The sequence below is a fragment of the Cricetulus griseus genome, chromosome 6 (genome assembly GCF_003668045.3).
Source record: "Cricetulus griseus strain 17A/GY chromosome 6, alternate assembly CriGri-PICRH-1.0, whole genome shotgun sequence".
Classification (NCBI taxonomy): domain Eukaryota; kingdom Metazoa; phylum Chordata; class Mammalia; order Rodentia; family Cricetidae; genus Cricetulus; species Cricetulus griseus.
Window position 1 is genome coordinate 11883507 of NC_048599.1, and position 142124 is coordinate 12025630.

Genomic DNA, 142124 nt, shown 5'->3' on the forward strand with positions numbered 1-142124 from the left:
TGAGGCTGGCCTCCAACCCCTGACCCTCTCGAGTGGTGCTGGAATTACAGGTGTGTGCCATCACAGTGGGCTTGTTTTGCTCACTGTTCTTATGTTCCCCTAAGAATGACAGGGCTGCTGAACTATACTTTCCGATGCCTTTAAGCTGCAAGGTATGTGTGTTTGTGTGTGTGTGAGCGTGCCTCTGCGTGCATGTGGAGGTCAGAGGACTTTGGAGTTCCTTCCTGCTTCCTCTTTACATGGGTTCTGGGAATTGAATTTAGATTTCCAGACTTGCTTGGCAAATGCTTTTTTTCTTCTGAGCCATTTCACATTTTCACTTTGAAACAAGGTTAGGCCCACACTGGGCCTGAACCTGTGATGTTTCTGCCTCAGCCTCCCAAGAGTCTGGGATTGCAGCCTGCACCATGAGGCCCCATTCCAAACTTTTTATTCTGTGGATTTTGCTGAGATCACAGTTTGTTCAACAAGGGTACCTGGGTGGGAATTCAGATGACATTTTTGTTTTCTGAGACAGGATTTCTCAGTGTAGCTCTGGCTGTCTTGGAACTCACTCTGTAGACCAGGCTGGCTGGCCTGGAACACAGAGAGATTCACCTGCCTCTGCCTCCCAAGTGCTGGGATTAAAAACAGGTACTACCATGGAATGCCACTTCTTTTTTTCTGCCACAAATAATGGAGAAATTTCAAGGAGTGGCCCTGCCCATCCACCTAGCGCTGACAGCCAGTGTGCTCCACACAAACTAAATGTGCTCCAAAAGGGTTAAGCTGAATTCCCTTCAGCAGGGAGTGGAGGATTCCTTTGCAGAACTTTGCAAAACATGGCTATTGTTTCCTTGCTTTTTATCTCTACTGTCTGAGCTCAGGCCTCTGGGCTGGGATTTGCACTTTGCACAGCCAAGGTTTTGCTTTTTGGGGGTTTGTCTGATTCAACCTGCATATTTACACCGAGAGGTTCTTTTTTTTTCCTTTCTGTCTTTCATATCATGCATCTTGATCCCATTCAGTTTTCATTCCTGAGGATCTGTCCTCTGCTCTTGGGTCACCCTCACACATAAAATTTAAGAAAAAAGAAAAAAAGGGGAATCTCATCACGGAAGCTGCAGTGTAGCACAGTGAGTCACACAGTAAACCCTTCTATCCATATATCTTTACTTGCACGTGTTCATTGCAAAGAACCATTGGTCTGGTTTGAGGCCTCTGGTTTCTGCTACACTATGGATTCTGGGCCCTCCCTGGAACTCCTCTTGGTTATCCTGTTGTTGTCCAGTGTCATGGAGATCCTGCAGCTTTGGATCTGCAGAACTTGTCCCTTCTGTGCTCCAGCAGATCACAGATGGAGTGGATGTTGGGATGGACCAACTTATTACCCTGGTTCTGGGCCTGGGTAGTTGCAGGGTTGGTCAGCCCACCAGCTCTGCCTTGTCCCTACCACCTGGGTGAGCTCTCCTGCATTGCCCTGGTGAGTTCACCCTTGCAGAGCTCCAGGGCCAGCTCTCCTGTTTTCATGTCCTCTGGGTTGGCTCTCCCACACCGACACCTTCAAGGCCAGCTTTCCCACCTGCCTCAGGTACTGATGGGTGTTTGGGGGGGGGGCTTCTCTCTCTTCAGCCCATGCTGCCACATGATAGGTGAATAACGGGGATAGCTCTTCCATGCCCACAATATTGGAGCTGGCTCACCCACACCTCCACCAACACGATTGGCTCCTTTGTGCTGCCCAGTTCAGGGACCAGGCCTGCTCTCTCACCCTTTTGACCTCAGGGCCAGCTCTCCCTGCTTCAAGCATCAAGGGGGACATTTCTCCCCTGCCCGTGGCACCACATGACAGGTGAATAACGGGGACAGCTCTCCCATGCCCACAGCTGTTTCTATTTCTTTGTACTCTAGACTACTTTTCAAGTTCTCTAGTCAGCAAGTTGATAATTTCTTTTTCTTTTTTGTTTTTGTTTTTCCAGACAGGGTTTCTCTTTGGGATGGTCCTCGCTGTCCTGGAACTAGCTCTTGTAGACCAGGCTGGTTTTGAACTCACAGTGATCTGCCTGCCTCTGCCTCCCCAGTGCTGGGATCAAAGGTGTGCACCACCACTGCCTGGCCTGGCCAGGGACTCTAGTTTGCCAGAGTGCTGCTGACTGGTTTTCACTTGGCCTGTTGATTAGAAGAAGGGACAGATGGGGCCAGAGCTGAACTTGGCTGGAAGGACAATGGGGACAGTGAGAGTTCAGCCTCAGCTTCCACCTCCATCTTCAGAGAACCCTCCTCATCAGAAACAAACTCAGTGAAAAGAGCAAGCTAGTCACTGGCCATGGACACAAACTGCTTCTGGGTCAGGGGACTCCTACGTGCCTTCTCATTCTCAACGGTGAAGCATCTGTGGGCTGGGACCAGGCTCCATGGAGGAGGTCCATTCACAGCTGGGTCCCTATAGCATTCCAAACAGGCCCACAGAACAGGGCCATGCACCCTAAGGCCCTAGAGCCTAGCAGGAGGAAGTTCCGGGCTCCAGATTTAATGGAGGTGGACTCTTGTGGTCTAGGTGATAGCAACACAATGGGTCCTTTGCATATGAGAAGAAGAAATTGTAAGGCAGTTAGAGACCTAAAGGCTCCCATCAGGGACTAGAATCTGGTGAGGATGTCTCTAGGGAGGGGAAGCAGGGTGGAGGGAAGACCTTTGCTACATGGCCTGCCTTCTCCTTAGTAAGTTGTAGTATTTATTTTTGTGGATGCTGGGTAAGAGTTCTGCCTCCCAGCTACAGCCTCAGCCACCTGGTTCAGGTGCTTTCCTTGTTGCTGCTGTGTTATAATTTGCATATGTATGTATGTGCACCACACATGTATGTAGTGCACCTGTTGCCATCAGAGGTCAGATGCCCTGGAACAGCAGTTATGGATGGTTGCAAGTGGGTGCTAGGAACTGAACCCATATCCTCTACAAAAGCAGCAAGTGCTGTTAACAACTGAGCCTCTCTTGGGCCTCAAATATTTTTAGTGTGTGTGTGTGTGTGTGTGTGTGTGTGTGTGTGTGTGTGTGTGTGTGAGAGAGAGAGAGAGAGGAGAGAGAGAGAGAGAGAGAGAGAGAGAGAGAGAGAGAGAGAGATGAGGGCTGGTGCAGGCCGGAGGCATCAGCGGCCCTTGAGCTCTAGTTCCAGGTGGCAGTGAGCCACCCCATGTGGGTGCTAGGAACCAAACTCATGTCCTCTGTGAGAGCAGCACGTGTCTCACCGCTTGAGCTATTTACAGCCCCTCATAGTGTTGATTTTGAGGTGGAAAGTTCACCACAGAGGGTTTGTTATCAAGTGAAAGTGTAGGGCCAGGAAATGCTGGGCAGGTAATGCACTCACTGTGTGTTGACCTGAGTTCCGTGGCTGAAACCCATGTAAAGATGGAGGAGAGAACTGACTCCACAAAGTTGTCCAGTGATTTCCACCAGCACACACCAGCACACACATCACATGCAAATGTGATCATAATAAATAAACTTTAAAATTTAAAATAAGCAACAAGCAGTTGAGGAACTCTTTCTCCACTGAACCCTGGACACCCGCCCTCTTGTGTGTATAAACTACCCCCCTTCCATCTCCTAGAAAAGCCAAAAAGGCTCAAAGGACCCTAAGGACACAGGAGCCCTGGCTGTCCTGGAACTTACCCTGCAAACCAGGCCGGCCTCTTTAACCCTGAGATCCACCTGCCTCTGTGCTGGGATTAAAGGTGTGCACCACCACTGCCTGGCACAACCTTTTTCTTTTGTATGTCTTTTGGGGCGCCCAGAGATTGAACTCAGGTTTCTCCTGCACTTGCTCAGGCATGCTGTCTCACATGAACCACAGAGGGCAAGAGAAGGGATGCTGAAGAAGCAAAGCTTTAAGTATTCCTTGCACAAAGTGCTGAGATCAGTCCCTAGAAATCCACCTCCCCCATAAGGCAACGGTGGGAAAACAGTATGAAGTGTATTTGGGCCTAGGAGTTTGGGACCAGCCTGGGCAATATAGCCAGACCCCACCTGTCTCAAAGAGGGGGTGGGGGAAGATGAGCAGAGTTGTGTTCCCAGCACACATGTCTGGCATCATAACCATCTGTAACTGCAGCTCCAGGGTCTGGTCTGGACTTTGAGCATATGCACTCATGTGTACACACCACACACAGGCACACACACACATGCGCACTTTAAAAGTGAAGCTGCACCATGGTGCAGCCCCAGCTTACAGGAGTCTGAGACAGGTATGCCAAAGTTCAAGGCTAGCCTGGGCTACAAAGCAAAGCCCCTCTTCAAAGAAAAACTCTAAAAGGAAGGGAGGAAAATAACAGCCAGTGGCTTTCTTATATATAAAAATGTATTATTTCATCATTTCATATATATGAGATGGACATGTCATTTGTGTAATATATAAAAATGTATTATTTCATGATTTCATATATATGAGATGGACATGTCATTTGTGTAATATATAAAAATGTATTATTTCATGATTTCATATATATGAAATGGACATATCATTTGTGTAATATATAAAAATGTATTATTTCGCTGGGCGTTGGTGGCGCATGCCTTTAATCTCAGCACTCGGGAGGCAGAGGCAGGTGGATCTCTGTGAGTTTGAGACCAGCCTGGTCTACAAGAGCAAGTTCCAGGACAGCCTCCAAAGTCACAGAGAAACCCTGTCTCAAAAAAAAAAAAACAAAAAAAAGGAAAAATGTATAATTTCAATATATGAGATGGACATATCATTTGTGTAATATATAAAAATGTATTATTTCATGATTTCATATATATGAGATGGACATATCATTTGTGTAATATATAAAAATGTATTATTTCATGATTTCATATATATGAGATGGACATATCATTTGTGTAATATATAAAAATGTATTATTTCATGATTTCATATATGAGATGGACATATCATTTGTGTAATTTATAAATAATATACTTTGGTCCCCTCATTATCTTGCCTCAGCTCCTTCTTTTGGTCACTCTCATGGGAAGCCAATCATTTTCCAAGGTCATAGTTAGCTCTTCCTTTTGAACTCAGTCCAAGCCCTGCTCATGCCACCAGACCTGTCCCTAGAGCTGACCCTTGTCCTGTTCCTGCTCACAGGCCTTTGCTGGACCACAGATCTTCCCAGTGAACACACAGTTCAGAGATGCCGATGTCACCTCCAAGCCACAAACCTGGCTGAGGGGATGGAGTACTGTTATAACCCAGGCAAGCCCAGCTGAGGTGTGGGTGTCCTTTAGAAAAGCCTGTGGTTAGGGCAGTGATGCAATGATAAAGCCTCAGGCCAGGAAAAGGAGCCCTGCCTTCTCAGCTGAGGACAACCTTGACTTCTGACCCAGCCTCTACCTCCAGGGTACAGGTCCTCTCAGTGCTTGAGCTACCACACCCAGTTTCTGCAGTGGTGGGGATGCAACCAGCTCCTGAGACTTGGTCTTAAAATGAATGGAAGGGCTGTGTGGCTGGGCAGGGAAGGTACAGCCCTCACCAGGAGGAGCCTGAGCTAATTGCATCCTTCCGCCTCTTATCTTAGAGATAAATTTGCCAGGTACAACACAGATGCACAAGTTGAATTAGAATTTCATATAGATAAGGAGTAAATTGTTAGCATAAAACTACAGAGAACACCTTAGCTGAATCCAGATTTAACTGGGACCTTCCACAGTTTTAGTTGTTCAATCTTGGGATCTATTTACAAACTGGTTCTAATAGGGTGTTGTGACTTAAACCTAGAATCACAGGTGCCCAGCCTGAGCTACATAGTGAGTGCTAGGCTAGGCCACAGAGTAAGATCTGAGAGAGAGAGAGAGAGAGAGAGAGAGATGTTTACAAATGGTAGCACCATTCTGGAGCTGGAGGCAGGAAGATCAGGAGGGGATCAGAGCCAGCCTGGGCTACATGAGACCCTCAAAGCAATTCCTGAATAGCCCCCATTAATCCATACAAGCCTGGCTACCTGACTTTAATTCCTGAAACCCAGAGAGAAAGGGAGACAATGGTGGCAAGTTGTCCTATGACATCCACGTGAGCACCTGCACTCATCCTTAACCACCACCACCACCACACAATGCCCCCCGCCACATACACAAACGGGAGTACACACATGCACACATATACATACATACGCACACAAGCTCAACATGCATGCACACACACATGAATATACAGCTAATACATGCACATGAGCTCACACATACACACATACATGCATACACACTATGACACTCAGGGGCCTAGCAGAAGCCACAGCTGAACCCCACCTTGCTCTCCAGGAATAGGTGCTCGTGGAAATCTTTGCTCCTAAGAGTCTGGCCCCATCTATGTTTGCCTGTAGGATGTGTTCCTAAGAGTCTCTGAGTCACTTTCTGCTGGGACTCCTGTGGCCAGGCTTGGAGACCCCTCCCCTGGATCTCCAACCTCTCTTCTCCTCTCCCCACGTCTCTCCCACCCTGTCTTTCTGGTGCTCAGTCTCCTCTCAGCATACCTCCTAGGCCAGTGGTTCTCAACGTGTGGGTTGTGACCCTGTTAACAAACCTCTGTCTTCGAAACTATTTACATTCTGACTCCTAACAGTAGCAAAATCACAGTTATGAAGTAGCAACGAGACTAGTCTTATGGTGGGGGGGTCACCACCACATAAGGACCTGTACTAAAGGTCTAGGCTCTCATTTCAGCCTCTCTTCTATTGATCCAGCAGTTCTGCACAGATCTGACCACACAGGCAAACATGCAGTGTTTGTGGACTTGCTCCCTGCAGTGCCTGCTCACTGAAAAAAGAAGTATACTTTCCAGGCAGTGGTGGCATACACCTTTAATCCCAGAGACAGGCAGATCTCTGTGAGTTCAAGGCTAGCCTGGTCTACAGAGCAAGTTCCAGGACAGCCAAAAAACCCAAAAAACTAAAAAAAACAAAACCAGCTAACAACAACAAAAAACAAGTATCCTCCATTTGTACCCAGTAGTGCCATGCAGCCCTTAACGGTGAAGCTTCAGAGCTGGTGTAGTGATACATACCTGTGACCCCAGCAGCTGGAGGCAGAGACCAGGGATCCCAGGATACATGGAATCCTCAACACTTGAGATAAGACAGAACAGAAAAGGGCTGGAGGGGTAGCTCGGTTGGTAGAGAGCTTGTCTAACATAACTGAAGCCTGGTTTGATGCCCAGCAAGACATACACAGGTCAAGGTGATGCACACCTATAACCTCGGTACTTGGGATTGAGGCATGGGAATCAGAAGTTCGAGATTACCCTCAGCTACTTAGGGTTAGCTCAACCCGAGACACAAGAGACCTTGTCTAAAAAAGAAAGAATTTTACCAAGACGATCTTCCAAGCTGGGTGTGGTGGCAGTCAGAGGCAAGGTAGATCCTAGTTTGAAACCCACCTGGTCAACATGGTGAGTTTCAGGACCATAATAGAGAGACCTTGTCTCAAAAAAGGGGGGGGGCGGGGATCTGGCATCCTCACACATAAATGTAGACAAAACACTAATGGGGCACATAAAAATAAATTCAAAAAATGGGGAAAAAGACTAATTTGGTGGGTGTGTGCGAAAGACAAGGTCTCATGTAGCCCAGAGTGGCCTGGAATTTGCTATGTAGCTGCAGATGTCCTTGGCTTCTGATCTTCTGGCCTTCACGTGAATGCTCAGTTTCCCAATTCTTTGTGTGGGTTCTCATCCATCTAGAGGAAGTCACTTCAGGACTCTCCTTTGTCAGATGCCAGTGGAAGAACAAAGAGGGTCACACAGCTGGTGAAGGTGGAGGCTGGGAAGGGAGGCCTTGTTAGAGACACACACACCTCAGCATGTTTCCCAAGTCCTTCACACCTGGCCCCTGTACTCCTGGCCTGTATAATGGGAGTGCGTTAGTAAAGTAAGGCAAGACGTATCCAGGGACCACATGGAGGCCCTGGGCAGGTCAAATCCCTGGCAGCAACCTCCTTGGCTTGGTCTCATCTTCTGTAACACCCAGCTTCAGTGCTTCAGGATAAGGATGCTTCTGCCCAGGAGGCCTGGGCCACACCACCCCTTCAGGCTTTCCTGCAGGCTGTGCCTGGCTCTCCCTAGCATTAAACAGTGGCCACAGGGAAGTAAGTAACCAGAAGGAAAGGCCCCACATAGCTCATTTCAACTCTGGATTTTTTTTTTTGTTTGTTTTGTTTTTGTTTTTTGAGACAGGGTTTCTCTGTGGCTTTGGAGGCTGTCCTGGAACTAGCTCTTGTAGACCAGGCTGGTCTCAAACTCAGAGAGATCCACCTACCTCTGCCTCCAGAGCCACCACTGCCTGGCTAGAGATGGGGGCCTTTTAAGATGCTGGAGACAGCTGCAATGGGAGAAAGAGAAAGGTGTTCCGTTCAGAAGCTCAAGTTTGATTTGGGAATAAAGGGGGGGGGGGCTGAGGTGCAAGAGTTCAAGTTGCTGTTTAGGTTAATTCCTAAGCAACTAGATAGCAGATGCAAGAACAGAAAACCTTGATGCAGTGGGAGATGCCTTTAGCTCGAGTGTGGCCAGTTGGGCAGGGTGGCAAGAGGCATGCCAGAGAGCCAGGCTGGCCCTCTGTTAACCGCACAAGGCTCTGCACCTCCAGGCCCTGCCTCTTCTGGATACTGGGGTGATAATGTTCAGCTTCTAATTCTAGCACTGAGGAGGCTAAAGTAGGTGGACTGCTGAGAGGCCAGCCTAGACTGGGGAGAGATTCTTGTCTCAACTGAACAAAACCCAGAGTAGCTGTGATGAACATAATTGATTCCTCCCAAATCACCCTGGAGCTTAACTCCCACTTCTGCTTACCTAGCCTTCAGGGGCAACCATGGGGTCACTCCCTGATTCTTGCCTACACACTGCACACTTCCAAACACACTTGCTCTGAGACCACCTGAGGTGTAACCAGCACACTGTGACAACTTCAGTGGTTGCCTCTTGGTGTGCTGTGTCCCAGGAGCCTCACCTGGATATAAACTGGGCCATGTCCCTCTGAACACTCAGTGCCTGCTCTTAGCCAACGAACCCCCTCCTCCAACCTGCCTTCTGTTCATGGTCAATCTCCTCCACGACATCCCCACCCCCACCCAACCTTAGCACAGTGCTTCATGAGTATAGTGGGAAATTACCAATACGGAGTCAGGTAGAAATACAAGGGTATTTAATAGGGAAAAGCCTTACTTACAGAGCAACCTAGCCAGCCGGTGTGGCAGCAGTCTGTACAGGAAGTACAAAAGTGAAACTGAAAGAGAGAAACAGTCCCCTGAAAGTCTCACTCTATATCACCCTGACCACACCCTCGCAAGCGTGGTCAGGCACACCTGTAGCCAGCCACTAAGTAGGTGTGGCTACAGCTTCCCCTACAATTCCCCTTTTAGTCTAAATGAGGATTAAAACTTAACAGTGTAAAGTATCCAAAATTAACAATCATAAAGGTAAAATATAAGAAGATACAACAATCTGCTTATGTCACATCCTAACTATTTTAACTAAATCCTAAAGTCATCTGAAAAAGGTGTCCAAGCCTGAACACCTCCTTCCAATCTCAACCATAAACAATAGGAAGCTATCCCTAACTAGGTATATACACTATCCTAAGTGACAATAATGGGGGAAGGGGGCGTAGCATCCTCCAAGTTACTTCCTGCTGAAATGGGACAACCCGACGATAGCCTTGTGGGGTCCTGTAGGAAGAAAATGTTAGTATAGTGAAAGTCTTGAATGGATTGTATCCAGTCCATGTTAGATGGGATTTACTTGATTGAAGATCTCGCTTGAAATCCTCAACTTGATTGAAGTCAGTACCCGAACCTCTGGCCAGAGTGTCAGTTGAAATGGAGCAAGCTGGATCCAGTGCAGTCGAGGAGGTGTGGCCCATTTTCTTTCCGGGGCGTCCAGAGATTGCCGTCAGGGAGGTCTTCACTGGCTGTGTGGGACTCAAACATAAACAGTTAGCAGAGAAATGTTTGCTTGTGTATGTACACATGTTGGGGAATGAAACCATTAGAGCATAACAATTATGAGAGGGTGTACACCTTGAGAGAAAGATCCAAGAAAAGACAAAGACAGTCCCCAAATTCTTCTTTTATTCTGTATTACATCAATTGGCTTCTTGATACAATACAGAAACACTAAAGTTTAGTTAAATAACGTGCTTGGATTTTAGAGGAGGAAAGCCAAATCCACCTCTAAATCCAGCATTGGTTTAATTGAATAGGGACTAGGAAATAAAGAGAAATAGAGTTCTCTGAGAGACAGCTGTAAAGTTTACCGTATGGCACGTTCCTTTTGTTTGATGGTTATAGCTACCTTTTCTTCTTAAGCATCTACCCATGCAGGATCCTTTGCCTTCTGGAGATGAGTTTTCCTGTGAAGATAAAAGCAAAACACTCCCCTTTCCTTTGGGAGGTTTCTATTTAGTTTATAAGATATACCTTAGTAGAATATCTGTCATTTGTCCTCGTCGAGAGATTTTTCCTTTTCCACTCAAATCTTTTATTTTTTAAATTTTATTTATTATGTATACAACATTCTGCTTCCATGTATATCTGCACACCAGAAGAGGGCACCAGGTCTCATAACGGATGGTTGTGAGCCACCATGTGGTTGCTGGTAATTGAACTCAGGACCTCTGGAAGAGCAGTCTGTGCTCTTATCCTCTGAGCCATCTCTCCAGCCCCTCCACTCGAATCTTGATCAACTTTGATGGTATCCAAAGTTTTTCTTCTCCTGTAGAAACCAATGCAAAACCCCTACCCCAATGTAACACATGTCCTGGTTTCCATACAGAGGTTAGTATATCTTTGAAGTATACCGGCTGATTTAGTTCAGTAGTTTTCTCGGTAGTCCAGTGTCTTTCTGCAGCTGTTTGTCCTTTTTCATTGGCATTAAGAAAGTTTAGTGTTAATAAAGCATTATGCAACCTATGTTTGGGGGGGTTTAGTCTTCTAATCTTGTTTGTTGAGCATCTCCTTAAGTGTTCTATTAGATCTCTCAACCAATGCTTGTCCTGTAAGACTGTGTGGTATACCGGTAACATGCTTTATATGTTATAATATTTGAAAAATTGTTCCAATTTTGTAGAGACATATGCTGGAGCATTGTCAGTTTTTATTTGCGCAGGTATACCCATAACTGCCATCACCTCTAGCAGGTGTGTAATAACAGAATCAGCTTTTTCAGAGTTAAGAGCAGTAGCCCATTGGAACCCTGAGAATGTGTCTATGGTATGATGCACATATTTCAAATTTCCAAACTCTGCAAGGTGAAAGACATCCATCTGCCAAACCTCATTTCTCCGAATGCCCTTAGGATTACAACCTGGTGGCAATGGAGTTTGATTATAAAAGGAACAAGTAGGACAGTTTCTATCTCCTTGGCTTGTTGCCAAGTGATAGAGAAGTCCTTTTTCAAACCTTTGCTATTTACATGATGTTTCTTATGAAATTCTGAGGCTTCTAGCACACTTCCAATTAATAAAGATCAATCTCATCATTGCCTTGTGCTAGTGGGCCAGGCAGACCCGAAAGGGATCTGATATGTGTAATATATATAGGATTACTTCTATTTCTGATAGTTTCCTGTAATTGTAAAAACAATGAGGTTAATTCTGTATTATCAGGAACGAATTCTGCAGTCTCAATGTGTAACATGACTCTCTGTGCATATTGGGAATCAGTAACTAACTATATTAAGAGGTTCTGTAAAATCCATAAGCACCATGAGAATTGCATGTAATTCTGCCTTCTGTTCAGATGTATATAGACTTTGAACTACTTTACTTACCTCACCTGCTTTATAACCTGCCTTACCTGATTTGTTGGCATCAGTGTAGAAGGTAAGAACTCCAGAAATGAGAATTTGTCTTACAATATGTGGAAGAATCCAGACTGTCTTTTTTTTTTAAATATATGAGCCTGTAGGCCTATTTTTTTTAAAGATTTATTTATTATTATTATATATACAGTGTTTTGTCCGCATGTTTCCCTGCAGGCCAGAAGAGGGCACCAGATCTCATTATAGATGGTTGTGAGCCACCATGTGGTTGCTGGGAATTGAACTCAGGTCCTCAGGAAGAAAAGCCAGTGCTCTTAACCACTGAGCCATCTCTCCAGCCCCAGACTGTCTTTTTTATGAATTTAATTCTGTCAGTTTTGGGATAGTTGTTGCTAATTGTTCCCAAAAAGTCAGTAAGAGCTATTTGCAAATATTCATTATCCTTCTACAAAGAGGAAATTTCCTCATTAGTTAAAGGTATTTTAATTTCTGCTGGATCTTTTCCAGTCAGTTGACGAAGTCTTAATTTTCCCTTTAAAATCAAATCAGAAATATTTTCTACTTGGGCGCCGTTAGGCCGCAGTCTGAGCTGGTCCCAAGCGCACGGTGGTAAAACCGTAGGTCTGTGTGATCTCCAAGCTGGTCAGACAGTTCTGAGCAGCTCAGCCACAGCGGGTTGGCTGGGAGCCAGGAGCACCTATGGAGAGAGGGAGCTTTCCCGGCCAAGGCTGAGGCCGAGGCCTGGTGGAACCCACAGCCTGTCCCAAATGGGGTGTAGGTTTCCAATATCCCGCTCCTGACAACCAGAGATAGTGGGAAATTACCAATACGGAGTCAGGTAGAAATATAAGGGTATTTAATAGGGAAAAGCCTTACTTACAGAGCAACCTAGCCAGCCAGCGTGGCAGCAGTCTGTCCAGCAAGTACAAAAGTGAAACCGAAAGAGAAACACAGTGCCCTGAAAGTCTCACTCTATGTCACCCTGACCACACCCTTGCAAGCGTGGTCAGGCACACCTGTAGCCAGCCACTAAGTAGGCGTGGCTACAGCTTCCCCTACACATGAGTAGTAACATTCTCTCACCATAGGCCTCTGGTTCATTCCCCCCACCCCCATTGAGACAGTTTTACTATGTAACCCAGGCTAGTTATCTGCTTGCCTCTGCCTCCCCCAGTGTGTCATGATGCCTGGACAAATGTCACTTTTTTTTTTTCGAGACAGGGTTTCTCTGTGTAGCTTTGGAAGCTGTCCTGGCACTCGCTCTGGAGACCAGGCTGGCCTCGAACTCACAGAGATCCGCCTGCCTCTGCCTCCCGAGTGCTGGATTAAAGGAGTGCGCCACCAACACCCGGTGACAAATGTCACTTTTGAACCTAGCATTACAAGGGATTTTATTCCCAGTGTCAACAGACCTCAAGGAAACAAATGGACATAAATGAAAACTCTGGAGTTCAAGATTCAACTGGAATGCAGTGTGGCACTTAATGTTGCAATGAGCCATTTTCAGCCACCTGGGGTAGTGTTTCTTCTCAAAGTAGGTAGGACAGGGTAGAGATGGATGTGCTGACCTCTGGGTCATTTTCAGGTCCCTATGGGACTAGGATGGGAACAAAGCCCACAGAGGATTCCAGGCAGCATCCAATGCACCTTCTGCACACTCCTTTAGATGGCTCATTACATACTATGACCCCAGTTCACAAGGGGTCAGGCACTGGCACAGTGCACACACATACACAAGGACCCAAGTCTGAGCCCTTGGAACCCCTTAACTGTCACACCTAAGTCACTGCAGTGGCAGGTCTAGAGCCTGGCCTGCTGTGAACTCCCCACTCAGAGAGGGGGGATATTTCTACTCTTTTTCAGAAAAGACAGGCCCAGCTGCTGAAGCCTCAGACTGACTAGAAGCCAGGCTGACTTGGGGACAGACAAGAATGTTCCCTTGAGTAACAACCTTCCGGAGGCTGACAGGCCCAGACCCGAGAAAAAGCTATTTAATGAAAACACACCACAGATTGCTGGTTGGATAAATTATGAAATTTATTTAAGTTCACCTTTTAAAAGCCAGAACATAACCACCAAACTTTCTGGAAAGCTGTTACATTAGAAATAGTGGATGTGATGCAGGATAAGAGGTTCCTGTTGTACAGCTGTGTCCTTCTCAGTCCCTCCCGATATCTCCTGAGCAAACCTTTCCAGAGGGTTCTGTGAAGTGGAAAGGGACCCTGCCCGACTCTGCTGCATCTGAGCTAGCTTTTCCCTAGCAGGCAGAAGCCACAGTAGAAGTACGGCGTCAAAAGCACAATATCGCATGCAGTCTCAGCTGGACCAGAGCCACACGACAGGAAGGACAACTTACTCCCAAAGCCCTAGGTCTGTCAGGGCGTCTGTTCTGCAGATTGGCTGGCTGCCTGGTGGTGCCCAACTGTACTTTGTAAAATGTACTGGACTAGCAGTTTTTAGAGCTGCTGCTCGAGAAAGCCTCCAGCAGAACACCTTTCTTAACTTTGGCAGGGGCCTAACTTTAACTTCCCAACAGGGGCTTTGAAGAGACAAGTGGGTATGACCCTGGCTTTGCACCAAAAGGCAGGGTTTTAAAACATACACTTGGGCACAGAGGTCTGTATGACAGCAATAATGCTCAGGTTGGTTATCGAGCAGCAGGTTCAACAGTCAGTGCCTCCATCACCCAAGGGCTCTTTCATTCTTCAGAGCAAGAGTATCAGCAGATACACAACAGAGGGGCACATGACCCAGCCACCTGGGAACACTCAGTGTGAAAGAGAACCAAAACCCACACACCACTTTCTCCCCACTTACAGACGAGTGTACCCCAGCTTTGCTATCCGACACTTCCATTCTATTTCTATGGTGATACCTTATCCTAAAAAGGCACTGTCAGGCATTTAAGACAGAAGCCATCAGTTCTATGGATGTGCAGGAGATGTAGGGAAACAGCAGAAACCAAAACAGGATCAGTTTTTGAAACCCCAAGGTCATCATCCAGGAAGAAAAGGGGAGCGCAGCCTGGCCTGGTATACAGCAGAACCCAGAACCCAGGTACCTCAGGGCCAGGGAAAGGAGTCCCTGTTTAATTGTGCTATTCATGGCCCCGGGGAAGGGGCTGGCTGAGTAGGAGGACCTAAGAGACGAACACTGGACAGTAGGATGAACATGAAACAAGAACACGTGGGAACAGAAGCTGGACTCTTCTTTTTAAAGGAGGCAGTAGCTAAGGTGTGACGAGAGCGGACCATGGGACAAACAAGGTTATCAGCCAGGAAGACAATGTCAACAAGAGCCCAAAGGAAACAGGGCTCTGCCCTAGGCCCTGGGAGAAGTGACCCTGTCTGGTGCCATGGCTCATTTACAGATCTGCATTACATGTGAGGTACAGGAGTCAAGGGCTCACACCTAATGCGTAATGGAAGCTCTAGAATGAGGTGGACAGTGAGGACCCTGCTCACTGGTCGATGATGGATCGTTGCAACACCTGGTTTATCATGTCATCTTCATCAACATCATAGTCCTGAGGGCAGAAGACACCAGCCTAAGTGACGGTTCACACCCAGAAGATTCACCTTCAGCAGGAGCCTAGCAAGACTGTCTGGAGAAGGCTGCTAAGGGCCCCAGGTCACTGTTTAGATGCTGTGTAACTGGGAAAATTACTTCAGCTTAGTGTCTCTGTTGTATCATCATTAAATAAAAATTAATAGCTTGGGGCTGGAGAGACAGCTTGGTGGTTAAGAGCACTGATTGCTTTTCCAGAGGACACAGGTTCAATTTCCATCACCCATGATGGATCACAACCACCATTAATTCCAGTCCCAGAGGATAGGACACTTTCTGGCTTCTGCAGGCAGTGCACAAATGTGGTATACACAGATACATTCAGGCAAACATGCATAAAATAAATATAAAAAATTAAAGTTATTCCTGGGGCTACAGAGATGACTCAATTGGTAAAATGCCTGCGAGGTCAAGCACAAGAACCCTAGTTCAGATTTCCATCACCCATGTTGAGGTGCGCACTTGTAATCCCAGTACTCTACAATGGAGACAGGAATCACCTAACAGTCTAGCCCAAGTGAGACCCACCCACCATGAACAGACACTGTGCAGCTTCCCTCTGGGACCAGAGTTCTTCAAGCCCAGGCTGCCCTCACCCCCAGAAAATTGAGCATCAGTGCTACCCCTCTGGGGCGGGTCCAGACTCACCACAAAAGTGTCATAGGAAAAGCGGTGGCGGCGTTGGATATGCTCCATGAAGTTGGCGCTGCGGTAGCTGGGGTCACCCCAGGGCATCGAGGCACATATGGGACAAACCTGTTAGGAGGAAGCAAGGTGCTGTGACCTGATGCCTCGGCTAAGCCAAGCCCTCTGTGACCTATGCTCAGCCCCTTTATGCTAGGACAGCTTTACTGACAAGCCCAGGTACAAGGCCTGGTCACTTGTCTCCATAAACATGAAGCAAACCAGAAAATGCTATTTAATTCAAATGACAGGCTCATAAAATGATGGATGACTTATTCCCAACAAAGTAAAATTCAGAGAACAAAGTAAAGGCCCAAATAACAGGGATATGGCCTAAAGTGTGCACATGAAAAGCCAATCTGAGCAGGCACAGAGTACATGCCTGTAACCTCAGCACCAATGAGGCCCAGGAAGGAGGGTCAGGGAGTTCAAGGCCAGTCTGGGCTACAGGAGTGCTTTGCTCTGGCTCAGGTGAGAGTGCAGCAGCACTGGGACCCTGTTTGCAGCACAGCAGCTCCAATTCTCCCTTGAATCCCCGCTGTTTGATGAACTCAACAGACAGCAGCTGTCCTCACCTGCAGACCAGCCCAGCTTCTTCCTCATTCTAGGAGGTAAACACAGCTTCTTTAAACTCAAAAAGCCCAAGTTTGCTTCCTTGAATCCATGACACCAACTATATTTCAGGTCTCCAAGTTCACATACCCCTGCCGCCTTAACTAGGCCGTGATCACCTACTTCCAGGTGTTTCAGAGGTCACCTTTCACTTTGGAACCTGAAAGATCATCCTTAGCTGGAGCTGGCCTCCCCTTCTTGAGCTAAATGCAGACCCCTGGGTAGATGCTGGAATTGTCAAGTCTGGAGCCATTAGCTGTGAGCCTAGCTAGATAAGGAGGCAGAACCTGCTCTTTCACTTCCTTCTGACTGGCTATGAACAGAGCAACCGATCCTGAATAGGCCTGGGAGCTTGGATCACCAGTTCTGACAGCACCACACGTATCTTGACAGCTTCTGAGCTGGTGACACAGCTTAATGGTCAAGCACTTGCCTATAACAGGTAAGGCCGGAGGTTCAAAAACCAGCACAAAAAATAAAAACAAAATATTCAGAGCTGGGCATGGTGGCTCAGGCCTGCAATTCTGGCACTCGGAAGGTGAAACAGGATTAGAAATTAAAAGTCACCCCTGGCTACATCATGAGTTTGAGGCCAGCATAACCTACTAGAGACTCTTTGTTGTTATTGTCATTTATTTATTTATTTATTTGTTTGTTTGTTTTTCGAGACAAGGTTTCTCTGTGTAGCTTTGGCGCCTGTCCTGGCACTCACTCTGTAGACCAGGCTGGCCTCGAATTCACAAAGATCCACCTGCCTTTGCCTCCCAAGTGTTGGGATTAAAGGCATGAGCCACCACTGCCTGGCTGTTTAAGTGATTTTGTATGTTTGTTTAAGTGATTTTTTTAAAAGAAAATGTTAAGATATATGTTGAAGAAGTTAAAGAGGGGAAAAGGTCATAGTATCTGTAATTTCTTCCTAAATGGCTTATCAAAATCATGTCTTTCTGTCTGGGCAGTGGTGGCACACACCTTTAATCCCAGCGCTTGGGATACAGAAGCAGGTGGATTTCGGGGCCAGCCTGGTCTACAGAGTGAGTTCAAGGACAGTCAGGACTGTTACAAAATGCCCTCCCCCCAAAAAAACTAATACATATATAGAACACAGTTAAGCAAATTGGCAAAATGCTGTTAGGTAAAGGGTTAAGATGTCACTATATAGTTTGGTAATTTTTTGTATGTCTGACTTTTTACCTAGTCAAAGAAAAGGTAATTCGCCAGGTGTTGGTAGCGCATGCCTTTAGACCCAGCACTCGGGAGGCAGAGGCAGGCGGATCTCTGTGAGTTCGAGACCAGCCTGGTCTACAAGAGCTAGTTCCTGGACAGGCTCCAAAGCCACAGAGAAACCCTGTCTCGAAAACAAAACAAAAAAATCCAAAAACAGACAAACAAAAAAAAAAGGTAATTCTCACCACAGACTTGGTATCCATGCTGTGTGATAATTTGCAGTGCTCCACGAGTCCTTCCTGATCAAAGTTCTTCTCAGGACAGTAAGGACAAGGAAAGGTGTACCGGTTTGGGACGTTTCTGGGAGGTGAGATACAGGAGAGCACCCTGAGAACCATTTCACACCATCTCAACCACTGCATGCTCCAAAGAACCAAGACCCCTGTGCATCAGAATCGAGTGCTTTAGCATAGCTAACACGTGAAGACATCCCCCACCCCAGAACCTCTCAACCTTACCCAGTGCTCAGGGACCACATCTCTCCAATTCCCCAAATCCACACGCCTAGACCCTCCAGCAACACAAGCATCCCACATCTTTCTGGGGAAGACTAGATCATTACCTTGGCTGAAGGGATGCATCCTTGGTGGTGGCCTTCACACCTTCCATGATGTAATTCTGGTATTTGGGACATGAAGCCACATGGGCTCGGATCTTAGATAGGACGTACTTGGATAGAAAGAGTGGGACCAAGAGTTAGTAAGGAACTATTAAGAGGTGATCCCAAACCAGGGGCAGAAGGACTGGACCACACCCTGGGTTGACAATCCCGGAACTCCTGACTATACCAGTGGGCAGAAACCAGGCTGCGGCGGCTCTTCACCATGCCAGGACGGCTATTTTTCACTTGCCTATATCTGTTTCCCCTGTGAGGTCACTCTCACTGTCTACCCTGTTTACCAACATTTTCCAAATCCAGTGATGTTTTAAAAGTATTCCACAGTCTGTTTTGTGCATGTGTGTGATATCTTTGTGGAGGCCACACAAGGTGCTAGTCCTCACTTTTCTACGTTGTCGGAGATAAGGACTTTCACTACTACATAAGCCAAGCTGGGCATCATCCCACAAGCTTCTGCAGATTCTCCTGTGGAATTTCAGAGGATTCTGCTATTGTATCTGTCTGAACTCAGGTCTCAGGTGTCAGGATTAGGCAGCAAACACTATTAACTGCAAAGTTATCTCACTGGCCCTACACTTACATTTGAATTTGTCTCCTACTCAAGCATGGTGGCACACATCTGTGACCTCCAAGGACTCTGGGAGGGTAAGGCAGGAGGACTACCAAGAGTTCCAGGCTAGCTTAACCCACACAGAGACTGAGCAGTACTTTGGTCTGCCTCCAGCTGTATTTTTGTTGTTTTGCAACAGGGTCTTGCATTTATTACCCAAGTTGGCCTGAAGAAATCCTTCTCTCGCCCTTCCCAGGAGAGAATACAGACACATGCTAACACACTTGTTTGAGAGCTCTTAAAGAATTATACAGAATAAAGGAGAGAGAGATTTGGGGGGCATATCTACCGTACAACCATCAATTTTTATTTTGCTTTGTGACAGGGTCTTATATAGCCCAGGCTGGCCTTGAACTTGTGACCCCCTCTCTCCATCTTCCCAGTGCTGACATTATAAGCATGTGCCAATAACACACAGGTTTACTACATTGCAAATGGGGGAAATTAAAGCACACAGGGAAGAAAAGTGTGCATGAAAAAAGACAAAGATGGAGGCCAGTTTGTTGAGATTCAAAATAAAACTATAAAGAGACAGGGTTCTAATCTCAGAGCTGTAGGCATCAGCCAGAACACATCGACTCAGCTGGCAACCTAGGAGCTGGAGTTGGTCCAGAGCACTCAGACTCAACAGTCCACTGAGAAGCCTGAAAATAAATGTTGTAATGGGCTTGTATAGACACTGTAAGAGTCTCACAGTGCATCCAATACTAAACCCCTCTGGAAATACGGAGGGGAAAAGATACATCCATTCGACGGTCATCTACACTGCAATGCTCAAAGTTCAGAGTTCAAGGTTATTCCTAGACAAAATGAGTCTGAGACCAGTTGAGGGTGCAAGAGACCCTGGGTAAAAGAACAAAGAGCTATAGAGATGGTTCAATGGTTAAGGCCTCCGGCTGCTCTTTCAGAGGACCCAGGTTCAATTCCCAGCACCCACATGGCAGCTCATAACTGTCATAGCTCCAGTTTCAGGGGATCTGGTACCTTCATACAGACATAAATGGAGGCAGAACACCAATATACATAGAAGTAAATAAATCTTAAGTAAATAAAAGGGAGGAGAGAAAGAAGCTTGCTAGGCATGACTGCTCACATTTGTAATCTCAACACTTCAGAGATGGAGGCAGAAGATCAGTTTAAGGCCAACCTTTTTTTAACGAAAGAAAAAAAAAAAATCCAACCAACCACCCACCAACCTGGGCATGGTGGTATAAGTATTTAATCCCAGCACTCTGGAGGCAAAGGCAGGTGGGTCTTCACTGAGTCTCAGGTCAGCCTCATCTACATATAGAGCTTGAGGACAATCAGAACTACACAGAGAAACCTTGTCTCAAAAGAACAAAAGCAAAACTCCCAACAAACCAAACAAGCCAGCCAGTGGTAGCATTGAGACTGTGGAAATAAAGAGATAATGAGACTCAGCTGGCTGTGGTAACTCATGCCTATTAATGCTGCAGCTCTTGAGAGGCAGAGGCAGATGGAACTCTGAGTTCAAGTTCAGTCTGGTCTACATAGCAAGGTCTGAGCTAGCCAGATGATGAGACCTTGTCTAAAAAAGCAAAACAAAGATGACGAAGTACAAAGCTATCTAAGAAGTAAAACAAAAATTTCAAATATAAAGTTGAAAGAGGGCTGGAGAGATAGCTCAGAGGTTAAGAGCTCTGGCTGCTCTTCCAGAGGTCCTGAGTTCAATTCCCAGCAACCAAATGGTGACTCACAACCATCTGTAATGAGATCTGGTGCCCTCTTCTGGTGTGCAGGCATACGTGGAGGCAGGATGATGTATATATAATAAATCTTAAAAAAAAAAAAAAAAAAGAAAGAAAGAATTTAAGTAGCAGGGGTGTGTGCCCTCACTGTGTTTGTACACATTTACACCTAAAGGTATAAAGTGCTGAACAGCTTTTTAAATGCAAAACTATCCTTTGGCCTCAGCCTGGGTGCCAGGGTCACCAGTGTGCAATACCATACAGCCAACTGATCCACCTTTCAAAGAGGGATTGATGGAGGAACAAACAGTGGTGTTTTATTTATTTTTTTTACTGTCTGGAATATAAAACTGTAATGACTTAAAATCAATAAGGAAGATAAAGTACCAGTTATCTGTGCTCCCAGCAGCAGTGAGCTGTGCAAGCAAGCACACCACAGGCACGGGCACAGCCCACTGGTAGGTAGACACTACTAGTGCACTCTCCACCTCACACCCCTAACTCAGGGTCTTTCAAGGCTTAAAACAGAACCAGTGAATTTATGAGTCCAGAGACAGGTTACGAAAGCTTTCCTTTGAGCTCAGTGCAGATTTTTCTTTTCTTGTTTTGAAACAGTCATGTATACTAGGTTGGCCCTGAATTTTGGATCTTCCCGTTACCACACAGAGTGCTGGGATAGAAACCAGGGCTTTTTGCATGCTAGGCAAGCACTCTACTGAACTACACCCCTAGCCTCAGGTGTTTTGAGACACTAACTTCATTTTATATACATTTTTAAAAATCATGAAATACCCTTATATTCTAATTAAAATAGAAAGCACACGAGAGTTAACACTTTGAGGTAGGTCTTCGGTAACCTAGGATGTTTCAGGACTCCTAGCTTTGCTGCCTCTGTCCCCAAGTGCTTAGAGTAGAGGTATGTACCACTCCCCAACTGAAGATGGGTCTTTTATGGGGGTGGAAGCTTATTTCTATGGATTTCAAAGGTAAAATCTATAAATCACTAAACCAACTCATGAAAAAAACAAACAAGCAAACAAAAAACCCCAGCAAGCTTGTGGAAAAAATAAAACCCCAGCAGCACAGCCACCACAAACAGCAGGCATGCACTTGTGCTCTTATCACTACTCCAGGCTCTAACTTCAGACACTTGCACTGTTTTACCATCTCATCACTGAAAGACAAGGACTCTCCATGTTATGTCCACATACATTCTTACGGCAGCCATGGCAAGAAGTCTCTGTGCTCTCGATCTGTCGCTCGAGCTCCACAGCTCGGACGCCAGGTGCCAGAGCGCTGCGACACACCCCACAGACAGGTTTCTTCGGCTTCAGACATTCCTGCAGGCATGCAGAGCAAAAGCTAGAACAAGACATACAGAGAACCTCTGTCATGCAAAGAGACAAGACAACAAAAGTGGGTCACCTCTTTAAAAGACACCAATGAATAATGGATTTGAACAGTCTAGTGTTCCTACTCTTACTCAAATAAAATACTAATCGCTTTCAGGACAGAAGAAAACTGTAGCTGGCACTGGGGACACTATGGAGAACACACACACACTCAAACACTCCACTATGTGGAGAAAGGCATGCTTGGGCCTTCAAAGCTTAGTTCCTGTCACTAGGGAGTCTTGGTGGGGTTTCCTGACCCGGTTTTCTTCTGTGTGAAAGGAAGATGTCATACCCACCTGGAGGACTGCTGGAGAATGGGCCATGAATAGCAAACACTTAACTGGGTATCCAGCATGTGTCAAACAGGAAGTAGAATTCAGAGGTGAAAGCAAAGCATGGGAACACACACAGTGGAGCTAATTACAACCCAAGTACAGGGCTGGTCAGACCTCAGAAGCAGCCTCTGGGTCGGCCTTAAAAGATCACAACTGGGGGCTAGAGAGTGGTTAAGAGCAGTGGCTGCTCTTCCAGAGGATCTGGGTTCTATTCCCAGCACCCACATGGCAGCCCACACCTGTCTGTAACTCCAGTTCCAGGGGATCTGGTATCCTTACACCAATGCACATAAAGTTAAATATTTTTTAAAAATTGTTTTCAGTCTATGCTTGGTGAAAAAAAAAAAAAAAACAAAAAACAGGAAAAAAAGAAAAAAATTTTTTTCAGTCCCGGAACTCAGGAGGAAGAGGCAGGAGGCTCTTTCTGAGTTTGAAGTTAACCTGGTTCATATAGCAAGTTCCAGGACAGTCAGAGCTACACAGAGGAACCCTGTCTCGAAGAACAAAGCAAACAAATACCAACCCCAAATTCAAAAGTGTCAAGGGAACTTTACTCACAGTCAGGTAAGTTAAACATCAAAGAGAGAAGATATATGGGAGGGAGGGAGGCTCAGGCTGACAATTCTCTAAGGAAACCAAATTCTAGAAAGTGTTTCTTGGCAGGTGGTGGTAGGGCACACCTTTAATCCCAGCACTTGGGTGGCAAAAGTTCTCAAAAGCATGTCAAAGGTTTTTTTTTTTTTTTTTGGGGGGGGTTTGAGACAAGATTTCTCAGTGCAGCCTTAGCTCTCCTGGAACTCACTCTGTAGACCAGGCTGGCCTCAAACTAAGAGATCTGCCTGCCTCTGCCTCCTGAGTGCTGGGATTAAAGGAGTGTGCCACCACTGCCTGGCTAGATCAAAGATTTAAAGCAAGATACTAACATCAAATCCAAGTTTCAGGAAATTGGTTCTGGTGAACTGCAGACAACAGCACTCTTTTTAGTTTTGGAACAGGGTTTCTCTGTGTAGCCCTGGCTGTCCTGGAACTTGCTATATGAACCAGGTTAACTTCAAACTCAGAAAGAGCCTCCTGCTTCTGCCCTCTGTACATCAGCCTGCTGGCCTTGAACTCATAAAGTTCCACCTGCCTCTGCCTCCCAAGTGCTGGGATTAAAGGCGTGTGCTACCACCACCCTGCAACAGCATACTTTTTAAATATGAAGAATGAGGGGGCAGACAGTGCAAACCCAACAAGTGACTTTTGGCAAGCACTGTGTGCCAGATGCATACCATGATCCAGAGGCAGAGGCAGCACCTGCTGGCTCACTGAACTGAAAGACAAAGATGAAGAGCAGGTGGTGCTGCTGAGGAGAGGCACAAGAAAGAATGGCTATGGAGGCCCAGGGTACTACACCACTGACCCACTCTGACAGATTTTATCTTACATCAACGAGACCTGGTAGAAGAGCTGAGAGTATGTAGTTATCATTTCTGTTAGGCAAAATTCTAGTCCAGGCTGGGGAGTCCTAGTCATTTACTTGAGGGAAGAGTGGAGACACAACAAGTCTCTGTCCTTATGAACACACACACAGGTTTTTGTTGTCTTTTTTTTTTTTTTTTTTTTTTTTTGAGACAGGATTTCTCTGTGTAGCAGCCTTTGCTGTCCTAGAACTCTATTTATAGACCAGATTGGCTTTGAGCTCCCAGAGATCCACCTGCCTCTGCTGGGATTAAAGGTGTGGATCACAATGCTGTATTTTTAAATTGAAGGAAACACAGTAACTTCACATGGTGATGGAGAATAAGGATAACACCACAGGGTGAGCACGGGAAGCACCTGAGGTGACACTGAACTGCAGATCACACAAAGGCAAGGCAAGGAAGGCAGGGCCTTTGCAAAAGCGCACCCCAAGAGTAACTCAAGACAGCAGAGGAACCCAACCCAGCATGCAGACAGAAACAATTTATTAAATGGCCTCTCAGATGCTCACCAGCCTTGTTATGCCTGAGTTATACTCTGCCCTAGGAAGCAGTCAATAAGCTGCCTGTGCCTTGAGCTTTCAGTTTCTATTTCCTAGCAATGGGGATGTTTCTAGTTCAGCTTTCCTGCCAGTGCTCTTTAGCATCTAGCTATCTGCATTCCACTAGACCGGAGGGTGTAGCCACTCAGCTGTAGGACTTTCCAGCTCCATAGGCAAACATTAAAAATCAACTAGGTAGAGGCTGAGAAGTCAGCTGCTCTCACCAAAGCCTGCGACTTCAGACAGCACCAAACTGCTGAGTACTGGGCTGGTAATGCTTGCCATGCCAGTATTGTTCCTTGACTTCTGACCTAGGAAAGTTAAGGAAGCCTCAAATTTGGTTGCTTTTCAACCGTTCACAAACAGTTAATGGCTCCCACACCACTCTTGTAATGCTCTCCTACTGCATAGTGACCTGCATCGTAGCTTCTTTAAAAAAAAAAAAAAAAAGTCTGCGTGTGTGCAAATATGTATGCCGCTTGCAATGCTTCTACCACATGGTTCCTCAGGAGTAAACCATCATCAGGTTCGGTCACAAGTGCCTTCACTTTGAGCCATCTCACTGGCCACTATTTACTATCAACTTCCTGTAAGTCCGAGGACCAAATCACCTCTTTATGCCAAAGCCAGCACACAGAGGGCATGCAGACACTCCCAGGAAGTTGACTGCGAGGGGTCTAGGGATGCCTACAGTGCCGGGCACTGGATTACATTAAGGGGCAGAAAGGACAGGGTGTTCTGTTCTTGTGGTCCCTACGTGCTATTCTGTGTAAGGAAAAAGCAAGCAAGGCGACAGGAAAGAAAGAAGTGAGGGGGCTTATCGAAGCGTGAACAGTGGCGGGGAGGTGATGGGTCCAGGTGACCTATACCCGAACTCAAGCTGGGGGGGATCTCATTCCTGGAAGCAGCAAGCAGCTAGCGCAGCTGGGAAGGCCCCGTCTTGCCCTGCGCAGGCAGCGTTTCTGGACTGAACCAGACCTGGCAACACACCTGGGGGCAGTCTGGCAGGTGAGGCTGCCCCAAGAGAGCCTTTCAAGTGAATTCACCTGGAGAAAGGCTCGCCTGCGCAGGACCGCAGTGGGAATGCCTGTGGGCCCCAAAGGGTGCTGGCGTTGCGGGGTCACCAAGACCAATGCCTGGGTAACAATCAGTGAGCGGGGGTCACAGAGAAAATGAGGCAGGTGGTCGTGTATCCCCAGCCTCTCCAGCTTAGGGGCGTCTGATTGCGCTCTACGGTCACAGCACCTAGGAGAAGCCCAGGCCGCCCTCGCTCAACTCCTGAACCGGCCGACACGGCCTGGACAAGTGACATCGGGCTTCGGGCCACGGAGGCTTAGTTAAATTAAAGCCCGAAGGCGGCGCGCCTTGGCGAGCAGCCCGCCCCGGGTCCGCGGCTAAGGCCGGGCCTCCCGACACTTCCCTTTTGTCCGGGGCTAGCCCGGCGCCCGCTGTCCCGCTCGACCGCCCGGCGGTCGCGCGCACACTTGGACGCCGAGGCTCGAGGGGACCGACCGGCCGCCGCGCTCCCGCGTCAGCCGCCCGCCACTTACACGTGTCCGCAGGGCACCTGCACCGGCTTCTCGAACACTTCCAGGCACACGGGACACGTGAAGCGGCCGAGGGGGTCAGTCTCTGACGCGGGCCTGGCCAACTGCGCGGCTCCATCGCGGGCTTCCTGCGGCGCCGTCGCCATCTTGCCGCTGAGGACCGTCGCGCTGCGAGAGAAAGAGCCGCTGAGGGGGGGGCGGGGCCCCCGGCGTCTGCGCACGCGCGAGGGAGGGGGCGGGGAGATGGGCGGAGTCTACAACCCCAGGCGCCGGAAAGCCGCCGCCCATCCAGGTGAGTGGACGGCAGCCTGGTGGGAGAACCAGGGCGGTCACCCGGCCACCCTGGGACTCAGACCATAAGTGTTTATTGCCATTACAGTGGACCTTGGCCAACTCACCAGCTTGACCAGGCGAGCTTTGAGCTTTCCAACCTCCTGCCTCAGCCCACCACGTAGTTGCAGTTACAGACTGCACCATCAGGTATAGCCAGATGATTTTTATCAGGTTTCTCAAGATTTTTCTTGACTGAAAACGAGGAGGCAGTATTTTCTCTAAGGCGGAACATGTGTATCTCACATACTCACCTGGTGGTGGACACCCCTAACCTTAAATCTTCAGGTCTCTAGAGGTAGATAGTGCCCTTTCTCTATGGCTTGTGCAGCCTGAAAAAAAATAAGATAAAATAATAAAGTAAAATAGGACAGAGGCTCGGACTGAAAGGAGGTATACCAGGAAGACGCTGTACTGTGAACCACCAGCCAGAGTGGTGGCAGCTGTTGGGTATGGGCACTGACTGATTTCCAGGATCAGCAAAGGGTTGCTTACCCAGAAAGTGTTGTCTAGGCCTGGGGCGTGGTCCAGTGGGTGGAGTTCTTGCCCACCATGCACACTGGGCCCTGTGTTCCATCCCGAGCACTGTCTATGCCAGGTGTGGTAGTACACACTCAGAATCCCGAGTGCTTCAGGGGTGAAGGCAGGAGGGTGAGAAGTTCAAGGCCATCCTAGGATATATGACAGTACTCACAAATAAATCTCAGAACTTTCTGGAAGGCTAAGGCAGGAGGAGCTTTTAGGCAGCCTGGGTTGTTTAAATACCCTTTCTGAAAAACCAAATCAACAAACAAAACAGGTGCTTCTAGAAAGTTCAGCATGCAAGAGGCCCAGGGGTGACAGGCTGCATATGGTTCAGCATGCAGGAGGCCCTCAGTTTGAGCCCCAGCTTTGAAATAAAAAATACCTGGTTCATAAAGAATGCTTAGTCTTTACTTGACATCACATTCTAGTCTTGGAGGCATTCTTGGATGCAGTTAATTCCACTTTACTAAGAGGGAAATGGAGACCCGGAGTGGCTCCATAACTTGTTCCTGGCAGTTTTGAGCCACCCCATGTGGGTGTGGGGATCTGAACTCTGGTCTTCAGCAGCAAATGCTCCTGACTGCTGATTCATCTCTCCAGCCCCCTACTTCCCCTTTCTTCCTGCCATATACTGATATATAACAAGGACACTGAGTGTGGCTTTTTCTTGCTTGCTTCAAGGGGCAAAGATGCTTGCATTCTGCAAACGGCTCTTCGAAGCCTGGTGCTTGAAGGGCTGTACAGTACACAGGAGAAGCCATGACCTCCAGGGACTGTTTTCAGAGCAATTAAGTAGCACTCATATGAGATCAAGATCCAGCCCTGTGAACTATGTCTCCTTGGAGGTGGGTTGGGAAGGGTGGATCCCCAGTAATAATAGCTCTTAGCCAGTAGTTGCCTTTGGACTTGTGGGTGGCATGAGGGCTTTTTTGGGGGGGGCGGGTTCAAGACAGGGTTTCTCTGTGGCTTTGGAGGCTGTCTGGAACTCACTCTGTAGACCAGGCTGGCCTCAAACTCACAGAGATCCACCTGCCTCTGCCTCCTGAGTGCTGGGACTAAAGGCATGCACCACCATTGCCCGGTGGCATGAAGGCTATGAAGCATTGACAATTAGGTTTATATTTAGGGAGAAAAGGGGAAGAAAGTGTTGTGAAGGAGCCAGAGAACACATGTGCCTGCTTTGGGGCGACAGCCTCCTCCAAGTCAATGAGTTCTCAATCCAGGAGCTAGATGGCCTCTTCAGCCTCCAGCAAATTCAGGTTGCACTAGGTCAGTAAGCCTTACGGGGGTAACACCTGCTGTAGACTCATTCCCTAGCAGGCTCAGGTGAAGTTCTTTCCTTCTGGTGTCTCATCCCATAGGCAAGATAACCTTCTGAGGGTTGGGGACGTGGCTCAGTTGGTGGAGTACTTGCCTGCCAGAGATGACCCAGCATGACATAAACCAGGCAAGGTGGGGCACTCCTGTAATTCCAGTTATCAGGAGGGAAAGGTAGAAGAGTCAAGAGTTCAAAGTCATCTTTGTCTGCATAGCAAGCCTGGGATCCATGATATCCTGTCTCCAAAAATGAAGACATTCAAACCAAATGAAGATAGCCTGGAGGAAGGGACTATGAATACAGGTTAAGAAACCTTGGATTGGAGAGATGATTCCACACGTGGTCTGACATGAGGCATATGCTCACAATACGAGACAACCTACACTCATGCAGTTAGGAACAGGCTCAACACTGTGGGCAGAGAGCTCAGCATTTACGGCCCTTCCAGAGGACCTGAGTTGGGTTCTCAGCACCCACATCAGGCAGCTCACAACCAACTAGATAGAATTCCAGCCCCAAGGAACCTGACTCCCTCTTCCCAGGCACAAATGTGGCACACAGGATGTATGCAGGGAAAACACTATACACGTACAATTAAAATAAATAAATCTTCAAAGAAAGAAATTCAGGGGCTGGAGAGATGACTCAGAAGAGAACTTATTGCTCTCGGAAAGGATCTAGCTTCAATTCCTAGCACCCACATGTTAGCTTACAATTGTCCATAACTCCAGTTCCAAGGACTCCAATGCTCTCTTCTGACTTCCATGGGCACCAAGCTCGCACATGGTGCACACATATACATGCAGGCAAAACACACAGAAAACAAATGAATAAATTTAATTAAAATTATTAAAAACTAAATCCAGGCTTATCCCCCTGAGGGAAGGGCCTTGGAAGATGGGCCAGGGGTATTTCAATCAGAAGGACAGTCAGGTTGCAGGGCCCACACCTACGACGTAAGTAGGCAGAAGTAGTACAATTGCCTTGAGTTCAGGGACAGCATGATGCTGCATAGTGAGGACTCAGCCTTGGTTACAGTGTACAACTCGGAAGGAAAAAGAATACTATCAAGCAGTAGTGTAGTGGAATGTCTCTCAGCTCTTTTGCAGGGATGGGAACAAAGAAAGAGGGTTGGCAAGGTGAGTTAGGTTCTTGATGACCTCAGTCGGATCCCTAGGCCATGGTGGCAGAAGCTGAGAACTGACTCCATTAAGTTGTCCTTTGACCTCCACACGCGCGCACACACACACTATGGTATGCAGGGATAGTGACTTCCCTGCCCAGTGCCTGCAAACACAGTAACCAAATGCAAAAACAAACACCGTTAAGCTGGAAGGTGGTTGCACACACCTATAATCCCCCACCTAGGAAGCAGAGGCGGCGTTTTAAGCTAACCTAGGCTACATAGCAGTTTTCAGGTGAGCAAGGGCTGTTACTGACCAACCCCCAATAGTGACAGCTGCTGTTGAGTGCTTAGTCAAGTGCCTGTGTGGACCACCTGGTGTCAGTGGCATCCAGTGGGTGCTGTTACCATCTGGAAGCTAACAGATGAGGAACCTGAGGCACAGGGACTTCAGGCTCTCTAGTGCTCATTTGCCACTGTGATCTAGCACTCTGGAAGATGCCATTCCTACTGTGCCCAGCACGGTGTGTGCCAGGCTCTAGACCCTCAGGATGTCATTATGTGCTTGCCAGCAGCTGAGTTTTCATCTCTTGATTCTTTCTTCTCTGACTGCTTTCTTTCCTCCAGGTGACAGGAAGGCCAGACCTGTGCATAAGCTTAAAACCCAACCAACAAACTATGGAATTTACGACTTGAGTACTGGGGGTTGAACCTGAGGCCTCATGCTGAGGCAAGCACTCTACTACAACAAAAAGCATGTTAGCTGCTCTTCCAAAGGACTGAGGTTTGGTTCCCAGAACCCTTATGGAGGTTCATGACTGACTGTAACTCCAGTTCTAAAGGATCTGAACACCTGACTTCTTCTGGCCTGTGTGGGCACTGGGCATGCTCGAGTTGCACAGATATACATGCAGGCAAAATGCCCATGCACATAAAATAATTTAAAATATTCTTTTGTTTTTTGAGACAGGATTTCTCTGTGTAGCCCTTGCTGTTCTGGAACTCACTCTGTAGACCAGGCTGGCCTTGAACTCACAGGGATCTGCCTGCCTCTGTCTCCTGAGTGCTGGGATTAAAGTCGAGCACTACACACCTGGCTAAGGTTTATTCTTTGTGTCAGATTCCCTGGAGCTGGAGTTATAGGTGATTGTGGGCTTTGTGGTTGCTGAGAATTGAGCTTTGGTCCTCTGGAAGAACAGCAAGGGTTCATAACTGTTGAGTGCCTTCCCTGCCCCCAGACCACTTTTCACTACTTAGGTCTCAGGCTGGTATTGGATTCACAATCATCCTCTTGCCTCAGCCTCAGTGCTGGGGCTGGGATGACTAGGGGAAAACAGGCATCTGGACTATATTCCTGTCTCTGGTTGGCTTTGGATATTTGCATGAACCTAAACTCCGTGATACTGACCAATGCTTGTTTTGTTTGTTTTTCCGCAGTGTGTCTTTTCCTTTTGAGGTATTGCATCGTGTAGACTCCCATCATCCTCTGCAGGCACAGGCTGGTTAGGGAGATACTCCACTCAACATGCTGCTGCTTAGAACAGACTCCCTCTGTTTGCCACTGAAGCTGCCTGCATTTGTGTTTCTTTCCTGGAGGCCAAGAAAGCCCACTGCTGGGTCACAGAACCTCTTTTGGTTTTTGTTCTGTGTGCTTCTGTATTGTTGGAATCCTGCTACTTTTGTGATTACGGGAAAAAATTTCATAAAAAAATAGAAAGAGGTAGGTAGAGTGTTGGCTCCTAAAAAGTGAGGGTGCCTGATGGTTGTCAGATGATCGTTATGTAACCTGCTAATCATTATGTAATGAAGTCTGGGTACCAAGCACAGAAGTCACAAGTCTTTATTTGTGTAAAGGAGGAGAAATGTGCCTGTCTTGAAACCTTGGGTCTTTTCTGACAGGAAATGTCATATGTTTCCATCATCAGGGCTTGCCTCTTGGCTGTCACAGAACCACAGAGGTGGAAGGGACTTTCTTAAAGGCTCACGTGAAAATGCAAGCTTGATACACTTGCTGACAGTTTTTTTTTTTTTTTGCAGATTTTTTTATTTGAATTAGAAACAAGATTGTTTTACATGACAATCCCAGTTCCCTTCTCCCTTCCGTCCTCCCCTACCACCACCCCCAACTAAAACCCTACCTATCACATATCCTTTCTGCTCCTCTTGGATGGTGAGGCCTTCCATAGGGTGTCATCAGAGTCTATTGTATCCTTTGGGATAGGGCCTAGGCCCACCCCATGTGTCTTGGCTCAGGGAGTATCCCTCTATGTGGAATGGGCTCCCAAAGTCCACACCTGTTCTAGGGATAAGTACTGATCTACTACAGGAGGTCCCGTAGATTTCTGAGGTTTCCTCACTGAAACCCATGTTCCTGGGGTCTGGATCAGTCCCATGCTGGTGTCCCAGCTATCAGTCTGGGGACCAAGAGTTCCCCGATGTTCAGGTCAGCTGTTTCTGTGGGTTTCACCAGCCTGGTCTGGACCCCTTTGCTCTTCACTCATTCTTCTCTGCATCTGGATTCCAGTTCATCCAGTGATTAGTTGTGGGTGTCTGCTTCTACTTCCACCAGCTGCTGGATGAAGGCTATCGGGTGGCATATAAGTCAGTCATCAGTCTCATTATCAGGGGAGGGGTTGACAGGGCTTTTCCCCCCTTTCCTTATTTAGGGGATTGAGACAGGGTCTTGTGTAGCTCCGCTGGTCTCAACTTACTATTAGGCAAGGATGGCCTTCAATTCCTGATTCTCCTGCCTCTATCTCCTGAGTTCTGAGATTACAGACATGTACTACCACTCCTGGCTTGAAAAGATTTATTTTTATTTTTTAATTATGTGTATATGTTTGCCTTGTGAGTGCAGGTGCTCTCAGAGGTGAAAGAGCAAGGTGTGGTGATGCACACCTTTAATCCCAGCACTCGAGATGCAGAGGCAGGTGGATCTCTGTTAGTATGGGGCTAGCCTGGTCTACATAGTGAGTTCCAGGACAGTCAAGGCTCCACATCAAGATTGTCTGGGGGGGAACCCCAAAAATTCCAGCCAATGGAAAACAATGCTCCATGCCTTACATTTGCATCTGGCACTTGTCAAACTCTAGGGATTCTGGGGCAAACCAAGCCCTGCCCCCCTCTCTAAGTCTAAAAATTTCTTTTATATATATGATTTTTTTTTTTGCCTGAATGTATGACTGGGCACCACATGTGTGAATGCCCTCTCAGAAGCCAGAAGAAGGTGTCTAATTCCCTGTGATTGGCATGATGTTCTGGGGAACTGAACTCAGGCCCTCGAGCAGCCAATCCCTTAAAGGCTGAGCCATCTCTCCAGCACAGCCCCCTGAAGTTCACCTCTCAGGGAGCTCCCAGTCAATGTGGCAAACAGGAGTTTAGAGAAACCTATGAAAAGTCAAGTGGCAAGCTGTCAGGGCATAGCCAGTGTAGACTGTGCAGGTCCTAAGCAAAATGGGAGGACTGCACTTGCCCCTCTGGTTTCCATGGTTACAGAACTGCGGGAAGAAAGAAGCCAGCTTTATTCAGGAGACAGAGACAGGCTGAGCTCCACAATTTGAGAGTAGTATGGGCTACCTGTCTCAAACAACTCCCTTAGGTCTTAGTCTGTGCTCACTATCCGGTTCTGTGTAGTTCATTCTGACTACATCTCACTAGGCGGCTGCTATTATTAAATTATAAATAATATATATAAATATAAATAATAACAATATAATATTAAATTATAAATAAATTATACTGTTATTATTATTGCTTTTAAAAGATATGATAATGAGGCTCAGATAATAATATGATAATGAGGCTCAGAGGCTAAGCAGCTTGTTCAAGGTCACTCTGCTAGTAACCAGTTAAAGTTAACACTAGGACCCTCCCCGCCCTGTTTTTTCATTGTGGGGAACTGAACCCAGGGAGTACACACCGGCTAGGCAAGGGTTCTAGGAATGGGGTGCAGCCATAGCCTTCTATTACTTTCTTTTTTAAGGCAGGGGCTCGCTAAATTGTTCATGTTAGCCTTAAACTCACACTCCTCCTGACTCAGTCTTCGGAATAGTTGGGAATTAATGGGAATGATGTTCTGTGTTGCTTGCCTATATGTATGTGCATCTCGTGCGTGACTGATCCCCGAGGTCAGAGAGGCCATCAGATCCCCTGGAACTGGTGTTATGGATGGTTGTGGGCTCCACGTGAGTGCTGGGAATCGAACCGTGGTCCTCTGAAAGCAACAAGTGCTCCTAAACGCTGGGCCCTCTCCTGAGCCCCGTCACCCCCTCCGCATCCTTCACCTCGGTCGCCAGGGGTAACGCCCACGGTCCTCTCCGCAGTCTCGCGTGACCTCCGCCTATGCTGTGACTCTCCAGCCTCCGCGGTTTCGTCTCTGAAACGGGCTCTCAAGCCCCGTCCTGAGGAGGGGAAAGCCGGCCAGGCGGAAAAACCAATCTCCCCGCTCTGGAGCCCGTTTCTATGACAACCCGGCTAACCAGCATCTGCGGGCGGAGCGCCGCTCGTCACTTCCAGCGCATTTGCTTCCGGGTTCCGCTTGGGCCCCCTGGACGGCCCCTGAGGGGTGAGGCCGGGTTCCGCGGAGACGCGCTCCTCCCTCCTCCCGTCTCCCTCCGGCGGCCTCCTCCCCTCACCCCCTCCCCGCGAACGAAAGCGCCCCGCTCCTCGCGTTGGCCTGCGGGCCACCGGCTCCCGCCGCTCCTTCCCCGGCTCAGCGCGCAGCCTCGAGCCCGCCTCCCGCAGGGGCCGCCTCCATCGGCGTCACTTCCGGGCAGAGTGCTTCCGGGCCGCCGTAGCTCCGGTACTGGTCTGGGTCCCCGGAGCCGGCGGGAGCGAGGGGCCCGTGCTCCGGCGGCGCTCGCTTTCCTGGCGGGCCGCGGCGGGTGAGTGCGGGGCGGGCGGGTCCCTGCGGGCGCGCCGCTGTCCAGGCCCTCGGCTCCGTCCCCGCGGCCGCAGCTGTGATTTGCGGCCGGCCGCAGCCCTGGCTCCCGGGCGGGACTGCACACGCGCCCCCGGCGCCCTCTCGCGGGCAGGCAGCGCGCCACGGCCCGCAGCCGCAGCCCGCAGCCCGGAGGGGAGGCGGACCCGGCTCCGGACTCACCGAGTGACCTTGCCCGAGCCGCTCCGCCTCGGGAGCCGCGGTCTCCGGGTCTGTGAGGAGGGACGCGACGGACGGCCTTCCGGGGCTGCGGTGGGCGTGGAATGAGGAGACGCAGGCGTTGCACGGTGTCCGGTGACAGACGGAGGGGCGTTAGCGAGAGCTCGCCCGGCGTGTCCGTCGGGTACCCCAGGGCTCTGCCCCAGTTCCCGGTACCACCGACGAGAGACCCCATGCGGCCGCCTTGCAGCCCGGGCCGCTTTCCCCGCCGCTGCGGCCGTCAGGGGCCGGCGGCTCACCCAGCGGGGAGTAGCCGCCGCAGGCGGGTTTACTGCAGGGAAGGGACCTAGCTCCCTTCCGAGCCCCCGAGAGAAGCAGCTGTGGGGAGGGAAGCCATGTTCCAGCACAGCCCAAGTTGTTCCCAGAGCTTTGGGAGACCCCCGTGACTGTTTGTGGAGGCTGGTAGTGTTCCTGAAGTGTTCTCCAGTCAGCAGGAGAGGGTGCCGAAGGGAATGAGTGCAGAGAGGTGAGGTGGATGGAGAGAAGAGGGATGGAGCCGCATCTCTGATCCTGTGTGGAGGACGAACGGGTGTGTAAACATGCACATTGCAGAACTGGGACCCAAATAGCACCTGGCAGTATAGGGAAGGAGGGAGGGAGAGGGAGGGAGGGAGGAGGGAGGAGGAGGGAAGGAGAGAAGGAAAGAAGGAAGGAAGGAAGGAAGGAAGGAAGGAAGGAAGGAAGGAAGGAAGGGCCTTTCAATGCTGCCACGGGGCACATTTCTGCTTGAATGGGCCAGCAGAGGTAAAGCCGAACCGATGCACTACTTACCACATTATTTGGTTTCCATTCAGCTGAACTTTAAACGGGTTCGGCTTTTCCCCGCTGGGTGTTTAAAGAATAATTGTTGGTAAAGCCCCCTGCCCGTGCACTAGCTTCATCTTCACCAGATTGTGGATTCAGGAGGTGCCACCCAGAACCGATGGCACTAGGCATCCACCCTTCTGCTTCTGTGTTCTGGATATTTAAAGAGCTGTGTTTTTCCCCTTGCCAGCCTGGAATGGCTTGGCATTCCAGTCTTTGGGTTGCTTGGAGAAATCAACAGCTTCTGTCGCTGGGCTGTCTTGCTCTCCCGTAACCAGGCTGTGTTTTGCAGAGAATGTGTGTTTTTGTTGTGCTTTCCAGAGTGCTGGGAATAAATTGCTGGCTCTGTGCTCAGAAAAGACACCAGTTAGGGCCAGCCACAAAAAGCCTGTATTCTTAGGAAATGTATTCATCAGGGATGATGTAACTGCCTCACTGCTGGCTGGTCTCTGGCCAGCCTCTCTCTTGGGCTATTGAGCTTACATCATAAAGAGGCTGGTGGCTCTCCTAGCCGATTCGGTGTGGGAAGATGTCAGTTTTGCTACTATGAGACTCGGTTTCCCGCTGCAGGGCATTTTGATTCGGCAAGATGGCTTTTGCCTAGGGTTAGATTCAGGTTCAAGTCTCAGATCCACGACTTCTTGGCGGTAACTTAGGACAAGTGAGTTGGCTCTTTGTGCTCAGTTCCCTCTTTAATGTTGGCTGCCCTGTGGATCTTAACTGGTTTTTTAACAGCTGGCACAGGGACCTGCCTATCCTGACTCCTTTGTAATTGATTCCAGTTATAGCCAGAAATGAGTGAGCTGAATGGAAGAATGCCAGTCCTCGGGACCTGTTGGCCCTTTTGGCTGTGCTGGAGATGTTGAATACATCTTGGTTTCCTCAGCTGCTGTCAAGATGAAATGGGAGATGTGATTAAAGTGGGGAGCCTCTCGTGTCATTGGAACATAGCGGGTCCCTCGTCATTGTTTCATTTTCTTACCCGGCTATGTGTGGTGTGTTTGAGTCTTCACTACTAGGCATGTGTCTATAGAGGAAGCCAGAGGTTGCATGACTTTCTCTTATCTCTGCACTTTAAGGATGTTTTAAAATGTATTTTTATTTATGCGGTTGGGTGTTTTGCCTTCATGCATATCTATGGACCATGTGTGTGCCTTGGAGGCCCGAAGAGGGTGTCAGATCCCCTGGGGTTGGAGTTACAGACTGTATTAAGCCTGGTAAGCCCCCATGTGGGTTCTGGGAATTAAATCCAGGTCCTCTGTAAAAGCAGCCAGGGCTCTTAACCACTGAGCCATCTCTCCATCTCTCCCCTTAATTTTTTTAAAAAACGTGTGAGTATTTTGCTCGAATCTATGTCAGTCCACATTCTGGGCATGCCAGGTGCCCACAGAACTCAGAAGAGACTGTCAGATCCCCTGGAACTGGAGTATGGACAGTGGTGAGCCATGATACAGGAGTTAGAAATCAAACGCAGGTCCCTGCAAGAACAGGTGTTTTTAATCACCGAGTCATCCCTCCCGCCACCATCCCCACCCCCACCCTTTTTTTTTTTTTTTTTTTTTTGAGGTAGGGTATTACTGTGTATCCCTGGCTGGACTGGAACGTAGAGATCCACCTGCCTGCCTCTCTCTGCTACCAAGTGTTGGAACTAGGTCCTCTTCATTTTATTTTGTATCCAGACAGGGTGTCTTTGTGTAGCCCTGGCTGTCTTGGAACTCACTCTGTAGAACAGGCTGGCTGTCAACTCACAGATCCACCTGCCTCTGTCTCCTGGCGCTAGGATTCAGGGCGTGCACCAACATGTCAGGCTTTTTGAGGAAGGGTCTCTCACTGAGTCTGGAGCTCCCCTGTTCTTGTTAGGAGGGCTGTTCATCAGGCTCTTAGGATTCTCCTGTCTTTACTCCCCAGGGCTGATGCTACAGTGTGCACAGTGAGTCCTTCTTGCTTGCATGGGAAGTACCTGCTGAGCCCTCACTCCCTGTCCTCACCTTTTTTATTGATACAGGATCTGAACTCTGTACCCCAGGCTGGCTTTGAACTCTTAAAGACCTTCCTTCTCTAACCCCCAGTGCTATGGTTGCAGGCATTCATTTTCTTTTGCCTTCCCCTCCCCCTTACCAGCCCTGTTGAGATTTTCTTGAGAGTAGTCCAGACTGGGCTTAAGTGCATGGCAATCCTCCTGCCTCAGCCTCTAGGGCTGGGTTTTTAGGTGTGTGCTGCTGCTACTCTCAGCTTCAGGATTCTTCCTGTATGTGTTTCTCACCCTTATTTTAGGACTGTGAGCACCCACTGAAGCTGTGAGTTTCCTTTCCTTGTTTGTTGTTTGCCAGCCAAAAACAAGGGTGTGGAGTGAGGAGCCATTGCCAAGCAGCACCTCTGAGCTGAGTGGGGCAGGAGAATTGCTCCCTTTGAAAATGTCACCTACCTGGAGCTCAAGGCTGACTTCCACAGAGAGGAAAAAATATCGATGTTTAGGAAGAAGCATGGTAGCCACCCCACTGCTACTGTCCACCTCAAAAGACTGTTTCTATACAACCCCTGCTGTCCTGGAACTCACTATCAGGCTGGCCTTGGACTCACAGAGACCTGCCTGCCTCTGCTTCTTGAATGCTGGGATTAAAGGCATGTATGGCTGTGCCTGTCTTATTTTATGTGTATGGATGACTTGCCTGCATATAGGTATGTGTACCATGTGTGTGCAGTGCCCTCGGAGGTCAGAAGAGGGCATCAGATCCCCTGGGACTGGAGTAACAGGGACAGACAGTTCTGTGTTGCTGTGTGGGTGCTGGGAATGAAACCTGGGTCCCCTGCAAGAGCTGCCAGACCATTTAACTGCTGAACCATGTCTCTAGCCCCTAGCCCTTCTTATTAATATTTTACACTTAGAAGGCTGAGGCAGGAGGATCAGAAGTTCAAGGTCATCCTCAGCTGTGTAGCAAATTTGAGGTCAGCTTGAGCTACATAGGTAAACCCCATGTTTATTATTAAGAGCAGCTGCAAATGTCCTCTTTGGCTGGCAGTGGTTTGTATTGGGAGGATGTGCATGCTTGGGTGGCTGCTGAGCTGTTCTAGGTAGTGTTGGTCTACACTGTATTCACCAATAGCCTCTACAGTTCCTGTTACCACCCATAACCAGGCCAGGTAGAAGGCAGGTGCTCTGTAAAACACTGGGGGACATGGGCTTCAGGGTTGTCCGGGGCACAGACTCACCCTGAGCTTCAGGCTGCGTGGCATGCCATATTTGTCATTCATCCTCCAGCTGCTCTCGTGACCCTGCTGAGAGAGTAAAGGGTCACTGTGTGTGCATGAATTCCTTATATCATGCATTGCTCCAGTGGTATTAGGTACCTACTTGAAACTGCATCAGTGCTAATTACTGTGGTGACCTCTGACTTCGTGGGAGTTACAGGTTATGGGGGAGAAACTGAGAGGAAGCCAGTAAAAGAATAAAGCCAGCAATTTCCCATTGTGGCTATCTCAGGGTAACGCATCAATGAGGGACTGGGAAGGTGGTATTTATTCAGCTTTATGTTAGAGCTGAGGCCTGGTAGTTCTGTGGAGCTGATGGTGCCAGAACACAGATCTGCTAGAGGATCATACAGGCTGGCCCCACTCCAAGCACCTTTCCCTCATGTAGTCTCAGTGATGTTGGTGAGTCTTGCTTCACCTGGGCAGGTGCAGAGGTTGCTTAGAGTAAGGTGGTCACCACCCATACTCCGGGGTTCTGGCCAGGAAAGTGTCAGGTGTGATTCACACCCACTCTGCTGGAGCCTTCTTGAGAAAGCCTGGTGTCTTGAGAGTGGGCCCCTTGCCAGGGCAGAGAAGGTCCTGTCACCATCTCACTAAACGAGCACAAGTCCTTACTTGGCCATATGTGCAGAGCTGTGTGTGCTGAGAAAAAGGAGCCAAAGGGTTGAGAGATTGGCCCAAGTGACTTGGACCAGGGCTCTGAACTCAGGCTTTGGAGCCCCTGCCTTGCTAGCTCACTGGTACTGGTATATATACCCTTTTGAGTGGTTTGCATGCAGTGTGTGGCAGTGCTGTCTGTGAGCTGCTGGGCTGGTGTGCAAGCTCAGCACTTTTTTTCTCCCAGAAGGCTGTAGCCCCCTCTAAGGTGAAGGGGACAGCAGTCTGCCTGGTCTCTATAGCCCCTCTTCAGACCCTTAAACTCTTCAGTGGCTTCATGTGGCCATTCACAGAAACCCTGCTGTGGGTGCTGTTGGGAATGGGACGAAGGGTCTCTCATATAGATCAGTACAGTCCCAGCCCCCACCATCAGGACAGTGATTGGTGTGTCCTGTGAGTCAGCCTTCTCCACCCTCCTACCTCCCCCAGCCCTCTTTGTGCCTGGTCTTTAGCAGCCTCCTTTCTGTTGGTGCCAAGTTCCTTCCTGCTCCAGGAAAGCAGGGTGTGGTGGGCTGGGCTTGGACTCTGGAGCCTGCCTGGGCTCTGTCTGACCTTTGCTTCGCCTTGGGAGCTTTGTGACCCTGGGTAGTTTTTCTCAATAACTGCCTGTCTTCAGGGGCCACAGTAGCTCCTGTGTCCCACTTGGTCAGAATTGAGGGAGTTAGTGCCTGGGACATGCTCAGCACCTCCCCTCCACCTCCAGTGTCACACCCTGGCCTGGCAGTGCTTCAGGGTTAGCTTTGCCTCGGGGCTTTCCCAGACTCCTCCTCTGTGACAGCAAGGCCAAGCAGCCTTGGTGTACCAGCTCACTGTCCCTGCCTCGGGGCATTAGTCACTCCTTTGAGCTGCTGAGCTGCAGGGCCTGGTGTGTTTTTACCACCTTCCACCACGTATGTGTTCCGTATCTGTGCCAGGTGGAAGAGCATATGGAGGCCAGCTCTGGGCTTTGCTGTCCTCAGCATTCGGAAGCTGGGGTAGGGACCAGTCAGATGGATGATGGCTCCTTGTCCTCCCTTTTCAGAGCATGCGCTGGTCTGTGGGCACCATGCCAGTTCTTCATATGATGTGCCAACCTCCAGTCCCAGAGCCATGGGGGAGATGAGGTAGCCCTTGGGTTTGATTGGGGAAGCCCAGTTCAATGGATACAAAGTACAAGGATGATTTATTTCGGAAGTACGTGCAGTTCCATGAGAGCAAAGTGGACACCACCCCCAGCAAGCAGCAGCCTGGTGATGAGTACCTGCGAGTGGCAGCCGCCACGCTGCTCAGCCTGCACAAGGTGGACCCCTTGCAACGATTTCGGCTGATTCGCTTTTATGAAGTGGTGGAGAGCTCCCTCCGCTCACTGAGCAGCGCCAGCCTGAGTGCTCTGCACTGCGCCTTCAGCATGCTAGAGACGGTGGCCGTCAACCTCTTCCTGTTCCCCTGGAAGAAGGAGTTCCGCAGCATCAAGGTGAGGTGGGGTGGCCGCCTCTGCCTGCTGCTCCCTCCTGAGTGCACGTGCTCTGTTCTCATCCAAGGGTCTCCAAGCATCTGGGTGCTGGTGTGGACCAAAGCCCCAGTTGGGGAAGGTGGGGGCTTGAGAAAAGATTCTGCACTTTCCATAGCAGAGAACTGGGGGTGGGGGGGTGGCGAGTAGAGGCTACACCAAGCCAGGCTGGAACCGTGGCATGGGCTGTGTATTTGTTTATTTATTGTAGCGGGGATTAAAGCTGTGGTGCATGCTGTATCCCAAGCTATATCCCCAGCTCTAATGTGTTCTTGAAGCTTTGGCAAAGTCCCAAAAGGGACATTCTCCGGGCTTAGTGTCACACTCTCTATAATCCCATCCCCTGTGCTTCCTTGGGGAACAGAGCCTTCATACCTACATAGAAAACTGATGGCCTTGTTAACCTCATAGGGGCCTCATGTGTCCCTTGCTTGGTGGTGTGAATTGAGCATGTTCTTGCCTCTGTGGTCTGCAGGCAGAAACTCCCCATCACTCTGTGCTACCTGCTAGTGTCCCGCTCTGCACTTGGTTTGAACCGGCTTCTCTGTAGCATGCCTCTTTTTTTTTTTTTTTTTTTTTGCCCACTTTCTCCCTAGACCTACACAGGCCCTTTTGTTTACTATGTCAAGTCCACATTGCTGGAAGAGGACATCCGAGCCATTCTGAGGTTCATGGGCTACGAGCCTGAGTTGGGAACTGCGTACAGACTAAAGGAGCTTGTGGAGTCCCGCCAGGTGAAGATGGTCTCCTTTGAGCTCTTCCTGGCCAAGGTCGAGTGTGAGCAGATGCTGGGGATCCACTCGAAGGTGAAGGACAAGGGCTACTCGGAGCTGGATGTGGTTTCGGAGCGCAAGAGCAGCACAGAGGACGCACATGGGTGCTCAGATGCTCTGCGGCGACGGGCTGAGAGCAGGGAGCACTTGACCACTTCCATGGCTCGTGTGGCACTTCAGAAGTCAGCCAGTGAGCGGGCAGCCAAGGACTACTACAAGCCCCGAGTAACCAAACCCTCCAGGTCGGTGGATGCCTATGATAGCTACTGGGAGGGCAGGAAGCTTCCCTCAAAGGCCTCATTGAGTCTGCGAAAGGAGCCCCTGGCCATGGATGTAGGGGATGACCTGAAGGATGAGATCATCCGCCCATCCCCCTCCCTGCTGACCATGTCCAGCTCCCCCCATGGTAGCCCTGATGACCCGCCATCCATCTCCCCCATCAACGGCCTTGGCCTGCTGCGTAGTACGTACCTTTCCACTCAGGATGATGTGGACCTGTATACGGACTCGGAACCCAGGGCCACCTACCGGAGGCAGGATGCTCTGCGACCAGATGTATGGCTGGTTAAAAATGATGCCCACCCCATTTACCACAAGCGTTCACCCCCCACCAAAGAGTCTGCCCTCTCCAAGTGCCAAAACTGTGGCCTGTCCTGCAGCTCCTCCCTCTGCCAGCGCTGTGACAGTCTACTTGGCTGTCCTTCGGCCTCCAAGCCCAGCGCCTTTCCCAGTAAGGCCTCTGCTCATGACAGCCTGGTCCATGGGGCGCCTATGCGGGAGAAGTATGTGGGCCAGACTCAGGGCCTCGATCGGCTGCCACCTGTACACTCAAAGCCCAAGCCCTCTACCACAGCCACCTCCCGCTGTGGCTTCTGTAACCGGGTGGGTGCCACCAACACCTGCACCCAGTGTTCAAAAGTATCCTGCGACGCCTGCCTTGGCGCCTACCACTACGACCCCTGCTGCAGAAAAAGCGAGCTGCACAAGTTCATGCCCAACAACCAGCTCAACTACAAGTCCACGCAGTTCTCCCATCTTGTGTACAGATAGGCCCCACCCCCATCTTCCGCTACAAGGGCTACACCACTGACCTGGCTTGGTCCTGTCAAGAGGTGTCAGAAGTGGAGACCTGAGCTTAACCATGGAAGTGGCCAGGGTCACTGCTCCTTCACATAGGAGTTCACTTAGCACTTGACACTCCCCCGGCAGCTGCTGTGTGGGCTGAGGGACAGGGTGGCACCTCATTCAGTCATTTCACTCATCTGTCCGCTCCCTGCTCAGCTGGTTTGGGTTTGGGTTCTGGTTCCTTTGAAAGGTCTCTGTCTCTGGGACTCTCCATACCTACCCCTCCCACTGAAAAGCCGGCTTGGACTGGGATGGGTCCTTGGTCACCTTCAAATGCTCACCAGGAGTGGCGAGCTGGAGGCCTGCTGGCTTGTGAAATGAGCCCTCCTGCCATACCAGCCTCTCTGATGGCTCGCCTCTTTTCCTGCTCTCCTGATACAAGGATCCCTAGGCAGATATCCCCTCCCCCTGCGTCCCCCCCGACCAGTGTCAAAGGGGAGCCAAGTCCAGTATTAGCTGAATGCCATCTTGCCAGCTCCACTCAATCAGCCCAGTGTTGGCGAGCTCTGCTCAGCAATTGGAAAGTGGACTCCACAACAAGACTGATGTCCCTCCTCGTTTGCACACCCCCCTTACTGTACTGTATATACAGTTGGAGGTTTATTTTCAAGTGAGTATTCAACTTGCTTTGTGTTTCAATTTGGTGAAAGAAATAATGATATCGTATTTATAAAGGTGCCCTGGGTCCTTTAGTCTTCCAAGCGGGGGTGCTCATACCCTTTCCTGGGTAGTCTCCACTTGCTAGGGTGGAGCTGAGAGCCTCGCTCAGGGTAGGGGATTGACAAAGCCCATGTTCCTTCTCATGTGAGAGCTGCTGCCCTTCCCTATGGTAAATATTATACACCTACCTCCAGTGTGCACGAGGGGCTAGCGGGGTGCTGAGGTCTGCAGTGACCCCAGTGACAAGGTGGAGACCTCAGCCCTCACATCTGCAGCTCTGGTCTCGGTGCCTGCTGGGCATGAACCTCGCACCCCAAACCTCGAGTTTCATTTCAGAAGGAAATTCAGGTGGGGTTCCCTCCTCATCTAAGCCTTCCTCACTGTTTCCCAGGGCTCTCAGAAGTGGTTCTCAGAGGGGGCGGGGTATGTACCCTGCAAACAGATGTTTCTCCAGAGCTCGGCCAAGGGTCTTCGAGCCCTTGCATAAATTACCTGCCTCTGGGTTTTCCTTTCTGGGGAGCAGAGCCAGGAGTAGGGCAGGAATTTGAAACTGTCACTTCCTTGTGAACTGGCAACACACTTTAGCCATAGGGAGTTGTAATGCCCACTGTTTGGGATCTCCGTGCTAGTGGGATTTCCCTAAGAAAGGCATTCAGCTATGGCGCAGGCTTGACTGGCCGAACCCTGAGCCACTGTGAATTTGCTGGTGTCCTTCCTACTTACTGGAACGATTTTAAGGTTTTCAGATCTTACACGGCTCTTTTGTATCTCTAGCTGATAGATCACATGTAGATAGGTGTATATACAGCTAAATTTGAGCAATTTTATTACTGAGACTAGCTTCCCTGGGCAGCAGCCTTTGATGTTCCTTCCACACTTCAGAACTGTTGATGCCTGGCCCACCCCTGAGAGCTCTAGTTTTCCATTCCAGTTTGCTCCAGAATTGCAGGGACTCAAGATAGAGGCCAGGTTGCCTGAGTTAGTCCAGTATGCTTTCCACCAGGAAATACTGTGTGTACAGACTGGCATGGCCTCACCCCTCCCAGGTGTGTCTCACTGGGAGATTGCTGTGATCTGGATAGTTGAGTAAATGCTAATTTAAAAATGCACATATTTTGCATTTGATTTCTACAGAGTTGAAATGTTCAGAAAAGATTTTAAAAAACTAAATAAAGTGTCTTCCATTGTTAAAATGAAGTGTTCATGGCATTAACAGCCCCCTTTCTTCGGCTTCCCTCATTTGCAGCATACTCTGGCCTATAAGGCATTGTTAGCTCAAGTGACAGGACGGCCTGGTCATCTCGGGGAGATGGGAACCAGGCCCAGGGGTTAGCTGCCCATTTCCCCACAGTGGGCTGTGTCCTGGGAGAAACAGTTGGTGGCTGCAGACATGAGTAAGACCCCCACCCCTTTTATTCCTGCCTCCGGGTTTCTCTAATTAAAGGCACATTCCACCACACCCAGCCAAAAAAAAAAGAACAAATCCAAAAAGAAACTCACACTTGACTGGTGGTGAGATGTCACTGTGGTTAAGAACATGGGCTGCTCTTCCAAGGACCCAGGTTCAGTTCTCAGCACCCATATTGTGACTCACAACTATTTCTAACTCCAGTTCCAGGGGATCCGACACCATTTTCTGGTACATAGATATAGGCAAAACACCCATACACAAATTATTTTAAAAATTGATTCATGTGTATATTTTTGTTTCCATCAAGCTCAAGTCCCTCACATTTTGGGGTGTTGAAGTCAGGGCCTAGGATATGCTAGACCAGTGATGTGCCTCTGAACCAGCCTGTCCCAGCCCAGACTGATGCATCTTCAAATTGCCATTGCTTTTGCTACTGAGGCTGCCTGTAGAGCTTAGGAGCCCCAGAGTGTATGTGTGTGAGAGGAGGGGGGGGAGAAGGAGGGAGGGGAGAGAGAAATGCATGTTTACATGCATGAAAGCCCTTGGCTTGATTGCTCTCCACCTTCATTGCGGTAGGATATAGTGACCCTCAAGAAGCTGGTTTGACAGGCTTGCTAATGTCTGAGCTTTGCTTAGTCCAATCCTGCTATCACATGTTCTAGTCTCTTGATTTCCTAAAAACTGGTTGCCTCTCCCTGATTCCTACCTATTGTCATGCATTGTTGCTAGGTGCTACCCTGAGCTGAGGACAATCCCTTACAGTGGGCCAGCAGAGTGCCTGAGGCCTGCCCGGTTCATTCATGGCCTGTGTGGGCAGGTGGAAGAGGGTGGTGTGGGATTGCTGGGTCATGCAGGGCCCAATTCTAATTTGTGTGTGTAAGGTTTGTTTGTTTCTTTCTTTTTTTTTTGAGGCAGGGTTTCTGTGTAGCCCTGGCTGTCCTGGAACCCGCATTGTAGACCAGGCTAGCCTGGAACTTAGAAAGATCCATCTGCCCCTGCCTCCTCAGTGCTAGGATTAAAGCCATGCATCACCACTGCCCAGCTTAAGTTTTTTATTATGTGTATGGGTGTTTTTACCCGTGTGTGTTTGTGTATTATGTATGTGCAGTATCCATTGAGGCCAGAAGTGGGAGCGGACGCCCTTGGAACTGGAGTTACAGAAAGATGTTCGAGAACCGGATGTCCCGGGAATGAAACTCTGTCCTCTGTGAGAGCAGCCAGTGTTCTTAACCACCCATCCATCTCTTTAGTCCTATTTGGTAGGGTTTTTTTGTTTGGCTTTGGTTTTTTGAGAGTTTCTCTATGTAGCCCTGGCTGTCCTTGAACTCACTCTGTTGAGTACTTTTTCTTTTCTTTCTTTTTTTTTTTTTTTTTTTTGTTTTGTTTTGCGACAGGGTTTCTCTGTGTAGCTTTGGAGTCTATCCTGGCACTCTGGAAACCAGGCTGGCCTCGAACTCACAGAGATCCGCCTGCCTGTTGGGTGCTTTTCTTATGGAAACATCTGGAATGTGGTCAGATAGCCTTTCTGTATCAGTTGAAATGACCAGTTTTATCTTCCCTTCTGCTGATATGGAGTGTTATGTACACACTCTGGCTCTTCTGCATTGCTCAGAGGGGGGAGGGAGGGAGGGAGGGAGGGAGGGAGGAGGGAGGGGCAGAGGGGAGAGGAGAGGGCAAAGGACTGCTTCAGCAGGAGGCTTGTGTTTCTGCCCTCTGGGAGAGTCAAGGCTCTTAAGGCCTCTGTGTCCTGATGAGCCATGGTTTTAATTATACTAACATGCACACTCCACTTCTGTTGAGCAACTGGATCATCACTTTCAAGCCTATGAAAGGACCACCCTGAGCTGGGTGGTGGCGCACGCCTTTGATCCCAGCACTCGGGAGGCAGAGGCAGGCAGATCTCTGTGAGTTCAAGACCAGCCTGGTCTACAAGAGCTAGTTCCAGGACAGCCTCCAAAGCCACAGAGAAACCCTGTCTCGGAAAACCAAAAAAAAAAAAAAAGAAAGAAAGAAAGAAAGAAAGAAAGAAAGAAAGAAAGGAAGGACCTCCCTGGGGTGATGGTATGAATATAGATATGGGAAAAACCACACAGAACTGAAGGAACACACACCACACAAACACTTTACTGATTTTTACAAGAATTTTACTCTAGTCACTGTTAGTTGGTGTTCACCATGGAGCCCAGGCTGGTCTCATCCTTGAAGCAATCCTCCTGCCTCAGCCTCCCAAATACTTGGATTTTAAGTGCATACCACCATACCTTAGCTTCATATGAAACAAATTGTTCTGGGGAGATGGCTCATTTGGTTAAGTGTTTGCCTCACAAGTATGAGAACCTGATTGGTTCCCCCAGAATCCAGCTTAAATGCCAGCTGTGGGACTAGAGAGATGTCTCAATGGTGGAGAGTGCTTGCTGTTCTTTCAGAGGACAGGAGTTTGGTTCTTAGCATCCACTTCACGTAGCTCACAACTATAATTCCAGCTCATGGCGGCACAGGCCTTTAATCCCAGTACTCGGGAGGCAGAGGCAGGTGGATCTCTGAGTTTGAGGCCAGCCTGGTCTACAGAGTTGTCTCAAAACACAAACCAAAACCATGCCTCCTGCTCTGCCATTCTCATTATCTCCCTGCTGGGCCTCAGAATGAATGGCTGCAGTAGGTGCTGGTTTTACCCTGCATGTAAGGGGGAGGAACCATAACAGCTCCCCAAGGTGTTGCTCTCCCTTGCCATGCTGGGTTAGAGGCCTTCCTCAACAAGTAAAGGGACTGACTGATAGGGTGCTGACCTGGGAATGGGCCTAGCTCTCTTCAAAGCAGCTCAGCCACCTATCAAAGCTGAATGCCCAGAAAAGCACTGGTAATGTTTGCAGTATGTTCCTTCCTTCCTTCCTTCCTTCCTTCCTTCCTTCCTTCCTTCCTTCCTTCCTTCCTTCCTTCCTCCCTCCCTCCTCCCTCCCTCCCTCCCTCCCCTCCTCCCTCCTCCCTCCCTCCCCTCCCTCCCTCCGACACTCTTAGCCTATAGTCAAGGCTGGGTCAAAATGGAGGCCATCCTCCTGTCTCAGCCTCTTTTTTGTTTTTTGTTTTTCGAGACAGGGTTTCTCTAGCTTTGAAGGCTGTCTCAGCCTCTTTAGTATTGGGATTATGATTATACACCACTATGCATGGCAGCAAGTGTTTTTATTTTGGGGACAGGGTCTCACTGTGTAGCCTTTGTTGGCCTGGAACTTGCTATGTAGGTCAAGCTGGCTTCCAACTCAAGAGATTCCCATCTCTGCCTCCCAAGTGCTGGGATTAAAGGTATGTGCCCCAACACCCAATACAGCGTGTACTAAATTTTTAGTGTTTACTAAAATGTCTTTTCTTAGAATGAGTTCCTTGATGGGATGGGTTGGGGCTCTGGGACCCACCCTTTTCTCTACAGCTTCTAGTCTCTGAAGAAGTTATTTCTTCCTGTTTCTCCCCTCTACCTTGAGGGTTTTTTCTGGAGCTGCCCAGGTTGTGTCCTTGAGTGGGACTAAGCCCTTCCCTCCAGGCTGGCACTACTCAGAAAAACTCAGCTGTCTTCAAGGCTAGGGCATCCTGAGTATTGTGTCTGTTGTTCATGAGCGTGTTCCTCATCTTCAGCTAGTTAAGTTACTTCGAGTTGTCACACTCAAACGGCTCTCCTTGACAGGGCCCAGGCTACACAGAGGAACCCTCACGTCCTGCATCCTTGGCACATCTCCAACCTGTGGCTGGCATCAGGTTGATACTGGTGCCACTTTACTCTCTTGGCTGCTGGTGTGGGTGGGGGCATCTCAGGGCTAGAAACCAGGACCTTACATAAGGTCTCCCTTCGTGAGCTGAGGACCAGATAGGCTCTGGCTCCTCAGTTATGTGGAATTTTTAACCCCCAAAACAGGGTTTCTCTGTGGCTTTGGAGCCTGTCCCAGAACTCATTCTGTAGACCAGACTGGCCTCAAACTCAGAGATCTGTCTGCCTCTGCCTCCTGAGTGCTGGGAATAAAGACGTGTTCTACTACCGCCTGGCCAGTTGTGTGGATTTAATGGAGAAGTTTTCCATTTTTCTGCAGGTAGACAGCTGTTGAAACAATGTACAGCCAACCAGCAGCAGGTCCTGAGAGGCCTGGGGCTCCGGGTTCCTGGCACCTGGGAGGCAGTCATGGTTGATGCGAGCATTCTGCCTCAAGTGTGGCTCACTGAGGGCCAGAGGCTGCACCCCTCCTAATAACCATCACACTTCTTGGAACATGTCTACTGCTTCCTGGAGAGCTGTGAGCACCCAGGGCCACATCCAGGAGTGTGCAACTCAGCTTTGCAAAGTCACTTAACGCAATAGAGGCCAGCTCTGATTCCACAGCATTTTATTTCTAGCTATCCAGTGATGTGACCTCCCATTCAGTGTCTAGTGGGAGAGAGGGAGGCAGGCAGGCAGGCAGGCAGGCAAGGGTAGCTCCAGAAGAGGGACACACTTCCCTCGTGCTCTGGTCCCCGGGACCTTACACAGATGGCTCCTAGCCAGCCTCCTAAAATCACAACAGAGAACTAGAGCCTCCAAAACCTTCCACTGTCAAAGAAAGGAACCCGGGCTTGCGAAGAGAGTCTTCAGCCTCTCCCCTGGTGGAAGCAGGAGGACTCCACCAGTCTCCAGCCTGTGTTACCATGGTTCTAGAGCAGGGCCACAGCCACCAAGGGTGGCCTGTCCTACAACCACTGCACATGACTGTGCCTGGGTGAGGGGCCGTAGCACCTCCTCTCTCTGAAACTGGGTGGACAGGTGGGAAGGCAGGGTCACCTGGAGGCCCTCCCGCCATGTGGTTTCAGCTAACACAGCTTGACTCCAGGGCCCTGAGAGAACCCAGTGATTTGCCACTGCTGCTTGTACCTGGTTTCCTGGGCACCAGCCAGCAGAGAGATCAAGCTGCTATTTTTGAGAGAATTGGGGAGGGCTCCTGTCCCGATGTGGCATCTTGGAAGCCTCATGGGTGGTAGCCAGCTACTGAATTTTTCCTCACTTGGGAGCCAGGAACAGCTGACCTCTATAGTGGGAAATTACCAATACGGAGTCAATTATGTACCTCTGTAGCTAAGGGGGGAAGGTCTGGGCAGCGGCCACCCAGCCCAGAACCTACCATGGGCATGTGGACCTGGTAGTTCTTAGGGTGGGCTTTAAGAAGGCTTTCTGCTCAGTCTCTTGGCATTCAATTGCACAGAAAGGGATCTGCACACCAAGCCTTCAGCCCGTCAGGTTTTACCTCAATATGCTAGATGTGGCTGTTTGGAGGAACCCTGTGACCATCGCACGCACAGCAGAAAGCAAGTCACCGGTTCCAAGCACTGGCTCACACACTGCAGGGACGGGCCACCAGCAACTACAGGGTTGGGTCTGTCACTGGCTAAAGTGCCAGATTCCCAAGGGCACCCATGCCCCTCACTCTCAAATATGACCTGGCCTGTCCCTTGGCCTAACCCTGAAATTTAGAGCACGGCTGGGTCACCGTCTACCATTTCACATTCATCACTGCATACAAGCGGGTCTGAGACGCTTGTGGTGGTGGCAGAAATTTGTTTCTCATCTGAGAAATGCCCTCCATTGCTTTGCTCTCTGGCCATGGGCCCTGGAGGGCTGGGCACTCTCCCAGGTGCTAAGGCCACATTCCCCAGGAAAGGGCAGAGCTGGTGCTTACTGGCGCTCAAGGCTGGGGCAGCAGCCCTCCCTCCCTCTCACCAAGCTCCTGGGAGCTCACTTTAGGCTCCAGCTAAAGCAGGGGACCAAGAGTGCTGTGTCAGGGACATGAGGCCTGGGGACAAGGGGCTGAGTGAATGGTACCCTGATGCTTCACTCCTTAATTTATGAATTTCAGGTTTAAAACGGAATCTTGGTGAGCATTGAGCTTGGAAAGCAACCTCCATCTCAGAAATGGAGCATGAGTTCTGGGAAAGAGAACAATCCAGCCTGACCCCAGCCTTGCCCCCAATTGCACAAGGTCACGGGTGACTCCAGCTCCAGGGTTAAGGTGAGAGACAGGGAAGAGGACGAGACCGTATCTTGGCTGTGCAAGTGACCTAATGAATAGAAGCAAACTGCACGCTTCCCACTCTGCCACCTGCTGCAGCACAGTGAGGCGGGTCCTCAGAGGCCCGGCTGTCTTCCAACATCAGAGCCACAGCACTCGAGGTGGGAAACCCCTGTAACCAGCCCACTCAGGCCCAGTGTCCCCACTGTGAGCCAAGGCCATATACAACATTTAAGCCACCTGAGGTGCAGGAAAGGCTAGGGCTACATGGGTTGTTGCCAAAGGGTCCTGGGTGGGTAGACTGCAGCGTTATAAAAGGGCAGGTGAGGACATCAGGCCATAACCATTGCCTGTGGTGTGATCCAGCGCCTTAGCCTGAGACATGCATGGGAATATTTGTGTGACCCAAAGTCACCGGCATCCCAAGTGGCAAGTGGCTGGAGTGGGGAGCTTCTGTGCCCTGGCCATTGCCCCAGTGTCTTGGAGAGCTGGGGCCTGGGCACGGATGGCAGAGGACCCAAGTTCCAGGAACTGGTAAAAGAGGCTGGGCTCTGAAGAGCAGCTGGGTGGAAGGAGCTTCACACTATAGGATCTAGAAAGAGGCCTTTGGGCAGAGGACAAGAGTGAGGGAGAGGCAGTGGTGGAGAGCAGAGAGGATAGGGAGGTGGCTCCCACACTTGGGAAAGGTGCCTCCTAGGACTCTGTGCTTCCAGGGTCTGAGACCCCCCTTTGTCTCTTCAGAGAGTACTGCAAACTCAGGCTACCACCTTTCCTGGAAGCCTCAGGCTGACCCCCTGCCAGACACCAGTGTAAACATTTGCAGTGTGCCCACAAAGGGCTGCAGCTGCCTGCCCAAAGGCAGGCTGACAGTTGCCAGTTCCATGTCAAAAAAAAAAAGGTCCTTCAGCCTTTCTCTCTGAGAACACAGGTCAGGGACTGTGAGTCTTTCAAAGACTCTTAGCCTTGGCACCAGGTAGAGGCTGCTGCCACCGCCACCAAGGCACCTTGACAATGCAGGGACAAACGGCAGATTCGCCTGCTGGCAGCTGCTCCAGATATGAGGAAGGCATGGTCCAGTCATGGTGTGAGCTGAGCAGGCCCAAAAACAACACTGGGGCAGGTCACATTTCAGACGGCCTGAAGAAGCACGCTCTGAAGGCCTGAAGCTTCCTAGCTAACACTAGCCCTCCACCTACCATCTCGTGTTCTGAGGTGGCTGCATGAGGCATCTTCTTCAGGGCCCAGGGCACTGTGGGCTCAGAACAGCTCCTGCTCATCGTCCTCAGAGCCTGATGGGCCTTGGCGGACCTCTTCATACCACTTGTTGGTGAGGCTTTTCATCTGGATGCGTCCGTGGTGGAGGTCCTGGAGCAAGACACGTAAAAGAGTCAGTGACAGGGTCATCAGTGACAGGGTTAGAAGTAACAGGAGGGCCTGCTAAGAACTGAGGGGGGGTGGAGGGAGCTCCTTTCCCTGGATCTAGTCTCCCCAGCTGTCTAGTGAGATAACATGTTTTGCTGCTTAGCTGTTGGAGGACATAGTCTTGAGGGTGTGAGGGGCTGTTGTGGAGAAAGGAGAGGGAGAACAGCCAAAAGAGCCCTGCCCCTGGAGGGGGCAGCTACAGTGCTGATCTGAGACTTCTTAGCTCAGCATCAGAAGCTGATCCACATCCCTGAGGGCAGTAGGGAAATCCAAACTCTGTCAGCCATTTTCCAAGGTGTGTAGGGAAGGGAAGGCAGCAGGGGCAGAGCTGGGCTGCTCACCAGCCTCCAGAAGTGGCTTCCCTCCCCACTCCTGGCCACCGCAGGCCTGAAGGCAGGTAAGGGATTCGACATGCCCACCTCCTGTGTCAGCCGCCGTGTGAAGAAGGGGTTCAGGTACTTGGCATCTAGCCACATGAAGCCTTTGAGGTCCTGCTGTCTGATGTAGTGGGCCTCGTATTCCTCCTCGGTGAGCTCAGATAGATGTTCTGACTCGATGGCATTGCCCTGTTGACAGAGCTGGCAGTGTCAGCAGGCACTTCCCTGGGAGGCCCCACTCCGCCTTCCTGTCAGAATGCCAACCCCAACACACTCTACCTTACTTGAGGTGATAACAGTTCTAGACCTTTTTGGGCCCCCAAAGCCTACCCTCTGCAGGGAGGGCCAATGGCAAGATTGGAGCATAGGAGTCTCCCAAGTTGCAAAACCCTGCTGGCCTGGGACTGCAGTGTAGAGGAAAATGGAGGTCGTGCGTGGTCGGTGTCTGGGGTTTGAAAAGCCTGAAGATGCTACACTTCAGCCCCAGCTGTAATTTCTCCAACAACAGGGCAGTGGCGGAGCTACCAAATCTGCATACTTAACCAGTTCCTATACTAGCGACCGTCCTCTGAAGATGTCTCTGTGAGTGCAGGGTCTTGACCGAAACCTTTTTTGTGCCTCAGTGTTCTCCTCACCTGTAGGATGGCGACTATGACAGTCCCCGCTTCCTATGGACGCCAAGGTGCATTATGATTGTCCAAGAGTGGCTACAGCCTTGGCAGAAATGTCAATCTACACAGGGCTTCCATCTGTAACTCCCAGCCCTTGGGAAGTAGAGGCAACAAGATTGCAAGGCAGCTGGAGCTATAACAGTCAAGTCCAGCTTAGTCCACAGAGTGAGCCCGTCTCAACAAGCAAAAATGGTTCTGAATGCTTGCTGCTTTTCCAGAGGACTTGAGTTCGGTTCCCAATGCCCATGTTAGGTTCATAATTGTTGCTTGTTCCAGTTCTGGAGAATCTAATGCTATCTTCTTGCATTCATGGGTACACATGTGCACACACACACAGCACACATGCATGCAATACACACACACACACACACACACACACACACACACCATGCATATACCATGGCATGCACATACAGAGACACACATATACTTACAAAAGGTTAAAAATAAGGAAACAAAAACAAAGAGATCACAACACAACATCAAGCAAACTGGTCAGCTAGAAGCTGGGAAGAGAGGGCTCTGAGCATGGGAAGAACCTGCACAGCCTGAGGTTAGCTACCTGAAGGAAAGGCCCCGGACCAATGGCCCTGGCTCTCCCACTCTCAGATGGCACTTTGATGACTGACCCAAGTTGCTGACATCTCAAACAGGGAGACTAGAAGGCAATGCATCTCAGAATGAAGGAGGGGTGGGATAGAAAGGTGGATCAGAAGTCAGGGTTGTTGTAGAGAGGGGAGGAAGGACAAGGAGCCAGTGCAAGGTAGTCCCACCTGAGAGGTGCTTGGCAGCAGGAGATGGCGTACAGAAAGTAGAGGTGGGCAAGGGGGCACAGAAGCCTCAGTTTCCAATGTGGCTGGGCTCTGAACACCACTAATCCCTAAACCATGACCCCTCTGTCCTTGAGGATGCCACCCTGCTAACAGCCCTCATTGCTACCACAAGCTACCATCCTCTTGGCCCCTATCAAGAGGTGTAAATGCATACTGAAGAATACCTGATTTTGAAATCTCTTAGTTCCTGACCTGGCCTTCTGGCTCAGCTCCTGGCAGCAGGGGCACTCTCCCAGGACTCTGGCATAAGACCAGGCTCTACTTCAAATATCCTGAGCTACAGATGGCACCAGCAGGTCACAAGGCTGGTACACATCCTACCCCACAGAGCTATGCTTCAGAGCCAAGTCCCCACACCTGCTCTCAGGCCTACACTGCTGACCCTGAGATAAGCAAATGCATAGGCAAGCACCAGCCCCCTGAAGCCTGACCTGCTCTCCCTGGCAGACAGGCAGCAGGGCCCACAGCTGCACTAACCATCTTCTCAGTCTTGCTGAGGTTGACGTCCTTCTTGCTCCTGCGGCGGGCCCGGGCATCCTCAATGTCCACAAGGCGGATGAGGGGCATGGTACTGCCGCCCAGCAGCAAGATGGTAAAGAGCACAATGACAATGGTGGTGGTGCCGATGAGCTGCCGCTTCTCCATGGACTCCAGGCCCAGGTGCAAGCTCAGTGCATAGGGGATGGCCCCTCGGAGGCCTGGAATGGTAAATGGAGATTCAGGGCCAAGCAAGGAGGAAGGAGAGCGGTGTCACACGCCTTTAATCCCAACACTTGGGAGTTAAGAGTCAGGTGGAGAGGCCAGCGTATTCTACAGAGTGAGTTCCAGGACAGCCAGGACTGCTTCACAGAGAAATCTTGTCTTGAAAAACCAATAAATAAAAATAAAAAAGGAGGGAGAGGGGACACAAGAAGAAGAAGAGAAGAAAGTGGCTTGAGCTCAGCACCACTAACAGTAGGACCTGTCCTGACAGAATTGGCCTAGGATGTGACAGCAGGTAGCAGGGTAGGCAGGTGAAGTCCCTGCATGTTCTGTATGGCTGGTTCCATGCAAGGCGACCACAGCCAGGCTGCTGTGTAGCAGATATATTTGGAGACCCGTCAGATCTGTCATATGACAGCTATGGTAGCTAAGTCCTTCCTGGTGCTTCAGGCCCCCAACTAGGTGCTCTGTGCAGACAAGGCTGCCTGTCACAGAAACCTGCCCAGCACATGCTGCCACTCTCCACAGCACACAGGAAGGGGACCAACCTAGGGCATAAGTGTACTGCTCAAGGCCATGCAGCAGACACAGACAGCATTGAGGTATGATTTGTCTAGTGACTCTCCTGCTTGCTAGTGATGATGACAGGACTAAGGGTGTGGACAGATGGGAGACAGCTGTTCTGCCCATACACACAGAGCAGGGGATCCTGAGCCCTGCCTTTAGAAGCTCCCAGAGCAGCTAGGAGAGACAGTAAACACAATACTAAATTCAGAGAGTAACTGGGAACAGAGACCACAGTGGGGTGGCTCAGACATGGGCGGTGAGGGGACTCTGAGATGGCAGGGAGGCCAGAGTGGGAAGATTCAGAGACATGAGCAGGGTCACAGGATGAGGGGACCTGACATGTGTGACAGGCTCAGTGTGCACATGTGCCTAGGAGTGCCAGTGAAGGGAGCCATATCTATTAACCCACCATGCTGTTTCCCAATGGAAGGCAAGGCAAGCCAAGCAGTAGGTAGGCAATGGGCTCTGGCTCAAGAACTTGCTGTGGTTCATAACCCCCAGAAACAGAGGAAGGACTGGTTTGGAGAGCAGGATGGGCCTGCCAGGGGTGTGCATAGAGCTGGACAGATCCTTGCTTTGCTTCCAGGGGACCCTGGATGGTAGGCATGACCTTTGCCCCCCTGGAACCTGAGTGTCCAGATCCCAGGGACAGAAAAGGGCCAATCACTTTATGGTTGATGCTGTGATGAGGGTACCATCTGATAGTACCTGTTGGAGCCTGACTCCCCAGGGTCCCATGCACACAAGCCCAGGCTTAGGCCCACCCACCCTGGCTGCCACTCACCACTGAACCACATGATAAACATCATCTTGGGGGTGATTTTGTGATCTCGGAAGAAGTTCAGCAGGTAGGACAGAGGGAAGATGTTGACGGCTCTGCCGAACAGTACCAGCACCTGTTGATATCAACATACTCAGTACAGTGGAATCCACTGCGTCTTCAGGCTAACAGTCAAACAGACCTGTTGTCAGAGGCAGCCCTGCCCTCCACCAGAGAGACACCCCAACAGCACAGTACAGGGGGAGACTCACACATGTGCTGCTGCCCTGGCTCTGCCTGGGTGAAGCTTTTTGGCCTGGCCTTTTGTCTCAGATGCTAGAAGAGACTAGCAAGCATCTTCCTGGGCTTCAGTCACAGCTTCAGAACAAAGGCAGCCACACTCAGCTCCCAGTAGGGCCTAGAGACAACCAGGACTCCATAATGGGGTGGGCTTATGCTAATCTTCCCCCCTGAGGGACTGTGAGGGAGAGGGAGCCACAGACTCATCCTCTGCTCTTCGGTCTGGGAGGACAAAGGTGGCTCAAAGTCTGGGCCTGCTGTCGGGTGAAGCCTCCAAAAAGGCTTCCCACTTTAACCAACTACAGCTCCAAGGGGTGGGTGGAGGAGGGGTTAGGGAAGGGGCTGGGGAAAGAGCATCTGCACAAGGCCCTGGGTTAGAGCCCAGCAACTCAAAAACCAGGACAAATGTCAAACTTCCAAGGCTTCCCCGAGACCCGTGCTCACAGGACAGAACTGTGACATCGGCAGGCAGCCACTTTAAATGGAGGTCACATGGGGACGGGGAAAGGACTCCAAAGGACCTAAGAGAATTGGGATCTCTTGCAGGTGATCACATTTCTCCTTTTCTTTTTTGAGGCAGGATTCTGCTGTGCATGCCTAGGCTGTTCTTGAACTTGCCATGTAGTTAAAACTGCCCTTAAAACTTTTTACTGGGGGTCTGGAAAGATGGCCCAGTGGTTACCGTACTGGCTGCTCTTCCAAAGGACCTGGGTTCAATTCCCAGCATCCACATGGCAGCTCACAACTGTCTATAACCCCAGTTCCAAGGGATTTGACACTCTCACACAGGCATACATGCAGGTAAAACACCAATGCACATAAAATAAAAATAAACAAATCATTAAAAAAAACTTTATTGTCTTTTTTTGAGGCAGGGTCTCACTGGCTTGGAACTTGCTACATAGACTAGGGTGGCCTTAAAACTCACAGAGATCCAACTGCCTCTTCCTCTCAAGTGTTGGGATTAAAGGAGTGTGCCATCACACCCAACTGGCTTAAACTCTTGATCCTCCTGCCTCCATCCCCTAAGTGCTAGGGTTATAGGCACCTACTGCCATGCTTTGGCTAAAACTGTTTAAAGGTGACCGAACCATTTAAGAACATCAAAAATGTAAAATGTCCAGATCTTTATGCCTGGGATCTTTTAAACAAAAGAAATTTTCAACAGAAGCATGTCTCTGTAGCTGTTGACCCTGAACTGGTAATAGTTACATAAATGGTTCCAGACCATGTAGTTGCTATTCTAAAAATAAGCATTCAATAAAAAAACAAGAAAAATACTTACTATGCACCAGATGACAAAGGAAATTTCAAACTTGTGAGGGAAACTAAAAATGGACAGGCCAAGAAATGCGAACACACATGTTTCTGAAAGAAACCAAAGAATGAATTATTCATCCCAGTTCCTTTCTTACAAATGCAGTAGAAACTTAAGCAAGCATCCTCGAAGCCACACCAACAGCCATCTTATTTTCTGGAAAAGTCTTGCAATGGATACTATGCAGTCCCAGAACTAAATGCTAACTAGAGCTGGTCCGGGACACAGAACAGAAGCTGTTCTCTGCTCTACCCTGTGAGGGCCAGGTCAGAGCCTTTGGCCAAGGCTTTTCTGATAAGAGCTGTGGTTCAAACAGCCACTGGAGCACTAGAGGCCTGTCTTCTAGCATCCTCCTTGGCAATGGGCTATCTGGCCTCCTCTTACCCAGTCCCTCCCTACCTTGCACAGATAGCCCTGCCAGCCAGGCTCCAAATGCTAAAATTGCAGCTAATGCCTAGACCCAGGATAACAGTGGTGTGTGTGTGTGTGTGTGTGTGTGTGTGTGTGTGTGTGTGTGTGTAGTTTAGAGGGATGGCTAAAGGTAGCACTTCTAGTGTGTGTGTGTGTGTGTGTGTGTGTGTGTGTGTGTGTGTGTGTGTAGTTTAGAGGGATGGCTAAAGGTAGCACTTCTACTCCAGATGCTAAAATTGCAGCTAATGCCTAGACCCAGGATAACGGGGGTGGGGTGGGGTGGGGGGTGGTGTGTGTGTGTGTGTGTGTGTGTGTGTGTAGTTTAGAGGGATGGCTAAAGGTAGCACTTTTACTCCAGATATGAACAACAGTGGGTACATGGTAAATGGAAAGGGAGGAAACTGGCACTGCTGAACAGAAACACCTCACATTCATTGCAGGGGAACATGGCTCTAGAGTCCCCCAGGGCTAGGATAGCCTCACTTAGACACTCACAGTGTCCCTAGATAAAAGCTGTTAAAACTTGAGCCTGATATCCCACAGGGATGGGGTCATCTAACCATCTTCAGCATCATTTCCAAGGAACATCTGTGGAGATTTCCACATTAACATCTGGAATGTTCAGCAGTAGTTCTATCTTTGGCCAAAAACTGCAGGCACCAAGCGTCCACTTCTTAAGTACTGCACATCTTTTATGGAATCCTAAAACCACAGAAGCCAGCTCAGGAGGTAGGAATATGGTGCTTGCTTGGGCTTGGAAGGATTCTGAGCCATGATGCCAAGGAAAAACTCTAGCCTACACCCCATTAGGGCAGGAATCCCAGTGTGTGTGGGCACTCAAAGGTGGGACTCACCACACAGGAAGGCCACAGTCCGGAGGGTCTGCTGCATGAGGATCTGGGTGACTGGAGAGAGGTTATGGTGTGTATAGTGTGACATCACAATACCAGAAAACAGGATAGCCATGATGCCTGAAGAGAGAGGGCAGATGTGACAGAAAGCACAGGGACACGTATGCAATCAGACCATACTTCCTAAATTCCAGAACCCCAAATATTAACAGTTGCAGACAATGGAAGGGGCTGGAGAGAGGACTCAAAGGTAAAGAGCAGTGGCGGCTCTTCCAGAGGGCCCACAATTTTTGTTCCTGTTGCCCACAAGGCTGCTCACAGCTGTGTGTAACCCCAGTTCCAGAGGACCCTACACCCTCTTCTGGCTTCCATGAGCACCAGGCGTGCAAGCAGTACAAAGACATATACTCGGGCATAACACCTAGGCACACGAAAAGGAGAGAAAAGAATACAGAGACTGGGTGGCAGCCTCAGTTGGTAGACTGTTTGCCTAGGAAGCAAGGAGACCTGGGTTCCATCCCCAGGAGCACATAAACTAAATGTGGTGGCACATACCAGCAATCCCACCAACCGGGAAGCAGATAGCAGATCAGAAGTTCAAAGGCATCAATGGCTAAATAGCAAGTTTGAGGACAGCCCGAGCTACATGGAACTCTGCCTCAAAATGAGAAAGAGCGAGGAAGAAGGCGTGGGGAGATTTGAGGGCAGGGGAGAGAAGAGGAAGTGCAGATATACAACACTGAGGCCTTTCATAAGCTACAGAGAAATGGCCAGGGCCCCTCCTATCTCTGCCAGCTGGTGGCAGTAGCCAAGTGGCTCCCCATCTCCAGGCTGGGCTGTAGCTCCCCCATTGGTGCAGTCCCTGCTCCCGCGGGTCAGGGGTGAGTGAAAGATGAACGGTGTGAACTGAACATCACAGTTGTGGATATTCCTTTACACTGTGTGAAGATATGTCACTGTAACTGATTTAGTAAAAAGCTAAACAGCCAATAGCTAGGCAGGATTTTGGGGTTAGAGAAGATGCTGGGAAGAAGACAGAGTTGCCAGTCAGACATGGAGGAAGCAGGAAAGCAAGATGGACAATGCGTAGGTGATGTGAGGTAAATGAGCCTCAGGCAGCATACAGACTAACAGAAATGGGTTAATTTAAGTTATAAGAGCAGTTAGAAACAAGCCTAACCTATCAGGTGAGCTTTTTTTTTTTTTTTTTTTTTGGTTTTTCGAGACAGAGTTTTCTCTGTGTAGCTTTGGAGCCTATCCTGGCACTCACTCTGGAGACCAGGCTGGCCTTGAACTCACAGAGATCCACCTGCCTCTGCTCTCGAGTGCTGGGATTAAAGGCGTGCGCCACCAACGCCTGGCTGAACTTTTATAGGTGGGACAGAGAAGACTCATAACACACAGGACCAGGCTCTAAGTTGTCACTGTATACTGGCCCTTAGCTTAAGGGCTGAGGTGAGAAGCTGTCGCTGTCATCCACAGGTAAAGAGTCTAGGAACCTGGATGTAAAGTGTGGGGTGGTCTCATGGACCTTTAAGACACTCTCTTGTTTGGTTGTGGGCTAGAGAGATGGCTCAGTGGTTAAGAACACTGGCTGTTCTTTCAGAAGACCAGGGTTCAATTCTCAGCACCCACATGGCAGCTCCCGACTGTCTGTAACTCCAGTTTCAGGGGATCTGGGGCCCTCACATAGGTGTATATGCAGGCAACACACCAATGCACATAAATAAGAATAAATAAATCATAAAAAAGATACTTTCTTGTGATTTCTCTATAGTCACCAAATACTACTGTTCCTTCCAGGGCACAGTTGTTTGTGCTCCCTCATCAGCGCCTGGCAGTCACTCTCCACACCACTTGGAGGCTCCACACAAGTTCTTTTTACCAGAGCCCCATCTCAACAGAAGGAAGCTGAGGTTTTTTAAAAAGCCACTGAACAAGATACTAACATACAGAAACTGCAAGTCAAATTTTATAAGCCAAATTTTAAATCACTTTCACAATTTTGGAGAAACAGTTAAACTGGCTAATTGCACTTGTACAAGGAAAGATCACATAGCTGTGCCACACAGTAGGCTCTGCAGTGTGCATGACAGAAGGATTGGAATGCTGTATCTCCAACTTTGCAGTAAGTAGCCCTTTCCTTCATGCTCCCATTTTGTCATTTTGCTTGCAAAGGGGTAAGGAGACACTTCAGAGCAGATGTACGGGGAGGGCGGGGCCAGCTCACTTGCTTCTTGAGTACAAAGTGGGCTTCCCCGAGCTGCCCAGCTTCCCCTAGTTCCTTCACGTCCCCACAGGTGTTCTTCAGGACAGCTGGTCTCCCTCATCCTGCAGTTCCACCACAGCCATCAAAGGTGATGCTAGAAGGCTGGCTCAATGGTTAAGAGTACTTGCTGCTTTTGAAAGGACTTGGGTTTGAGTCCCAGCGTCCACATGGTAGCTAATAATCACCCACAACTCCCAGGCACTTACGTGGTAGACAATCATACACAAAAAATATAAAATCTATCCAGGCATGGTGGCAAGCACCCTTAATCCCAGCACCTGGGAGACAGAGGCAGGCATTTCAGGAGAGTCAGAGCTACATAATAGAAAGACCCTGTTATCTAAAAACAAAACAAACAAGCAAAAAAAAAAATTCTAAAAATAAATAAAAATTTACAAAAAGTGATAGCAGACAGGGGTACAGCTCTGAAAAGTCGTGTTCAACACTTGTGAGGCCCTGGGGCTGATGCCCAGCATTGCAGCAGCAAACAGCACCACAAAGCACCTTCAGACCAGGGGGAGTGGTCTCAAGTTCTCTGGTCCTCCTAAGCCCAGTGCTCACAGGGCTGCCTTAGACAAGGGCCATCAACATGCTTTTCACCAAGATACAATGCCATCATCAGCTGAACCACCACTCCAGCCATCCTACAAAGAGACAGGCTGTTGTGACTGGTAGGAGGGACTGTAAATACCTGCTCCAGAGAGCAAAGGCTCAAGGTGACAGCCCATGTGGAAACTCACGGGTCTGTCCCAGGGCAGTGCTGCTCAGCTCCAGCAGGGGGCAGTCTAGGCAAAGGGGTGCAGGTGGCCATGGTGCATTGGACCAGGGGGTAAGAATACCAAGAATACTTGGTATGGGACAGTGCAGGGCAGTGACCACCAGGATGAACGTACAGCTTTTTATTAGACTGCTGTAGCCATGCTAAGAAGGTCCACCTTCACTTCCGAGATGACAGACTCTCTTCTTTCTCTCTTTAAGTTTTTCAACACAGGGTTTCTCTGTTTAGTCCTTGCTGTCCTGGAACTCACTTTGTAGATCAGGTTGGTCTCAAACTCAGAGATACATCTGCCTTTGCCTCTCAAGTACTGGGATTAAAGGAGTGAGCAACTTATAAACTTTTTGTTGTTGTTTTTTGAGACAGGGTTTCTCTGTGTAGCTTTGGAGCCTATCCTGGCACTCGCTCTGGAGACCAGGCTGGCCTAGAACTCACAGAGAACCGCCCGCCTCTGCCTCCAGAGTGCAGGGATTAATGGCGTGAGTCACCAACGCCTGGTAATTTCTAAACTTCTAATGAGAGTGACTGACATAAATGTTGACCATTAGTCTGTGAGGACAAACACATGGATGCTGGGTTTGACCAACAGCTTTCACTGTGCACTTGACTCCTTGTGCTGGAAATGGCTGGGAAGCTCGTTACCCTGGGCTAAGGGAGAATATGGGCACCTGGCCAGTTCTGGGGCTACTGGAGAGTCCAGATGGGCACTCCAAGGAACAGCTCAGGCATCCCACAAGGCCTCTCCATACACAGGCCACCAACTGACACTTAGATGACTTCGCCTACTGGAATCATCACCTGTACAGGCCCAAAGAATCAGAGGTCAGGGATAGTGCCACTGAGGCTCACTTTTGGAAAAATACATGAATTAGCTACATAAAAAAATACTTAAAATTTTAAGATATGTTGGAAAAACACAAGGAACTGCTTTTCTGTTTTTTTGTTTGTTTGGGTTTTTTTTTGAGATGTTTCTCTGTGTAGCCCTGGCTGTCATGGAGCTTGCTCTGTAGACCAGGCTGCCTGCCTCTGCTGTGACTAAAGGCGTGTACTGCCACCACCTGGCAGAACTGGTCACTTTCAAACACTCAGCAGTTCTTTACAAAATAAAACTGGTATGTATCACATGACTTAGCAATGTCAGTCCTAAGTATACTGAAAACATTGGGGAATGTTCACAGTGGAAAAGCCTGATGACCCCTCGAATGAGAGTGGAGTGTGGGAGTGCTGCCTGCCACCACTATCATAGACAGAATCAGGTACCAATGACCACATTTCACACAATTTCATCTAGTGACATCTGGGAAAGAACTATTAACAATGAAGATCATGGTGACTGCAGAAGACATAGGGATCTCACCAGGGCCTTGTGACCACACACATCTGTCAAAACTCAACAGAGCCCCACACATGGATGGCTGTTCATTGTAGGGTGTCAATCCTACTGCAATTTAAAGGAGAAGCCTTCCCATAGCAGAGCTCAGCCTGGCCTGTATGGTGCTTCTCTTCCTCAACAGGTCTCTGTATACAGCCCTTACCTAAGTAAGGGTGGAGTCCTGGTGTCAAGAAGAGCCCTCCCCATTCAGCTGTACCTGCACCTGGGAACAAGGCATGGAACTTGCTCTAGACCTGTAAGGCTGGTGATCTTACAACTTGACAAATAGTGGGCACAGGATCCACACCACTTGGGTGATGGGGGATGTCCTTCTGGATGCTGTGAATATGTTTCTTATTGGTTGAAGAATAAAGCTGTTTCAGCCAATGGACAGGTAGGATTCAACCGGGTGGGAAATCCAAACAGGGATAGAGAAAAGATAGTAGGTGGAGTTAAGAAGACAGCATGTAGCTGTCGAGGAAGAAAGAGACCTGGACATCACCAGTAAGCCAAGACCACATGGAGGTACACAGATTAATAGAAATGGGTTAATAATTAAGACAGAGCTAGCTAATAAGAAGCTTGAGCCATCAGTCAAACAGTTTATAATATAAGCTTCTGTGTGTTTATTTGGGACTAAATAGCTGTGGGACCAGGCGGTATAGAAACTTCCTCCTAAACTTGGGACAGGTAGCTGACAGATAGCATGGAAGGCTGTAGGAACCAGTGCTCAGTGCACAGCCCCTCCTCCTACAGCTGGGAAGTATGTACCTTCTTCCCTGGGGTGCAGAGAGACAGTGTTTGAATCTCACAACCTCCTAACCTTGAGTGAGGAGTCAACTGAGTGCCCACTCCAGGGGATGGTGAGGTTAAAACCTGAGTACCAGCCAGTGGGGCGCACACATCTGTCAACTCAGCTACTAAGGAGGCTGAGGCAGGAAGATTTTGAGTTCAAAGCTAGCTTGGGCTAAATTCCCACTTCAAAAATCAAAACAAGTAATACATTTTACTGTGCCTGGGAAACCCACTATATTGTGGGGCAGCCATTTTGTTGCAGTGTGTGGTTTCACGAGAAGCTCGTTCTTGCTGGAGGGAGTTGGTTAGGCCAGTTCTGAGCCTCAGTTCAGGAGTCAAGACTTTCGTTTTGCTATGATGCTGTGTACACTGTATATGCATGCTCCATATGAGCGTCTGCATGCATGTTTGCATGTATGTGCATGTGGAGGTTGGAGTTGGACCTCAAGTGTCTTCCTCTACTGATTTCATCTTTAAGACGGTGCTTCTCATTGAACCTGGAGCTCATCAGTTCTGCTAGGCTGGCTGGCGGGCAAACTCTAAGAACCCTCATGTCCCGCACACGAGTGCTGGGGTTATAGATGCATGCATGGGTCCAAATTCACACCCTCACAGTGAGCACCTTACCAACTGAGCTATCTCTCCAGTCCCTGCCTTTTTTTTTTTTTTTTTTTTTTTTTAGATTTATTTATTATATTGCCTGAAAGTGTGTCTGCAGGCCAGAAGAGGGCACCAGATCTCATTATATTTGGGTGTGAGCCACCATGTGGTTTCTGGGAATTGAACTCAGGACCTCTGGAAGAACAATCAGTGCTCTTAACCTCTGAGCCATCTCTCCAGCCCCAACCCTGCCTTTTAAAAAAGATTACATTTACCTAGCTACTTTGTCTGTCCTTTGTCTATGTGTATGTGAGTATGCGCACTTGTGGAGGGCAGAGGACAAATACTCGAGTTAATTCCTAACCTTCCACTATGGAAATTCTGGGGACTAAATTAAGGTCATCAGTTTTGATGGATTGCCTTCACTTGTTGAACCATCTCATGAGCTTGATTTTGTTTCCGAGGCAGAATCTCATGGAGCCCAGGCTAACCTTGAACATGCTATGTGGTAGACGATGACCTTGAACTCCTGACCCTTCTGCTTGCATCCCCCCATCCCCACCCCTCCAAGCATACTGCTATTCTTCAGCTTCAGGTTTCCTTGTGGTAAAACGGGGGCCATCACAGTGCCTTTGTCTCTGCCAAGAGAAAGCAACTCAACTGACAAAACCTCTATTATCAGGCAAAACACTGAGCCACGTCACCATGTGCTGCTGGTGGTTACTTACTGTCTCTAACAGCGCACTGGTTACTGTCCCTTACCTGAGAGTGAGATTCCCTCTGCCAGTCCATATGGCAGGTAAGCAAAAATGATCATCATGCCAAACTCCAGGGAAGGCGTTTTCCTCAGGTCAATGTGCTTCAGCACGTGGCACAGGTGTTAAGGAAGGAGGGTAAGGGCACTGGATGGATGTGTGGCAAGACAAGACACGTTAAACAGACTGCAGCAGTACAGAAGATGCTGATCCTGGCACAATTCCAGGGGGAATTTCTCATTGCCGAAGTTTTTCTTTGTAGAAATGAGAATCTGACATGACGTCAGAAACACTGACTTAGCTGGGCTGCAGACACAGTTCACTCAACTGCATGTTCTCCAGGGACTCCTTGCCCTGCTGACAGGCCTGCCTTTCCTGTCCCTGCAGAATACCACACTCATGCCCTGGGAACAGAGGTGCATGTTCCCAGGCCCCGACTGAAGCTGAGTTCCCATGGACTTGCCTCATTACAGATGTGCTCCTTGAACGAGGCCACCATGTTCACCACCTCTTTCCTTGTTTTCTTCCCGGCCCCCCACCTCCTCCTTTTGCCTCTTTCAGATGGTATCTTGCTATGTAGCCCTGCTGGCCTCAAACTTGTGGCAACTCTTCTGCCTCAGTTTCCCGAATGCGGGATTACAGGCATGCATCACTACCTCTGGCATGCTTTTTTTTTTTTTTTTTTTTTGATTTTTTACATTTTATGTATGAGTGTTTTGCCTGTATATCTGTGTACCATGTATGTACAGTGCCAAAAGAGGTCGAAAGAGGGCGTCTGATCCCCTGGAACTGGAGTTTCAGGTAGTTGAGAGCTGTCGTGTGGGTGCTGGGAACTGAACGTGGATACTCTGTAGGAGCAGTAAGTGCTCTTTACTGCTAAGCTCTAAGTCTGGAGGATAGTGTCATCCTCACTCTGCTTCCTGAGAGCTGTCAACCAACTCAATCAGCCTCTGGACGGAGGAGCAGACCAGAGCATCTCCAGAATGGCGGAAAACATGCTCAGAACCAGCAAGGGAGCTCCAGTTAGCTAAGAGACAAATGGCTCCAGGAGGGCCATGTGGCCATTCTGGGGACATGGGCCAGCCAGCTGCAGAACTACTCTGGAGCCTTCCTATTTCTATATGATAAATTGTCACCAGCAGTAAAGGTCTCATTGCTGTAGAACCTCGTTCTCTGACTGACAGGCCTCAGCTGGTAAGCAGTTTACAGTGCAAACCACGTGGGTGGCACTTCCTGAAAGCCCTTGCCACCCTTCCAGATAAACTCTCACCCAGGAATGGACTGCCAGCACTCCATACGTGTGGGCTAGACAGATGGCTCTGTGGTTAAGAGCTGCCCCACTGACTTCAGTCCCAAGCACCCACAACTGCGTTCTCTCTCTCTCTCTCTCCCCTCTTTTTTTTTTTTTTTTTGGAGACAGGGTCTTTCTACATAGCTCTGGTTGTCCTGGGACTTGCTCTGTAGATCAGGTTGGCCTCGAACTCAGAGATCCTCCTGCCTCTGCCTCCCAAGTACTGGGATTAAAGGCGTGCACCACCTGGCTACAAATCAATCTTAACAAAACAAAACAAAAACCAAACAAAACCTACACAAAACCTACAGTGTCTAAGAAAACTGCCAGTTTTCTGGGTGTGAGAAGCAAGGCAGTGATGGAATGACATCATCTGTTTGTGGTTTTCACCCGAAGCAGCAACAGCAGGATGTCAGATCAAATCTGCTACCCAACAGCATGGCTTTGAAAATGGCATCCCTGCCAGGAGTGGTGGCGCACGCCTTTAATCCCAGCCTTAGGGAAACAGAGGCAGGTGGATCTCTGTGAGTTCAAGGCCAACCTGGTCACGCATACTTACTGAATTCCAGGACAGCTAGGGCTATGTAGAGACCCTGTCTCAGAGAGGGTGAGAGATGGGGAGGGGGAGAGATGGGGAGGGGGAGAGAGAGGGGGAGAAGGAGAGGGAGAGAGGGAGAGAGGGAGAGAGAGACAGAGAGAGAGAGAATCAAACAAAACTATGAAACTGGCATTCTTGAGTGTTGGCAGGTGGACCTGTCATTTCAGCAGGACGCAAAGCTCAAGGCCATCTGAGGGGACCCTGTTGTCTAGAAGAGAAAGTAAGTGTCCTCTGACACTTCAGAGTTGAATTTAATAGTCCTTGAGTTTAGAGCATTTCTCAAACCACAGCTTAGCCCAAAACTTTCCTTTAATCAAAACTTGAGTTTAAAACTGGGCCCTTGAGGAAGGAGAAAATAGTGAAAGTGGATGTCTGTGCCTCATGCTCCCATGTTAAAGGATATCAATGCGGAAATCAAGCCAGTCAGCGTGCCAAGTGCCGCAGAGCCGAAGAACATTTTGAGGAAGTAGCCGAGGGCCTGTGAGAACGTTTGCCACCCACTGACATCTGACATATGCTTTCTTGTTAGACCTTCAGCCGTACTGGGAAAGGAGAAAACAGAGAAAGTTAAAGTGCTGTAGACTGAGTCCTTAAAATCAGCTCTGAGCATAACTCACTGCTGCATCCAGAATCCCTCCTTCATGCCATTTGGTCCAGCACCCCAGGCTTCTGTGGCTCAGAGGTGAGGGCAAAGGCAATGTCCTCAGGAGCTGCCCTGGGTAATGAGGGGGAAGGGCCAAGGGCTGTGAAGACAGGGTGGGCATCTAACTCAGACTGGGGTAGAGCTATCTGAGGAAGGTTCTCAAGGCAACACAGGCTGGGGCTTCCATTTAGGAGAAAGGGTTCTCAGACTGAGGAAACGGTGCCCAGGGGTGGGGAGCTTGAGTGGGTTTCAAGTGCATGGAGGATATGGGTTGGGGAGGATGTGGGAGAGCAGCAGCCAGTGCCGAGCTCATGGATGACAGGTGGGCCAGCAGTTCACCCTGCAGGTCTCACCTGTCAAGAATTCTGAGTACAGGAATTCTACCATAACATCCCAGACAGGGCTTTGGGTTGAGAGGAGGACATAGGGAGCCCTGAAATGAAATGGAAGGTCCTTCCTTTCACTGTGCCTGCAAAGCAGGTACGGGACGCCAGTCAAAAACTGCTTTGTCCCCAAAGGGAGGAGTATCATTAATAGAGAGCTGCTCTTGATAACATCACACTCTCTGTCCTGGATCCATCTACTCTCAGGCCTCTCTAAGGTGCAGCAGCAGCTGAAGTGATCCCCTTAACACACACTTGCCAAGGGACAGCTGCTCCAAAGCTTCAGCATGGCCTCTCTGCCCAGCCTCTTTCCCCTCTGTGGTGGCCTACGTGGACACTGGCATTTCTCTGCATGCCATTCTTTACCGTCCCTGGCTCTGCTAACTCTCCTGTCCTTTAGGACAGTACCCTACTTCCCTCAGACACCTTTCCTGAGCTGGTCACACAGGCCAACCTATTTCTTGGTCCCTGTGAGCCAGGTCCTCTTTCAGAGTGTGTGGCAAGCACAGTGGCATTCTCTCCATCCTGTTCTCTGAGTGTCCCAGGCCAAATCACAGCCCAGCCTATCAGAGACACTCATACATATCTGTGGAATCAGTCTACAGAACTAAGAACCATTCAGCTCCACTAACTGGTATTCCATCTGAAAGGAGAAGGATCTGTGATGAAGAGACAACTTGGCCAGATGACCTCAGATCCCTGGTGACATAATGAAACAGTTCTGAGAGGTCTCACAAAAAAAAAAACAAAACAAAAACAAAAAACTGCCCTCAGAGGCCAGCAAGGTGGCCCAGAAGACAGAGTTGCCTACAGCAAAACCTGAAGGTCAACTGCCGAAGGATGTGTTCTGAGCTCCAAATTAGGACTGCGTGCATATATATGCACACATACACACAAAATAAATAGAAGTATTAACTAAAGGGTTCTCTTCACACAAGTTTCCTGGGCTCCTGACTGTGCCATCTCCTTCATTTTTTCTTTCCCAGCAGATCAACTGGAGAATGTGGGAGCAACAAGGGATCTCATTGGAAGCTGATTTGGCTGACCAAATCCCCAGCGGACTACATCCACACAATGTGTGTAAGAACGCAATGGGAGAGCCCAGCTGCTGCTCAGGACAAACCAGCAGTGGCTTCTCCCTTCGCTCACAGACACCTACAGACACCCTGCCCAGACACTGGGAGTCCCTAGCTAACAGACTTCCCTGAGCCAGGGCCTGTAACCTAGAAAGTGAGCTGACATCAAAGGGGTATTGGTGGCCACACACAGTGCTCCCATTTCCTCCTCTGCCTCCTGCCTGGGAAGCAGAAAGCCTCCCCCCATCCTCAGAACAGTGTAAAAATAAACTCCCACTCCAGCCCATGGATTGACTCCTCCAGACCCTGCTAATGGCATCTCTGATGCTAGAGCCTGTAATGTCCTTGGAACCCCCATCATGGACTTGCCTCTCTGTTCATGGTGTTAACAGCTTTCTCAATAAACTACTTATCCTCCTAGTGATCCATCTCAGCGTACCTCATGAACACACACCATTTCAAATCTCACTGTGCAGTCAGCGCTCTTTATTTCTGGTTGGAACACACTGATCCTGCTGCCTGTTTACTAGAACAGGGAGTGGAGTTCCACAGAATAACTGGTTGTCATAGCCGAGGACCAGCAGGTGGCTTGGGACTGCCAAAGAAATTAAAGCAGACTTACACCCTCGAGGCATAAGACAGGGTTTCCTTCTCAGCAACTGACAAAAGAACAAACTGTGATAGCAGCAAATTACAGCCAGAAACAAGCAACGGGGAGGTTGAGGCAGAAAGAGCAGGAGTTGAAGCCTGGGCTACAGGAGACTCGGTCTCAAAAACAAACAACAACAAAATCACCAAACCACTAAGTAAATAAAAAAAACCTAAAAATAACCCAGGAGTTAAAGAAGAACCAGAGGGCTTTGCTTTCTGGCAACATCCAAAAGGAGGCCCTTCATTTGCATACTTCGTTTGCATATGTCCTTTGCATAGGTGAGGTGTCTGACCACTCTGGAAAAAACTGTTGACAGGCATCCCCTCAGAAACCAGGACAGACAGCTAATGCATGCACATACACAGCTTATAATGACCAGTTCTCTGGAGGAATAGAACTTAATGGAATTATCTACCTACATACGTATCTATAGCTGTCTATCTCTATTTACCTGCCTACTTATGGTTCAGGGACAGGCTTTCTATCCGCCACCCCCACCCCCCCACTTCCTGCTTCTCTGTGAAGACACTCACTGGCCTGGAGCATGAGACAGCCTTTCAGGAACCCTCCATGGCGCTCCTGCCCCTCTCTTGCAGTCCACTTCCCTTTGGCCCGCCATGGACCAAGAGAGTCAGACACAACTGGAATCTACACAGCATAGGCAGGAGGTGGACGGGCCTTACTTAGAGCGTTTGTAGTCCAGAGAACTTGACTGTAGTGGAGGGGGCCATGGCTATGGATAAGGTTGCCCATTCTAGACATACATAATCCAGAGCCACCTGCAGGAAGCATTGTGGGTGGCCTTCAAAGCCACTCTTCCAGTAAGAGGTGTGATGATATCTTTTCCTATTTGTTTCAAAATATCTCTTCAACTTGGCAGTAGTGTGGCAGAGGCCTGAGACAACTGACATTTTCCTACTGACATATTTTTTTCCCCCAAGGAAATCAGAGGCAAAGCAATTTAATTCTGTTTCTAACCATAAAATAGCTCATGTCATCACCTCCAGGCAGGCAATTCTTTATCACAATGCTTAGTGTGCACCAGGAGATGAGATGCAGGCAAAATCCAGAGCTAAGAGCTTTCCAAAAAGAATGTGTTTGGACACAGGGAACCATGTAGCCCAGGCTGGCCTCCAAACGTAGTGGAGGGTGATCTTTAACTTTTGATCCTCCTGCCTCTATTCCCCAAGTGCTGGGATTACAGGTGTGTGCTGCCATGCAGTTGTATTTGGATTACAAGTATGTCCTGTCATACACAGTTGTATGTGGATTACAGATGTGTGCTGTCATACACAGTTGTATGTGGATTACAGGTGTGTGCTGCCATGCACAGTTGTATGTGGACTACAGGTGTGTGCTGCCATGCACAGTTGTATCTGGATTGAACCCATGGCTGTGTACATGTTGGGCAAGCACCATACCAACTAAGTTAAACTTTTAGGAAATAGCTTACAGAAGAAAACCAGCTGCCGTCTATGTTCTAAAGGCCTTATGCATGATGCTCAATGATTTCCTAACTAAAGCTGCAGGCATTTCTACCAAGAGGGTGAGAGAGAGCCAGGGAGAGGGCAGTGGTGAACATGTCAGTAAAGTGATACCCAGTAAATGGTGTTACCTTAGACAATTTTTTTTTATTATTATTTTGTTTTTTTGAGACAGGGTTTCTTGTGTAGCCCTCACTGTCCTGGAACTCGCTCTGTAACCCAGGCTGGCCTTGAACTCAGTGAACCCTTGACCTCTTGCCTCCACTTTAAGGATTACAGGTGTGTGCCAACAGTTTCTATCTTTTATATGAATAATATGTATTAGCCTTAGATTAAGAATCATTCTGAAATTTGACTTCGTTTTAAGATCTTGGCAAGCTCTGCCTCAGCAGTGGGTAAAGAGGTGACCTCATAAGCACAGGGGAGGGCTAGAGGTGGAAGACTGCCTCAAAAATGGCGCCGTATTTAGCCACCTAGTCGGTCCTTCAGTTCAACCTGAGGTGGAGGCCTTATTACCTTCACATTATAACTGGGGGACATAATCTGTTGGGGAGGTCAGAGAGAGGCAGGAGCAGGTCCAGAGTCACATGGCTGGGTAGGGTCAACAGGAAACCTGTGCTCTGCACTGCAGCATGAGTTTTATTACCCTCGGATCCTGTCCATCAAAGGCAGCCACCCCAGTGAACATAAAGACTCACAGTTTTAAGCCTCATGTGGTGGAGTAGGACTTTTACCTCAGCACTAAGGAGGTGTAGGCAGGAAGAACAGGAGTTCACAGTCTACCATGGTTACACAGTGAATCTGAGGCCTGCTTGGGTGAGACTTTATCTCACAGCTGGGGGTAATTGGAGAGATGGCTCAGCAGTTAAAAGTTCTTACTGCTCTTCCAGAGGACCCTGGTTTGATTCTCAATATCTGTACTGCAGCTCACCATCTTCTGTAACTCAAGTTCTTCTGCCCTCCATAAACTGTCTGTCTCTTTGGAGCTAGACATGTCACTGTGGCCTCTAACAGGGTGAGCAAGCCCTCAACACTGGCCATACTGAATTCACTACTGCAGCAATGCGACCCAAACACTAACAATCCCTCACTTGGCTGACACTGGTCATCAAGGAAGCATACCACAGACGCCACTGCACAAGACGCTGTGAGATGGGACCTGGGAATGTCAACTCTGAAAAGTCCCTCAAGGATGCTGAGAAACACAGAGATCAGAAAACAGACACAACTCGCTGCAGCAGCCTGTGTCATAGTCTTGTGGCACAGACCCTTGTCAGAGTGGCAAGATGCAGAGGCCGCAGAGAGCCAATCACATGGGACCAACTTGTGTACTGGCATCAATGTGCTGCCAGAACCTTCCATGCTCTCCTACTTACTTGGTTAGGACAATGGAGACTGCATCGTTGAGAATGCTTTCTCCAAACACCAGCATGTTGAGCACAGGGTCCACGTGCAGTGCATTGAAAATTGCGATAGTGGCTACTGGGTCAACCGCAGATATCAGGGAGCCAAATGCAAAACTGCAAGGAGAGAAGCAGGCAGATTCTGTAAAGCATGGTGCTGGGTCCACATGCCAAGATGGCAGCTGAAGGCCCAAGAGGGAGGATATGCTTTGCCACTGACCCCTGCCTAGCACATGAACGGAGAGGCCTAGACGCAGTGCTCAGAGCACCTGCATCCTGGCAGCAGTGTTGCACTGTTCTGGCCAACGCTGCCCAGAAGACTGCTTACCCTAGTGCACACTGCCCAGCTTTCTCAGCCAGAAAATCCTATAAACTGCTGGCTTTGACCTCTGCTCTGCCACCAGGTCAATTGTGCTAATTGTGACCAACACCAGCTTCCACTCAGATTTGCAACATCCAAGAAGGTACCAAAAGCCAGCAGCCACTGGAGGATGCAGCCTGAGCGGCTGACTGGAGCTGGGTCCTTGGGTCTCACAGGCAGCACTTGATCATATGGTCCACTGCCACCAATACTGGCCACCTGCCTACCAGGTTTCCAGGCCCTGGAGCTCACCAGCAAGCATTCCCTTAGCACGGCGGCTCTGGCCCCAAGCCCTTCCTTCACCACTGACTGTCTAGCTCAGAGCCAGTGCCCCTGGCCTGGAGGGTGGGTGTAGGAATAAGCAGAGCCCAGGTCAACTTAGGAAGCGCACTCCTGGGCTGGAGTGCTAGCTAAGCATGCTAGAGGCCCTTAGTTTGATTCCAAGCATCACAAACCATGTGTGGGAATACATGGCAAATTCCAGGCCAGTTTGAGCTATGAGACTGTCTCAGGAAACCAAAGACAGTACAGTAGGGAAGGAAACCCAGCGAGTAGACTGTGACCACTAGGAGAAGGCGGGACTGGAGTCATCTGACTGTGTCACCCAGTAGCCCTTCATAAGTATTGCTAGTGGGAGGAAGCTTATGAAGCAGGTTATCAGTCTATAAGGTGGCGGTTCTCGAAGTAATGGATCCAAGTCTGAGGCAGCCAGGAGAGAACCAGACCCCTTAGGATATCCAGCTCCCAGACCTGTTTCCAGACTCTGCTTTCCTTAAAGTAACCACATGCATGTGAGCTGCCTATTGCCCCCTCTCTAAGGTCGCAAGGTGGATGCCATGTTTTCACCTTGACGGTGTTCTCAGGATCTGTGCTAAGCACAAGCTAGAGCCACAGACAGAAGGTAGGCGGGGGGGGGGGGGGGGTAGGGGGGGTAGGGAAGGCAGCTCCACCCAACAGCCAAGTAGCCAAGGCCCTCAGGCCCTTCACTGCCACCAGACCTAGACACAGACTCTCCACCTCCTCTTCATCCTCATCACCCATAGTACCATCAAGGAAGATGAACAGCTCAACTGTGCTGCAGGAGGCCACCCATGGCTGTGTTCTGTAGAGGTTTTGCATGCAGTACATTAGATAGTCTCTGGTCTCATTGCCCAGCACCCACAGCCTCGAGCTGTTCTCTCACTTGCTATCCTTATGTGGCAAGGGGCTCCAGGAGTAGGCAGTGCATGAGGCTGGACTAGCTTTACCAGGTCACGGGAATCGTGAGGAAGGGGACGTGGACAGCAGCAAGGGGAGAGCTAGCCTGAGACCCCTGAGGAGAGTGTCCTGGAGGGTGCTGTGCTAAGGCCATCATGCTTGAGACACTTCACCCCTATGAGCCAACAACCCTTCTTGTTGTGAACTTCCTTCCTACTGGGTTGCAGGTGCACAGTGAGAAGCTTAGCCAAGGTACTTTGTTGCAGCTACTGCAGCCTCTTAGCTAGAACTCTGGGATCAGGGTCCACAGGCATGTCTAGAGAGGGATGAATAGAGGGAGAGCTAACACAGAAGCTGGAGATGAAGGGGGGAGGATTGCAGGTGCTCACTACATAGGATCTCGTTGTGAGTCATACTCTTCAGAATACAAAACTGAGGAGATGCCTTGTGAAGAAAAGCCCGTGCAGCATACTGGTACCTGCCAGAAAAACTCAATTGGCAGGGGTCCTTCTGACCATAAGGCCCCTGAAGCCTCAGGAGGCCTGGACCTGGCCAGCATTGGTTCTACAGTCACTGTCAGGATCAAGTCCTTGAAGGACTTCAAGCAACTGACTCAAGCTAAAAATATGTTTCTTTATTCTTTCAAAGTTAGCAATACAAACAAAACATGAAAAGGCGGACAGGGTGGGACTTGGGGAGGAGCAGGGACAAGCTGGTGAGGTTCTGCAGCCTACTCAGGACAAACCCTCACCAGCAGAAATATCTGTGACCAGGTTCATGCCATGAGGCATATCTGTGTTCTCTGAAGAGTAGAGAGATACAGGCAGCCTGGGTCTGTGGGGAAAATGGTGTTGTCAACACTCAAAAAATAGAGCAATGGGCTGGCTATGGCATACCATTAATGCCAGACAGAGGCAGGAAGACCACCTCCATAAGTTCCAGTTCAAGGACAGCCTGCTGTATAAAGTGATTTCTAGGCTAGCCAGGACTACATTGAGAGACCCTGTCTCAAAAAAGCAAAAACAAAACTAAGCAAGGCACAGTGGTATACATTGATATTCCCAGCACTTGGAAGTGGGAAGCAGGAGGATCAGAAATTCAAGGTCATCCTTAGCTACACAGCAGGTTCGAGGCCAGCCTGGGCTACATGACATACTGTATTAACAACAACAAAAATCACCTAAAAAAAAGAAACCAACTATGAGCCGGGCGTTGGTGGTGCACACCTTTAATCCCAGCACTCAGGAGGCAGAGGCAGGTGGATCTCTGTGAGTTCGAGACCAGTCTGGTTCCAGAGAGAGAGCCAGGATAGGCTCCAAAGCTACACAGAGAAACCCTGTCTCGAAAAACCAAAAAAAAAAAAAAAAAAAACCAACTGAAGCGAAATACCTTGGCCTTTAAAATCCATGCTATGTGGGGAGGGAGGGGGGAGAGAAAGAGAGGAAGAGAGAGGGAGGGGAAGAGACAGAGAAAGAGAGACTGATGAAAGCATAGAAGATGTCTGTCTGTCTGACCTTTTCCCTGAGACAGGGTTTTTCTGTGTAACAGCTCTGACTGTCTTGGAATTCTCTCTGTAGACTAGGCTGGCCTTGAACTCACAGAAATGTGCTATTCTGTCTAGCTGGAGGGTTTTCTAAAAACAGAGCAGCAGCACACACATGTAGCATCCGCCTAGCACAAGGCAATGAGGAGGAGCTGAGGAGTACTGTCCCTTGCAGATTAGCAGGGTTAGCCTGTGGCCACTGTCAGTCCCTGGCAGCTTCCCTCTGTTAAGGCTTTGCTGTCCTATACAGCAGTCCCCATCCGATGGACAGAGCCTCCAACAGAAAGGAGCACTGCACAGGGTGATGCTGGCTGGAGTTCTACCCACTCAGCCACAGGCATTGCTTTTGTCTCTCCACCCAAATGTCCAACTCCTGGCTTTAACTCCATTCCAGACAGTGAACAACAATGTGCTTCTTCACAAGTATCCCCCAAAGCAGGCCAAGCCCTACACCTTCCTTAATGTCAAGAGCACTCTGGGTATTTCTTTCCTTTACAGCACATCTAGAAAACACCAGGTCCCAGTTCTGTTGTCCTTCAGGTTCCTGTAGGAAAGAAGGCGACTTGGGCTGATTGTCTATGTATCAGACTTTTTGGGCTGCTCACACATCTTTTGGAAGGCCGAGATAGGAGGATTGCTTCAAGTTTGGGGCCAGCCTGGGTTATATACTGAGTTCCAGAGCAACCTGGGCTACAGAGTGAGACCTTGTCACAATGAATACTTTAAAAAAAAAAAACAAAACACAACAAAAGCTCCAATATTACTGCCTGGGGAGGGTGAAGGATGGCCCATTTCCACGAACAGGTTCTGAGACTATGGTCTGAGATGGTACACTGCAGCTAAAGTCTGACATTGTCAGTTCATAGGAATGATCTAGAACTGAGTACTTGGCCCTCTTCCTCAGCATCCCACGGAGCCACAAGACAGGTACTGAGAGTGGACACAGGGACACAGAGCAAGGCACAATACAGACTTCTTGGCTGCAATGGGCTAGGGTACTTTTGGAAATCTAGACCTGGTGCTTTCTGAGACAAGCTGTTCAAGTACTGCTCCGAGTGGACTAAGAGTCTAAGAGCCGCCTGAGCAGAAGGTCACTACAGTGTCTACTGGAGCAGCTTCAGATCGAGAAGATGCTCACCCAGGGTCAGGATTCTCACCTTGCTCTCTCCCATTCCACACTTATTGGGAATGCAATCTCTTTCCACAATGGCTAAGAGAAAACTGAGGTCTTGTCTGTTTGCTTTTATAGTGCTGGGGATCGAACCCAGGGCCTCGTAAATGGCAGGCCAGGGCTCTGCTACTGAGCTACACATAAGTCCCCAGCTCTGGAGACAACTCTCTAAGGAAAGGACAGAGATGTGACCGGGATTCGGGTGGGTAGTTAACTGGCCATTCATTCCCTCCAAAGATCAAATGAGATCATTCATTTCAATCAGCAATATTGTGACCAGAGGTCTTCAAAAGTCTCATTATGATTCTGATTCATTTCAGAGACAATTAATTCAGAATAGATTCTATACTGCAAACACTGGCAAGCCAGGCAGGGGGAGAGGAAAGGATCACACCCACGAAGCCACGTGCAGAAAATGTCCCAGGCCTGAACAGCAGTCGCATGAGGAAATTACAGTGTGGAAGATTTACCTGTCTGTCATGTTGAGTTTAGAGATTACATCAGCCTGTAAAATAAAACACACAAACACACAGACACACACAAAAAAATTCCCTGGAGAACAGCCAAGAAGATTAAAATGTCCATCAGTGCTTTCTTATCAACTAATAAGGACATCATCTTCAGTCCCCATTGGAAATAAGGAACCCCTAAGGGCTGCTGTGAGCATGCGTGGGCATCTAGACCGAGTGTGGGCACAATTCTCCTTCTTCCAGCCTGGCAGCTGTGGTCCTCTGCTCTAAAGGTGACTCCCCTTGACCCCAAGGAACACAGCGAAGGCGAGCATCTAGGAAAGCTGCAGGGCAGACTTGGTTTGGCTGCTGAGCAGCCATGAAGGTAACAAAATCAGCAGAAATAGGGCAGCCACATGAGCAGCGATCTGTCTCACCCTCAGCTTGGTTTGTTCTCAGCACTAGGGTGGCTAAGCTTCAGCAAATGACACAAGAACGGGTGGTGTACATGGAGATCTGAGTGCCGGCTTCCCAGCTTCATTCTGGCTGAAGTCACTGATGTGAAACCCAAAGCCCACAGCATGCACTACTGCCCCATCAAAGGGCTGACAATGGCAGGGAGCATCATGGGAACTGAGAGAACAGCTCTGGTTTAAATGCAAATCTTCATCCAAAAACAACTTTCAGCCCTCAATCACCATGAGAACACAACTGCCACTTGCACCATTTCAAGTTGCAGGACTGCACACTACTCTACTTCAAGGCATTCCAACCGAAGAGACAGGTTTGCAAGTAAAACCAAGTATCTGGGGGTGATTATGGTCCCCTCAATTCCAGATGCCCTAGTCACATGCATGAGCAGGGATGTCCTCCTAGGAGTGTACACACTACCAGGCGGCTCCTGCCCCACCCTCCAATAGAAGACCTTCAAGGTCATCAGGGGTGCTTTTCTTACCTGACCCAGAAAGTAAATTCCTCCACCTACTACAAAAGCAGAGATGGTCGTTCCAAAGACAGCAAAGAGAGTGATAGAGCCGATGTTCTGAAAGAAGTTCCCCTGGGAGGCGGGAGCAGAGGGACATGAGGCAACTGGTGAGCCACGGAAGCTCAATACATATGTGTGGGAACAATCAACCATGTCCATGTTTAGTCTCAGTCAAAAACCCACACTATCCCGGTTTTCTTCCTAATTAAAAGGTACATTTTGAAAAGGCTCCTAAACTCCAAGATCAGAGCAATGGTCAGGATTGGGTCCCAAAGACACCCAGGACAAATGGCTCAGTGCCTATTACCACGCCAAAGCTGAAGCTGGCTCTTCTCAGTGCTTCCCACCCAGTCCCTACTCTAATCCTTTCCAGTCCCTGAGCGTCCCTTCCCCAGCTTCTCTTCCTATATAACTCAACCATCTTCCTTCCTTCCTTCCTCCCTTCCTTCCTCCCTTCTTTCCTTCCTTCTTTTCCTTCCTTCCTTCCTTCCTCCCTGCCCCCCCTCATTTTTTTGAGACTGGGTTTCTCTGTAGCATTGGAGGTTGTCCTGGAACTCTACCTGTAGACTAAGTTGGCCTTGAACTCACAGAGATCTTCCTGTCTGCCTCCTGAGTGCTGGGATTAAAGGCACACACCACCACCGCCTGGCAAGCTCAGTCATTTCGGTCAAAGGCTCTCTCTTGGCTCTGCTCTTAGTCTGTTTGCCCCTCTCTCTTCTCTTCCTCTCTTATTCTCCCTTTTCTCTCCTCTTATGACCCAGTCTATTCTGCTAGCCATGTTCAGTCTGGGCCTTTCTAGAAGCCTCTGGCTGTTCTCTCCCTCATATCTACACTAAAAACCTTCTCCTTAGTCATAGTGCTCCTAGGTCAGTCAGAAAGTCCTTTATGCTGTGTTAGCATCATCAAATAGATAGGCAGAGAGCTCAGCTGGGGGAGCGGTGTAAATTGCTGAGTGCTTGCCTAGCAATGCATGAAGCCTTGGGTTTAACCCCAGCACCGCACACACCAGGTCCTGGGACACACGCCTATAATCCTAGCACCTGGGAGGCGTAAGCAGGAGGATCAGAAGTTCTCAGTCACATAGACAGTTCCAGGCCCGCCTGGGCTACATGAGACCCTATCTCAAAAGAACCCAAACCATAAGAGAGAGATAATATTTGAGTTCCAGCAGCATGGAAAATATCCATATTTCCACATGATGAAGGAAATGAAGCTACTAGACCCTCACAGACTCCACTCAGGAGGCACCATCAAGGGTTTCAATGATCAAGGTTTCTGTTTCTTGTTTCTAGGGACAAGGTTTACTTCAAGAGTATCATCAGGGGTGGGGGTGGGGGAGAAATGGCTTAACAGTTAAGAGGATGTACTGTGGCTAGGTGTGGTGGTACACACTTTTAATCCTAGTACCCAGGCATAGCAGAGACACAGTGGGTCTAGGCAACCAGGGCCACTCAATGAGGTCTAGCTTGCAGCCCCTTGTCCATGGCCCCCAATCTTCAAAGTGCCCACCCAGAAGCTCAGAACACCTGTGCAGGGTCAGCAAGTCAATCTCAGTTCTTCCCCACTGCTGTTAAAGGTACCAAACTCTAAGGAGCATGCCCCATAGACAGGAGTAGCCATCCCCACCTAAGCACTGCTCCCGGTGAATTTTACCTTGTGTAGTGAATATCCCGACTCAAAGATGATAGGTGGGAGCAAGAGAAGGAAAAACATGTTGGGACGAAACATTTCTTCTTCCTGTGAAGTCAAGAAGGGCGGACACTCAGAGGAGTGGACTGCACAACCGTGAGACCTATGTGCAATGCTGAGGAATCCTTTGCTCAGGGCCCGGCTTGGCAGAAATGCACAATGCCGAAGCAGCCTTCTGGTGACAAACCAAGCAGTGACAATAAATCACTGACTGCCTCTGATATACGGCACAGGGCCAGCGAACGGCTGGAGGTGGGAGCAGGCACTAACCCTGAGTCTGACTTCCAGAACCACAGTGAAGGACAGTCGCCTGCTTTGAGGGTGAGCAGCTAGTTCCTGGGAAAGGAGCAGCTATTTGCAGTGGAGTTGCAGCGTCCCCCTCCTCCGATCCAGTCCCCTGGGAAGTTCAGACTGTGACCTGACTTGGAAATAGGTCTTGGAAGGTCAGACTAAGATGGAAGTGAGGAAAGGATAGAAGCAGATGGCCGAGGCACAGACCCACAGACAGTGTATTTGCTTTGCTTTGGGTTTTCTTGGTGCTGGGGCTGACAGTGAAGTCCTTATGCTCACTGAGCTATGAGAGCCTCCTGCAAGTCAGAGGACAGATCAGAAGACCCCACGCACCTTTTGGCCATGTCCCAAGACTGGTCTGAGGTGACTGTGTTTGGGACTTGAGCAGTATGGGTCCAACACCACTACCTCACAGACAAGGAAACTTGTGTGGTCTTTTCCCTTCAAAATTTTGCTTTCTTGTCAGGTGTGGTGGTGCACACCTTTGATCTCAGCACTTGGGAGGCAGAGGCAGAGGCAGAGGCAGAGGCAGAGGCAGAGGCAGAGGCAGAGGCAGAGGCAGAGGCAGAGGCAGAGGCAGAGGCAGGAGGATCTCTGTGAGTTCAAGGCCAGCCTGGTAAGCAGCTAGATCCAAGATAGCCAGGACTACATAGAGACCCTGTCACAAAAAACATCACAACAACAACAACCAAAAAAAACCCCAAAAAACAAATTTTCTTTTTTTTTTTGTTTTTGTTTTTGTTTTTCGAGACAGGGTTTCTCTGTGGCTTTGGAGGCTGTCCTGGAACTAGCTCTTGTAGACCAGGCTGGTCTCAAACTCACAGAGATCCACCTGCCTCTGCCTCTTGAGTGCTGGGATTAAAGGTGTGCACCACCAACGCCCGGCTAAATTTTATTTTCTTGTTTTTAAAGATTTGTCCTGGGATTAAAAAGACATCTCAGGGGTTAAAAGTACTGGTTACATTTGAGGACCCAGGTTTGAGTCTCAGCACCCATGCATATCGAGGCTAACAACCCTCTGTTATTCCAGTTCCAGGGGATTTGATGCTCTCTTCTGGTTTCTATGTGTACCAGGCACATATGTCATGCATGGACATACATGCAGACAAAACATAAATAAATCTCAAAAAGTAGGTGTGCATGCGTGCCTGTGTGCCTGTGTTTTTCGAGACAGGGTTTCTCTGTGTGTGTACATGTGTAGACCAGAAGAAGGTCAGGTTCCTGGAGAGTAACTGGATGTTTGTGAACTACCTGTCCAACATGGGCACTGGGATCCCATCCTCACAACAGAGAACTTAACCACAGCCATCACTCTGCCCCCACCCTACACTTGGGTCTTTTCAAAGCATAAGTATTCACAAGCACCTCAGTCGATAGCCTAAGCTACACACTAGGCTCTGCCCCTCCAGCAGCCTCTGACTCCATTTGCATCTCATCTACTTATCAAAACAGATGTAGGCTGCAGGGGTACAGCTCAGGGGGAAAGACATGCTTGGCATGCTCAAGGCCCTGAGTTCCATCTCAGCACCAATTTAAATGAATGTCCACCCAACAGCATCCATGGCATTCCCCTGTCTTACTTGGGAGGCTGAGGCAGGAGGATTGACAATTCCAGGCAAGCCTGGGTAGAGAGAGACCCTGTTTCAAAAAACAAACCAAGCCAAGTATGTTGGCAACTCTAATCTCAGCATTCAGGAAATGGAGGGATCTATCCCTGGCAATTAAACATAAAGATGCATACTTGGAATCCCAGCACCAGGTAGGCAGACCCATCATGGTTCCTGGATTCCACGGCCTGCTGGCCTGGCCTACATAATGAGTTCTAGGCCAGTGAGAAACCTTTTTCAAAAAATAAGCTCCAAGAAGTTAATTTAAAAAAAAAAAAAAAAATGGTGCCAAGTACCGCAAGAGTAACAGAACTGTGCTGTTTTCTGGGATTTTGTTTCTTACTTTTTTGTGGTTGTTGTTGTTGTTTTTTTTTTGTTGTTGTGTGTGTTTTTTTTTTTAAATGGAGTGTGCTGGATGTCTCTACAATTTTGTTCAAATGACTGCAGAACCTGGAAAAGCTGTTGCTGCTATTGATGCATAACATGTTGCCATTACTGCTCGAGCTCGCTCGCTCTATCTATCTATCTATCTATCTATCTATCTATCTATCTATCTATCTATCTATGCTAAAAAAAAAAAAACCTCCAAAAGAACATGCAAAACCCAAGACTGTTGACCTCTGGTCTCCATACATATGCTCATACACACGCACTCGCATGCGCGTGCGGACACACACACACACACACACACACACACACACACACACACACACACACACACACGCACGAGCAAGCAAAAGCTGTGATTATGTCAAACCTACCTTCCAATTAGCCAGCTTTTTAAACTCTATAATTTTTATAACTGCTCCCATGAGAATACCTGGAAGGAAAAAGCAAAGCTCAGTAGAAACATAGCACAAGGTCACTTGGCTGAACTCGGCAGTACTCTAGACTGGGTGCTGTCCGCTAAAGCAGGCTGCCCTAGAGTTCTACAGGTCTGTTTCTCAGAATAAAAACAGGAATTACCATGAAGTAGTGTAAATCACTATGCGTTTCCCACTTTTATCTCAGGTGCACACCATGGCAAAATCTAAGCTATGTGGAGAAGAAAAACCTACTTGTCACTGTTCTGCCTGGTGTGGAGGACACACAGCTGGTCACCCTCCCTCTACCACCCAGTTTCAATGAAAAGCAGCAGAGAGTTACAGGCCAGGATTATCCTACACTATTTACTCTCATTCCTGCTGTTTAAAAAGGTGGCTGGGGATGTGGTGGCATAGGTGGCAAAGGCATTCACCATCAAACATGATGAAATGGACTCTAACCACTGAGCCATCTCTCCAGCCCCAATGAAATGAATTCTAACCCAGGACTCACACGCTACAAAGAGAAGCGACTCCCAAAAGTTGTCCTCGGACCTCTACATTTGTACACACACAACTGTTGTGTGTGGTTTATAATGGAAGGCAGGTTGAGGTGAACAGAGAGAGGCCAGTTCAGAGAGAGACTAGCCTCAAACTGTATAGCTAAGGAGAACCTTGAATTCCTGATCTATCTCTGATTTTTTTTTTCCGTTATTTTCTTCAATGTTATTCAACTTTGTGTCCTTTTATTTTTTTAAAAAACACACTGGCCATAGTGACGTACACCTTTTATCCTAGCACTTGGGAGGTAGAGGCAGATGGATCTCTCTGAGTTTGAGGCCAGCCTGGCCCATATAATGAGTTCTAGGACAGCCAAGGCTACAATAGTGAAAGCCTGTCTAAAAAACAAGCAAAACAAAACCACCAAGTCCATACATGCTGTCCATAAGTACTCTTGGATATGTGGCCTTCTACTGGTGCCACACCCCTTTAAAAAGTCTGCCTTGCCCTCTCCCAGCAGCTGTAGCTGTCTGGAAGGAACAGAGATCAGTTGAGCAGCCTGGAAATGCCAGCTCTACCTGCTAAGCTGCCGGCAGGCTAAGTGCACCCCAGGTTTCCTCTTTGTGAGCTGTCACCCATGCTGGGGCGGGCTTTGGTGATGTAGCTGTCTTTGAGTCATTTCTGCTCCTGTGAGTGACGCCCCCAAACACAGAGATACCCAGAGTGCTGTAACCAAGGATCAAGGAACCCCCTTCAAAGCATACAATTGGAACTGCTTCTATAGCGAGTGAAGAGACAGCTAGGCTCTTATTCAAAGAACAGTGACGTGGAAAAGGAAATGCTTATAAGTGTGGACGGAAGTCCTCATAACCTCAACACAAAGGGCCAAACAATATGTGCTAAGTGACTGCAGGCCACACATACCCAAGGGGACAGGCCTGCTTCCTTTCAGCCTCATGTGGCGTTGTCCTTGAAGTGGCCTCCTCAGGACTATGACACAATGAATGCTCCAGCTGGAGAAGGGTGTTCTTTCCATTTCAAGCCATTTAAAAACGAATCAATTCATTGTATGGGGGTGGGGCATCCATACTATAGTGTGTGGAGCTCACAGGACAACTTGGAGAAGTCAGTTTTTTCCTTTCACCCCATGTGGAAATCTGGGGAACAAACTCAGGCTGAAGGCTTGGCTGCAAGCACTTTTACCCACTGAACCATCTGGCCAGCCCCAGGTTACAGTGGGCCGTCAGTTCAAGAAAACAACAATATACCAAGACACCGGCCTTCCCATCTGTCCCCTTGGCCATACTCAGTATTCTGGCTTTTGTTATTTGAGCAAGATGACTACAGTGCTCCAGGAATCACATCCTCAACTGCAGCAGCAAAGGAAGGGGAGGCTGACTTCTCTTGATTCAACCAGGAAGGAAAATCTCTTTTTTTCCAACCCCTCCTCATACTTCCCTTTGGCCTAATTGTCTTACCCCTCTCAACCAGTCACAGCAAAGAAATATGTAATATCATGATAGCCAAGTCCAAAACTATCCAAGCACCCCTTCCTCCTTGGGCCCTACAAAAAGATGCCCATTCAAAATGAGAATTCTGCTGGGTGGTGGAGTACATCTTCAATCCCAGCACTCGGGAGGGAGAGACAGGCGGATCTCTGAGTTCGAGGCCAGCCTGTTCTACAGAGGGAGTTACAAGACAGCCAGGGATACACAGAGAAACCCTGTTACAAAAAACCAAAGGTGGGTGGGAATATATAGCTCAATGGGAGAGCAGCCACCTGCCTAGCACCTGTGGGACCCTGGGTTCATTCCCCAGCAACAAAACCCAAGTACAAGCTAAGATTCTATTTCCAAGAAACAAGTGGCAAAGGGCTCTTGCCAGGCAGCCATGTCTGCAGTGCTGGTGTCAGGGAGCCACCACTATTTAACCCTGCCTATATGTAGATGCATGCACATGCCCCCAAGCAGGTGAGTCATAGCCAGTTCTGAACCACCCGACATGGGTGCTCAGAACTCAACCGTGCCCTCTGGAAAAGCAGCAAGCACTCTGAACCACCAAGCCACCTTTCCTGCCTCTAATTTTAATTATTTTTAAGGATTCATTTTTTTAAAAAAAATTGTATGTATGGGTGTTTTTGCCTTCATGTATGTCTGTGCACTCTAAGCATGTCTGTTGCCTAAGGGCATCAGATTCCCTAGAACTAGAGTGACAGATGATTGTGAGGTACCACGCGGTGCTGGGAACTGAATCTAGCCCCTTTGTGAAAGCAGCCAATGCTCTCAACCACTGAACCAATTTTTACTCTATTTTACTTATTTAATTTTTCTAAACAGGGTAGCCCTATGTACCCTGACTGTCTTGGAACTTGACACATAGATCAGGCTGGCCTCAAACATACTGACCTGCCTGCTTCTGCCTCTGGTGTGTACCCAGCCAAATATTTACTCTTTTATTATGCAAGTGGGTGTTTTGTCCTCACGTACGACTGTGCACCATCTGTATGCAGTACCCAAAGAGGCCACAAGAGGACATCAGATCTCCTAGAACTGGAGTAACAGACAGTTGTGAGCTGTCATGTGGGTAACTGGGACTTGAACCTGGATGCTCTGAAGAGAAACCCATGCTCTTAACTGCTCTTAATAACTATTAAGAATAGTTATTCTTAATAAATGGTAAAACTACCCAGAAAACTGTCAATTCCCTGAAGTAGCTTTTTAATCCTTTTCTGAAATGCCCCAGAAAGGGAGGGAGGGAGGCAGGCTCTGGGGCTACAGGAGTCATTTGCCATCTGTAAAGCTAGGGCCCTTCTGGCTGTGACAGTGATCGCGAGCTAAATACCAACCACCAACCTCAGTGGAGCTGGACACTGCCATGGGGAGGAGCAGCAGGTCACAGAAAGAGCCACTGGTGATAGCTGGGCTTCTCTGTCACCTTTAGGGGGTTAGCACCCTTCTCAGCCCTCCCCCCACCCCAGTAAAATGGACTCTAAGGCCCTGTGGCAAGCTTCAGAAAGGATGGCAGGAATTGGGAAAGTCACACATCTCTTACAGACGTGGGGCTGTGGTGCCCTAAGAGAAACAGCACTACTGTCTGTGGTGCAGTGTTCTGGGACCGACTGCCAATATCACTTACCTAGAGAAACGACAGCCACACTCTCAGGCAGGAAGTGCAGTCGGTACCGGATCAGCAGGTGCACCAGGATGATGCAGATGGCTGTGAGAAGCATAAGCCCTGTTTAAACCACCAGGTAAGAAGCAGCAAGCTCAGGGCAGTGGCTATCTCTAACAGACACTTGGCAAGCAAACACTGAACACTGCCATAGCTTTAGTGTTTTCTCCCCTCCCCCTTTATTTTTTTTAAGATTTATTTATTTATTTATCATGTATACAGTGCGTGCCAGAAGAGGGCACCAGATCACATTACAGATGGTTGTGAGCCACCATGCGGTTGTTGGGAATTGAACTCAGAACCTCTGGAAGAACCTCTGGAAGAACAGTCAGTGCTCTTAACCTCTGAGCCATCTCTCCAGCCTTCTTTTGTTTTTTTCAAGACAGGGTTTCTCTGTGTAGCCCTGGCTGTCCTGGAACTCACTTTGTAGACCAGGCTGGCCTTGAACTGAGAGATCCATCTACCTCTGCCTCCTGAGTGCTGGGACTGAAGGTGTGCACCACCATTGCCCAGCTTTAACAACAATAACAAAAGACTATTTATAGACCCCATGAGATGGCTCAGCAGATAAAGGCACTTTTTGATAACCCTGACAACCAGAGTTCAATTCTCATGACCAGCATGTGGAAGGGCAGATTCTACTTCTGAGGGCTGTCTCAGACATCTGGGTCTCTCTCTCTCTCTTACACACACACACACACACACACACACACACACAGACACAAACACAGACACACACAAAAAGACTGCATATGCATGTATGTGCACCATGTGAATGCAGTACCCAATGGAGGCCAGAAGAGGGCACTGGATCCCCTAGAACTGAAGTTATAGGCCATGAGACCCATTGTGTGGGTGCTGGGAATTTGAACTCGGGTCCTTTGAAACAGCAAAAAAAAATGTTCGTAACCACCAAGCCATCCCAAGCCCCACAAATGGTTTGTTTTTGAGACAGGGTCTTACTATGTAGTCCTCATTTGTATGTAACCCTGTTATCCTCACTAACACACCTTTGATACCAGCACTCAGGAGGCAGGTGTGTGCCACACCGCCTGGCTTTGTTGTTTTTTTAAGCCTTGGTCTCAGGTTGCCTATGCTGCTATACTTGCTATGAATAGCAAGGGGTATGGGAGGGTGACCTTGAATTTCTGATGTTTTTATGCTAGGGGATGAACCCAGGGTTTTGTGTGTTAGGCAAGATCTTACCAACTAATTGACATTCCCTACCTAAAAAACACAACAGATTATATAGTGAGACCCAGCCTTAAAATAAACACACACACACACAAACACGGTGTGGTGATGCACACCTTTAATCCCAGCACTCCAGGAGGCAGAGGCTGGTGGATATCTGAGTTCAAAGCCAGCCTGTTTCAACACAGTGAACAGCCAGGACTACACAGTGAAACACCTTATCTAGGGGGCAGTAGAAAAGTCAAGAGAGATGCCTGGGGGGTGGGGGGGATACTCAATGAGAAACCAGCTCTGGAAAGTCATCTTCTAACTTCCACATATGTGTGGGGACAAATATACTAGTAAAAATAATAAATATTTCTGGCCCCTAAACCCCACTCTTATGTATTTGCATCATTCTAAGTGTCACTTCGTGGTCCAGATGCCAGTGCTGGAGGTTCTCCGGCCCCGAGGCCACAGCCTAGCTCACTAACCACAGAACAGTACCAACAGGGCCTTGAGGTATGTGACTAAGGCTAGTCTGGTTCTTACCTGGATTCCTAGCAATTCCCTGCTGCATATTCTCAAGAGTTGGGATTACAGGAAGCTGCCACCAGGCCCAGCTCTAGAAATCATTCTTAAAGGAAAATGTTCAAACAGGGCAAGAGAGTTGGCTCAGGGGATGAAGCGCTTGCTACATGAGCATGAGCTGAGCTCAGAGCACCAGCACTCATGCAACAAGCTGAGCTGGTGCCTGGTGGGTATCTCCGCAGCCCCAGCACTGGGGAAGTGAAAACAGAAGGGTCCCTGGAGTGCCCACCGGCTGGCTGTGTCAGTGAGCTTCAGGTTTCCCAAGAGACCTGTCTAAAAAGTGAGGAGAGTAGTTGAGGGTCCCACAATGGACCCTCCACAGGCATGTGTGTATGTACAGACATGTAGACACACCTATACCCCGAGCACACAAAATGGGGGGGGGGGCTGAATCTGCGGAGGTGCTAACAGACCACCTTCAGAGTTATGCTGAAAACTTAGATTTCTTCAATTCCATCAAAAAAGTACCAGATGGCCAAAGGAAACAGCTGTCGATTCAGAAGTCCCGTCCTCTTTTCCTTCTGCACTGTAAACTATCAATCTGTGATATTGTTTCAATGTAAATATTTAACCTAGTTAGCTAATGAAAAAAAGATAAAAAGGAAAGGAAAGGACATGACTGCTCCTAGGTATGGTGGATAAAAGTTTACTATAGATAAAAGGGAGACATAGCCACAGTCAGACACACATCTGGGAGAGCCCAGAGTGGTCAGACCAGACTGAGCTGGGCTACGTGAGGAAAGGGGGTGGGGTGGGGGAGAGGGCAACTAGGTGCAGCAGCCAGGAGGCTAAAGGTACAAAAAAGGTTGGGTAGCAAAAATGTCTGGATTATATAGGGAAGAGCCTCTGTGGAAAAGGCAGCCCAGCTCCTGGGCTGCAGGGTCCAGGGCAGAGGATGGGGGTGGGTATGCCTGCCATACCCTGTAACAGGTAGGGACTGAGGGATGCTAGGAGAGCCTTGATATGTTAATTATGCACCTCAGCCTTTTGTCCTATTCTTCCTGGTTTGACACTTGACAATTAGAAGATCCTGCATTCAACACCAAGCTTAAGAGATGACCAACACTCTCTTGCTGAGCCAGAGTCAAGTAAGCACAGGAGCCATGAGCCCATGAGATGAGAGAAGGGAGGCCTCTGATGCTTGTAACAAGCTGGGTTTGTTTTAATTTGAATTATGAATGTCTATATGTATGCAAACATGCATGGGGGTGCACATGGAAGCCAGAAAAAGGGTGGCGGTTTGAAGGAAAATGGCCCCCAAAGGGAGTGACACTATTAGGAGGTAAAGTTTCTCTCCAAACTAAGTTTTTAAAAAGTTAATTTAAGGGCTGGTAAGATGGATCTGTGGATAAAGATACTTGTGGTGTGACAATGTTTGAGCCCTAGAACACATACGGTGAAGGAGAGAACTGACTCCTCCAAGTTGTCTTCTAATCTCTATACAGCATATGTAGCATCCCTCTGCATACAAAAAATTACATAAATAATTTTAAAAATTATGTATGGTGGCACACACCTTTAATCCCAGCACTCTGGGAGGCAGAGACAGGCAGATCTCTGAGTTTGAGGGACAGCCTGATCTACATAATAAGCTCTAGGCCAGCCATGTCATGCCTACATAATGAGACTCTGACTCTAAAACAAAACAAAAGCCAACGATGATAGAAGACATCATCACTAGTAACAAACAACATACAGACTGAAGCTCTAAAGGAACCCCAGGCCTTTATTCCCCTGCTAGGCATTTAAGCAAGAGAAACAGAAGCATCACATAGCCACCTGACATACCGTCCACAGTAACACTGTTCACAACAGCCAAGAGGGAGTGCCCACAATCTAGAGTAAAGTCAGCACTGGATACATGGGATACTCTACAGCCACAAGCAGTGAGTTCCTCTGTAACACAGGTGAATTTTCAAAGTCTTCCTTATTACGCTTACTTATTTAGTGGGAGGAGGGAGAAGTTGGTTCTCTCATCCTATCATATGGGCTTTCAAGGACTGAATTCAGGTTGTCAGGCTTGGTGGCAAGTGCCTTTACCACCTCCACAGCTCCAAAATGTCCTGAAGACACTATGCCAAGGGACTCAGCCACATGTAGTTCAGTTCTGTTTACAGAGGCTAACTCTCTTGGTAACTCCCAGAGACAGCATGACCAACGTGCTGACTTTGGGAGAGGGAGCCATAGCTAGAGGGAGCCATATCAAGGCTAGCCATAGCTGGGACTGAGGCTTCTTGGGGTGATGACAGTTTTCTAGAAGCAGATGGTAGGGATTGTTGTGGAATATTTGTGTACACTGTAAAGATGTTTCTTTGTCTAAGGCACCTTCTGATTAGTTTAATGAAAAGCTGGATGGTCAACAGTTAGGCAGGAAGAGGTTAGGCAGGACTTCTGGGGTAAAGAGAGGATTCTAGGAAGAAAGGTTGAGTCGCCAGCCTGACAGAGAATGCAGAATGGGTAGTACATAGATGAGGTAACTGAGCCACATGGCAAAACACAGATTAATATAAATAGGTTAATCTAAGATATAAGAACTAGTTAGGAATAAGCCTAAGCTAAGGTGGAGAATTCATAATTATTAAGAAGTCTCTGTGTTGTTATTTGGGGGCAAGCTGTGGGTATAGAGAAAGACTCGTTACAAGGGAGAGCAACACTGTGGGTGTGATAAACACCAAGGAATGGGGTACATTAGCGGCTAATGTTAGATCCAAAGGAAACTGATTCCCCAAACCCCAAAAGGCAGTCCCTTAAGCTCAACCTGGACTATAGGAACATTTCTGGAAGCTAGATAAAAACCAGCATTCCTCAGGAACTTGTGAAACTGGTTCCCATCTACCAAAAGGAATCATTTCCCTCACCTCTGGAGAGAAGGGGCATATGGTTAGCTGTGGTGTCTATTAGCACACCAAAGTCCACGTTGGGCCCCAGGCTCCCTCGGTGTCACTAGTGCCCGATACAAATGTCCAAGGCCAGGCTACCAGCTGGCATCCTTGCCCTTCTCACATCCTATTACACCCCAAACTCTCTCCAGCCCACCAGTTACGAGTTCTCCTTATGACCCTGCTATTCTCACTGAGCTTGGCCTGTTTCTCTTGCTATCTCTTCTCTATTCTCTTTCCCTTCCAATGCTCTTCTCTCTCACATAGCTCTGGCCATGTTCATGCTTCTCTTTCTCTCTGCTGGGGACTCTTCAGAAGCCTCTGGCTGTTCTCTCATATCTACAATAAAACACTCCTTCTTAACCATACCAAGGAACGGCCATGTCAGTTTATACAGGGACTTTGGCTGGGTAAACAGAAGGATTATTACTGGATAAACAAGCCTTTTTGGCAGGTTTCTGTTTAGCAGAAAACCAGATCTCCCTAAGCTGGGTTCCTGGCTGCCATGGAACACCCTTAATCCTCCAAGAACCTTCCTTAACCTTGCCCCACAGGTCAACTGCCTCTAGCAAGGGCACCTAGTCCTCATCAATCCTAACACCCTGTATTAACTCAAATCCCCACCAGCTGACTGTCATATAGTATCTGTTTGCTTTCCTACAGTTTAATTTGTTCTTTTCTCTGCCCCCCACTCAATGGCTTTATCAGTCGATCCCCAATAAACCTTTCTACCCAGGGAGCAGTCTAGTTTAGTAGTTTCTCTGAATCATCAGTTATATTTGGTGTTGAAACCCAGGACTGCCCCAGGGAGTGTTAGATTATATCATGGCTAACCACTTGTCTCTCCTTGCCTCACACTAGGAGCTGCCTGCTGTCTCTGCCTTCTCATTGGCTTGCTGGAGCCTCCCCCACAGAAGTTTTGCAGGTAATCAGGTAGCTTCTCTATGCCCTCCTGGGGCTCTACGATACTGGAATCACTGCTCTGGCAGAGTTCCTGTTAGTGACCCCCCCCCCCCCCCCGCTTCCAAAGGATGCTCTTCTGCTCTCTCTCTTCCTCAGCTTGCTCCGGCCTCTAACCACAAGCCCTCCTGTATTTCTCACCTGCCTCCTCCTCTATTCCCTTTCCCTCCTGGGACTCAGAGATTCCATTAGAGCCTCACTATCTTACTGCAAGAGGCTTGGCCTTAGTACAAACTCAATGGCCAAAAACTGGCACATTCAATTTCCAGGTTCTCCGAACTTCAGCCACACACAAGCCAATGATCCCCAAACCTCTTACCTCCGAGTCTTCTCTAATCTCTGAAGTCTCTACCTCTGATCACTGAATTCATATTCATTTTATAGGGATTCAAATATCTTTGGATATGGCCAACATTAAAAATTGCCATATGCCATTCTACTTTATTAAAAAGGCTGGCTCTGGAGCTCGAATTTGGCCCTCCTTCTCCTGACCCAAGCATGTTTGTTTAAGTTTTCTCCAAAGTCTCTGTCCTGGGTCAGGCTGGTCACCTGACTCTGTGACAGGGAGAAGGAGAACAAAACAGAATGGCCCAGGAAAACAAACTATGTGCTTATAAAAGCTAAAATGTAGACTATTCCCAGTAGGGATTGCTGCTGCCTGTCTCACAGTCCTCTTCTGTGAGACAGTCCTCTTCTGTTTCGTTTACCAGCTCTAAAAACAACAAAGTATAATCACCATGTTTCACTCTCTGAATACATCCCCAATTATCTCTAAAAAACTTTGCTAAAGTATAAACTTGTGTATCCTCTGTATTCCAGGATTTGTAATTCATTCGGTGTAATTTAAAAGGTCTATAAAATCTGAACTTTGATTCAACTCTTATTTAGGAAAAGAGAGGTTTTTGAAAAGAAAAGAAAAGGATGTGTCGCTGATGGGCTCACCATGGAGTAAACAGCAACCATGGCCTGCTGCCATCTTGACTGATGATCTCATCAGGATGGAAGCGGCTATGTGGTCAGCAGATGCCATCACTACGGTTAAAGAGAGGGCATGCCACGTGACTTTACTACCATATTGGTCAAGGTGACCACATGGTATAAACTAACTAAAGCAACACCAATAAAGTAACTAGTCCCATTGAGCCCTCTGGTTATCACTGCATCTCCCTTTTTAGACTAAGAAGGCAACACTAGACCTCCAAGATGGTTTGTTTTATTTTATTTTCCCTACATTAATGAGGCAACAGCAGGCCTTCAAGATATTTTGGATTAGGGCAGATTTTTGTAGGATGATTTTTGCCATGAGTGAAAAATAACAGATGAAGATAAAATCATGAACAAAGTCTATGGAAAACAGGACATAACAACACATATTTGATCATTAAGACCTTTCAATTCCTAAAGTTATAATGGTCTACTCAGGTGTGCTTTTTCTGTGGCCTGATCTTGGGGAAAGCTCAGGGATTAGTGGGATTCTGTTGTCAGACTCTGGGGCAAGGTCTGGGATTGGTGGGATTTCATGCTCAGCCACATCTATTTGGAGCTAACCAGCCTCTCCGCCTTTCTGCCCAGAGCACTTGGTGTGGACTCAATAACTAGAACGTTTGTGCCAGACAGGGTTAAATGGTGAGTGATTCACTGCTTCCTGTGGAGTCAAAACTCAGCGAGGGTGAAATATAAGGTGAAGCCTTCCTTCTCAGCCAAGGGGACAAGCTAGGAGAACACCAGGTCACGGATTCTAATGACTTCACTCGGAAACATAAGCCGAGGCTGTATGGCCAGAAAGGGTTCCCAAGGTCTAGAAAACAGTGGGACACTAGCCACCAGCAGGTTACAGGAGGGTCAGTGAGTCCATCAGTCACTTATTAATAGTTTCCTCTTATCAGGTTGGCTTTGTCTGGAAACCTCATCAGGAATGGCTGGCAGCAACACAGGGACACAGGAAAAACCATGCTTTTAGAGTCAGGTGTAGCGCTACATGCCAGTGAGGTGGAGGTAGGAGGATCAGGAGTTCAAAATCACCCTAGGAGCCCAGCCTGGTGGCAGATACTTAATCCTAGCACCTGGAAAGGCAGAGGCAGCTATCTCTGAGTTCCAGACCAGGCAAAGCTACACAGTGAGACCCAGTCTCAAACAAACAGACAGCCAGTGACCCAAGAGAACCTGAGCCTCTGAGCACAGTGCAGCCCTTTCTGCCTCCAGGGTGATTAGCAGCTGCAAGCTACAGTAGAAAGCACATTGTGCAGGGCAGTTCTGTGGTCACAGCCAAGTCAAGTTTAAGTGCTCCACACCCCGAAAGTGATCTTCAACACCTCGGTAACAAAGGGGCTACAAAAGCCCTTTCCGGGCATGTCTCATAGCCTCTAACAGTGACCACTGGTCAACACCCTCCAAGAAAACTTCACATACTAAAGATTTCTTAATCTGATAAAAGATTTGCTGGTTCTGGGCTGTTAACAAAAGACAGGGTGTGGTGGTGCCTGCCTACCCACCTGCAATCCAACACTGGGAAGGAAAAGGCCAATCTGGGCCTCACAAAAACAAAAGACCAATCAGTCAGTACTATGGTGTTCAATTCAATTCTTTGACTATTTACTATAGTCTGAATATAAATGTGAAAAAAAAATGTATTTGTCTTCAAAACCTAGTCCTAACAGACATCAGAGAAATACCCAAAACAGGGCATGGTAGCATACCTATGATCCCAACAATGGGAAGGCAGAAGCAGGAAAATCAGAAGTTCAAGGTCAGGTACCCTCAGCTACGAAATTGGGGGCCAGACTGAACTACTGAGACCCTGTCTCAAGAAAGAAAATACTCAATGCCCAATTCTGCCTTCTGTTCTCCTGGAAATGTCTAACCCAAAAGACGACTCTGGTATCACCAAAGAAGAGCAGAGCAGAGGGTAAGGCCTGAGGTGGTGATACATGCCCACAATCGCAGCACTTGGGAGGAAGGCTGATTGCTACATAGTAAGTTCAAGACTGGCCTGAGCATCCTGGGTCTCAGTCTCCAAAAACATGGAAGAAACAACAAAGAATGGCAGAGTAGTAAGTGTGGCAGGCAGCTCTACTGTCTGGCAAAGCACAGACGTGGGTCACACTCCCTCAGTGGTTCTCAACCTTTCCAATGCTGCGATGCTTTAACACACTTCTTTATGTTGTGCTGACCCACAACCATAAAACTATTTTTGTTGCTACTTCATAACTGTAATTTTGCTGCTATAATCACAATGTGTTTTCTGATAGTCTGAGGCACTCTCTGTGAAAGGGCTGCTTGACCCCAAAGGGGCAGCCACCCACAAGTTGAGAACCACTATCTAAAGTATTTATGTGGCTTCAGATGCATTTTAAAACTGGGTGTAGAGGCAGGTGCTTGTGGGAAGCTTGAAGACATCTTAGGTGTTATCTTCAGAAATGCTGCCCACCTTCTTTGAAACAGGGTCTCCACTCTGCCTGGAGCTCACTGATTCAAATAGACAGACATGCCAATGACCAGGAGTCTTCCTGTCTCTGCCACCCCAGCAATGGGATTACAAGTGCAAGCCACCACACCTGTCCAGATCAAAAGCTCTTTCTTAGCCAGACACTGTAGGGAGACACCCTAGACCCGCCCAATAGTCCCAGGACAGGTGCCAGGTGGACCCGGGACTCGCCTATAGGGGCATGGTGAAGGAAAGCCGGGGTGACGTAAGGGAAGGTTCTTAAGGGCTGCACGTGGAGACCCTGGCCCCTTCTCTCTGGCTGCGCTAGCTTGGTTCCTGTGACCTCGCTCTGGCCTGCGTTTTGCCCTGGTGCTTTCTTGAACAAAGAAATCTTACCATCATAGACTATAGTTCATCTCTGGGCGTACGCGGTAATCCTAAAACATGGCAGTGCACACCTTTAATCTCAGCACACAAGAGGCAGAGGTGGGTGGATCTCTGTGAGTTTGAGGCCAGCCTAGTCTACAACGAAAGTTCTAGGACAGCCAGGGCTATATATAGAGAGTTCCTGTCTGGAAAAAAAAAAGCCCCCCCGCCCCCAAAGCTAAGAAACTGCACTAACAGCTTTTCAGAACTGCTAGGCATCTGATTTCAGGAAGCAGGTAACACTTGGGCTTATTCACCTAGGACGAGAAGGCTGAAGAAAATGGTCATGCCACTTGACTGCTCCTCCTGCTGGGCCTGCTCCCCTGTCTGCACTGGAAGGATGGGCTTGGCAGGTGTCGGGAGCACCAACTTCGTGGTGACACCCAGAGTAGTGTGAAGAGTGAAGTTGAAGCTCTCATGGGTTGTGTTGGAGAACCTATTGGAAACACACAAGTGGTAGTCAGATAAAGAGGGTCAAGGCATCAAAACACACACTTTGACTGAATGAGACCTAGCAAAGCCCTGAGGGTACAAAGAGCAAGCAGGCCTTGAAGAGGGAGGGAAGCCCAGCCTACAGGTACCAGGTGCCAGTGACCTCTAACATCTTTGACCATGGCCATCCAGAGGTCAGAAAGAAAGGGGGTCAGGCTTGTGGAGAAAGAAATATAAAAGGCTGAGTCTAGGGCCAGGGATGTAGCTCAGCTGGTAGTGCCCAAATGGAGGCCCTGGGTTAGATCCCCAGTACTGCATTAGTGTTTGTGTGTTTGTGTGTGTGTGTGTGTGTGTGTGTGTGTGTCTGAGAGAGAGAGAGAGAGAGAGAGAGAGAGAGAGAGAGAGAGAGAGAGAGAGGTCTATAATTCCAGCACTCAGGGGGAAGAGGAGAGGGATTAAGAATTTGAGGGCATTTTCAGCTACAAGACCAGCTTGGGCCACATGAAACCCTGTCTAACAAAACAAAAATGCTCAGTCTAAGGCTACCAAAAGTTTATTAGGCGGGAGGACACGTTAAAAGCCTGCAGGGGATAGTGAGTTCAATGCCAGCCTAGGAAACTTAGTGAGACACTGTCTCAAAATAAGTAAAAGAGGAGCTATAACACCAACAGGGGAGGACCACAAGTTTGCTACACAGTGAAACCCTGCCTCCAATAAATGAATTACAACAGCTCAGCAGTAGAGCCCTTTCCAAGCACACACCAGACAGTAGGCCCCTTCCTCCTCACCAAAAACAACTAAGAGGAAATGCTGTCTGTCCTCTGAACTTAGTGAGGGTAGCAGTGTATGGTAACCCATGCCTGTAATCCCTGCACTTGGGAGACAAAGGCAGGAAAATTAGGAATTTAAGGTCAAGGGCCCCCTAGGCTACATATTGATACACAGTGAGTTCAAGACCAGTCCTGTGGGCTACATGAACCGGTCTCAAAAAGGAAAATAAATAAATAAATAAATAAACTACTGGTGGGACTAGAGTCTCCCCAAATCCCAGATTCTATTCTACTCACTTGGTGCCTTTACCCCCTAGTTTACATTCGACTTGGATTTTGCATGCAGTGTATGTGTTACTGGAGATTGAACCCAGGACCTTGTGTGTGGCAGGCAGATCTCAGCCTTTCTGGGATTACTTCCATAAACTGAAAAGTCACCTGCATTTGCCCAGCTGTGCTAAGAATGCCCTACCCTACCCTGCCAAACACTTCTTGAGTTTCAAAAGGCTCAGGTTGCCGGCTCTGGAACACCCCAAGCCACCCAAGGCTTTGGACCTTGCTCTCAGTGTTAGGTTTGTGAATTATTGCTGTAGTGACATAGTTGTGACTGTAACAGGTGGCAGCCACTGAGCCCTGCCCACTCCAGGACCTAGTAACACAGCATCTCTTGAGACTCCAAACACACGTAAAACCATTTGAGTCTACGTTTTCTTTTTTTAGCCTTGAACTGCCGAGGCCTGCTTTAGTGTGTGGGACAGCACAGACACACAGTGAGTTAACGACTTCGTACCAGACTGGCCAAGAGACACCTGAAACGGAATGATCCCAGTACAAGCTCAGTGTCAATTAAGGGTTCCTCGTTAATTTTCAGGAACTCATTCCAAAGTCAGAATTTGTAACACACCACAACAGACGGGTGCCCTGCCAAGTATGAAGACGGACTAAGAGTGGCACGTGCCCAGAGAGCTGGAGCTCTAGGCTGTCATCCAGCTGTCGCTGCCTGACTCCCAAGTGCTCGCCCTCTCCCTTTTCTCCGGGAAGGGCTAAGGACTGAGCTGGGGGCTCACTGAGCTGACTTGTCTGTCTGTCTCTGTCTCTCTCTCTCTCTCGTGGATTCAGGGCTGACTCCTGGGCCCTCACACGATTCAATTTCCTCCCAAGCACTTGGCAGGGTGGGAAGACTCCAGCCTACACGAGGTGCCCTGCGGGAGCCGAGCGGCGCGGACACCCAGCATTCAGTGACGGAAACCTTCTGGGGACAGACACCAACACGCAAGGCTGCTGGTGGCGGCTGCCGCGGCAATGGGAGGACTTCCTGGAGGAGGAGGAGGAGCGCCTGAGGCACCTCAGACAACCGGAAACGGGGGTGAGGGAACCACGTTCGCGCTTCCGCCCGGCTATGCTACGCAAGGCCGAGGTATGACCTCGGGGACGCCGCGGGGCCCAAGTCCCCTTCCCGCCCCCCTGCGGACCCTGGCCGGCTGGGCCAGAGCCACTCCACCCGGGCGCCCGAGGCCCGCTGTCGCCCACCGGCCCGGCCCTGCCGCCTCCGCCACCGGAGCGGCGCACTCACTCCTCCTCCGCCATCTTCTCGCCAGTGCGGACCTCCGCGACCATCGAGTCGGGCGCCGCGGGGCTAGCGGGGCCTGCGGCTGCTTCCGGCTTCCGCTGCGGGCGGAGGCGGGGCCTGGCCGCCCAGGGCGACCCTCTGGCCCGTCGTCTCGGTGGCCCGAGAGTGGGGACGACCTCGGGGACTTTCTAGGGGCCGGTCCCGCCCGAGCCTCGTGAAGATCTGGCTTCTCCACAATCGGACTTTTTCCAGTCACCGGGCGGGGAGGATTTGGGGGAAGTCTTCTGAGATCCCGGTGACTCAGCTGTCGGCATGGATTTCACAGGGCTAAGAGTAGAGGGGGAAGGGCTCGCTAGGCCGTGCCTCAGTTTCCCCCAGCTGTGGGAGGAGTAAAGCAGAGGGCCTTTGAAACACCAGACAGTGCCACCCCTATGGTGCTGGGGACGTGGGGTTGGGCATTCACCATCGGTTCGCTGGTGTCCGTGCAGATGGGGAGATCCAGAAGGACTGGGGGCTTGGATTCTCGCCTTCCACCATGTGGGCCCTTGGTATTGAACTCTGGCAGTAAGGCTTGGCAGCAAAGCAAGCACATGTACTCATTGAGCCACCTCACCACCCCAACAAATGCTTTTTAACCTGTGTGTGGGGTGCACTAGGAGGCCCGAGGTGGTCACATGGCTTCTTCGCTCACGCTTTACCTTAATTTGTAAGACAGAGTCCCCACTGAACCTGGAGCTGGAGATCTGACATACTGCTCTAGGGTTACAGATGTCAGCGGCTGTGCCTGGCTTTTATGTGGGCGTTGGGGATACGAACTCCAGTCCTCATGCTTGCCTGGCAAGCGCTCTATCCACCGGACTTTAAACACAGGGTAACTTTACCTTTTTTTGAGACAGTCTTACTCTACTCCCTAAGCTGGCCTGGAACTGCCGAGGACTATGAAGGGCCTTCTGGGTGATCCTTCTCCAGAGGCCCTTCCACCCTGGGTAGTTCTTTCCCCCTGAGCAAAGTTTAATAAATCGTAATAAATGATTGCTCTGGCCCCTCCACCCAAAATGGTGCTTCTTCCTCAGCTCTGAGTAGTTGGGATTTGAGTGTGAGAGCCCCCCTCCCACCCAGGCATCCATCTGTCTACTCTCTTGTGGTGCAGGGATGGAGCCAAGGGCAACACACAAGGTAGGGAAGTGCTCTGCTGAGGTAACACCCCCAAGTTCTGAGTAGAGACCTACTGTGTGCTTAAGTATGCCTTCTGTGGTTGAGTCTCAAGAAACAAGGTAAGGTATTAAGGCAAGAGAAAGAAAATTAAATGAACCCAGGAAGGCCATGCAGAGTCAAAATGAAGCCTCCCACCCGCTGAGAATGAGAATTCTAGCACAATTAATGTTTGCCAAGAAGACCTCCCACATAAAGACATTTCCAAATGTGAATGTTAAAAATAGGACTGCCCAGACAACTCTGGGTAACAGCGCTTGCCTAGTGACCCCAACTTTATTCCTGTGACCCACATGGTGGAAGGTGAGAACCGACTCCTGCAAGTTGTCCTCTGACCTCCACACTCTAGAGGTGACATGCACGCATGGGCATACACATACACTGTGCTAGCTAATGTCAAGTTATGTCAAATAAGCTAGGTCATTTGAAAGGAGGGAACCTCAGTTGAGAAAATGCCTCCATAAGGTCCGGCTGTAGAGCATTTTTTAAAATCAATAATTGACGGGGGAGGGCCTAGCCCATGGTGATTGACGGTATGCTAGTGCAGTGGGTTCTGTAGGAAAGACCGAGGGATACAGTAAGCAGCTCCTCCCCACGGCCTCTGCATCAGCTCTGCCTCCAGGTTTCTGGCCTGACTTCCTTCAGTGAGGAACAGTGATGTGCAAATTAACCTTTCTTCCCTAAGTAGCTTTGGTCATAGCATTTTGTCCCAGCAATAGAAACCCTGACTATGACACACATACTAAATACATGTAATTTTTACAAGGAATTTGAAAGGGCACACACCATTAATCCCAGCACTTGGGAAGCAGAGGCAGGTGGATCTGTGAGTTTGAGTCCAGCCCGGTCTACAGAGCAAGTTCCAGGACCGTCAGGGCTACACAGAGATACTCTGTCTTGAGGGGGGAAAAAAAACACAAAGTGATAATAATAAATAAAGAGGGTTGTAGAGGTTGCTCAATGGCTGCTCTTCCAGGGGACCTGGGTTCCAATCCTAGCACTACTTAGTGGCTCACAACGCCATCTCTGGGGGATTTGGCACTACCTACCGGCCTCTGCAGGCACTGTATGTATATATGTAGGCAAAACACCCACACACATAAATAGAAAAGTTTAAAAATAATGGAGGCTGGAGAGAAGACTTAGTGGTTGAGAGCATTGGTTCCTGTTCCAGAGGACCCAGGTTCAATACCCAGCACCCACATGGCTGCTTGCACCTGTCCATAACTCCAGTTCCAGGGGATCTGGCATCCTGACACAAACAGAGTAAACCCAATGAATATAAAATATAAGATATACTGGGGTCTGCTTGTGGTGGGCAGAGACTCCCTTGTGGAGTCATTTCTCTCCTAGGTACTGAACTCAAGTCTTCAGGCTTGGCTCATAAAAGTGGTTTTAGCTTAAAACCATGAGCCATCTCTACAGCCCACAGCTATAAAGGCCTGAGAATAGATTACTGTAACTATGGCCTCATTCCGTACTCACAAGTTTTCTGGGACTTTCCCAAAATTAAAGTGAAAACACTCAGATTTCCAGTGCAGCCCTTGAGAAAGAGGGTTTTTACCTAATTGGCTGCAATCCCATCCTTGGCACATCAGGAGCCAACCATCCTATGATGTCCTCCCCCCAAGGAGTTCCTTAGCCACCTTGTGAGCCCTGACTTCAGAAGCCACAAAAGCTGCATTTTGTAAAAACAGCCAGCTCTCTGGAGAAGCCCAAGCCCACACCCACCCTTTAGGTGGGCCTTACACTTTCCTAGGTACCTGTTTTATTTGTTTGTCTGGTTGGTTGGTTGGCTTTGGTTTTTCAAAACAGGGTTTCTCTATGTAATCCTGACTGTCCTGGAACTCTATCTGTAGACCAGGCTGGCCTCGAACTCAGAGATCCTCCTCCTGCCTCTACCTCCCAAGTGTGTGCCACCATGGATGCTTCCTGAATGCCTTTCTTAAATCTCTCTCTCTCTCTCTCTCTCTCTCTCTCTCTCTCTCTCTCTCTCTCTCTCCTCTTTGCCCCCCCATGTGTTTAAAAGTAAATCTCTAAGGGGCCAGTGAATGGCTCAGCAGATAAAAATGTGTTTGATGCCAAGTCCTTCAGTAGAGAACTGACTCCTAAAAGTTGACCTCTGGCCAGGCGTTGGTGGCGCACGCCTTTAATCCCAGCACTCGGGAGGCAGAGGCAGGTGGATCTCTGTGAGTTCGAGGCCAGCCTGGTATCCAAGCGAGTGTCAAGATAGGCTCCAAAGCTACACAGAGATACCCTGTCTCGAAAAACCAAAAAAAAAAAAAAAAAAAAGTTGACCTCTGACCTATACATGGGAGAATGCACACACAGAAATGTCAAAAAAAAAAAAAAAAAACCCTCATCAAACTCATCTTGAAATATTTCTGTGGTTGAGTCAAAAATCCTGGGGCAAGGCTGGCAGGGTGACTCAGTAGGTTGAACACACCTGCTGCCAAGCCTGAGGAACACACCTGCTGCCAAGCCTAAGGAACACACCTGCTGCCAAGCCTCAGGATCACACCTGCTGCCAAGCCTGAGGACCTAAGTTTCATCCCTGGGCCCCACATGATGGAAGGCAAAAAAATTCCAAACCTTTGTTCTTTAACTTCTGTATGTGTGCCGTGTGTGCCTGAAAACCTCCCACACAGTAAGCAAATGTGCTTTTCTTTTCTTTTGAATCGTGGGGCTGAGAATAGTTCAGTTGATAGAACATTTGCCTAAGTGTATGAAGCCCTAGCCCTGGGGAAACTGAGACAAAAGGGTCCGAGGGTCAAAATTTAGTGATCAAAATTTAGTGTTTAGTGAGCTGGAGGCCAGCCTGCGCCGTGCGAGACCCTGTCTCTGAAGCAAAAGGGAAAAATAATTCATCCTGGATTATCTGCCTGGAAGTCTCTAGAAAGAGCTCAGGCTGCAGGCGGCAGTATAGAGCTTCCATCTTCATCTCACTCCAGGTATGAGAGCCTACACCTCTCTGTAATCCCAGAACTCAGGAGGGCGAGGGCAACCGGCCAGTGTAGCAAGACCCTGTCTAGAAAGTGGGGGAGGGCATGGGTGTTGGGCTGCCATATCTACCACTCAGAAGCCAAATCACTGCAAGTTCAAGTCTACCTGCTGTAAGAATCCAGTTCCGGGTCAGCCAGGGTTATGTGGCCATATCTGTTGCTCTCCCCCCCACCCCCACCCCCACCCCAGAAGTCAGAAGAGGACTTCAGGTCCTGGAATTGGAGTTATGGATGGTGTGAGCAGGTGCTGGGATCAGACCCAGGTCCTCTGCAAGAGCAGCCAGGGCTCTCACCCAATGAGCCTTCTTACGAGCAACACACAGTAAGTGTGAGTAAGTTCACCTTGGTGTGTTAGGAAGTGGAGCAAGGGGCTGGGGAGATGGCCCGGCTGTAAGAGGCACTTCCCAGCAAGATGGCAGCCCGAGTTCCATTCATCAGAATAGAGAAAAGGTGGGAAAGGAAACAAGCTCCACAGAGTCGTCCCCCCAGTCCCCTCTACCCCATGCACATGCACATACAACTGTAAATAACATTTAAAAATAAGTCAGCCAGGTGTGGCGGCACATGCTTTTTAGTCCCAGAACTCGGGAGGCACAGGCAGGCAGATCTCTGTGAGTTCAAGGCCAGCCTGGTCTCCAGAGTGAGTTCCAGGACAGCCAGGCTGTGTAGAGAGACTTGGTCTCAAAAAAAAAAAAAAAAAAAAAAAAAAAAAAGTCATGGGAGGGTTTCCTTTGGAAGAGAAGAGAGAAATATCAACCTTGGCTGCTTGAGGAGAGTTGATTGGGGGTGGGGGGCCTAGGATAAAAGCCCCAAACTGAGAGGCCTGTGCAGTGACCTACATGACATAGATGGTATGGTGGAGGTGACAGGGATGAGTGGTCTCCTAGTGTAGACTAAAGTCAGGCTTGGGCCTGGTGGCTGAAACAGCCCTCTGCCTGCCACAGCCTCTTAGGACTGTGGTCAAAACACATTGATACAAGTGATTAAGATCTGCCAGCTTGACAGTCCTTCCTGTAGGTGTGATATTCTCTATTGTTTCCTTAATTCCTTACGAAACATCCCTGCAGATTCTAATAAGTCCAAAAGACACAAAGAAGCCAAGCCATCTACCTGACCATTGTTGTAACTGGAATTCAGGTGTAATCTGGTTTTGACAAAATGTTGCTGCTCAAGGCTACCTTAGTTTGTCTGCCTCTAAATTGGGCCTGGGAACTCTCTTCCATCAGTTGGCACTATGCTAGCAGGATGTTGGTTGGGCTGTGAAGGGTGGAGACCGGGTCTCTGGCTGGTCACACTTGTTAACTGTGGGCATAAGGCTGTCACTCTTGTTTTAGTCTCAGAGACCTCACTGGAATTCCCCGAGGGCTGCCCCCTCTACCCACCCACTGAGCTGGGTTTTTGTGAAGACCATAGGCCTCCCAGCCATACCTCTGCTGGCCTGGTGCCAACCCCAGCCAACCCTGGGCTGCTCTGCACTTGCACGTAAGTTACAGGCTCTTCTCACCTATCCCAGGTTATTACCCCAGGAAGGCAAATAGGACCATTGAACTTGAGCGTGTGCTGTGCCAGGCGGAGAAGTTACTGTTCTAAGAGCACAGCTGGTCCTGGCACCAGGCACTGTTTCCCGGCCTCAGCCGTCACAGCAGCACCAAAGCCCTAGCCTGCCGATACTCTGACACCCCTACCTAGAAGGCTGCTGTCTGCTTACAGGGCAAGCTCTTGCCTGTGCTCTCTGCCTGCGCTTCCCTGTTCCCTTCCTTGTCATTAAGCTTTTTGTTGTCTCAGTTGAAATGTCACCACCTCTGGGAGCCCTCCCTGACTGTTCAGGCTGAGGCTTGTCTCTGAAGAGCTGACAGGAAGTACTGTGGGATTTGGGGGCCTGGGGCCCTGAAGGCTTGGGCTGGGGGATATAGCTCCCTGGTAGAGCTCCTGTCAGCACTCATGGAGGTCTTAGGTTCAATCCCTGGTATCAGGAAGAAAAAAAAGTCTAGCACAAGATATGGTGGCACATGTAACAGGAAAATAAAAACCCAGAGATGCACACTGGGGTTCAAGCTTCAAGTCGGAGACCAGAGAAGCAAAGTAGCTGGTCACTAGCTCTCACCTCTACCTCAGGCTGGAAGGGTTGATCCTGTCTCTATGAGCTCTCCACCAAGCCTCAGACTGTTGTTTCTCCTCACGTAACTGGAGAATCTATCTCCACATGAGACCCTTTGCTGTTTATACCCCCCTGGGTATAAACACATGTGCTGGGATTAAAGGCATGTGATCCCAAGTGCTGAGATCATCTTTGTTTTGCTTTGTTTTCCCAGGTTTATCAAGATAGGGTTTCTCTGTATAACAGCTCTAGATATCCTGGAACTCACTCTGGAGACCAGGCTGTCCTTGAATTCACAGAGATCCACCTGCCTCTGCCTCCCGAGTGCTGGGACTAAAGGTGTGCGCCACCGCCGCCGCCGCCTGAGGTCATCTTTGAGTTGTTTCTCTTTAGGACTGGGTCAGTTTCATGTAGCTGAGTGTGGCCTTGCACTAACAGAGATCCATCTACCTCTGCCTCCCAAGTGGTGGAATTAAAGGTGTGCACCACTACCGGCTGGCTTCTATAGCTAACTAGTGTGGCTGGCTTTGCTTTCTGCACCCTCAGGCAAGCTTTAATAAATAATAATATATCAACACGATATCCCTGTAAAGTGAAGTCTGGGAAAGAAACTTCACTTGCATTGAATGTTCTACAGAAGAGAGTTCTACAGAAGAGAGTTGACCAAGGAAACCTCACGGACTTCGGGGAGCAGGGGTTGTTGCAAATCTTAAACCGAATCACCTCAGGGTCTGGTTAGTCTCCTTAATAGCCACTCTTTGCCCATGTCTGTGTCACATCTGACACAGTAGTAAAATTACAGTTTTAAGGTAGCTATGAAATAATTCTTTGGTTGGGCTCACCACAACATGAGGAACTGTATTAAAGGGTAGTAGCATTAGGAAGGTTGAGAACCACTAGACTACTTTGTTGTGGGAAGTTCCATTTAGAAAAAAAAAAAAAAGAAAAAAAGAAAAAAAGAAAAGAAACCCAAAATACCCTACTAAACTAAATCAGCCTGTGCACTTGATGTGTTGACCTCAGAATGGAAACCAGGATATATGTCATGTTGGGGAAGGTGTTTAGCTTTTGTTTCCACAGGAGAGGAAAAACTGTGAATACCATCAAACGAATAAAGATTGGATTCGAACAGGAGAGACCTCTTAATAAGAAGTGATATCGAGAGCTCATCAACAGATATGACAATGCAACATGTCAACAAAAAACCTCACCCTACAGGGTGGGAAAAAGAAACACCCATCTTCAAACAGTCAGAAGACCTTGGACATCCAGGCTTCTAAAGAAGAAATAAAACTATCCAAAAAAAAAAAAAAATTACCAAGCAAAGACAAATCTGACCCGGTGGTACCAATATTCTTTCCAGGGTAAACTCTCACTACCTAAACATTAATGTCTCTGTATTTCTTTAAAAGGTTGAGGTCCTGACTCAATTAAAAAAGCTGGCTTTGGAGTTGGACTGTGGCTCCCTTCTTCTGTAAATCCAAACATGTAAGAAGAAAAATTCAGAGTCTCTGTTTCGTATCAGAAGAGCCACCTGGTATGGAACAAAAGAAAACCAAATTCCAGGCACTATTGTCACAGATCTCTTCCCCTCATACTTATTTTTGACTCTTTAGAACCTTTCTTTAGATATATTTCTATCTTAAAATTTAAATCCTTTTTTTTTTTTTTTTTTTTTTTTTTTTTGGTTTTTCGAGACAGGGTTTCTCTGTGTAGCTTTGGAGCCTGTCCTGGCACTCCCTCTGGAGACCAGGCTGGCCTTGAACTCACAGAGATCCGCCTGGGTCTGCCTCCCGAGTGCTGGGATTAAAGTTATGCACCACCAACGCCCTTAAATCTTTTTTTGATATTAATAATGTTTAAATTTTCCACAGTGAACAATACATTTTAATATCGATCTCTAAAGTCTCCAAAAAAGATGATGGGGGTCCCACAACAACAACTCTACCTGGTCCATAATAATGCCATTGCTATGATAAATACTACTCAAAGATTAGCTTTGAACTACAAGCTGCTCAGGACAATTCCAAGGTGACCAGCTGAGATAGTCCATGGTTTTACCACACTCTAGCCAGAACTTCAGATAAGCCTTATCCACTACTCTGAGACTGGCTACAAATGTTACAGCTAGTCCTCATGTTTTAGTTTTTTTACAGGATCCCACAGAGATAGTATTGTCCCCCAGACAGCTAGAAGTAATTCTAAGAAAATGAGTCCCCTCTCCCAACAGGTGGGATGGATGGCTTTTGTTTTTCTCAGGGTTATGGATAATTGTCATATGTAAGGGGTTAGTTATGAGTTGTCATAGGGTTGGAGGCAGAACAATAGAGATTAGACTCAGGAATCTCATTTGGAATAAAAAAGGGGGTAACTAGGATAGGATGCTAAGGTAGATCATTGTATCTGATCATTGTAGAGACAGGTGGATCTCTGTGAGTTCAAGGCCAGCCTGGTCTCCAGAGCGAGTGCCAGGATAGGCTCCAAAGCTACACAGAGAAACCCTGTCTCAAAAAACCAAAAAAATAAAAATTAAAAATAAATTTGTTTGTGGGGGACCAAAATAATTCCGCTATGGAATATTTTGAGATCCAGCCTTGGGTTTCACTAAACAGGAACACTGGAAAGCTCCGCCCACTATTGTATTGTTAATGCCAGTAAGGCTACTATTGTTTACCATTTCCTCAGGGTAATATGCCTCCTAATTTGTAGCTCTGTGCACCTAAGCATCTAAATAGGCCTGCACCTGGGCAGGGGGACAAGAGGTGTGTGAGTGACTAGGGAGGACAGGAGTGAGGGGCAAATGACAAGAGAGGAGAGAGGAAAGACAAAAATGGTTCCCTCATGATAATGGCAGGATGGTTAAGAGACAGTCGTAAAGATGGCAAATAAAGAAATAACTCTAGTTCTACAACATGGAACTGAGAGCTCTCTGAAGATGACAAGATGCCTGTGTTTGGTCTTTATCGACGCTGGGTTGCTAGGAGCTTCCAGGTCCACACCCCTCCACTCAGGCAGAACCTCATGGGTTAAGGCCGAGACGCACTGGGTCACGACAAAATGGCGCCCAACGCGGGGCCTGAGAATGTGGGAAGAAGCTGTGGACAACACAAAGAAACAGACAAGGCAGAGGCTTGGACAATTCGAAGAGATAGTCCTCTTGGGCAAACCGGTTGGAGAAGAAGCACGTGCAGGAAAGAGAAGAAAGAATGTGGCGAATGAACAGCATTAAATCAAGAATAAAACTGTAATAACTGTAGATATAGGAAACAGATATGTGTAATATAAAATAGAAAGACGTCAGGCAGCAGCTGACAAGAATGGTAAAGCAGGTTATTTAGCCCTTAAAGTAACAGAAGATGCACAAAGAAGATGTGAGTCTGAAATGTCAGTCAGGTGATAAAGTAGTGAAATGTAATGCGTTAAACTCCGGAGTGAAAAATGCAGGTAATTGTAAATATGAAACAGGAATATTAGCCAGATGGTAAAGAGAAGTAAATTAGCCCTGAAAGTAAAATGTATATAGTTACAAAAATCAGGCAGGTAATTGTTAGTCAGATGGTTGTATATTTATTTACTTGGGTATAGTTTAATAGCCAGGAGAGCTAAAACAAAGTGAAAGCAAGTATAGGAGATTTTAGAGTTTTAGGAGTTTTAAAAGGATCCTTCCGGCTTGCAAAAGCCACCGCCATGATGCAGCATTTCGAGTTGCGCAGGGGCTTGGGAAGACATTGGTGCAGCCTCGCATACACGCAGGACCTCAGGAAATATCTAGGAATGTAATGGAGAACAGAAAACTCCGCGCCTACTTAGGGGCAGCTGGATAGTAAAGAATATACAGGACAACTGATTGGGATGAGCAGGGAAAGAGAGTTAATAAGTACCAAGATGGAGAGTCTTCACCTCCTTCATTTTAAACTGGGAATACAGAAAGGCAATGGTAAAATTAAGCAAGACCTAAGAGGATTGGAAATTTTAGCAAAATTCCTTACAGGAGATAAGAAATTTACAGGTTTCCTTGGATCAGAGAGAGAGAGAGGGGAACATAGCAGGATGTATATGCCAATACCATTCAAACAGCTCAAGGAACTAAAAATGACTTGTGTCCAGTATGGACCAACAGCAATTTTTACCCAGAGGCTGATAGGGAATATTGCTGTAGAAGCCTCACCTCTAGGAAATTGAAAGTGGGTAACCAAGGCCTGCCAGTCAGGAGGAGGATATTTGTTATAGAGAGCAGGCAGGGACCTAGGGAGGTAGTTCAGAATTGGTTTCTAGACCTGTGTGGACATGATCCAAAAGGGTTAGAGACACAGGTATTAGAGCTTTGATTGTGAAACAGCTAGCTTATGAGAAGGCTGGTACTGCATGCCAGACTGCACTAAGGTCTCACAGGAAGAGGACTGACGTAGGCGAGTTTATTAAGATTTTTTCAGATATGGACCTAGCTTACACTCAGGGATGAGCAATGGTGGCTGCCTTACAGGAACTTCAGTTAATAATATGTTATTCCTACAGAGAAAGAGAGGGATAGGGAGGAAGAAATGCACAGAGCCTTCTTTCTAGAGGTTGCTTTGGACAGGTTCAGGAAGGGCACCAGGTCAGAGAGAGTCCCAACGATAGAGAGAATAGGGGATCAGGCTTTTGCCCAAAATACAGCCACAAATTTTTCAGCGACCCAGAGGGCATCAGCCAGAGGCTTGATGCCACCTCGTGCCAGCGTCTGTGGCAGGCTCAACAAAATGGCTGACAGGATGGCAGACAGCCTGAAGCTCCTCGGGGTGACTTACAGCCTTGGGAGATGCCACTATGGCTGATGCTAGTCAATGTAAATAAATGCTATTGATACAGCCAGACAGAAACTGTTTTTGAGACTTATAGAGAAGAAAGGTTAACATATTTAAGCTTAGATCTGTTCAAATTTTGGATGCTCATATTTCAAGCATTGACTATAGCTGCTGTGTTAGGAGAAATTTCAATTAGGGATTTTTCTTTTCAACAAGCTGATCATAACCGAGGCAAAAGGAAAAATATGAGATGTATACAAGTTATGAATAAACGGTGTGGACACATCTGAATGCATGTTGTGATTGTGAATTTATGAATACAGATAAATAAAAATGCCTAAATTGCCTTGGATATGATTAGAGAGATATTTACATTGCCTCGGATATAGTTTAAAAAATATCAAAATCATGTTAATATGGTCAAAAAGAGCATCTGTAAGACCCCCAGAAAGCTCAGGCCTCCAGAATCTCAGCCCAGGACCGCGGTCACCCCAATCATCAGGCAGAGTCGAAAGCTTGATGCAAGCTGCACGAGGCTTTATTATAGTTGTTTAATGAGCTAACCCCATGTTAGCTTGGGTCTTTCATCCACCCGCTAAGGCGGATGGCTAGAAAAGACAGCTCGAAGTCGCTGCATTGAGATCTTATAGGGCAGTGTAAGGGGAGTGTCTAGGGGTACGCATACGCACAGGCTCAGGATTGGTGTGCCTCCAGGCTTGGAGGGTTTGCCCTGTGTTGATTGGTCAACTGGTTGTTATGGCCCATAGGCCCTCCCAGGGTGGTTGCTATGCTCTGAGTGTCATTGCTGTGCACTTGTCAGTAAAGCACACTCAGAGCCGTAAAGCATAGCACCACCACCTAACTTCTGATTGGTCCCTTGCCACGAGGCAGGCATCTGACCTCCTAGTGACCAAGGCAAGGTCAGGCAAGCATGTGTTCGGCTATTATGGCTGCCAAAATGGGGAGCTGGTCCCTTCACATCCAGTCAGTCAGTCAGTCAATGTCTTAACAGGAAAAATTAATGATTTGAGCCCTAGGAGATAGTCAATAAAAAAGTTAGCAAAAGCCTATAGCGTTAGCTTAGAGACATGAGGAATCTATGGATGATACTGTAAAATTTGGCAGATGAGAGGATACAGATCTTCCTAAATTTTTATGGTTAAAAAAGGAAAATCTAGAAAATAAAAGTTGATACATGATTTTAAAAGGGGTTTATAAAAAGCCTCAGGAGAGAGCCATCCTGTTAAATTCACAGCTTAAATATGTCTTTATAAATACAAATTAGGCCAGGTCAGCTAAGATGCAAGTGAGGTCTTATCAGCTTGTCAGCTTGGAAGGTTAAATTAGAAAAGGCTACTCAAAAACTTTAAGTAAATCTTAAAAATTGTTTGGGACATATGCTGTATTCTAGAGAAATTAAGGCTTAATAGATAACAATTAAAAAATAGTTTAAAATCTTTAAATGAGTTTTCTTAGAAGTTGTTATAAAATGTTCAATGGTTAAGTACCTTTTTTGGGACATCTAATGATGATTTAAATGCTTTAAATAAGATTCTGTAAGGAGATAATGATCCAGATGTACCCAGACAGCTAACTAAGAAGGTAGACAAGTTCTATAATTAGAGGAGGCGATTCAGCATCATCAGATATATTGACTATGCAAAACCATGGGAAGCTTATGTGCTCCCCACAAAGCATAGTCCAACTTCTGTTCTATGGCAGAAGGAACCATTACTATGGTTGTGCCTACCTATCTTGCCAGCCCAAGCATTAAACCCTTATTTCAAAACAATAGCCTACATGGTGCAGAAATGCCATATAGATTCTAGAAAGTATTTTAGGAGAGAACCAAATGTGATACATGTCCCCTATACTAAGCAACAGCTTAATTGGTTGTTTCAGAACAATGAGTTGCCTTTGCTACTGCCAATGCTATTGCCTTTGCTCATTTTTCAGGAAGAGTTGATAATCAGTTTCTAGCTCATGGACTGTTACGATTTGCACTAATGCATCCTTTTGTATTTCCAAAATTGTAAAAAACAGTCCTGTAATAATAATATGCTATGTTAGTTTTTACCAATGGTTCTATTGGGAGAGTCACTTACATAGATTATTAATAGAAAGGAATAGATAGAGCAGACAGCTCTGGCTTCAGCTCAAATAATCAAATTGTGAGTTGTTGCAATGGTCTTTCAGATCCTGGTAAATAATTTGTTTAATTTGTATACCAACAGTCACTATGTCTTTAAGGCTCTTGAGGTAATAGAGACAATTCCATACATAGGATCCAATATTAGATTAAAATATTGTTTGAGCAAATTCAAAATGTTATTAACCTAAGAGAATTATCATGTTTATTGGGTCACACTGGGAACCTATTAAATAGGCCTTTCCCTGATTACTAGCCAAATGGAATGAATTAACTGATTAACAAAATTGGTTGATTTGCCTTAAATAAAAAAAAGCTCCACAGACTTGTAACTTTCTTCATCAAAATAGCAAAAGTCTAAGAAAGAAATTTGGCTTAACCAGAGAGACTGCTGGTCAAATCATCAAACAATGTGGAATATGTCCACAATATGGTTATGACTAATTTAGGGGTGAGTCCTCGAGGCCTGCTCCCCAACTACTTATGGCAAATGGATGTGACTCACATCACAGAATTTGACAAGTTAAAAATGTGCATGTGGCAATTGACACATATTCAGGTTTCTTAGTGGCCACTCCACAAACAGGAAAAGCCACCAGACATGTTATAAGTCACTGTTTAAGATGCTTTGCTTACATGGGAATGCCAAAAGTTATAAAAACAGATAATGGGTCTGGTTAATACTAACAAAGCTTTCCAGCAATTTTATGCTTAATGAAAAATTGATCAAAAAACATGTATTCCTTAAATATCCCCAAGGACAAGGAATAAGAGAGTGGGCCCATAGTGCCCTAAAAACACAGATGCTAAGATAAAAAGGGGGGAGATGTGCCCCCAGTCTCCACATGATGAGTTAAATCACGCACTGTTTATCTTAAACTTTTTAAATATGGATGCCAGTGAGCAATCTGATGCAGACAGATTCTGGCATGAAGGAATTCGTGCAAATTTCGCTCAGGTCAAATGGAGAGATGAATAGAGGGGACCAGACCCCATAATTATTTGGAGGTCGAGGGCATGTCTGTGTTTTCTTGAAGGTGGAGAACGAGGCGTGCTGGCTGCTGGAGCGGTTGATGAGATGCATGGAGCAGAGAGGAATTGGACCTGGGCCCACAGGAGACCGTCTGAACCAGCTGGAGTGAAACACTGGACCTGTATTTCCCAAACTTTGAGGACATCTGACCTACAGCCGGAGGAAGAAGGGAGACGCACCCAGTTCCAGTTTCGAGATGCTTTCCAGAGTCCCAGCCTCCCTACAGACGGACTACATTCACCTCTCTCAATGCGTGAGTGCTCATCCAGGAGCAGACTAAGAACTCGACAAAAAACAGCTTGCTTTCTTGCCACAAACAGACACACAAAACTGTTTTTCTAGTTTTCTCATTGGGAAAAAAGGACCCATTTAGGACAGTTGGATACTGGCATAAAACAGAGTGGCAGAAGCTCCTTCACAATGCTTAAACAAGACATGGACAAAAGACTTTTTAGTTAACTTTCAAAGGCTGATATTACAAACTTGATGTCAGAACTTCAGACTTTGAGCAAGAAATAGAAAGTTTCAAGGGGCATTGAGTCCCAGGCAGGGAATAAAGAAAAAAGGTTTAGAATTGTGAAATTGTTCACACCCCACAGATTGTGAGAATATTTTATTGTCTTTTGATTGTATTGTAACTCACCCTAATGCATGTTCATGATGAAATTGCTAATGTCTGTAACCTTGCTATATGTGTTATGCAATTCTTATTAGAAACTAGAAGTCAGAGTTCATTCTAACAGGAATGTAACATGTAATTTACAAGCCTAAGGATAGAAGTATGTTTTAGGGAGCAAACTTTAATAAGGTCTGTATTAGAGGCACTAGAGGCATTGCCACACAGATTTTAAAAGGCCATTTTAACCTTTATATGTCTCCATCCCACAGGAGAAAGTTTGCAGTCATGAGAACTGAGGTGCTATTCTCTTGGAGGTTTCTTCCTGATTTGCTGATTCAGGAACGCAATGGACCATGGCCCATCCCCCACTAACCTTATTTGTTTTACAGAGGCTGGTTCCAGCCAAAGACGGGTACAGTTTTCCTTGCCTTCAGGGAATCCTAAGACAGAACACACATGACAGAATGTGTGATTCCATGACAGGCACTCCTGGTAGGTAGAAGAGAACCCCCTAAGACAGGCACAGTCATCTGTCCCGGTACAGAAGTGCGGGTTTCTTTTTATTAATTTAAGAGAGAGGTATTGTGGGGGACCAAAATAATTCTGCTATGGAATATTTTGAGATCCAGCCTTGGAACAGGAACACCAGAAAGCTCCGGCCCACTATTGTATTGTTAATGCCAGTAAGGCTACCTATTGTTTACCATGGCCTCAGGGTAATATGCCTCCTATTTTGCATCTCCATGTGTCTAAGCATCTGAATAGGCCTGGACCTGGGCCAAGGAAAGAGGTGAGTGAGTGACTAGGGAGGACAGGAGTTAGGAGCGAGGACCAGAGCAGAGAGGGGAACAAGGGGAGAAATGGTTCCCTTGTGGTATTGGCAGGATGGTTAAGAAACAGTCGTAAAGATGGCTAATATAGAAATGACTCTACTTCTACAACATGGAACTGAGAGCTCTCTGAAGATGACAAGATGCCTGTGTTTGGTCTTTATCGCCACTGGGTTGCTAGGAGTTTCTAGGTCCACACACCCTGACTCATGGGTTAAGGCTGAGACATGCCGGGTCACGACATTTGTCATATTGTATATATGTTTCTACTTCTGCTTAAAATATTTTGTATATTATTACAAATGTAAGACTATTTTCATCATACTGTATGTTTCTACTTATGTTTAGGACACTTTATATATTGATACAAATTAAGGATTTTTTGTCATTCACTAATTTCTACTTTTGATTAAGATATTTTTATATATTGTTGTAATTTTGAGATCATTGTCCTTATGCTGTACATATGTTTGAAGATTGTTTATTTTTATAATGTGAAGCTTTGGTCTTTAAGCTACATAGGTTATTAAGAATTACGGGGTTAATAGTCACCCATGTGTCTCATACTTATAGTTATGTTAGTTAGGTTCTCTAGATGCATAAAGATGTATTCCATACAGATAGGTAATTTTCAAACAGTTCAAAGACCTACAGAATATGTCATTTAAATGCTTTAATAACTTAAAATTCTGTTGACATGAGACACAACTGTTTCTGGCAGCACTGATTACTCCTGAGAGAATGAAGGGCACTAAAACAGTCCATATGGAGTTTGTTTTCTTCTTGGCAGTACTGGCCTATTGGGCAAAGAACTGCCATTGCCTCGACTGCTGACAATAAGAACAATGTCCAATTTGGACAAGCAGGATATAAGTAAAAGCAACTGCTGAACCTTGCCAAGACTGGGTAGGACAGTCTTTCAAATTTTCCTGCTTCTGAAAATGGTCTGTCAGATATTCTAGATCTATAACCAAAGGGATGCTTCAATGTTGCAGAGGAACTTTGGGTGACTGTCCAGACAGACAGCTGTTTCTGTCATTTCTTGGAAGTTGCTTGCTCGCACTCCCTGTTTACTCAGGGAATATTATTTTCCTTCTCGGGTCTCTGATGGGGTTGAAGACTAGTCACAATGCTCTCATATCTTAGCTAAGGGCAGATTAGATACAAGACTAGGACACTTCAGGATAGGACAGCTGTTGGAATAATCTCTGTTATTTGTCAATTACTTATCGCCTGGACATTTAGTACGTGTTTCTTGCTTGATGTTGTTCTTGTTGTTATAGTTTCATTTTTGTTTGTGTTATTACCTTTTCCTTCTTTTAGAAAATACTTGGTAATTGTTCTTATTGTATATAGTTTTATATTAGGAGTAGACCTTCTTAATTAGGAAAAAAAAAAAGGAGAAATGTTGTGGGAATACAATCTGTTTAGCCAATGACTTTTGCAGTGATTAGCCCTATGGATGTGGTTCTCTCTGAGTACATGACTGGATAAAACTGAGGAGGGGAATACTTGCCCTCTCTCTTGAGTGATTTGAGCCAGAGCAAGCCTTGAGGTTGGTTCTCATGGCCCTTAGAACAATGAGTCAGTAGCAGCTAGATAAGTTTTGTTCAATATTTGTGAGTCTATTTTTCTTTTGCTTCCCTCAATACAAAAGTTAAATAGACTTTTGTGGGTTCATACTTCACTATTGATGCTCCCATAACTGTATTTGCAAAATGTCTTAGCTGAGCTGTGGGTGCATACACATTTAATCCCAGCACTCAGGAGGCAGAAGCAGAGGCAGGCAGATCTCTTGAGTTCAAGTCCAGCCTAGTCTACAGAGTGAGTTCCAGGACAGCCAAGGATACACAGAGAAAACCTGTCTGGAAAACAAAGAAAGAAAGAAAAAAGGAAGAAGGAAAAAAGATGAAAAGAAAGGTATCTTGATTTATGACTTTCTTTTTAAAAATTTACTTTTTAAATATTTGTTTATTGAGACAGGAACTCACTGCACTGTAATTCTAGCTGACTTGGAACTCACTCTATAGAGCATCTTGCATTGACCTCATAGAGATCTGCCTGCATCTATTTCTCAAGTGCTGGCCTTTAATACAGCAGCCCAGCTATTTTTTTATTGTTTTTTGCATTATTTATTTACTGTGTTTTTTATGTGTGAGGGATAGCACATATGCAAATGTGGTGGTCAGAAAACAACAGGCAGAAGTTGACGCTTTCCCTCTATCATGCAGGTTCCAGGGATCAAACTCAGGTCATCAGATTTGGTAGCAAGTACCCTTATTCACTGAGCCATCTTTCTAGCCAATAGTATATATATAGGATGTATAGTAATATATAAAATTATGTCTATTAGAATAAATGATGGGCTGAAAGGATGGCTGAGAAGTTAAAAGCACTTGCTGCTCTTGTACAGGACCCATTCAGTTCCCAGCACCCACACAGTAGCTGTCAACCATCTGAAACTCCAGCTTCAAGAGACCTGGCACCCTCTTCTGGCCTCTAGTAGTGCCAGGCACACTCACAGCACATGTACAAATGCGCAGACAAAACATTAATAGACACAACAAAATGTCTTATTGAGTCTTTAAAAAAAAATCATGCAGCCATTACCAGGTTGGAATGTAGAGTTAGGGGACACCTGAAACCATGCACCCCGGTCACAGTCACTCATGTTTGGCTCCAGAATAAACTCTCTTTTCTTTTTTGAGGTGAGAGCTGTGTTATTCCTTGTTTTTTCTTTTTCTTCTCTTTTTGTTTTTGAGACAAGATTTATTCACTGCATAGCCCTAGCTGTTCTGGAACTTTTGATATAGAGCAGGCTGGCCTTGAACTCCCAGACTTCTGCCAGTTTCTGCCTCCTGATTGTTGGGATTAAAGGCATGAGCCACCTGGCAAGAGCTGTGCTTTTTCCTTTTTTTTTTTTTTTAAACTTATTTACTTTTTATTTTATGTGCATTGATGTTTTGCCTGATGTGTATGTCTGCATGAGGGTGTCAGATATTGGAGTTATAGACAGTTATTAGCTGCCATGTGGGTGCTGGGAATTGAACCTGTGTCTTCTGGGAGAGGTGTTTTTAACCACTGAGCCATCTCTACAGCCCCAGAGCTGTGTTTTTTTCATGTTGTCATCCCCAACCCCATTTATTTTTGTCTTTTTTTTGTTTCTTTGTTACAGCATCTCATGGCCTTGAATGCTGTATCCTCTTGCCTCTGCCTCCTGAGTGCTGGATCATAGATACAGTGGCTGCCTGGTGGGATGGCAGAGGTGGTGCTACTGCACTCGGGAGGCAGAGGCAGGCTTATCTCTGAGTTTGAGGCTAGCCTGGTCTACAGAGCTAGTTCCAGGGCAGCCAGGGCTGTTACACAAACAAACCCTGTCTCAGAAAAAAGAATCAAACAAAGCAAAAGGCACCTGTAAATCCTCAAAACTCTGAAAGGCTTAGCGATGCACCAGGGACCTCTGGAAGTAAAGCTGAAAGGGTGGGAACCTGTGGGGATAAAATGAAAAATACAGAAATATGTCTATTTGAGAAGCTGGCCTTCTGATCCATCCATGATGCATCACTGTGAAACTTCAACTCAGAATAAAGACCCTGTGGCATTCTAGAAGAGACAGTGAATACAGGCTCCACACATGGGACCAGTGAGCTGGGCACCAGAGGGTGGTCCTGGAAGCCCAGCACTCAAGAGGCAGAGAAAAGCAGGCCAGACCCCAAACAACTCATGCACAAGCCTGGAGGCATGATCAGATTCTGGACCCGTGTAAAGATCAAAGGAGAGAACCAACTCTACCAGGTTGTCATCTGACCTCATATTTGTGCTGTGACACACAGCCCTATCCATAAATAAATAGATGCAACTTAAAACCATTTTCAGATTTGAAAGTCTCAGAATGTCTACCTCCCGCATATCCTTTCTCAGGGTGGTAGAGGCTGTGCTACCATGAGAGGGGGTGTGTCAAGCAAGGAAGAGGGAGACACAGGACCAAGGAAAGGAAAGCCTTAGCAGGCTTCCTTTTGGAACACCAGCCAGCTCCCAAATCATGACATGGGGACTTATTAGTAATGAATGCTCAGCCTTATTTTAGTTCTTGTTTTAATCTGTTTCTCTTTATCTATGTTTTGCCTTGCGGCTTTTTACCTCTCTTTCATTCTGTGTATCTTCCTTTCCTGTTTCCTCCGTGACTGACTGGCTGCTGGCTACTTGGCTTCTGGCTCTGGACATGTCCCTCTCTTTCTCCCTTGTTCTCTCTTCTCTTGTTCTCTGAGCCTATATTTCTCCTCCTCCTATTTCTCCCTGCCCACCAGCCCCACCTATCCCTCTACTGCCTAGCTATTGGCTGTTCATCTTTATATTGACCAATCGGGTGCCGTAGGCAGGCAAGGTAAAACAATGCAACGCATCCTTACATCATTAAACAAATGAAGTAGACCTTTGCCTAGTTAAAGTCATATTCTATAAAATTTCTCCCCTTTTGTCTAAATAAAAAGGAAGGGTTTTAACATAGTAAAGCTATATACAATAAGGACAATTATCAAGTAAGAATTACATTTACAATAGCCAGTCCATTTGTAATTGGCAAATTTGAAGAAACCGCTCTATTATCTATCCTATCTTGATGAATCCAAAGTTCTGTACCTAATTTACCTTCTGTCATAACTAAGGAAAACTATAACTATGACTGTCTAGTCTTCAACTCCATCAAAGACCCCAGAAGGATATAATATTACCTGAGTAAACAGAAAGTGCAGTGCAAGCAAATTCCAAAACTACAGAAATGACAGAGATAGCTGGCTTCTTAGATAGTTTCCTCTGCAACATTGGGGCATCCATCTTCGGCCTACAGGTCTAGCATATCTGACAGACTTTTCTATGAACCAGGAGTTTTAAAGGACTGTCCTGCCTTGTTTTGGCCAAGTTTGGCATTCTTTTTCCTTTGTGTCCTGCTTGTCCAGTTTGAACAGCATACTCTCAGCAGTCAGTATGTGACAGTGGCTAACTTTGCCACAATGAAAGTTTCTTCATTGCCCATCATCTTCTCTGAAGTAAGTTGGTACTGCCAGGAGCAGATGTTTCTCACTGTCATGAAAAGCCACAGGTTATTAAACATCTTACATGCCATATTCTATAGGTCTTTGAAGTGTTTGAAGATCACATATTTATCTAAAGTATCTATGTTTAACATTGAAAACACACCTAATATGACTATAAGTTTAATTGTTATTGATGACTAACTACTAACCTGCATTTCTTAATTATACATTACATTTTTAAATAAGCTGCATAAACACAATACCCCATCAAGAGTAGAAACATACATGCAGTATAACAAAAAACCTTTAAATTTGTATCAATATACCAAAATCCATACCAATGTAAAAGTTTGAGGTTAACAGTTGTCTTTTTATCCTATCTTCCTATATCCCCATTAAATGATGACAGACATCCATAACCCATCGAACAACCAACAACCACCCACCCCACCTCTTGGGAATGTGGGTATCATGTTCTCTAGACTACTTCCTGTTGTCTTGGGGTGAAGGCATTGTTAGGGGACCCTGAGAAAACTGAAATAATGAAGAAAAAAAAAGAAAAAAAAACATGTCAGGCGTTGGTGGCTCACGCCTTTAATCCCAGTACTTGGGAGGCAGAGGCAGGTGGATCTCTGTGAGTTTGGGACCAGCCTGGTCTCCAGAGCGAATGCCAGGACAGCCTCCAAAGCTACACAGAGAAACCCTGTCTCAAAAAGCCAAAAAAAAAAAAGAAAAGAAAAAAGAAATAATGGTCAAGCCCTGGGAGAACTAGTTGTAATATTTGTTGTCCGATCTTAGAACTGTTGCCATGTAAGGAATCAGAATATACATCACCTGTCTTATAGTTTTTCTTTAAGACACAACAGTTGGCCAGGGAGGGGAAGGTGCTGCCAGGATTGCCCTGTGACCTCACAACCCACTTCTGCTTTCATGTGCTCAGCACACAGGAAGCCTGGCGGGGCCTCCCTTGACTGTCCTGTCTGCAGCCGGGTGGACACGGGGTCCAGGCCCCACTTCCTGTGTTGTGTAAGATGTTTATATCTTTATGTCTGTACTCAAGATTTTCAGGCAGTCTCCTTTGATCAAGCCTGATCTCTATGAACCATGAAGGAATCCACAGCCTTTCATCTTCTGTGAAAACAGATGCATAACCTCTTCCCCAAAGCAATACATTTTCTGAATTCCATTTGAAAGTTAAGACATTCCTAAAGTATCTAGGCCGGTTCAATTCAGCAGTCCCTTTTACAATCCAGTGTCTCTCAGCAACTGTTGTTCAGTCATCAGCATTCAAAAAATTCAGAGTTAACACAATACCATACAGGATCCAGACTCCCTCTACGTTTTCCATCTTTACGACGCTTACTCTTTTTGTATTATTTTAGTGTCTCTTTGAAGACTTTATTATTTATAAACTATTTACTTTTTTCTATGACTCTGTATACCTATTTTACTTTCTTTCTTAAGCCTACACATATTTTAAACACACTGTAACCCGTTCAGAGTTTTCTTCCATCTGTACCTGTCTTTACTGTGTGTCTCTAGCCTTTTCTGGCTGAGTAAGCCAAACCTTACACTGCTAAACAGCTTTATGCTGGAGGCTGGCTCCACGTCTCTCAGATTCCCTAAAAGTCAAGCTTTAGACTCCATGAGCCTGACCAAGAGCTGCATTCTACTGAGAGCTGTGTCTAAATGTAACAATAATTGTCTGGCCAATTGCTCAGACATTTTACTGACTAGCTCTCACAATTAAATTAACCCATTTAGTTTATATTTTACCACGATGCTCATGGCTTCTTAACTCGCATCTTGCTTTTTTGGGCACCTATAAGGTGTCTCCCTAGCTCCGCCTTCTATTTCTCTGTATCATTGTTTGGATTTTCCACCTGGCTCTATTCTGCTTGGCTAGTGGCCAAATTAGCTTTATTTCTCAACCAATAAAAGCAACATATAAACCAGGCAGTGGTGGTGCCTGCCTTTAATCCCATCACCCTGGATGTAGAGCAGGCTTATATCTGTGTGTCTGAGGCAGGCCTCGTCTACAGAGCAATTTGCAGGACAGCCAGAGCTATACCCAGAGAAACCCTGTCTCGAACAACAAACAAACAACATATATTCTCAGCATGCAGAAAGACATTCCACATCACAGCCCCAACTCTAAGAAGCTGGTGCTTGAACTGTGGCAGGTGTTTTCAGTTAGCATTCGGCTATTTAACTGCTCTGCCGTACAGCAGAGCCTCTTAAAGAGGAGCTGCCTCTGTTTTTCTTTTTCTTTCTTTTTTTCTTCCAGCTTTCTCAGGCCCTATGTGGAAATTCAGCACCACACTGGGTACCAAATGTAACAGGCTTTCTTTTAGGCGACCATCCAGCTCCCAAATCATGACATGGAGACTTCTTATTAGTTAAGAATGCTCAGCCATATCTTAGTTCTTTTTTTAAACACTTGTTTCTCTTTTTCTACATTTTGCCTTGAGCCTTTTTACCTTTCTCTCATTCTGTATATCTTACTTTCCTGTTTCCTGTGTGGCTGGCAGCTGCTGGCTGCCGGGTTTCTGGCCCTGACCATGTCCCTTTCTTTCTCCCTCATTTCCTCTTCTCTCATTCTCTCAGCCTAGATTTCTCCCCCTACCATTTCCCTCTGGCTGCCAGCCCAGCCTATCCCTCTACTGTCTAGTTATTGGTCATTCATCTTTTTATTAGGCTAACCAGGTGCCCTGGGCAAGCAAGGCGAAACAAATGCAATACATCATTATATCATTAAACAAGTTCAGCATAAGCAAATGTAACACATCTTTGACTAGTTAAAGTCATATTCCACAACAAAAGCCAGCACAAGGGAGAAGCTGACAGGACCCTAGATGACAGTGTGGGGAGATTCCCAGAATGGTGGATCAGGGACTCGTGGGGAATTGGTTAAAGGGCATTTGGACTACTGGCAGAGTATGTAAATAACTCTGAGAATTAAGGCAGAGAAGTAAGACAATTATTAACCAGAGAGAAAAGTGCAGGGCTGCATATGCAGCAGAGGCTTTCCCTGGGGCTCAGCAGAAGTGGCCACTTGTATAGTCACAATAAAAGTCAGCAGGAAATATCGATCTCTCCAAAGTGACCACATGACTACATGGAGAAGGTGGGGTGGGGCTGAGATGGAAAAGGTTGGAGTGTTTGGGGACAGTGATCAGGTCAGTGACCTGAGGGAGTAAGTTCCGTATTTCTGTAAGGTTAGAACCCTTCTCTTCCCCAACCTTCCTTCCTTCTTTCCTTCCTTCCTTCCTTCCTTCCTTCCTTCCTTCCTTCCTACATTCCTTCCTTCCTTTCTTCCTTCCGTCCTTCTGCTTCCCACAGCAACTCAACACAATGTATGGTGTGTGTGTGTGTGTGTGTGTGTGTGTGTGTGTGTGTGTGTGTGTGCGTGCGCGCGCACTGTAGGATTCAGATTCACGAAGCTGGTAAGTGGCAGAGCTGGTATTTGAACCCAGGACCCCTGAGTCAGGAAAGGCAGATGGAACAGTTGGCCAGGGAGGGGAAGGTGCTGCCAGGATTGCCCTGTGACCTCACGACCCACTTCTGCTTTCTGTACCATGTGCTCAGCACACAGGAAGCCTGGCGGGGCCTCCTTTGACTGTCCTGTCTGCAGCCGGGTGGACACGGGGTCCAGGCCCCACTTCCTGTGTTGTGCAAGATGTGCCATCCCCTTTGTGGAACAGGCAGTGGCCCCGGGGGATGGGGACAGTCAATGCCCGAGGTTATCTCACAGCCTGGCCTTGCCCTCCCCCCGCCCCTTCTTTTACTCCTCTGTTGCCCTGAGGTTTAGGCAGCCTTGAGCAAGAGGCTTGGGGGGGGGGTCTTTCCTGCCACAGCCTGTCCCAAATGAAGTCTAAGGCTAGGCAGCCACAAGGGAGCCTTAACCACTCAGTAGCCTTATCAATGGCTGTGAGAGAAGGGCTCCTGTGTTCCAGGCCAAACCTTACCAGAAACCCGGGTGTCCCATCTCTGCAAATGCCTTGGAAGCATCCTCCAACGTGGACCCTTTTCTCAGATGAGGGAACCGAGGCCCCAGGTGTGGAGCAATCTGTCCAAGGGTAGACCAATCATGGCTGTGCTGTAGCCCCAGAAGGCCATTGCACTCCTGGGTGAACGCTGTTCCAGACATCAGGAAGGTCAGGGAAGACTTGATGCTTTCTGGCGCCATCATGGGGCATACATACAGTGTCCTCTGGAGGCCTCAGTTTCCCCATCTGCTCCGTTTCCAGCTGGAGTTTGTGTTTCTGGGTCAGAAGGACCAAGGCAATGCCAGAGCATCATGGAGAAGAGAGACAGGTCACTCTGGAAGTCAAGGAGCCAGGGATGGTGTGGAGCCCAGTGGGCAGTGTTTCCCACTGTCCCTGACACTTCTGCCTGAGGGCTTAGGCTAGGAGTGAGGGACCCCGACTGACAGAGATGGGGTTCCAGCAAAGATGCTACTTCTTCAACTGAGACCTGTTCCCAGAGGTGCCTGGGGACAGAGCCAGGCTGCCACAGAGGGGTCTGCTCAATGCTTCATGGTGTCACCACTCTCCTGCTGACACTGTCATCTGCCAGTGGTCCCGGCTGGGGTCAGCTGAGGAGCAGACTGGAGCCAGAGTGGAGGCTTCAGAGTGTCCATGTCAGACACTGACCTTGCTTGTGACCTTGGGAGCTAACAGGTGACCAGAGAGGGACGGGTGGTAGAAAGCGCTGGCCCTGGGATCTGGGGACCCTGGACAGAGGACAGGTGCTGGTCGGCTTCAGGGGATGAGCTGGCAGCAGAGGAGAGAGTGTGTGACTCACTTTGTAGACACATCTTGTCCCGCTGGTCACAGCAGCCAGGCCACCTGTCCCAGGGGATCTTTATGGGCTTGTGCTAGTGACAGGGCAGTGGGGACCAGGTGACTCCCTTTCCCCCATGGAGGCCTTGTGTCCAGTGAGAGCTCTCCATGGCTCCCACACCCAGGGCTCCCTCTGCAGAGCCAGTGCCCCCTGGGGCCTCACACCTGGGTTTCTGTTCCTTCCCCCACAGCTCCCACCACTGGGCTCATCCAAGTGCCCGGGTCTCTCAGCCTGCACTGGCCCTGCAGAGATGCCTGCAGCAGGTCCTGCTGCCTCTGCTCTTCTAGGACAGAGGTTTCCACAGAACCCTCCAGGGCTGCACCTCTCTCAGCAGAAAGACTTCAGAGGCTGCAAGGCTCTGTACCCCAGCTCTGCCCCCAGGCCCTCTGGCATCATCCTTTCCTCCCTCAACTCACTAGCCTCACCCCTGCAACATACCACTATGCTGCCCCAGGCCCTTTGCACACACTGGTCCCCCACCCCACCTCGATCCACAACTTCTCTGTTCCAGGTTACAGTTCACAGAGGACCTCCCTGGCCAACCCTCTTGCCTCCTACCTAGAACTTTCTAGAAATTATCCCCTTGTTTATCCAGTTTCTCCTCCATTCCCCTCCTCTGGAATGCAGCTGTGGCACAGCTGGGGGACCTGGCTGTTTTGCTCTAGGCTCACACCCACCTCCCAGGACAGGCCCTGCTGCCCTGTAAACACATGGGAATGAGGGAATGCATGCTTCTCCTGGAGCCAGTCCTGCATGCTGTCTGCCCACAGTCTGCTGCTCTGGCAGGCACATTCTCCCCTCCCCTGGCTTGGTGTGTATGTGCTGTGAGACAAGTCGGTCTCCTCTGGTGCAATGTGTGTGTGCGGGCTTTGTGGTGCCTGCAGCCCTGTGGAGGGGCTGGCAATGCACCTAGGGTAGCCATTCTGTAAAGACAGTATGGACTGGGGTGGGGCAAGGGAAGCCACACCCCACACACACACACCAGGGCTGGGAACACCAGTTACCCTGGTCAATGGGCTGAGAGATTCCACGTGTGCATAGGTCAGTGGTCTGGTGTTGGCTCCCTGAGTCCTCAGTGCTGTCCATCCGGGCCTGGAGGCTCACATTCCTAATGGTTTCCTAACGCCTGTAACAATTTTCCCAGCAGGGCTCTCGTGGCTGGGGTTGGGGTCATGGTTTTTAGGCTGGACTGCTAACCTGGCCTCCTGACGAGCTCCAGGAAGCTGTAGGTAAGAGGGGGCCCTGCCAACTCCACTCCCCTGTACCGGGACCCTTGCCATGAGTCTGACCAGTGGTTCTCAACCTTCCTCATGCTGTGACCCTTTAATACAGTTCCTCATGCTGTGGTGACCCCCAACCATAAAATTGTTTTCTTTGTTACTTCATAACTGTAATTTTGCTACTGTTATGAGCTGGAATGTAAACATCTGTGTTTCCAATGGTCTTAGGAGACCCCTGTGAAATGGCCTTTTGACCCCAAAGGGGTCATGACCTCAGGTCTAGAATCATGGCTCTAGAACCTGCCTAGGCCCTCCTCTACTGCCACCCCTGCACACCCCTTTCTCCTCTCCTTCACACCTGCGGCCCTGCCAGTTTCCACTGCTCCGAGCGGACATCAAGCGTCCCATGGCTCCCCATCCCCACCCTCCTCCAGCTGCCTCTCCACACGTCATCCTCACTCATCTCCAGGACACCCCTGAATCAGTCAAGTTCATGCTGCCCCAGGGCCTTTGCACGGCTGTTCCAGCCTCACAGAACACTCTTCCTCAGGTGCACACGCCCCTCCTTGTCTTGGTCTCTGTGGGTGAAACTTTCCCTGGACCCCCCTTGTAACCCTCTCCTGCTTCACTGCTTGTGTTCTGTTCCCTGGTTGATCCCCTCTACCACGGGTGCTCGGCACCCCGGGAACCCTCCCTGCAGGGTTGACTTCTCTGCCAGGGCACGGGTTTGGGTTGGTTTCGTTCTCTATTGAGTCCAGGCACAGAGTCTGCTCTCAGTCAAGCTTTGTCAAATGACTGAGTGACAAACCGGATGAGTCCATGACAGATGACTCTCAAGTCTCACCGAGGTTGTCCCAGAGGCCACACAGCTGTCTGAGGAGCCAGTTTTATCAGGACTGGCGCTGACATCCTGGGAGCCATGTCAGGAGAATGGCAAGGGGGAGACCCGGCACTGACATAGGGTCCCCCAGACTCTCCAACCCACAACCCCAGGCAGGCAGGACTTGGCTTGGCCCTTCTCTGAGCCCAGGCGCCCCCCAGACTCTGTTGAGTTCTATTTTGAGCCTCTGGTCTGGGTATCGCATGTTCCAGCAGGCGGCGTGGCTAGTCTGAGCCTGGGTGTGGCTGTCACTCTATCTAGAGCACAAAGGCCATGACCTGCGGCTGCTAAGGCTTTGGTCCCAGCTGGCTCTCTACCCAGCTCTGTCCAGCTGACCCATCCAAGCCCTGCCTGGTGCCTTCCAGGAGTGGCTTCAGGTCACCCACCTGGCATCTTATCTCTCTTCTCCAACCTGATTCCCGACTGCTCTTTCCTGGCTGTGTGATCTTTGGCTGTTCACCTCACCTCTCTGAGTCTCTCTGTCCTTGTCTGGGGACAGTAGGAGCCCCATCTCCTGAGATTGTGGCAGATTCTGTGTGATAAACTCCAGGGGCCCCAGGCCCAGCCAGGGGTTCGGGAGGAACCTGGTGACGAGAGAGCACCAGTCATTAGCAGGCCGAGGTACAAGAACGGTCATGGCCTCCAAGGGTGATGACAATGTGAAGAAGCTTCTATACCCTGCATCTTCACTGCCACCGGCCCTGTCTGTACCCATGGCTGATGTGGCTGAGGCCACTGCTCCTGCTCCCCTGAGGCTTACCTGCTCCCTGGCCACCTGGTCTTTCATTGGTTCTGTTCCCTGCCGTGTCCCCTCAGCTTACTACAGTGCCTGCACACAGTAGGCACTATGTAAATGTCAAAAGAATAAATGAGTGACTCCTGGAGAAGCTGAGCCTTGTGAGCCGAGTGTGGCCTCCCCCCCCAGCCCAGCAGAGGGTGGCCGGGACTCAAGCTTCATGCAGCTGCACAGGTTGACCTCTCCCTGGGTCTGTCCAGAAAGGGAATGTCACCTTTCTGATGACACACAGCAATCTGCAGTCCAGTGGATCCAGCTAGCCAGGGATGAGGTGGGGGTAGGGAGCACGGTGCATTCATTTAGAGAGAGATGTGACTGGTTCGTGGTGACTGTGACCTGCTTGAGGCTGGGGGTTAGGGTATCTAGTTCCCCCAAAAGAGGGGGCCTGGAGACAGTGAGGATCCAGGCTCTGACTCCCCTGGGGCAACTTGGTCCTCAGCTTAGTCCCAGTTTCCCTTCCCGAGCAATTGTCCTGATGCACAGGGAACAGACACAGACCTGGCTGGGGGCGGAGATGGGCTGGTGGGGTCCCCTCTGGGGTTGGACCAAGAGTCTGACTGACCCTGAAGCCCAAGACCCTGCCTCAGCCTCCACACTGGGGAGAGAGAGAGAGAGAGAAAGAGAGAAAGAGAGAGAGAGAGAGAGAGAGAGAGAGAGAGAAGAGTGGGAAGAGGGAGGGAGAGAGAGAGAATCCCTCCTCAGACTCCCCAGTCTCTCTCCCTCTGCCTGGGTTTTCTGATCTGCTCATGGCCCTTTCCCAGTGGCCCCAGGACCCATCAGTGCTGTTGTCTAGGAAGCAGCACCTTTGAACCTGGACCCCTATGCTAGGGACACTACTGGGCCAGTCCAAGACCCCTGTGCCTTCTCAATGTCTCCTGTTGCTGGGTGTCCCCAGGGGCTGTCTCCAGGCTCTGCAGAAGGGGCCTGCTGTGGAGTGGCATGGTGACACAGGCTAGCACCGGGATGAGGAGGAGTTTTCATCTTCACCCAAATAGGTGATTTCCTACTGCTTCCCTCCCCCAGACCCCAATCCTTCCCACCACTGGGGTGGTCTTGAGGCAGCTCCCAACCTCCACAGGTGGGGATTGTCTCTCAACTGCTGTGACCCTGGGCTGGCATCACAGCTGCTTCAGAAGGCTAGGAAGATGAGAACAGATCTCTAAGGGTGATGGGGTGGCCCCCGTCCTTACTTGCCCTATATCTGGTGGCTTGCCACTCTAGACGCCTCAGATCCATTCAGGACTCATCTGTTCCCCACTTTCACAGTTTCCGCCTGGCTCTGGGCTTCAGCGTTCCCCATTCCCTGGTGGTCACAGTCACCACCAAGCCCTCCATGGCCTCCTTGTTGCTGTGTGTGGATCCAGGGTCCATCTGCCTCAGGCCCTTTGCACACTCTGTGTCCTTGCCAGAGCCCACATTCTCAGCCTAGTCCCAGGGTGCTCTCCTCTCTCCAAGGTCTCAGTCAATGCTGCCTTTTAGCCCTTTGTTAAGTCCTGTGTTCCAGTGGTTCTCAACCTTCCTAATGTTGTGACTCTTTAAAACAATTCATGGTGTGGTGACTCCCAACCATAAAATTATTTCATTGCTACTGCATAGCCATAATTTTGCTATGTAAATATCTGATATGTGACTCCAAAGGGGTCACGACCCTCAGGTTGAAACCACTGCTCTAAAGGGACCAGTGAGTTTCCCTTCTACTTCTCTCCCTTGTGTTTATTTCTCTTTTAATGATTTTAATGCAAATGCCACATTGTTTGAACTGTGCAAAATACTTTAATTTCATAAGGGAGAAAGGAGCCAGGCGTGGGGGATGTCCCACACTTGGGGAGTGGAGGCGGTAGGATCGGGAGCTCAAGGTTACCCTCAGGTGCACAGAGTTGAGACTAGCCTGGGCTGCATCTGACCTGGAGTATAATAAAGTCAATTATCTAATTCATTTTCAAAGGATCCTCAGACTGCTATGTAGCCTGCTGGGGACAGACAGGAACAGACAGAGGAGGTCAGCAAAGCCCTTGCCCGTGCCCGGCACACTCACCAACTGCCCATCCTCTTTTCCAAATTAAAAAGGCATCAGCCTGCCATGCCCACTTAGTCACAGGAAGCCCGGGCTATGTGTTGACATTTCTCAGTGACACTGCCCTCCCCACCTCCCCTGTGAGTCATATATCCCCCTCCCTTCTTTCTTCTTCCTGGGCCAAAGGACACGACCCATGCAAAGCAGCTGTCTTCTCAAAGGCCTTCACAATGTACTCTGGAGCCAGATACCAGGGACTGTGGCCTGGCAACACTTGCATTTATATCACCTCACATTCCAGTGACAATGTGGGTGCGACTTTAGGAAGTTGTTATAGTAACAGAACAAAGAAAGTCATAAGTCAAGAAGTTTTCAAATAACATTGGTGTCACTGTTATGTAGACAAGTTATTGCCCAACGGGTAAGTCTGCACTTCAGGCCTCAGATGCTATCTGGTTACACTCTAAACCTTTTGGTTGATGTGCACACAATGTCTGTACATTTTAGAGATTTACCCAGTGGCCACAGAGATGTTAGTTTACACATGAACCAAGACAACTAATGGCTTTCAAGAGGGCTAAGGGTGGCTAAAGATAGTTTTGACTCTGGATTTGCAACATTCCAACCTTTCCTCTACCACTGAAAGCATAACCAGTTGATCGACTTTTTGGAAGGGTTAGGCGCAAGGTGAACTTGTTTCTGGGGACTCTTGTCCACAGCCCTTTAGTGTCTGCCCAGTCCCCATCCAGACTCGGGTCACAGCTTCCGATACCATTTTCCAGGCTGCCCAGTTCAGTGCCTTTTCATTTCTTACTTACAGAGAAAATTGCCTCAGGTCCCCAAATAAGGAAACAGGGATCTCAGCCATCAGAACGGAATCTCAACAGCCATCTGAAAAAGCAAGCAAGCTGGCTCTTCCAGAGGACAGCTCAGGCAGACGGCATGCCTTTGGTGTCCTGAGCATAGAAGGCATAGCCCTCAATGACCAAGGACTGCAGAACTGGGAGCTGGGCAGTGGCTGTGGATATAGAGGCTGGGGAGGTGGCTTCTTAAGCGTGAGGACCCATGACCCACCCCCAGCACCCATGTAGACAGCTGGGGACACACTTGTAGCCCCTGTACTAAGGATTTGAAAGCAATAGGATCAGAATCAAAGCCAAGCTGGATGTGATGGCTCACACCAGTAATCCCAGCATTTGGAGGTAGAGGCAGGAGGATCAGAAGTTCAAGGTCACACTTAACTACATAGTGTACTTAGTGAGCTTGTCTTCAGGGCTTTCATGAAGTGTTGTCAAGATAAACAGACAGACAGACAGACACACACACACACACACACACAGAGAGAGAGAGAGACAGAGAGAGAGAGAGAGAGAACAGATCTCAGGCTTGGTCTTGCTGCCTTCTGCTCAGAGTGGACAGTGGCTTGCTTAGAAGACCCCAGAGCTGTCAATCAGAACTGGAGGCCAGAACCAGGTGTTGGGGGGAATGGGTCACAGCACCACCACGTGTACCTGTCACCTGAGACACTTAACCTCTGTGTGCCTCAGCTTCCCCCACTTGCAGTCCAGAATACTGTTTTTGGAGTGAGTGAGCCCATGAGATGCTCAGAGCCATGCCTGGTACACTTGTCCTCTGGATGCTTCCCCTAGCCTTCACCTGTGTCTGGATGGGGGCAGCTGACTGAGGTGGGTTGAGCCCCTGCATTGCTCCTCCTGGTCAGAAGCACAAGTTATGGTTACATTTAACTGTCACTTTCTTACCTCACTGAAGACCCGGGAGGAAGTTTCTCTCTATTTCCTACCAGGAATAGAGTAGAAAACCCTAATTCCCACCAAAAGCAGAGTCGAGTCCACCTTCTCCCCAAGGAGACAAGCAGAGAACAAGTACGGTAATGGGGACAATGAGAGTCGGGAGATGGCAGGCCAAAGTGCCTATACCTGAATCCCCTGCTAGGTGACAATGGGCAACTCACTCAGCTGCTGCATGCCTTGGTTTCCCCATCATTGGTCATAGCATACAGCACACAGGACTATGTGACTTGCAGGTGGATCAACAATACAGAGAGCGATGAGCACATACAGTGTCAGGTTCCGGATACCACAAGTAGCTGTGTGAAATGCAAGCACAGACTGGCCTTAGAGTTTAAATTTGATTTGAGCACTGAACAAAATCCAAGATAATTTGAAAAATCTTTGAGCTCAGGTCTTCCAACTTCTAGCATTTCCCATGTCTAACACTGTTAGTTGGTTTGTCTTTGCTGTTGGTTTTTGAGACAGGGTCTCGGGCAGCCCAGGCTGTCTTGGAATCCCGTGTGTAGTCCGGGATGACTGAGAATCCTGACCCTCTTGCTTCTACCTCTCAAGTGTTGGGATGCAGGCATGTGCCACCAAGGCTGGCTTTTTTTTTTTTTTTTTTTTTTGGTTTTTTGAGACAGGGTTTCTTTGTGTAGCTTTGGAGCCTATCCTGGCACTCGCCAGCCTGAACACCAGGCTGGCCTCGAACTCACAAAGATCTGCCTGCCTCTGCCTCCTGAGTGCTGGGATTAAAGGCGTGCGCCACCAACGCCCAGCTCCAAGGCTGGTTTTATGCAGTGCTGGGGAACTAACCCAAGGCTTTATGTATGCTGGACAAGCACTCTACCAAGACAGAGACCAGCCCCTGTTTTTCGTTATACCTGTTTTTTGAGACAGACTCTCAACATGCAGCCCAGACTGACCTCAAACTCACAGAGATGCTGCTGTTTCTGCCTCTCCAATGCTGGGATCACAGGTGTATATGACTTGTCTGACTTGAAAATATCTTTAGGGGCTAGAGAGATGGCTCAGCAGAGCACTTTCTGTTCTTTCAGAGGACCCCATTTTGGTTCCCAGCTTCCAGATGGGTGGGGCTCGAAGGGATCCAGTACTCTCTTCTGGCCTCTCGAGGCACCCACGTGTAGCATATACATAGACACACAGCATACACATAAATAAAAACAAAAAAATCAAAAGACCGTGTGTATTATAAGAATGAGCCAATGTTACTTTCAGAATCAGAAAGGCAAGGTGATTGCACTTGGGAGTGGAAGGTGACCCAACCCCACCTCCCAACAGCATTGTGGCAATAGCAGTGGCCTGAATCCTTTGTCCCTGTGTTTGGGGACTATATTGCCTGGGCAGTTCTTGCCTAGACATGAAGTTGCCCTTGTTTGCTTAAGTCCTTGCTCTCCAAAACACAAGGAACATGTTATAGACTGGGTAGGTCCCCTGGGTCCCCTCCTCTGTCCTGCCCTGTATTTGTATTTGAGGGTGGGAGGGGAACGGGCCCTGACTCACTCAACTCCTGCTTTGTTTAATGTCCTGTCAGATTGGTTTGGTGTGGCGTTTTTGTTTTGTTTTGTTTTGTTTTGTTTGCGACAGGGACTCATATGTAGCTAAGGATGATCTTGAACTCGTGACCTTCCGTTCTCCACTTCCCAAGGATGATGAATACAGGTTGTGTTACCAGATCCAGGCCTTCTGCCTTATATGTCTTTCATGATTGCTGCAGTGGGTCTTCTGTTGCATCTGTAGACTTTGCACATCTATCTCAAAAACTAAGGCAGAGTCACGTGTATTATTCCGGAAAGAGCCTGCCATGGCACTGTTGAGCTCAGACAAACCCGCCGACTACAGAACAGCATTCATTCAATAGATGTGTATTGGATACTTAGGCTGCTCCAGGACCTGTGATACCATGATAAAAACCAAAAACCAACCCTGTGTCCTCACAGAGGTGGCATACAGGTACAAGCAAAAACATAAAAGAAAACAGTGATTTATAAAATACTTTTTAGCTGGCAGCGTATAGTCCCAGCACTTGGAAGGCAGAGGTAGGTGGATTCCTGTGAGGCCACCTTGGTCTACCCAGTGAGCTCAAGGCCAGGCAGAGCTACATAGAGAGATCCCATTTAAGAAATTAAGAAGAGGGGCTGGAGAGATGGCTCAGCGGTTAAGAGCACTGACTGTTCTTCCAGAGGTCCTGCGTTCAATTCCCAGGAACCATGTGGTGGCTCACAACTACCTTAAATGAGATCTGATGCTCTCTGCTGGCGTGCAGACAGAAGACTGTATACATAATAAATAAATAAAATTAAAAAAAAAAGAACCAGGTGTGGTGGCACACACTTGCCAAAAATAAAAAATAAAAAAACAACAACAACAAAAAGAGAAATTAAGAAGAGGATCTAGGTCAGCAAGTCACATAGGTCAGTAGTAGAGGGCTTGCTTCAAATATGTGAAGCCTAGGGTTCGATCCCCAATGCAACACACACACACACACACACACACACACACACACACACACACACACACACACGCACGCACACACACGCACACAGACACACACAGACACACACAGACACACACACACACGCACACGCACACGCACACGCACACGCACACAGACACACACTCATAGACACACACAGACACAGACACACACTCATAGACACACACAGACACAGACACACACACATAGACACAGACACACACACACACATAGACACATAGACACACAAACACACACACACACACAGACACACACACACATTTTTAAAGTTATTTTTACAAAGTTAGGTATGGTGTGGCACATCTTTAATCCAAGCACTCAGAAAAAAGAGGCAGGTAGATCTCTGTGAGTTTGGGGTCAGCCTGGTCTATATAGTGAGTTCCATGTCAGTCAGGGCTACATTCTAATACCATGTCTCAAAAGTAGATATAATATGCCTGAAGCAGGTTAGAAAGACAGGTAAAATTGCAGAGACTCCAGAGTGCAGCTAAAGGCCCTCACTACCTAAGGAGCAAGGATTTCAGCACAGTGAATTTTTCTTTAACAAACAACTGTTTCATGTTAAAATACCAATGAACCAGGCTTAAGGCCTGAATGTACACTGCAGCATCTCACTCCCCCAAACACGTTCTGGAACTCTCCCACACGACTATTAAGTTTATTTCCAGTAACTAGGTCCTGGCTTCCTGCACTCTGTGTGAATGTGTGCCTGGGTGCCCGTGTGTACATGCATGAGTACAAGTGCCCCCAGAGGCCAGAAATATGGGATCCCCTGCAGCTGGAGTTCCAGGTGATGTGAGCTGCCTGACATGGGTGCTGGGAACAGAACTCAGATCCTTTGCAAGAGCAGTGACTTAATTAGGGTTTCTATTGCTGTGAAGAGACACCATGGCCATGGCAACACTTGTAAAGGAAAATATTGGGGGGTGCTATTTTAAGGTGTGCGACTTTTGTTTATGCTGCATTTGTTTAACTCTGTGAAGCTGTGTTACTGTTCCTGTCTAAAATAACCGATGGTCCTAATAAAGAGCTGAATGGCCAGTATCCAGGCAGGAGCGAGGATAGGCAGAGCCGGCAGGCAGAGAGTATAAATAGAAGGAGAAATGAGGAAGAGGAGGAAGTCAGTGGCCAGCCACCCAGACAGCCATGGACTAAGAAGGAAAGTAAGATATACAGAAGTAAGAAAGATAAAAGCCCAGAGGGAAAAGGTAGATGGGTTAATTTAAGATAAGAAAAGCTGTCTAGAAACAAGCCAAGCTAATGCCAGGCACTCATAATTAAGAATAAGTTTTGGTGTGTGATTTATTTTTGGAGCTGGGTGGCAGCCCCCCCCCAAAAAAAGCCAAAGAATAAAAAAAAAAATCACGATAGGAAAATGTTTAATTGGGGCGCTGGATTTCCACTCAGAGGTTCAGTGCATTACCATCATAGTGGGACATGGTGGCATACAGGCAGACATGGTGCCGGAGAAGGAGCTAGAGTCCTACCTATATCTTGCAGACAACAGGAAGTGAACTGTGTTACTGGGTGTAGCTTGAGCATAGGAGACCTCAAAGTCCACCCCAACAGTGGACCAACAGTGACACACTTCCTCCAACAAGACCTTACCTCCCATTAGTGCCACCCCTTTCGGGGCCATATTCTTTCAAACTGCCACAAGCAGTATGCACTTTTTCAGTTTGTTTTGAGACAGTGTTGGTATCTCTATGTAGTCCTGACTATGCCAGAATTTGATATGTATATACACCAGGCTGGCCTCGAACTCACAGAGATCCTTCTGCCTCTGCCTCCCTAGTGATGGAGTTAAAGAGAAATGCTACCACACTGAGCTCTTTCCCTTAGCCTCTCTCTTAGTGCTTCTATTGCTGTGATTAAGCATCATGACCAAAAGCAACTCGGAGGAGGAAAGGGTAACCTTCACTTACAGCTCTCAGGTCACACTCCAGGGTTGAGGGAATCAGGGCAGGAACTCAAGGCAGGAAGCTGGAGCAGGAGCTGACGCACAGACCCTGGAAGAAGTGCTGCTTACTGGCTTGCTCACTATGCTCTCTGGCGGTACCCAGGACCACTTCCCCAGGACTGGCACCACCCATACTGGGCTTCTGCTGCCCCCCCATCAACCACTAACTAAGAAAATGTCCCACAGACTTGCCTACAGGCTGATCTCCTGTAGGCAATTTGTCAATTGAGGTTTCTTCTTTCTAGATGACTCTAGCTGGCACAGTCAGTTTTAAAAATCCATTTAAAATGCTTTTTGAGAGCCAGGTGGTGGTGCCGCATGTCTTTAATCCCAGCACTTGAGAAGCAGAGGCAGGAACATTTCTGTGAGTTCAAGGCCAGCCTGGTCTACATAAGCAAGTTTCAGGACAGCCAGGGCTACACAGTGAGACCCTGTCTCAAAAACAAACAAAAGCTTAAAACATGTTTCAGGTTCCAGGCCTGAACAGCTCTTGGCTCTGATGTGCCTTTAGCATCTAGGAACCCACCAATGTACTTGTTTTATTTGTTTAGAGACAGGGCTCACTATGTAGCCCAGGCTGGACACAAACGTGCTGTGTAAGACCCTCAGAAAGCTGAGGCTTCCAGAATCTTAGCCCAGGACGGTGGCCACCCCAAACACAGAATGGAGGCGAAAGCTTGATGCAAACTGCATGAGGCTGTATTGTAATTTAACGAGCTAACCCCATGTTAGCTCGGGCCTTTCACCCAACCGCCATGGCGGATGGCTAGAAAAGACGGCTTGAAGCTGCTGCGCATAGATCTTTATAGGGCAGCATAAGGGGAGTGTCTAGGGGTGCGCACAGGCTCACGATTGGTGTGCTTCCAGGCTTGGAGGGCTTGCCCTGTGTTGATTGGTCAACTGGTTGTTATGGCCCATAGGCCCTCCCAGGGTGGTTGCTATGCTCTCTATGTCATTGCTGTGCGCTTGTCCGTAAAGCACACCCAGGGTCGTAAAGCATAGCGCCACCAGCTAACCTCTGATTGGCTCCCTGTCACGAGGCAGGCATCTGACTTTCTAGTGTCTAGGTCAAGGTCATAGAAGCACATGTTCGGCTTTTATGGCTGCCAAAAGGGAAGCTGGTTCCTTCAGCTGCAATCCCCATCTCTGCCTCCAGAGCGCTGGGATTACAAGTGTGTACCACTCCTCTAGTTCCAGTGCTTTTAATTTAAAATGTTATTGTATTGTATGTGTATGATGTGTTTGCCTGCATGCCTGGTGCCTGCAAAGGCCAGAGGAGGGCATGGGATCCCCTGGGGCTGAGGTTACAGTGGGAGCTACCATGTGTGTGCGGGTATCAAGCCTCCCTCTGCAAGAGCAGCCAGTGGCTTGAACCTCTGAGCCACTTTCCAGCCCCTCTACTGCTTTTAATGGATTTGTTCCTGCTCAGCTGGCTGTAGCTAACCCTCTCATTTTTTTAAAAAGATTTTATTTATTTATTATGTATACAACATTCTGCTTCCATGTATATCTGCACACCAGAAGAGGGCACCAGATCTCATAACAGATGGTTGTGAGCCACCATGTGGTTGCTGGGAATTGAACTCAGGACCTCTGGAAGAGCAGCCATTGCTCTTAACCTCTGAGCCATCTCTCCAGCCCGACCCTCTCATTTTTTAAAGGCAGTCTCATGCAGCTCATGTTGACCTCAACTCCCTACTAGCTGAAGATGACCTTGAACTTGATTCTCCTACCTCCACCTCCTCTGCATTAGGATCACAGGCATGTGCCACCATGCTAAGTTTATATGGTGCTAGGAATAGAACCTGGGGTTTCATGCTTGCTGGGCAAGCGCTCCACCGACTGAGCTTGAGTTGATTCTGTTGTCCGGAGTATAGAATCCCTGCCCAAATGCTCATTCAGTATTTGTTGAATGAGTGAATGAGTGAATGAATGAATGAATGGTACATTTTGGGAACTCCTTTGTTCCTGCCGTCTCTAGCCAAAAACGGAATATCAAAGTCTTCATCACAGCTTCCTGGTGGACAGGTTCTTTCAAAGGTCAGGGACAGGAAGATGACGTGGAGAGTTCTTATCACCTGGCAGCCTTGCAGATGAAAGGCTGGAGGAAGGACTAAGGGCTTCTTTGGGGCCAGCTGAAGGAGAGCTGTCCAAGCTAGGTGATGAATGGACCCGGAGGCAGTGGGGGTTGGAGGGTGGGAGTGGCATCTGGACCCTGCACAGGAACAGTGCGGAAGGGGAGTTGGTGTGGGGGTGGGGGTGGGGGTGGGGAGTCCTTTTTGCCTGGCCTTTCTGCTTCACACATGTTACCCTAAATGATGTAGCACAGGTCCTGCTTCAGGTGTACAGCAGGCTGGGGGAATACAGCTCTGAGTTAAATACTTTTAAAGATTTATTATTATTATTGTTATCATTATCAATATGAAACAGGGTCTATATTGTCCTGACTGTTCTGGAGCTCAATATGTTAACCAGGCTGGCCTCGGACTCACAGAGATCCATTCACCACTGCTTCCCAGTCCTGGGACTAAAGATGCATACCATCATACCTGGCTATTATCTTATTTTTAATTTGTGTATGTCCATATGTGGGTATTTGCATGTGAGTGTAGGGGATGGAAGATGCCAGAGGTGTCAGATTCCCCTGAAGCTACCGCGATGTGATGTGGGTACTGGGAACTGAATCTGAGTTTTCTGCAAGAGCAGTACAGGCTCTTACTTACTGAGTCAGCTCACTAGTCCCTGAGGCAAATATATTTAAAAGAACACTCACACTTGGTGTCAGTCAGAGCAGGTCAGAAATCACCATTAGGAAATGGGTGTAAGACTGGGTTTGTATAAGCACTTTGGTTGTGAAATAGCCAGTTCCCAGAAACTCAGCTGGAGACCAGAGACAGGGAGGAAGCTGGGAGGGAGAGAGCCAGCATAAGGGCAGTCACTTAACAGGTTGCCAGTCTGGGTTCCTGGGTTCAGTATTTTGGGTTCTCTGAGACATAGGATGGGACACCCCTCAGAACTTTCCACCTAAGGACAAGAGAGCCAGCAGCTCCTATCAATCATGGCTTAAGTGTTGCTCCCAGGGGAGTGCCCCCCAACACTTTCACAGGTGTGTTCTCAACACATGGTGGGAAGAAAACCCTTGAGGCAAGATAACAGTGATAGCATCCTATAGGTAGAGATCATTAGGTACCTGTAAGAAGACCACACCCATTTGGGTCACAGGTCACAGGTACATAGAAGGTGTGTGGAATAAAGGGCTGAGAGAGGGGGCACGTGCTCTCTTTTCGGGGTTCCCATCGGGTCTTGGAGTACAGCTGAGACTGGACTTCTCGGAGCGCCAGTCTGGTTATCGGCTTCTCATGAGAGTGGTTCTCCTTTATAAATATACCATCAATAACCATATCCCATGTACAGTTGCATTCCTTTACAGGACCTCCTGGTCAGTATGCATGAGGATGGTGTGAAGCATTTATCTAATCATTCTTTATCAATAGAACTCGGGAGTCAGATTAACCAGAGAAGTGGCAGAGAAGTGACCAGTGACCTCCTTCCTCTCTCTCTCCTTCCTCAATCCAAAAGGGCCAAGCATCTCTTTAAGTCCCTGCCTACTTCTACCTGTGTCTCTATGTCCTTGGTCATTCAAAACCTCTATGGCTAATTTTAGTCAGTTAGACGCTAGCTCTGCCCTCTGATTCAAAGTAAACTTTATTGTCATTCTCAGGAGTGTCAGAACAGAATCAAATTATCCCATATTTCTCCTTTTTTCTACATAAAAAGGGAAGGTTTAACTCTAACACAGTAAAACTATATTCAATAAGAACAATTGTTGGGAGCCAAATCTCAGGGCTTGGCATGAGTTCCTAGGCCATTTTTGGACGGCACATAGTTGTGTATATCAACCTTTATATAGCAGCTCCTTGGAACCTCAGCTCAAGAAAAGAAACAACTTGACCCTGTCCTCCACCCACAGGCTCAGTCACCGAGGCAACCCTTCCTGGACCTCTTACTCATGAACTCTTTAGCCTGCCAAACATCTTCTTTGTGGCTTCCTAATATCCTGCCTACACTAACACCTGGCTCACAAACAACCCATTCTACCTCTCCCCGTCTCCTGCTCTGCTGTCTATATAAGCTAGTCTGAGAAAAATAAAGTTTGCCACTTGATCAGAATCCTGTCTTGTAGTCGCTCTTTCTGCATCTCTTGTCCCCATTCCCTATCCCTGACTCTCTTGCACCAGGTTGACATCCTGCAGGTCGGGACAAACAATTACCTGGTAAGAATTACATTCACAATGTCTAGTCCATTTGCATTTGGCAAATTCAAGGAAAATACTCCATTATCTGTCCTATCTTGGTGAGTCCAAAGTTTTGTATCTGATTTACTTTCTATCCTAACTTGTATTACCACCCCCAAACTATCTTTAGACCTTAAAACATTTTCTTAGATAAACAATTTAAGCTTTTGTCTCTCAGCCTTATACACTTTATGCCTCTTTTGTGAGTTTCTTTTCTGGATTTGGTAACAAGGAAAACTGCACCTATAACTATCTCGCCTTCAACCTGGCGAGAGACCAAGAAGGCTATACTGTTACCTTCGTAAACAGGAAGTGCAGAGCAAACAACTTCTCAAACTATAGAAATTACAGAGACATTTCTCTGCCTGGACAGTCATCCAAGGCTCCTCTGCGATGTTGGGGCATTCATCTTTGGCCTACAGCTCTAAAATATCTGACAGATTTTTCTGTGAAGCAGGGAATTTTGAAGGACTTCCCTACCTTGTCTTGGAAAAGTTCAGCAGTTGCCTTCTTTGTGTCCTGCATGTCCAATTCGGACAGCATATTGTCAGCAGTCGAGGCAAGAGCAGTTTCTTGCCCAGTGGCTAACATTGCCATAACAATATGGAGGTTTTTGATGCCCATCATCTTCTGTGAACTAGATTGGTGCTGCCAGAAGCAGACGTGTCTCACTGTCATGAAAAGCTTTAGGTTATTAGAACATCTTAAATGCCACATTCTGTAGATCTCTGAAGTGTTTGCAGATCATCTATGTATCTAAAATATATCTCTGTTTGATCTTGAAAACATACCTAACGTGACTACAAGTTTTATTATTAGAGATGACTGATTTCTAATCTGTATTTCTTTTCTTCCTACTCTGTGTTAGACTGTGTGGCTGGCCCCTTTTCTTGATTCTTCATCTCTCTCATTCTTCCATTTATTCTCTCTGCCTGCCAGCCCCAACTATCCTTTCTCCTGCCTCTTTATTAGACCATCAGGTGTTTTGGACAGGCACAGTGACACAGCTTCACAGAGTTAAACAAATGCAACAATGCAACACATCTTTGCATCATTAAAACAAATGTTCCACAGCATAAACAAATGTAACACATCTTAAAATAATATTCCACAACAGGACCCGTCAAGTGGGAGGTGAGAACTGGTTCCAACAAGTTGTCCTTCAACTTTCACATAAATGCCAAGGTACATGTGTGCCCCTCCATGCCACACACACAAAATAAGTAAACTAAATGTAATTTTAAAAATTTGAAAGTAATCAGGCATGTGGTTGTGGCACATGCCTTTAATCCAAGCACCAGGGAGGCAGGCAGATCTCTGGGAGTTCAAGGCCAGCCTGGTCTACATAGCGAGTTCCAAGATAGCCAAGACTATACAGTGAAACCCTGTCTCCAAAATCAAACCAAACCAAACAAAAAAAAAAAAAAGAAAAGAAAAGAAAAGAAAAAAGAAAAAGAAAGGAAGAAGAAAAACCAGTGCCTTCCCAATAGTTCTAGGAAACTTCCAAGGGCTGAGGCAGGTAGGTATGTTGGCACACTCATTATCCCAGCACCTGGAAAGCTGAATCAGAAGGGTCATAAGTTCAGGCCAGCCTGGACTACATAGTGAGTCTTGTTTCCAGAAAAACAAACTACTCCCTGCCTCCCAAATTCCAAAGGCTGACTCATTGGCCTCTTGGGACACAGGATCATCCCTAGATCCATGCTGCTGGTGGAGCAGTGAGATTTGCTGACTGACCAGCTCGGCGGATTCAGCCTTCCTTGGAGCCATGGCTCAGGCAAACTCCACAGCTCTCGCATGGGCATGGAGTAAAATATTACACATGGGTGGCAGGGTGTTGTGGTGAGGGAATGGGGAGCTGATACTGACTGGTCAAAACCCATGCTTAGCTGGGCTTTCTGCTCATCACTATCCCAGCACTCAGGTGTCCTGTCAGGGTGACTACAGCTGTGATGAAACACCATGACCAAAACAACTTGGGGAGGAAAGGGTTAATTTGACTCACACTTCCACATCACTGTTCATCACTGAAAAAAGTCAGGAAC

The 142124-nt window shown here is 48.2% G+C and overlaps 4 protein-coding genes and 1 long non-coding RNA gene across 15 annotated transcripts; 2 read left to right on the forward strand and 3 right to left on the reverse strand.

The window, feature by feature from the left end:
- Positions 1-13770: 13770 nt before the first annotated feature.
- Positions 13771-26247, reverse strand: Rnf114 (ring finger protein 114). Its single transcript, XM_027423349.2, has 6 exons — positions 26065-26247; positions 21995-22145; positions 18408-18514; positions 18031-18145; positions 15974-16081; positions 13771-15284 (listed from the first exon to the last, which is right to left on the reverse strand). Exons 1-6 carry the CDS (start codon positions 26205-26207, stop codon positions 15219-15221), a joined length of 690 nt encoding a protein of 229 aa, XP_027279150.1. The 5' UTR covers positions 26208-26247; the 3' UTR covers positions 13771-15218.
- A 60-nt stretch (positions 26248-26307) lies between these two features.
- Positions 26308-31179, forward strand: LOC107980140. Its single transcript, XR_003486764.2, has 3 exons — positions 26308-26353; positions 27598-27761; positions 30795-31179. It is a non-coding gene; the product is annotated as an uncharacterized LOC107980140 (long non-coding RNA).
- A 701-nt stretch (positions 31180-31880) lies between these two features.
- On the reverse strand, positions 31881-34721 carry LOC118239054 (translation initiation factor IF-2-like). Its single transcript, XM_035446253.1, has 2 exons — positions 33641-34721; positions 31881-31940 (listed from the first exon to the last, which is right to left on the reverse strand). Exon 1 carries the CDS (start codon positions 34688-34690, stop codon positions 33863-33865), a length of 828 nt encoding a protein of 275 aa, XP_035302144.1. The 5' UTR covers positions 34691-34721; the 3' UTR covers positions 31881-31940; positions 33641-33862.
- Positions 34110-44469, forward strand: Spata2 (spermatogenesis associated 2). Of its 2 annotated transcripts, none has more exons than XM_027423350.2 (3): positions 34110-34240; positions 40247-40678; positions 41311-44469. In XM_027423350.2, exons 2-3 carry the CDS (start codon positions 40364-40366, stop codon positions 42535-42537), a joined length of 1542 nt encoding a protein of 513 aa, XP_027279151.1. In that variant the 5' UTR covers positions 34110-34240; positions 40247-40363; the 3' UTR covers positions 42538-44469. The 2 variants fall into 2 exon arrangements, with proteins under 2 accessions (XP_027279151.1, XP_027279152.1); XM_027423351.2 differs by lacking the exon at positions 34110-34240 and adding an exon at positions 34905-35044.
- Positions 44470-49030: 4561 nt separating this feature from the next.
- Slc9a8 (solute carrier family 9 member A8) lies at positions 49031-99138 on the reverse strand. Of its 10 annotated transcripts, none has more exons than XR_003486766.2 (16): positions 99005-99138; positions 96487-96665; positions 86741-86839; positions 83063-83121; positions 80368-80451; positions 78685-78786; positions 77751-77785; positions 72982-73125; positions 67771-67909; positions 65486-65591; positions 58916-59032; positions 57618-57700; positions 56057-56168; positions 54435-54701; positions 52542-52688; positions 49031-52065 (listed from the first exon to the last, which is right to left on the reverse strand). XR_003486766.2 is itself a non-coding variant. In XM_027423353.2 (16 exons), the coding sequence occupies exons 1-16, from the start codon at positions 99046-99048 to the stop codon at positions 51958-51960; spliced, it is 1761 nt and encodes a 586-aa protein (XP_027279154.1). In that variant the 5' UTR covers positions 99049-99137; the 3' UTR covers positions 49031-51957. The 10 variants fall into 10 exon arrangements, 9 of the variants coding, with proteins under 9 accessions (XP_027279154.1, XP_027279153.1, XP_035302042.1 ...); XM_027423353.2 differs by having other exon boundaries at positions 54481-54701; positions 86741-86821; positions 99005-99137; XM_027423352.2 differs by having other exon boundaries at positions 54481-54701; positions 99005-99137.
- Between the last annotated feature and the right edge of the window lie 42986 nt (positions 99139-142124).

Bases quoted from the DNA above. Each gene is read 5' to 3' on its own strand.
- Rnf114 (XM_027423349.2), bottom strand. From the start codon at position 26,207: ATGGCGACGGCGCCGCAGGAAGCCCGCGATGGAGCCGCGCAGTTGGCC. The intron at 22,146-26,064 runs GTAAGTGGCGGG...GTCTTGTTCTAG, and splicing joins CAGGTGCCCTGCGGACACGT to CTTTTGCTCTGCATGCCTGC. The intron at 18,146-18,407 runs GTAATGATCTAG...CTCACCTCCCAG, and splicing joins GATGCATCCCTTCAGCCAAG to AAACGTCCCAAACCGGTACA.
- LOC118239054 (XM_035446253.1), bottom strand. From the start codon at position 34,690: ATGGGGTCTCTCGTCGGTGGTACCGGGAACTGGGGCAGAGCCCTGGGG.
- Spata2 (XM_027423350.2), top strand. From the start codon at position 40,364: ATGGATACAAAGTACAAGGATGATTTATTTCGGAAGTACGTGCAGTTC. The intron at 40,679-41,310 runs GTGAGGTGGGGT...CTTTCTCCCTAG, and splicing joins AGGAGTTCCGCAGCATCAAG to ACCTACACAGGCCCTTTTGT.
- Slc9a8 (XM_027423352.2), bottom strand. From the start codon at position 99,048: ATGGTCGCGGAGGTCCGCACTGGCGAGAAGATGGCGGAGGAGGA. The intron at 86,840-96,486 runs GTGAATAAGCCC...TGGTTTAAACAG, and splicing joins CTTCAGCCTTCTCGTCCTAG to GGCTTATGCTTCTCACAGCC. The intron at 56,169-57,617 runs GTAAGTATTTTT...TGATATCAACAG, and splicing joins CCTTTGTCATCTGGTGCATA to GTGCTGGTACTGTTCGGCAG.